Raw genomic sequence first — 144,179 nt, forward strand, 5'->3', positions numbered from 1 at the left:
TTGGAAGCAGGGACGCCCTGTTTGCAAACAAAATATGGTGTGGAACCCCAACTCTCAGCCTCCTTCAAGCCTCCCCTTCAATGTCATTTCCTTGGGGAAATCTTCCTTGTCCTTCCATGATAAGGACAAGTCTTTATGACCTACACTCTCATCGCCCCCTTGGTCTTGCCCTTTCTTACCACCCTTGGGATTATTCTCTGGTAGACAATGAGCTCTTTGCTTGAAGCAAATGCCAGCTCTATCTTGTCCACCGCCAGAACCCCAGAACCAAGTCCAGTACGTGGCCCTCTCTGGGTGTGCCAGACCTGAGTGAAGACACAGAAGTGTTTCTATGACTACAGCCTGTGGGTAAATGAACATTGGAAAGAGCCATGTCACATGTCACACCGTGGGCTTTTATTGGAATTATGGTCAACCACCACCCCAGGTCATTTTTTCAGAACAACACAAAAAAGGGGTCAGTCAGGCTTTCCTACCTTGTAGTCATGTGGTGACATTTTAAAACGAACAGCAGTGGCCTCAACTCCCATATTCCAGGGGGTAGATTTCTTCCTCCTCTCCTTGGCACTAAAATCAGATTCTTGCTCTTACTAAAGCCTGGCGGAAGTCCTGCGGGGACACCCCCTCTCCTTTTCTATACCAGAACCCCCAGAAGTCTTCTTCTTTTTAGTTATCCCAGGTTGGCCCTTCCTTCAAAACCAGGCTCAGGTTCTACTTTCTGCCTGAAATAAGCCAAGCTTTGGCTGCTTTCCCTTTTCTTTGAATGACTGGAGTTCAAGGATAAATGGCTCACTGAATTTTTTAAAAATGGAATTTACTGTGCACTTACTATGTGCCTGTCACTATCACGAACACAGTACATTATCTCATTTAAGTCCCACAGCAACCCTTTGAAGCAGGGACTCTTCTTATCCCATTTTACAGATAGGGAATCAGAGATTAAAAGATGTAGAGGGGCACCTGGGTGGCTCAGTCGGTTAAGCGTCCGACTCTTGATTTCGGCTCAGGTCATGATCTCATGGGTTGTGAGATCAAGCCCCGTGTCGGGCTCCATGCTTAGTGGGAAGTCTGCCTGAAAGATTCTCTTCCTCTGCCCACCCCCTCTCTCTAAAATAAATAAATACATCTTTTTTTTTTTTTTTTTTTTAAAGAGATGTAGGAAACCGGGAGAAAGGGAAAGAAATGTGAATTGTTTGCATATGTTAATTCCCTGTCTTCTCTTGGTTCCCTGACAGGAGAGGACTCCTCGCTAAGTCCTCGCTACGTTTGACTCCAAACTTCCTATGTGATTCTATTATTAACTGTGGTGATTCTTTGAACAGAGGTGAACATCTTGACTGCAAGAGTGAAAACTGACTTGAGCCCTTCTGCAGTGTTTTCTTTTACCCAGACTCCCTCCTGATGAAGCAATCTCTCTCCTCGGATACATTGCTGAATTTCAGAATTCACTTCTAAGTGCCCCCTCTTCGGGCTAGTACATGGCCACAGCCCTGTGAGGGCTAATGCACAGCCTGCAGGTCAACAATGCTTTTAAAAGAGCACCGCCCCCCAACGGAAGCTGCTACTTTCCACCATAAACAAACGCAAACCTGGGCATTTTAGACATGTAGCAGGTTCAGAAGTAAAAGGAGGTGAAAACAGAGAGGGAGGGAAACCATAAGAGACTCTTAACTCTAGGAAACAAACTGAGGGTCGCTGGAGGGGGCAGGTGGGGAGAGCGGGTAACTGGGAGACGGGCATGAAGGAGGGCACTTGATGGAATGAGCTCTGGGTGTGATATGCAACTGATGAGTCACTGATTCTTACCCCTGAAACTAATAATAATAATAATAAAGAAGTGAAAGGAGAAAGCTGGAAAGCAGGAGGAATGGCATAGTGCTGTTTCCAAGAGGTGGCGGTGGGGACTGCAGAGACTCAGGCAGAAACGAGAGTATGGCTTGCTTACTTGATGCTCTCTACTTGCCCCCATCCCTCCACCAGAGAGCAAACCTCACGCCTCACCCCCAACACACACACACACACACACACACACACACACCCCTTCCTCCTACTGTCTCCATTGTCAGAAGGTTTTCACTCACTCCAGCCTTCTGCCTGTAATTTTGTAATTGGGGAATTCATTTTGAGGGTAATGAAGACTAATAAAGTCTTTAAAAGTGAAAAGGTATCTGAGGGTTAAGGATCTCTCACTCACTTGACTCAATGTGCTTCCTCTCTAATGCCCAGACAACCACCCCGTAGGGATTCAGGTTCTGATTGTTGTCCGAAGGAGGTCCTTCATGGTGGAGCCTGCGGTCCCCTCCGTGGGGCCAGGCAGGCCTGGGTCTGGGATAGCCGGATGCGAAGGGCGGGATGACAGCGCCGGACTGGAGAGAGAGTGCGTGATGAAACAGGCTGTCAGGACAAACTCTGTCTTTGACATTTTGCCTCCAGCCGGCTCCTCACCCACCTCTCCGCCGCCCCATCCAGAAAGGTGAAACTCCCTGCTCACTCCTCACCACCCACCCTTGCCCCCAGGACTGAGCTTAAGCAGGTACTAATTAGTACTATATATATAACTTGGTTATGTTCAGGGTTCAAGAGGCTTGTGTGGACTGGCCCGGGAATCCAAGCGTCAAATAAAATGATGTTTCTATAAGAAAATGCTGGATTCTATGGGCGCCTGGGTGGCTCAGTTGGTTAAGCAACTGCCTTCGGCTCAGGTCATGATCCTGGAGTCCCGGGATCGAGTCCCGCATCGGGCTCCCTGCTGGGCAGGGAGCCTGCTTCTCCCTCTGACCCTCCCCCCTCTCATGTGCTCTCTCTCTCTCATTCTCTCTGTCTCAAATAAATAAATAAAATCTTAAAAAGAAAAGAAAATGCTGGATTCTAACTTGTGGGCCAACACTTCACTCCCAGATTGGGGACTGCTTAAACTTGGGAGGCAGCGCAGAACTCTTGTGTATGGTAACTTGAAACCAGGCCTCGGGTTTCTTGTATGGTCCATTTTGCGAAAGCTCCATACACACCATGTTGGAATCTAATTATTCACACACACACACAGACATGGATAGAGATATAAGTATTGTAACATGCACTACGGCTATTCCAAATATTATATTGCAATATAGAGAGTCTATGTAGAAATATAGATACTACTTGTCATTGAAGCCTTAGCAAGAATCCTTCACAGCTGTGAGGTCTATGCCACAAATGTCTACATCTTGCTCTAAGCACTAAAAAAGAAAAAGAAAAAGAAAAAAATCTATGTGTAAATCTGTTATCTGTGAGCTATTTTTAAAAGAAGCCTTATGGCAAATCATTTTGCGTGGCAAACAAGCACTTTTTCATTTGTATTTGTTAACCAAGATTTTATTCGGTTTTCTTAGATGGGGTGACAGAGAAGATGTTCTGAAGGACTGGATATTCAAGTAATCTCGGGACTGCTTTCTTTCTCAACTGGAGAAAGAATCTCACTAGACTGACCATGCACTTGGCAAATATTTATTGAATGCCTAAAAGTGCTGGCCACCGGGTCTCTGCCCTCTCAGAGTTCTCCAGTCTAATCAGGGAGACTGGGGCTGAGCAAATATGTCATTTTTATGCATGCAGTTGACTCTTGAACAACATGGGTTTGAACTGTGCAGGTTCAGTTCAACACGCAAATTTTGCATCGTACAGTACTGTAAATGTATTTTCTCTTCCTTATGCTTTTCTTAATACCATTTCCTTTTCTCTAGCTTACTTTCCTGTAAGAATCCAGTATATCTTACATATAACATCCAAACTATGTGTTAATCAACTCTTGATGTTATCGGTAAGGCTTCTGGTCAACAGGAGGCTCTTAGTAGTTAAGTTTTGGGGGAGTCGATAGTTATATGCAAATTTTTGACTGTGGCGGGGGGCTGGCACCTGTAATCCCCAAGTTATTAAAGGGTCCACTGTAATGGCATGGAAAATGTGAGTGCTCTTAATGTCCTCATCTCTAAAATAGGGCCAATAATAGGACCTACCGCACAGGGCGGTGGTTGAGGATTAACTAAGAAAACACGCATGTCAACAGATCGTACTCCAGAGACTGGCATGAGCTAAGTGCTTTGGTTGTTATTTCGTAAGAGCATGGGGGAGGGCACAACTAACTGCCTGAAAGAGGTGGCCCAGGTCTGAGATGAGCAATGTGAGTTTTAAAAGATGAGTAGGTGTTCAATAAGTGGACACATCAGGGGATGAATATTCCAGGCAGAGGGAGCTAGGTGCAAAGGAACAGAAGTACTAAGGACTTCTAAGTACGAGTTCTTGTTAGTACTTCTTAGTACTAAGGACTTCGTACTAGGTACTAAGTTCCAGAAGAATGGAGTTGGCATGGCGGGAGGATACAGTACATAGGGAGAAAGGACAAACGGTAGCAAACTAGGAAGGGAGCAGGCAAGGATCCGCAGAGGAGGTGACATTTTGACTGGGTCTTGAAGGATGAGTAGGAGTCTGCCGGGCAAAGGAGAGGGAAGAACATTCTAGTGGTGGGAAGAGTATATACAAAGGCCCAATGTTGTAAGTGTGTATGAACTATTTGGGAGACTGTGTGCTGTCACTGGAGCTCTGCATTTAAGGACTCCTGTCTCCCATGGAGAGGTTTCAGAGGTATCTGAGCTTGTTTGGCTGACCGGTGGGGTGGGCCCCCTTAAGTCAGTCTGCATGAGGGATTCAGTGGGGAACAGAGGCCGTATACAGGAACCATAAGGAAGAGGGATTAGGAGGACAGTCTCATGTCTGTCTTAGAGGCTTATACTCAGCCCAGCCTCTGCGTCCTGGCAACGAAAGGACTGGAAATGGAACTTGAAGGATTCATTTCGGTGCAAAAGTCCAAGAGACTCTGAGGCACAAGAAGACCCCTGCCTATGTGTTAAACTGGTTTCACGGAAGGTGGCAACATATAACATCACAGGTAGGGAGGGAGGGGAGCCTTCTCTCCACTTGTGCACAGGATAAGGTGCCACTGGGGATTCCGGAGCACCACCACCACCATGCTGGCACCTCTAGGCCTGCAGAAGGAGCCCCACCAGCCATATCCCAGCGAGTAGTGGTGGGGAGTGTCAGAAGACGTGTGGTGATGGAAGCAGTGGGTGGCCCACATGAAATGACCTCTGGGACTTCCTCGGAATCACCCGGGTGTGGAGACTACAGAGAGGAAAAATCCTGTAGGAGGAGAGAAGGGCAAACACCAATAAACATGGGCCACTCCTAGGAGACCATATTGCCAGGATGCGGGTGATCAGGGCAAAGGAAGAGTGCCAGAGGGAGCCAGAGTGTCTGGTTTAAGTTTTATGTGGTCCCCCCACTGGAGGTGGAGTAATGTGGGGATTTAGAGCCCACCGTTGCAGAGGAAAGTTTGCTGGGTTTTGTAAGGGCGGGGTGGGGGCAAGCTAACAGAGATGAGGGGAACTAGGTACAGCGGAATGCACAGTAAGGGGTGGGCCACCAGAGGCCAAAATTCGGGCCAGGTTGTAGGTCAAGGATTGTGGGTTTCGAGGCTCAGCATGGGGAAATGGCTTCTCGTGCACCTCCCACACCAAGGTAACACTTCTTTCCCCATTACCTTCAATCTTTTCCTTTCCATAGGGTCTCTCCCTTCAGTACTCAGACATGGCCAAGTATCTACCATATTTGAAATAAAAACTTTGCCAGGGCGCCTGGGTGGCTCAGTCGGTTAAGCGTCTGACCTTTGGTTTCGGCTCAGGTCCTGATCTCAGTGTTGTGGGATCGAGCCCCGCACTGGGCTCCATGCTCAGCGGGGAGTCTAAATACCTTCTCCCTCTGCCCCTCCCCCTGCTTGCACACTCTCTGTCTCTCTCTCTGAAATAAATACATAAATCTTTAAAAACCCCAAAAACCCCCCAAACTTTCCTTTGACCCCGTATCTTTCCCAGCTACTTCCTTCATGTAATCTCTCCACTTTCTGTAATGAAGCTTCTCCAAGGAGTGGCTCTAATTTTTGTCTCCAATTCCTTACCTCCCCACTCACTTCCAGCTTCTGCTCCCATCACTCCCCCAACACGTCACCACCAATGACTTCTGTGTTGCTCAGCCCAGTGCACACTTTTGTGTCCTTATATCATCTGACACTCAGGCTCTCTTGGCTTCGGCACAAGCACACATCTAATTGCTCTTAGGGGTTTGAGGCAACCTGGTTTGGATTAACATATATGACAAAACTCTCACCTTGTTCCCTGTGCAGCAGACTGAAATTGAGGCCCTCCTGAAACCCAAGTCAATGGCCTTCTGTCCCCAACCTCTTCAGTGTCTTGGCCACGCCCTTCGAGAACATCCATGGTCATAAATGAACGTCTGCTAATCCCTTGACGTGCACTGGCTAGATTAAGCCTCACCGTGGGATTGCAGGCAAAAGGCAATAGCACCATATTTATCCCCGTTTCACAGATGGGGAGATGGGGAGATGGGGAGATGGGGAGACTGACACAGCTGGGAAGTGCAGAGCCGGGATTAGAAACACAGGCAGGCTGACAGCAAAGTCCCCACTCTTAGCGAAGTTGCCACAGTGGGAGCGAGGGGGCATCAAGCTGAGTGTGAAACAGCCAAGCCCACCCATCGCCCGCTACTTGGTCCGAGGTCAGCACCGACCAGGGACTCAATCACTCCCGCAGCATTCCTGCAGATGATTTTTCAAAATTAACTTTTTTATTAATTTAAAAATCCAGAAATACAGTGACTACATAAATAAGTACCCTATTCAGGTACGTGTCCTGTAAGAAGAACAAAAGGCTAATACTGTTACTTTACGTTTACTCTTACTTGTTTACACGAGTTAACTAGAACATGGCTATAACTGCTAAATGGTGCTTATGGTCTTTGTTGTTCCAGGTGTTTATGATACAAATAAATACACAAGAAGAACCACATCCATTCCTCTCCTAACTACAGGGGACTCTGCCTCTTCTCCCCATGCCCTACTGCTTATACCACCCAGAACACCGCAAGGTTTCTACGTTGGCCTAGCACAGCTCCCCAGCCCCTGCTTCACACAGCACATGGGAAAGATGTGTCCCCGCACCTGGGGGCAGACGTCTATCTAGGGAAGCTCTCTGGGTGTTCCCTTATGGTTGAGCTTTCAGAGAACACCTGGGTGGGAAGGCTTGGGGTGAGTCATCCAGAAGGGGAAATCACCACTTGGCTTGAGGATCCAGTTACTTGTTTCCACACTATGGAAATGCTGCCACCTCTGGGAGGGAGGCCGAAGCTACTTAGCAGCCTCGTCCCCAGTAATGTTTTCTGGCCCCTCAGCCCTGGATGTCCTCCCTCCCTTTCCTGTGGAGAGTATGTATGAAGGGTTGGTAGGAGGCTTGTCTGGTGAAGGCCTGGCCACGAGGCGCCCCTGTATCTCTTTTAGGAGGACAGCCTCCATTATGCCAGGTTGCCATAAAGATTTTTACATTTTTCCCTATTGGTGTCATCGACTGTAAGGAAAATAACATTCCTCTCTCCTATGGTCATGGAGTGGGAAATACAGGATGTCTGCGTCCCTGATACTTCTGAGTACTCATCAGAGTTCATTCAAGCCCCTCAGAAGGGATGAATCTAGAAGGCAGGCTTGAGATCCTTGTGGAGAATTTATAGTTTTGCCACAAAGATGATGTCTAAAGCCAGGCCTCAGAACGGTAAGTTCTGCTCTGGTATCGAGCTGTGAATAGACAGTTTCTGAGCAGCCTTCTCTAGGATTCATGACTCAAATCCCTGCTTGGTGGATGAGATGAGAATGGTAGGAAAGTTTAGAACAAAGATCCTTGTCAGAATATCCACTTCCCCACATGAGCAACAATTCTCCTAACTGAACAGCCAACCTTCAGAAGCTTGTGGGGACTGAGCCCCTTTGCAAAGTCAAAATGAACTCCTGTAATTGGAGAAGAAGGAAAACCGCCCTTTTAAGAAGCTTCTAGAATGTAATCATTTAACCTAAATTTTTGGACTACAGAACCCTGGCTATCAAGAAAATTAGCGAGTATTGAGCTATTTGTTGGGGATTCTTATTGACTTGAAAACACAAGGTTTCCTTGTTGACTTCCATCCACCATTTTCTTCAACAATTATTTTGTCTTCTGTGGATTCAGTTTCTGAAGATTTTACTCCGTTCTAACGTCTTTACGGGGCCCCCCACAGGCTCAGGGAGAGAAGAGAAGTACCCACAACTTCAGAGCTACTTGGGAGCCAGGCGAGGGAAAGGAGGGGAGAGTCTATGCTGGCTTTGCCTCAGAAGGAAGGCGGCAGTTTAGTGTGTGTGTGTGCGTGTGCGTGTGCGTGCACACGCGTGCACACATGCATGCTTGCATACAGGCATGTGTGTCTGTGTGGATGAGGATGGGCAGTTAATATTTTCTTAAAAACACAAGACATCCTAAAATTCAAAGAGTATAATTTCATACACATATTTTCTCTGTGCTACACAACTCCTACTAAGCAAATACTCATCGGTTTTCTTTCATTGGAGTAACTTTCTAGATAGAAACCCTAGGGTTTGGTTTACTCTTTAACCTGTGAAGAAATGTGATTCTCCCAGAAACTAGAGCAGTGTTGTGGGGTTCTAGCCCTCCTCCTCCCACAAATAACTCAAGACTCTTCTAGTCTCTTTGCAGGAGGTGTTTAAGGACTGACACACCACTCCACATAAAGGAGCAAGTTATGCTGTGCATGGCGTGAATAATGAACTGCATTTGAGTTTGGCGTTTTAGGGCACTGTTGACTTAAGCAAAATCAGCCCGCAGTCCAGCTGCAGCTTGAGTTTTCTTGCTTTACCCTCTCCAATACTGTCTGTCTCGTCTAACAGTGGCCCTTTTCAGACCTCTCCAGGTACAAAACCTTGACCAAATCTTCAAGCTCTGTTCTGCACACACGACTTGAACACATCTGGCTGATCTGAGCTTCTCCTTCGGTGAATATCTTCCACTGGCCTACAAAGCAAACACAGAGTAGCCCAGACATATAAGAGGAGGGCAGAGCCAATTAGGAGTGTAACCAATCTACCCGATCCTTACCCGCTCGCTCACCGGGGGGGTGGGGTGGTCGGAATACAAACGTCAGGTGGTTTCAGAACAGCCCTGCAAAACACATTTCTGGGGACAGATATGGAAAACGGGCCACAGGGTATTCATTTCAATATGCAGGATTTGTAAGAATCCCAAGAATAATACGTAACGGCCTCAAGAGTCAAACCTAAGTATTTTTCTTGGAATTTTTGCAGTATATGCACGATTTGTGAAATGCCCCACTATCAGGTTGTGAGCTGTTTAGGTGGCTCACTTGGGACCAGGCCAAATAAAGCAGTACCTGTGTGTTACTGAGGCTTTGCTTACTTTTTGGGGGGCCAGATACCAGTTTAGGGGACTTGATTATTTACTGCTCTTTTCTCTATCCATGCCACCCTTTGCTAACAACTGCCCACCTCTGTTTTCTCCTATGCTCACATGCTGTCTTTACACCCCCTTTAGCATCCCTCAATCCCCTCCTGTGCTATCCCTCCCATTCCCTGTTTTTTCCTCTCCCTCCAGGGACGTGCCCATACTTCCAGCCTGTCCTTACCAACTTGCCTCTTCCCCATTCCATCATGCTAGTTGAGCAAACATTTTTGAGTTCACGCCTTGTGCTGAGCACTGACTGGTAACCACTCTAGATCATCCTTCTTCTGGACCCATACCTTCTCGGAGTTTCCTGATCCTCAAGTGGCAAGATCTTCCTTCTCCTGCTATCACCTTGCCATGGCAAATAATCTTTGTAACAAACTGCCCACCCCGGATATCCTCTTTGGTCTTTCGATTCCTGCTCTCGTGCTGTTACACCCTGGGGAACTCCTAGTCCAAAGTCAGTGAGCTCCTCTTCATCCAGAACCTATTTTCAACCTCTTTTCTTTCCCTGGCCAAAGAAGATCATGACCCTCTTTCCTTACAGACTCGATGTCTCCACTTCCTGTCTCCCTTGGATCATTCACCTTTCTCTGTTCTCTCCAACTCAATGGGAAAGGAGAGAAGGGTCGGGCAAGGAACCAGCTTCTACCAAAGCCCTGCTGTGTGCCAGGATCTGATGGCCTCATGATAGAAAGGGTCAGGCTTGTTTTTCTTTGCCCCCAGGTGTCCCTGCAGGGTCATCTTAGTCCCCACTTCCTTCGGCTGCACACAGCTGGAGGCACACACTGTCTTCTTCCATTATACACCCCAAATCCTGTTATGAACAGAGAGTTCGTTTCAACCATCTTTCAAGCCCCCCAGTGCCCAGCGCAGTGCCTTGCTCACGGCAGAAACAAAAATGTGTTCTTTGAAATTAATTGGTAATTTCAAAAGTCACATCATTAGTACCAGATCCTAGACTCTGCCCCCTTTGTTCCTTACTCACATGTAAGGACTCCCAACCCCTTGTTTGAATTCTCTCCTCCCTCACGTTCAGTTTATCGTCCGTCAGTCTCCTACAGAATAAACAAGTGACCTCATCAACCCTATTTCCCGCTGCCCATAGGATAAACTCTTCTCGGATGACCTTTAAGTATCTTCATCTAAACATGTTCCAAGTGAAACGGGCTTTTCCCCTCAGTACCTGCTTATTCTCCAGAGTTTCCCGTTAGCAAATTAACACTATTCACCAAGTCTATAAAGTTGTTACTGTTGGAGTCATTCCAAACTCACTTCTCTCTTTGTAGCGATCCTGATGATTTAACCTCAGAGGTGTCCCTCATGGTGACCTCTCCTTCCCTGTCTGACCAATCTAATACAGTATGAGTTGTTTTTTGTTGCTGTTGTTGCTGTTGTTTTATGGTATAAGAGCTTCCTGATTCAGAGTACCACCAGCTACTTATCACTGAGAGTTCACTTTTCACTCCACACAGTGGGCACTCCATTCTAAAAAACAGATGTACTGCATTTCTGTTAACTTCTATTATAAAAGAATTAAAAGATATATCTTAGTTTCTAAAAAAATAAAAAACGGATCTGCATGCATCGTGCATTTGGTTAAAACCCTCCCCTGGGGTTCTCAGGTCTGGAAAGCAAGTCCAACTTCTCAGCATGGCATACTGGGCTCTTTGGAACACGGCTTCATCAAAGTAGGTATGTAATAAATCCGCCTGAGGGCCAAGAGACATCTTTCCGAAGCACCATTTCCATCTCGCTAGGCCATTTGTGAGTCTGCAGCAACTACCCACGCTACTTGCCTTCTCCGTGAACTTCTCTCTGGCTTCTTCCAGGGCCCTCCACCCCCACATTTCTTGTTTGCTCTTGTCTGAGTCTTCTCTTGGGCTGCACCCTCTCTCTGAACGGATTTCCTGACCTGCAGCCCCATCACACCCTTCTCTTTCAAAACACACCTCCTCCCTGAAGCCTTCCTTGACTAAGCCTGCCTGGCTCTCTCTCGTCTCATTGTTCCTCGCAGATTTCCCCCGAGTACTTAAGTATTTAACTCTTCAGAACTAGACTGATTCTTAGAGAAGTCATGTTCATGTTCTGTCTTGCCCATTGGCATGCCCTGTGGATAGAAATTCTGGGCCTTTTATTTCTTCAGAAGTGCTCCCCACCCCCAATACCTAGCAGTGTCTAGTCCTTAGGCTCCACCCTGCATAGAAAGAGGGAGAGCTGCAGGTATGCCTGAATGAGTGCCTGGATGCTTTGAAAGAAACAGGACCACTCAGGGGCAGTTCCACAGAGTCGCACAGAGCTTTGCCGAATTGGGATGCATTCACTTTCTCTCTCTCATCCCCACCACCAGAGGACTTATCCTTCCAGATGGGACGTCTCCACAAATGTACCAACCAGCCCCGGAATCTTGTGAGCTTTCTCTGACCCTCTGGAGACTCTGGGGTTAGCAGGGTTCATTGAAGAGAGTCAGGAAACCTGGACTCGAGGTAGCTTATGCTCAGACCACATCTGGATTTGTCTTCAGATCCAAGCTTTTCAGCTCACATTCAGACACCCCCTCCGCTGCTAAGTGCCCCCCAGAGAAGAGACAGAACATCCTCTGACGTTGACACTGAGCCCTGCTGACATTCACCGAGAACGCAAAGGCACTTTATTGGGGGCTCTGCTACATGGAAGCCTGGAGGTGTTTTCCAGAGGAGGAAAAAAAATACAGGTACCACTTACTCAGGGTTGTCCTGGTCACCAGCTTGAAGTGATGGAGTTCCTCAAACATCCTTTTGGAGATCTTCTCAATATGGAAGTGCTGGAGAATGCCTGGGGCCAAGTGAAAAAGTGGGGCAGGTGGTCAGGCCCTCTCTATCTGGAACCACCCCCCCTTTTTCTGCTTGGGTTGAGCATATCATCTCATTACAGGGGTTTAGGAGTATCGAGCTGGGCTGTGTAATGTGCTTAACCAGGAACTTGGATGGCTCAAGGGTTATAATTGACTCCATCTGTTTCCTTGGCTCACTGGCCTCCCCTTAGTTCTCCAGAGGATAGAGATATGGAAGATAGTGTTGCTGACCATGGGACCCCCCTCCTAGGGAAAGCCACATGGAATCGAGCAAGGGTGCTGGTGGGAGTATCTCTACCACCAAAGGCGGCATTGGAAATTTCTGCTCTTGCCCCCGGGTCCAGGTAGATTATGTCCCTGCCAAACTACTGGGCTGCCCTTCTGGCCAGGCAGTGAGACAGCCGTGGGACTGAAGACAGGAGAAGCCATCCCTGTTCCCAAACTCACTGAAAAGCGTATTTTCCTTTGGGAAATATCCACAGCATCTTTAGCTTTCCCTTACAGAAAATGGGGAAAGTCAAAATGGGGGGGGCGGGTACCCACCATCTCCACTTTGCCTGAAAAGTGATTATTGGAATAACACCCAAATGGAAAATGACCTTGCATTTAAGGAGCAACAAGTTACCAGCCTACTTAATCCTCAGGAGGTCTAGAGAGGGCCACGTAATTGAAGCCTGGGTGTTTCTCTGCTCACCAAGCACAGTCCTTGGCTGCCCAGCACTGAATAAGAGGTCACTGAGATGCTATACCAGCAAGCCAAAAAACCTCCACATGCCTCTAGGGAGTGAGAGGTGTGGAGCAAAAAATAGTGGGTCCGCTGCTACGGAAGCCAACAGAACAGGGCTTAGTCCTAGATGACCAGTTCCAGAGGAGCTAGGGAGTTAGAGACGGAAAACCAACATTCCTAGGTATAGTGCAAAAATAAACACGGATGAGAAATATGTGTGTTTTGGCATATTTTTTCAGGGGTGGGGAGGAACTCATTTTTTCAGGCAAAGAAAGTCGGGAAAAGGGAGAGGAAGGAGCCCCACTAACACTCGAGCAGTTGTTTCTCAAAGGACAGTCCAAGTGCCACCCAAATTAGAATCACTGGCTGTTTGGGACACACGGAGGTGCTCGCTAAGGCCTACTGACTTCACATCTCTTGGACGGGCCCAGGTAGCTGCGTTGTAAACCAGCTCCTTGTACAATACCAAAGCAGAATAAAGTCTGAGCACTCTTGAGCCTTAGGCAGGCGACAGGAGAAAAAGGACGTGCATTATTTCCCAAGTGAAATCTTACCTCTTTACTTGGATTCCTAGAAAAGTTGACCAGACTAGATCAACACTAGCCTTGTATCTAGATGCAGGATGGCTTGAAGAGCTATGGACCCACAAAGAACACAATGTAGCTTGCTATGGCAGTCAGTGTGAGTAATCACAAAACGAATTGGATGGACATAATGACTGGGAGTGTCCCTTTGGTGAGACTCTAAATCTTCTTGAGGGCAGGGATGAGGTTTTCAATGTATCTTACCCCAGAGTACATAGCATGATTTGAGAGACGTAACTTCACACCACATGCATGGATTTTCATGTTGGTTCAGCTTCGTGTTGGAAAGAATGGTAGGCTATAATCTGGTTGGTCATGACCTTAGCTGCACATTAGACTCACCTGTAGAGACTTCAAAACCAACACTTATGCCAAGGCCCCATTCCTGGCCGATCCATCGACATCTCTGAGGGTAGGGCCCAGGCATTTGGTATTTACAAAAACCTCTCCCAGAAGATTCTGATGTGCAGCCAGAGTGGAGAAGCACTCCTCCAGCCTTTGTTGGTGTGAGAAAGACAACAAACCCCAAGGGCCAATGCTTAGCTTTTTGGACAGGTCATGGTTGAAGTTAAAGGTCATAATCACAGATGTGTTAGTCATGTTTCTGAGCAATCAGGAGAACTGAGCCAAACAGAGGAATAGGTTGAAGCAACATTAAGGTGAGTCTCCCCCTCCTTCCCTGTTCCCCCACCCCTTACAAAAAAAAATAACAAGGATTAATATTGTCTTGCTCACCCTTCCGGATGGTCCAAACGTGGACCTCTACCTGAGGTGGTCTCTCTGTCTCCAGGGCTATTTTTCTGGTGGTCTCCCCATCCTCCATGAACACAGACTCATACACGGGCATTGTTTCTTCTCCACAAAAGTAGCCCTTGCTGTCAAAGTTTTGGCCTGGAAGTTCTTCTGGAATCAGGAAGCAAGCAGAGGTTTGTAACGGCTTTCTAAAACCAGAAGCAAACTTCTAGGCATTCAGGCATCTCGCTGTTCATAACACCTCACACTCATCCAACATGGACAGTCAACAAGGACATTCTCACGAAGATAGAAGTCCCACCCAATATTTCCTTGGCTCAGTTTAGGCTGCCCTGTAACAGCCACCAAATCACAAAGGGACACATGACCTTTCATTGAAGTCCACATGGCGAAAGAATCCACAGCTCCGCAGAGCCCTGACCCATCAAGCAAACCGGATCCACCCACCGCCACAGACGAGGGGACCTTCATGAGGAAGAAGAATGTGGCCATTTTCCATGCTGGGTCCCGATCATGGTCTGTTTAGCTCGGTGTTACCAATAGAGACCCAGGAAATGGGCTGACAGAGCGCCTTGGTTAACTTCCCTGACATCACTTAGGTATACTTAGAAAACATTTATGACACTCACTTATGTGCATATACTTGCCCAAAGGATCTATCCAATTTGGCGTGACATTTCTGAATGCTCTTTGATTTGTTTGTAAGGGGAACGATAATACCGGATCAACACCAGTGCCAAAACCTAGATGTCAGATTAGTCATATGTACGCTATGCCAAATGAACAGTTGGGAGACACACACACACACACACACAAAAACTGGTCAAATCCCTCAACTATGGATCATTTAAAGTATAATCTAAACTGTTGGATTTCAGCTTCCAGGCATAAAGATACCAGCCCCCTCATACTTCCCATTCCGCTCCGCCCTCCTCTTTCCTCAGCCCCCAACCAAAAAACCCCCCAAAAACAAACAAAAATGAAAACAAACACACACACAAAAAAACACAAAAAACAAAAAAAAAAAGAGTTTTTCTCCCATGTGGTTATCCATGAGTTAAGTTTCCTTGCTGGCTTTGTGATCTGCACCCTCTTCAGCTGTGTCTTTAAAGTGTACACTCAAATCAGGAACAACAAAGAGAAGCCATGGACACCCCAAAACTTGGAGTATGTGCAAGAAGTCATCTGTAAGATTATCTGATGAAACCACTGAGTGCCGGGTGCGTTGGATCTGTGACTCCAGTTAGGGACTCATTGTTAGCCAATTGGATGCATGTGGACCACAGGGTGGAATCAAATTGCTATTGCACATCTCTTGCTGACCTGATTAGCTTTCCCACCCCCACCACCACTTTGGCAGTGTAAGGACAAAACCAGTCTTCTCTTGATGATTCCAGGTTGGACTTCTCAGTTTGCAGGTCCCCTTGGAATCAAGCTTCCTTTCTCCTTTTGTCTTTTGTACTTATTTAATTACTTGGTGGGTCAGGCTTTTTTGGTGATATGTTAGTAATTAAGGGATGTGTGCTAGCATTTTTCAAGTGGGAGAAGTGGGTCTCTGGGTATAGAGGGACCTCTATGTCTTTATCACCTTTAGAATGAGAGCTGAGTCAGTTGTTAAACTTTTTGCACTGGGGGTGCCTGGGTGGCTCAGTCGGTTAAGCATCCAACTGATTTTGGCTCACATCATGATCATGGGATGGGGTCCTGCATTGGGCCCTGCAGTCAGCTTGGAGTCTGCTTGTTCCTCTCCCTCTGCTCCTCCCCCTGGTCATGCTGTCTCTCTCTCTCTCAAATAAGTAAAACCTTAAAAAAATTTTTTTGCACCAACTTAATACTGGCTACAGCTATAAATGCTACGTGATCTCCATGTTGGCACTGTAAATACCTGTGATGTGCTAAAAGTTCTCCCAGTGTCCTGAAGAGTCGCCTCGCACCTCCCCCCACCAAGAGCTTAATTTACTCAGCAGCACCCCCCCACACACACCAAGAGCTTAATTTACTCAGCAGGAGGGCTCTACAAACAACAAAATCCATCAGTGACTCAACCCTGGTTGGCGTCTGAAAATATTAAGAATAAACAAAGTATGCCTTTCAAGCTACCCGGTGGGTGACATCCTCCTCATTCCACACCCTCCACCTCAAGGTGCTTTCTGATCTTCTGATCGTTCCAGGTTCACCTTGTTTCATTTCCTTTCAAGGAAGCCTGCTATGCTTCAAGTTATTTCTGGCCATTTCCGCTTCCCTTGAGAATGCTTGTATCCCAAGCTCTCCAGAACTAAGAAATTGAGAAAGCATTTCCTTATGGAGGTGGAGATGACTAGTGATGTATTATCCCTGCCCAGATAACTTTTAAGTCTCAACAGGGTCGTTTTCTGCTGTCAACCAAAAGGAGTGTGTAATTATGGGAATTCCAGATATTGGGGAGGTGTGGTGAGGGTGGGAGAGGAGTTGGGGAGCCTTCAGGCAGTGGAAGTCATACACAACCCTGTAGGTGGCCACTGGTGCACAAAGCCAGGCCAGCCTCTACCGGAACAAGGGCAAGAGAGAGAAAGAAACCTCCCATCCTTTATTTTGGCCCTCACTTGTGACTGGGGAAGCCTGCAATCATTTGTTAGAATGAAACTTTTGGCTGGATCATCAGTGAGTTCTATTTCCCTTCCCTTCTCAACACAAATCTTCTTCCCTCTTCATTCTTTGTCCCTTTTTCTCTGTCGTGTATTGTTTTCTAAGAGGCTGAGGATGTCATGATCTTCCCCTTTCTTGCTCCTTCTATCACTCAGGACTCTACTCAAATATCGCTTCTTCAGAGAAGCCTCCCCTGGCCACTCTTTTGAAAGTGCCCACCCTCCCCTTCTTCACTGTCCCCTGATCCTGCTTGGTCTTTCTTCACAGTACCCATCACAACCTAAAATCACCTTGTTGTTTGTGTTCATTGTCTTTCTTCTCCCGCTAGGATGTAAGGATGATGCTGACAAGTGGCCTTAGTTAACTGGCTTGTTCATTCCTCTCAGTGCCTAGAACAGTGTCTTGCAGACAGTAGGCACGTAATACGTATTTCTGGATCAAATGCATGAGTGAGGACATGTTCTCTGATGCACTGAGGTTTCTGAGGAGCTGGAACAGGTGCCCTGGTGTCTGTGGATGGTGACTCTTGGCAGGCGACCTGACTATCAGGCGTCAATTTGCAGACACCCCTGTCTGCCTCGCTGAGAGACAGGTACACAGAATGGGACAGAGACTGTCTCCTGCCATGTTGCTCCATAAGTTCTGTATCTATCTCCACACCCCCGAGCAGGGTGGCAAAGCCGCTCTTCTAGAGAGACAGGTTTGGTCCATCAGACTCTGACATATTGCCAGTTGGGATTCTGGAGGGCAGTTCTTTAAACAATAACTTCTTCTAATTACAAAAGTAATACGTGTTGTCAGAAACTTGAAAAATGCAGACAAACCAAAAGAAGAAAATGAGAACTACCTATGGTTCAATCATCCAAAGATAGCCATCATTAACAGTCTGCCATATGCCCTTCCAGCCTTTTGTTTTGGCCTAAGTGTATTATAAACACTTTCTTTTTTAACACAAGTGGAATCATATTGTTTTGTAGCGTGCTCTTTGTACTTAACCGATCTGTCACAAACATCTTTCCATGCCATTAAATCTTGGTCTACGATGATTTTTGCTGGCCGTATAATATGGCATGGTATGGCTATACCGTCATTTATTTAACCATCCTTGTTCTGGGTTCAGTTGATGGGTTCACTTCTTATTTGAATCACCTGCATCACTAAAGGCCTAAGCATACAATGAAATGGGATTTGGTCTGAAGGGCTGAGATCAAAACTGGAATATTACATAGTGGGGATGCTCAAAAAAATATATGTTGGCTAAGTTTGTGGTTGCCTGCTGATCATGAGGAATTGCCTCAGCTGAAGGAATACATGATTTAGCTCTCTGCCTACTTTGAAAATTTTTTGGCTTTTCGTATGTGTTTACAAAACTGCACGTAGGCATAAGAAAGGATAGATAAATTCATGCGCAAGGAACAGACTCATTCATTCACTCCTAGAATGTTGGAGCTGGAAAGGCCCTAAGAAAGCATCCACTCTAATCCTCTCGTTTTTCAGAGAAGGAAACTGAAGCTCAGAGAGGTGCAGTGACGTTTTCTAGGTCACACAGGAAACCAGTGGCAGAGCCAGGATTAGATTCCTTGATTACCAGTCCCCAATGCTGTCAACCTCAACACTACAGACTATATTTTTATCTACATCATAGGCGTTAAAGCCACTATTTAATTAATTTGTTTTTTTCTTATCAGTTCAATATTTTCTACTGGCCTAGAAAACACAATGGGCTGTAAGTGACCTGAATTTCAAACCTTGGGTTTCTTATCGATTTGCGTGACTCAGGGCCAGTCACCCAATACGCTTCAGTTTTATCTTTAATAGAGCAATAAGATCATTATAAAATTGTAGCTTTGGACGGGAGCTTGGAGATTAATTGTTCCAAGCTGTCCATTGTACAGATGAGGTTGATGAAGGCCAGGGAAGATTTGTCACATTTCCAAGGTCACACAGCAACCTTCGCTCAGGCCCAGAACCCATGATCCTTCCACCCTACCTCACCTGTCTCCTGTCCTGTCTCAAAAGGGTCATGGATGTGACTGTGTTTGATGAGTTAAACGGTGACATCAATGATGGGTGCTACTGTTCTTCTGTATAATCCTCATAATCCGATTTCTCTGTAATTTAGAAAAGCCAGGCTGAAGTCTGGCACTTAGGGCTACGTGAGACCAAAGGTGTGGTAGACACGGGCACACCCCCAGTCTATTTCTGAGTAGTAAGTTTCTTCCAAGGAATCATCTTATCAGCCCTTCAAGAGAGGGGAGAATGAAGTTCATTGTTAGAACTGGTATCATTACAATACTGTGACAGGTTGATTAGGTTGTTGATGCTCAAAGAACAATGAGAAGGACTCTGTGGGGATCTCAGTCAACCAAAGGCAGGGCTTCCAACCAACGCACCTTTTGCCTTTTTACCTGGACACACCTTGCAGCACTTTCCATCTATTTTTTGCGGATACTTGCAGGGGTATCGGCTGGGGCAGTGGATTTTCTTACACTCTTGCTTGGTGATGTTACAAGTGCACAGCACACACTCCACAACGCCAAACGCCCGGAGGTTCGGGTGCCAGGACTCGCCATGGGAGTAGGTCTTTCCATTGGAAACACACACTGGAAGAGAACACAGGACTGGAAATTAAAGGCTAGGGAGCTGAAATGGGCCCCTGTGCTCAGAACCCAAGCCCTGAACCCCTTAAGACATCAAGCATCCTTTGTCCTTTTTGTGGCTGTTGGATGTACGTTGACAGAGCAGCCTATGTAACCAAAAACAAAAACCAACCCCCCAAAACCAGAAAACCAGCTCAGTTCCTGTTCTACCATTAGCAACTACTCAGGGCCTTTAGCAGTGACCTCTGGATGCTCACAAGTGCCCAGGCCATCGTGAGCCATCAAGAAATAGCTCTGAAAGTGGAGGAACGTATCAATGGATGAAAGCAGAGTTCCATCTGCCCTGGGTACCTGATAAGGAACCGCTAGTAGAATTTAGTGTTAATACCTGCAGTTTCACAAAAGAGCTGTATGGCTCCTTGGCATGAAAATTTCCCAGAGACACTGGCTGCCCAGGGAGGCTAGATGCAGAAACTATTGCTCTTCCCAAAGGGCCAGTATTTCCAGATCCTGAAAGCAAATCCTTTGAGAATGTCACATGCTACGAGAGTCTGATCCACCAACACAGATGGGTATGGAATTAATGGTGCTGGCCTCCCATCTGGCATGGGAAGGAAAGCGCTAATATGAGATCAAGAGGGAAAGGATCATGAAGGAAAGAGCCTTCCGTGCCTCTAATCTTCAGGCAATGTCCTCTGGCCCCCACCTCACAGTGGCTGTAGAGATTCCACAGCAGTGAATCACTGCCTGTCCTATAGATGGTCTTTGGTGGTCTCACATTTGTTGGGCCAGAAGTGAAGTCATAGGCTCCATGTTTTCTAAGGTGCCTTGCAAAGAGCAAGCATCTAAAGAACTGCAGGCCAAGGGGCCTATGAAGGGAAGGGGCCACAGGAACATCCTCTAATGTAAACCAACCAAAACATATCCAGCTCCCACTGTAAGACATGGAGCTAGGCTCCAGGATAAGAACTCCACTGGGTTGCAAACGGGGAGGGCAGAGAATAAGTTCTCTCCCTTTTTGAAAGTGCTGAGACATTCTGGAGATTTTAAGCCATGACTGGGACTGGGTGTGTTTCTCATTATTCCCATCACCTCATCATACCCAGGGAGACCTGTCGGCATCCCGATCAACAATATCTCTAGGGTGGGTTGTATCACTTGAGGCGGGGCTAGGCTGGGAGAAAGAGCCCCACTTGGGGCGTTTCTAGGAACTGACTGATTTGGCCGCAAGACAACGGCCTCAGAAGGATGAATCATTGGGCTATTTCTTTCTCATCAAGTCCACTGGGTCACATTTGGAAATATGGATGATGTTGGCTGCTTTTTCCTGTCCTTTGCAAGTACTGCTAGAGTTCTAGGCGCTCTAGCAGGTCAATCCATGCAAAGATTTCCAAGAACCTGAGAACCTAAATGAGAGAATTTCCCAAACTGACAGGGAGATAGAACAGGGACTTGACATGTGGACTGTGAGGTTCAGGGCTGTGGATGGAATCACGTGACAAGACAGGCCAGATGTGTTGTTCTCTCTCCTGCCCCCACCCTGCCTCTCTCTTCCCTTCTAGACAATGTGATCAAGTGGGTACATAGTCTGCTTCAAGCAAATTTAGGCTGGAGTCAAGTTCAAAATGGCGGAGTCCTATCACTTCTCCCCTTTGACTCAAGCAGGGGACCAAGTGGATGCATCTCAGAGGGGCATGTCTGTTAGCAGGAAAGCTAAGGAGAAGGACAGATAGGACCCCCAGTGTTATATAGCCGGGTTCCCTCTCCCCTAAACATTTGGACTAAGAGAACAACCTAGACTGGGTGAGAGCCTGCACTCTGAGATGCAGGAGTGAGAGGTCAATGCTCTAGAGGGAAATGCAGCCTTCTCCCCACCAACAGACTCTCGAGATGATTCTGTATCATCCAGGTGGGGCACTGAGAGATGAGGGTGGGGGCAAGTGATTCTCCAGTGAACTATAATAGGTCAGGAAAGAACCACTGCATCCAAATCAATGGGAGCAATGAAAAAATGTAAACCAGCTGGGCCCTTTGTATGACAGAAAATCAAGGGATGAGCCTCTGCCCTGAAATGAAGAGGCCTGTGGAAATTATGGGATTTAGGATTTTCAAAGTCCATTACCCCACAGGTTTTTTTAAGGCTTTGAAATACTTTCAGAGCAAATGGAATCTATTGGAGACAATTTAGGATTGAAAATCAAACTGCATTTTTACCTCCTACACCTCCGCATTTCATAAATTCTTATCAGAATGCCTTGGAATTTAAAAATAATACATTTCAAATCAAACCCAGATCGATAGTAAATATTTCTAATTCTTCTAATATATCACTATTTTTTATTAACAGTTTTATTTTGTATGTTCTTCTTTTAAACCTGTTAGTTTCAAAAGCGATTCAATGCTTTTTATCTGTAATCTGAAATTTACATCTAACTCGTAACAGATGTGATCAACTAGCTTTGGTTTGACCAGCTTTGTTGAGATTTATCGTAGGAGTTCTTTGTAACGGATTGTTTTTCACCCGTGTTATTCAATCATTTGGTTTAATAATTTATTACTTTTAACCCGTTCAGGGACCTGGCTTTGATTTGTTTCTCCTTTAAAGGAAACAAAACATGTTTGTGGTTTCATAAAAGGGAACCAGCTGAGCTCTTGCTCTGAAGAGCTGGTTGACAGGATGCCTAAAAAAGTAAGAAGCAGTCAATTGTTTGATTGAATTTCTCCTCCCCCTGCCACCCCCGCTACTGGGGTGAGGGTGGAGGCCGGGGAGCTCTGCGCAGGAAGGTCTGGGGCCACGGACGTGTGTGGGTGCCTGCCTGCAGCAGCTGGTCCGCCGGTCCGCCGAGTGGGCTGCATGTCCCTGTTAACCTGATCAGTCCTCCTGGTGCGCCGCCAGGAGGTTTCTGGATTTCTTACTGGATTACTCATTTCTAATGACAATCGCCTCATGTGAATTAGAATCTCTGAGTGTGGGGCCCGGAATACGTATCTTTAGGAAGGGGCCGGGGGAGAATCCGGGTGCCCTGAGGTATGAGAATTGCTATTTCTAAGGTGTGGGGTTAAGAGTTTCAAAAGCGTCTGGTGCTGAGTACCTGTGAATATCGGGTGCCCAACCGGAAAACAAACCACCTCTCTTTCCGTTAACGATCCAAGGAGCTTTCCCCAATGACCTGCGACCCCCTAGGGCAACTGCGGAAAAACGCTGGGGGCTGCATCAGGTTCACTGCTTTCTTGCCTTTTGTCCTCAATAAAGACAGATACACCTGAAGTAGAAACTAAGCTCTTTGGGAGACCGTTTAGGGAAGTCCTGACGGTCTCTTGGAGTCGCTTGTCCACACTCGCTTGGAGGCTTGATGGTAAGTGTTGCTCGTGTGACGGTCTGATATGCACAGGACACAGGGCCCTTTCCAGGTCCAGCCCTCCAAAGACGGGGGTGGGGACAGCGGAAGTCCTGCTGCGGAAGTGGTACCAAGGGAGCGTGTCCCTTACCTTGTCCGTGCTTGTGTTTGTTGTTGATGACAATCTGCACGATGGTGCCCGATGCTTGCTGGGAATCCATAAGAGCTCCTCGGTGGCTTCTGGCCCCAGGAAAGCGGGGCAGACCTCCAGCCTGTCGGCTTGGTGGAGGGTCGTAGTGAGAGCGGTGGTAGGAATGTCTCTGTAAAACAAGGAAAAACTCAGTCCCCCAAAGCCACCAGAGAGAAGGCAGGAAGGGAATGACACACACATCGAAGCCGTTTGATGACTTCTAGCGATGATCTGAGCTCTCTGATCTTGAATTAACTACGTGTCCACCCACACCGGTAGCCACAGAGGGATATGAAGTAAGAACAGCCTTGACAGCACGCTGAGATTTCTCTCTCTCCTTGCAGAAGACTGGGCAAGCTTCACAGACAAACCTCGGAGGGAGCAAACAGCCAAAAAAAAAAGGGGGGAAATAAAGTGTCCTTCCTGCCCCCAAGAATCTTACGTGTAAGAGTTAAGGTACTAGCCTGCAAGGCAAGGCAGAGTGGGACAGAGACCACAGGGGAAGTAGAAATTGCTATGCGAAGTAGGAAGAGAAAGAGAACTGGCTGGGAGGGTTTGTGACCTGGGCCATGAAGGGTGGACAGGCAGAGTTGATGGGGAATATTCCAGGCAGCCATTTCCAAGTTGAGAAGGTGTAGCAGAGAAAATAGAGTCCATAAAAGGGAACATTTGAAGGATAACATTCCAAAAGCGGGTTGCAGCCAGATCATGGAGCACTTGAAATGACAGGCTAATAAGGGGTGAGGACTTGGGGCGCCTGGGTGGCTCAGTCGTTAAGCGTCTGCCTTCGGCTCAGGTCATGATCTCGGGGTCCTGGGATCGAGCCCCACATCGGGCTCCCTGCTCGGCGGGAAGCCTGCTTCTCCCTCTCCCACTCCCCCTGCTTGTGTTCCCTCTCTCGCTGTGTCTCTCTCTGTCAAATAAATAAAATATTAAAAAAAAAAATAAGGGGTGAGGACTTTATTCAGTAGGCTACAGAGGTAAGGGTGTGGGAGCCTTTGAAGGATTTTTTTTTAAAGCAGGGAAAGAGTCAGAACTGTGTTTCTAAGCATTGATCCTTGATTATGTATAGGGTGAACTGGATAGGAGGAAGAGATGGGACCCAAGGATAGTCCCGATAAGATGCACTGAGACTCAGGGGCGTCTGGGTAGCCAGTCGTTGGGCGTCTGCCTTCGGCTCAGGTCATGGTCCCAGGGTCCTGGGATTGAGCCCCACGTCAGGCTCCCTGCTCAGCGGGAAGCCTGCTTCTCCCTCTCCCACTCCCCCTGCTTGTGTTCCCTCTCTCAAATAAATAAACAAAATCTTTAAAAAAAAAAAAAAAAAAAAGAAGCACTGAGACTCTCAATGCAGCCGATGGCATGAATGAATGAATGAATGAATGAATGAATGAATGAATGAATGTATGCATGCTGTGGTCCCTAATAAAAGCTTAGAGTCTTCTAGTCCAAATGATGGAACCATTGCTCTCGGCACCATTCTGCTACCCACCCCTCTCCCAGGAGCTGGGGAGCATGAAGGCAGAGGAAGATGGAATGAATGAAGACTAGACCCTAAATCGAAAAGCCAAATAAATAACATTGTGTTTTAGGGGCAACTGTTAGGGGTAAAGGAGGGGTGACCCACTAAAAAATCTTTCGCAGGCCATTAGAAAGATCCTTATATTCAGTGTTAGAAATGGCAGGGGACCTTGGAAGGTAGTTATGAGATCCTCTAACCCCACCAGCCCATAAAACATTTATTATAGTTATGTTCCATAGACACACATGTTGCAAATTTAGCTTTGGGAATTATCATTACTCTCTTGGGTCGGGGGAGGCATTGGTGGGAGAAGGGAAGAGAGAACAGAAGCCGGAGGAAGAGAAAGAGAACATAACTCTCTAAATCTAAGAGTCCATGCCAATGCATTGCTTGAAAATCTCACACAAATAAGAATTTGCATCAATTTATTCTCATGTACACAGATGGGATTCTCAGTGCAAATATTTTTCGTTCCCACAATGGCTCATATGTCTTTTTCACTCGCATTCCACAAAGACCATTACAGATTGTTCTGTCCTTTCTGGAGTTTGGCAAAGTTTTGCCAAAGGAACAGAGAGAGGACAGTTTGGCTGGTGGGTGTCCTACCAATGATGCTAAAGGGAGGGAGTTCAACGGGGCTAGAATTTGCGAGAGAAAAGGCCACTGACCCAGGATCAGCAGCAAGTACAAGAAGTTCTGATTCATGAAGGGGAGAACAAAGTGAAAAGCTGTTCTTTGGTACCAGGCACTCAGACCCTGGACATACGGTTAGGGCAGAAAAAAAGATTCAAAACCAAAACCAAAAACAAAGAACAACAACAACAACAACAAAAAACACAAAAAACACAAAAACCTCAAGGATTTTTGATCAGCCCCCCAGAACCTCGCCTTGTTTAAGGCTTTTGTTTTACAGACAGAGAAACTGAGGCCAGAGAGGAGAGGGGTTTTATTTAGGGTGACGGTGAAGATTGAGTTTTTGGAGATGGCAGTTGAGTGAGGATGGATGGAGGGGGAGGAAGATGAACAGGAAAAAGAGGAGGAAAGGAAGGACAGAGCGGGAGAGGGAATGCGTGGTCAAGCTCAGTGGGCTGCAAATATTTGGCTAAAAGCTGCCTGAAGAAAATACAGAGTCTGCCAAGATAGGGGCACCTGGGTGGCTCAGTCGGTTAAGTGTTCAACTCTTGGTTTCGGCTCTGGTCATGAACTCAGGGTCTTGGGATCGAGCCCTGCATTGGGCTCTGCGCTCACTGGAGAGTCTGAGAGTTTCTCCCTCTGCCCCTCCCCACCTCAAATAAATAAATAAATCTTAAAAAAAAAAAAGTTTGCTAAGATAGCAAAGTCCAGGGGCTCCTGGGTGGCTCAGTCCATTAAGCGTCTGCCTTCAGCTCAGGTTATGATCCCAGGGTCCTGGGTTCGATTTCCGCATCGGGCTCCCTGCTCAGCGGGGAGCCTGCTTCTCCCTCTCCGCCTGCTGTTCCCCCTCCTTGTGCTCTCTCTCTCTCCCTCTCTTTCTCTCTGTCAAATAAATAAATAAAATATTAAAAACAAAAAAGATAGCAAAGGCCACTACAGTTTTCACAACCGGGGGGTAGGGGTGGTGATGTGTGATTTTGATTGAGGGTAATGGCTCTTTTAGAGTTGTTCCCCTAAACAAAGGAACGAAAGAGGCTTACCAGAGACCATTCTGACCTTGTACCTTACAGCAAGGGAGAAAAAGACATTAATGCCTTGGAGTGAAACTGGAGCTTATCTTCAAACCCAGCTGTGAACAGCCTGCTTGAAAGAGCAGGTCAAGACTAGTCAGGTAGAAATGGCCATGTAGCTATGCTTTGTTTTATTCTGCTCAATATTTTGGCATTATTTGATTTCCTGACTTGAAGTGCTGATAATTCTCTCAGGCTTTTTTTTTTTTTTTTTTAAGATCGATCGATCTATCTATCTGTCTATCTATCTATCTAAGTAATCTCTACACCCAACATGGGGCTCAAACTCACGACCCAGAGATCAAGAGTCACGAGCTCCTCCAACTGAACCAGCCAGGTGCCCCTATCTCAGGCTTTTGAGGTGCTTCTCACACACTTCTTTTCTGGTGGTTGGAAAACCCCCATTATTGTAGAAAGTTCCCCAGGAATTTCTTCCTTACTTGTCCTAAGGTCTAAGATGGAAGGGTTTTATTGGCAGAGACAGGAAAACAGGACAGTTCAGGAAAAGCCTTCGAAGTGCCTTCATGGCTGTGAATCTAAAGTTATCACAAAATAAAAAGTTAATTTACAAAATGTCTTCAAAGGGGCACCCGGGTGGCTCAGTCGGTTAAGCGCCTGCCTTCAGCTCAGGTCATGATCCCAGGGTCCTGGGATGGAGCCCCGCATCGGGCTCCCTGCTCAGCGGGGAAACTGTTTCTCCCTCTGCTGCTCCCCCTGCCTGTACTCTCTCTCTCTCCTGTTAAATAAATAAATAAAATCTTTTAAAAAATGAAAAAATAAAAATAAAAAATGTTTTCAGAATGTGTTGTAATTCACACAGCCATGAGCGTATTACAGCTTCATCACTGGCCCCCTGGGACCATCCCTGTCTGGGAGACACTTGGGCCAGTTTCCTTCCCAAACCATCGTTCTGACAATGTGTGTGAGACATGGATTTCTATCTGTTTCCTATTGTTTCTATCCCTAAAGTTTTCACTTTTCTAATGGTAAATCTCTGAGTAATCTTTTGGGGGTAAAATCAGAGTTTGGCTGTCATCCAAAACAAAATTCTGCTTGTTTTCATGTTTTGGCTTTCCACCCTGTGTCTACTTCTCCCTCCCTATAACATACACACACACACACACACACACACACACACACACACACCCATGGTACTAGGACCATTGCATGTGAAATTATGATCTAGAAACCATTTCAGGTTTTTACAAAGGAGCCATAATTGAGCCACTGGTTGTCCTTCCTGCACACTTCATAAAACTTGGTAAAGGGACTTGGCAAAATCAAGCAATCACCTGTGTTCCTATCGAACGGAGGTTTTCGAGGGTTCCCTGTAAATACGAACCTCTATTAAAGTGACAGTCTACCGGATTGGCAATGTGTTGTTAGGGCTGCCATTTTTGATCCCATACAGAAAGCTGGGCCTGCAAAAGATATTCAGAAGGGCTTCTCCTACCTTCTCATTTTTGGCTGGTCAAGAGCCAGCAACGAGTTTGAAACAGCTCTCTCTGATTTGGGACAAATGCCTGTACATTAACATTCATGAAAAGCCCCTCACACATGTTTCGTCCCACCTGCAATACCCATTCCTTCAACTCGTATTCCTTGGGTGCCAACTCTGTGCCAGGTACATATTTTTCTCTTACTACAGTTGCTATTTATCATTCAAATCACATCCCACAATATCTACCCCTTTTGGAACAAAGGAAAATATTTATTTATAATAAAGTGGAACCATCTGGACATTTTGGTCTACTGGGCCCATATCTTTGTTTCTTTCTTTTTTTTTTTTTTAAAGATTTTATTTATTTATTTGACAGAGATAGAGAACAAGTAGGCAGAGAGGCAGGCAGAGGGAGAGGGAGAAGCAGGCTCCCCGCTGAGCAGGGAGCCCGATGCAGGGCTCGATCCCAGGACCCTGGGATCATGACCTGAGCCGAAGGCAGCCGCTTAACCAACTGAGCCACCCAGGCGCCCCCCATATCTTTGTTTCTAAAGATAGGTCTTGAACTCCTCTGAAAATCAATAGCTACTTCAAGGCCCTGCATTCTGTACCTGACCTCTTTTGCTACAGAAAGTACGGGATTAACTTCAGCCCCATTGCCAGCAGTTTCAGAAGAAGGACGAGACTGAAAGACAAGGGTGGGGTTGGAGGCAGCATAAAACGAAGTCAAGAAGAATGGCGGATTAATGGTCTCACCAGCAGGCCTGCTGAGCTGGCCACAAAGCTTAGTGTTGATACCCAACTGAAGGTGTCTGAGACCCAAATTCGGTGAGAAGGGCATGTGGTTGATGGCTGCGAATTTAGTCATTCTCAACGTCCTACCACCATAAAAAATGAGGGCGGACAAAAGGAGGAAATTCACAACACAGAAGATGGAGACTGGCATTATCTGTCGGGATCTGGAAGGAATCTCACTTCCTATAAAGCAGATAGAGCTAGATGGTGAAAATTCTTCTTAATTTTTTTTTTTACTTTTTAATTTAAATTCCAGTGAGTGAACCTACAGTGCAATATGAGTTTCAGGTGTACAAATGTAGTGAATTGACACTTCCTTAAACACCTGGCGCTCATCACAACAGGTGCCCTCCTGAATCCCCATCCCCTACTTCACCCATCCTCGGGGTCCATATGAACCCACAAACTGGGAAGCCCATCCTCTCTTGCAGGAGTGCTGCTTGTTTTGAGATATCCAGAGTATTGTTCTCCACCCCACCCACAATCCTTCCACACGCCTTCAGAAATGGCAGCACCTAGAAAATGACAGGACCGGAGAATAAAGCACACAGACATCACTTCAACTCGCTGCTGAGGATGTGTTGGTGATCTGGGGGCATGCAAGTCAGAAGCAATGCTGGGAGGTTTATATTGGCCATTTTATTATGTCCCCACCAATGCCTTCCTCACACCTTCCCTATCCTTGGTTTTGCCCCATAATTCCCTAGGCTCTGGCCTTCTATACAGTGCTTATTGAGAACTAATTCCACAGGTTTAAAAAAATCATTCAAATGTTATATACTGCAAAATGGATTGATGCTCATTGGAAAACATCCAATGATACAGAACAGAGTAAAAAAATCATGCTCCCCCTTTCCCCCTGCCCACTTCCACCCCTGAGATTACCACTCATAATGTGTTGGTATATGACCTTCCAGATCTTTCCATATGCATTCACATTCATGCGCACACACACCAGTTTTACATAAGGAAATGATAGTAGAAGTTGCATCCTGCACCTTGCTTTGTTTAAATAATGTATCTTGGGGATCTCTCCATTCGAGTACCCTTCGATGTCCTGCATTCTTTTTAACAACAGCACCAGGTCCCACCGATTGGGTGTATTCAACCAAGCCCCTATTGCTTATGTTTGGGTTCCTTCCATTTGTTTTGTTTTTTTTTTTAAAGATTTTATTTATTTATTTGACAGAGAGAGAATGAGAGAGAGAGCACATGAGAGTGGGGAGGGTCAGAGGGAGAAGCAGACTCCCTGCCGAGCAGAGAGCCCGATGCGGGACTTGATCCAGGGACTCCAGGATCATGACCTGAGCCGAAGGCAGTCGCTTAACCAACTGAGCCACCCAGGTGCCCCGGGTTCCTTCCATTTGTTTTGCTCTTAGGAAAATAATGCTGCATTGAATGCCCCATACACTTTTTTTATACAGGGGTCCAATGAATACCCATGTATGTACTGTGGACGCCTTTGTACATCTTGTACATTTTCATAAATCCTTCAGTATGATAGATTCCTTGGACTGGAGCATCTCCTTTTCAGATTTTCAGACGTTTGAGGTATGGTTGTACTTCCACATACGTTTGTGAGAGAGGGATGGCATTTTGTCAGTTACTGTGAAATACACAGGGGCAAGAGATGCTGTTGCTATACCCAGAGAGGCTTTCTGCGAGGTTAGCACTGAGAATGGGAATGAGATAATGCAGGGTGGGGACGGAGTAATGCAGCCTGCTACCTTTTCTCTCTTGCAGCTGTATGACTGAGAGCCTAAGGCTTAGGAAAGGCTTTATGGAGACCTGTCCACAGTACCTCTGCGGAGAGGATGGACGGACCTACCTTACACTCCCACCAAAGGTCCTCACTACCGAGGACAGAGGTAGTGACCTGTCTTCTTTCCAGAAGGCAAAGATTTGGCAAGCCATCCCGAAAGGCTAACAACTTCTGATCTATATGGGGCTACCTAAGGGCTGGGACTGTGATTTCTTTGTGTTCATGTCCTGGCCCTAGTTACCAATTATACAGTGTACTTAAATGGCTAGAGGTTGGTGATAATGCCATTTAATTTTCTGAGTAAAGGGAAAGAGCAATGGTGTTAGAAATGGGCCCTTTTATGGAGTTGCTGCGATAATAGCCATGGAGAGAGGAAAGTCTGGCCTGGTGCTGTGGAGGGTTGAATTATTTGAGCTATTCACACTTACTGCTTCTCTGTTGGCAGGCTGCCGGAAGATATCACCATCAGAATGTTCCCACGACAATTCTCCATCCCCTGTTTATTACAAAATAAAGAAAGAGTCATACATACATAGAAGGGAAAACCATTACCCTTGTGACCTAGCCACGTTTTTGGTTCTATGATCCCAAATTTCTCCGGACTTTTAACTGTTGTTAAGACGGCTATCCTTCCGGGCACCTGGGTGGCTCAGTCGATTGGGTGTCTGACTCTTGATTTCGGCTCAGGTTATGATCTCAGGGTCGTGAAATGGAGCCCCCACACCAGGCTCCACGCTGTGTGTGAAGCCTGCTTAAGATTCTCTCCCCGCCCCTCCCCCCGTCTCTCTCTCTGTCTCTCTCTCCCTCCCGGGAAAAAAAAAAAAAAATTGGCTGTCCCTCATAAAGTGACCCTGCAAGATTTCTTTCTGGGTCTGCCTCATTTTTCAAAAACAACTCTGAAGAAAGTTGACACTTTTTGAAAGAGCCCATCCATTCACACTGTACAAAATTTGGGAAACAAAAGGGAAAATAATAACTTTCCACTGTGATATAGCCATCAGCCTCACTTTTGCTTATTTTATTCCTGTGACAGTTAAGTATTTCACAGGTCATACTTAACTTGTGTTTAAACTACCCTTCAAAAATGAGAGTTTCGAGGATTAGGTCTGTCATAATTTGTTAAATTCACCCTTATGTCTCTGAGAAGTTATGACCTGGTCTGAAAGTTAAGGTAAAACTTGTGGTGGCTGGAATGTTTACATAACTGATACTCAAGATGTACTCCTCTGTTTCTGCCTGAGATTCCTTCTTCTGGGTCTGTGTGTTCTAGTCTCTGAACAGTGAACACCTATCATTGCCTCATTGTCAGAGTACTGCTAGTAGGAGGAAGAGCCTACTTTTAGCCTTCAGAACAACACAGCACAGGCAGTGATAATCCTCAGCTGAATAAAGATCACAAACCACAGGACAATTTCCAAGGCTATTACCTTGTGTTATCAATGACCAAGCGAGTTGATGGGAAGAGCTTGGTCTTACTCTTTGTATCAATGAAACCACGTATTTCACAGGATAACAGGAAATACCAAAAAGTATCAGCGTTAAGAATTTTCTATTTGGGGCTCCTGGGTGGCTCAGTCGTTAAGCGTCGGCCTTCAGCTCAGGTCATGATCCCAGGGTCCTGGGATCCAGCCCCACATCAGGCTCTCTGCTCAGCGGAAAGCCTGCTTCTCCCTCTTCCACTCCCCCTGCTTGTTTCTGCTCTCACTATGTCTCTCTCTGTCAAATAAATAAATAAATAAAATCTTAAAAAAAAAAAATTTTCTATTTGAATTTATCCCTCGAGCTTTCAAAATCTGCTTGGACATAGTAACACGTTACCGGTTCAAGGAGGTGGTAGTTAGTACTATGAAGGAAAATTAGGTAATATCATTGGGTTTTAGGACTTGCAAAAGACCCCGAAATTCCTTTGATAGCAGTATTATCAGGTAGTGATATGTAACGAAGTTATGGTTTTAACCCTTCATGATTTAAAGATCATCTCATGGAAAAAAAAATAATGCATTGTCAAGATGTGCTTGGGAGAGGGGCGCCTGGGTGGCTCAGTCGGTTAAGCATCTGCCTTCGGCTCAGGTCATGATCCCAGAGTCCCCTGATCGAGCCCCACGTCAGGTTCCCCGCTCAGTGGGGAGTCTGCTTCTCCCTCTGTCCCTCCCCTCTCTCGTGTTCTCTCACTCTCTCTCTCAAATAAATAAATAAAATCTTTAAAAAAAGATGTGCTTGGGAGATATAGACTAGGTGAGTGATCAGTAAGATATAATCATGGAAAGCTTCCTAAAAGAATCAGTCATGTCTTTAGAAGTAGACACTATAGGGCATAAACACACAGTGATGTGGGCAGAGGGGAGCCTGACCGAAGGGAATGGCATTTGCAAAGGAGCAGAGCTTTGGAAACAGCAAGGAACACACTGGAGACAGCCAGCAAGGTGTGGCTGGAGTAGAAAGTTCAGATGTGAAACAAGAGAAATGGGGATGGTGGAGAGAAAGAAAGGAAGGGGGGGGGAGTGGGTGAAGAGGGAGGTAAGGAGGGAGGGAGACCGGTTGTTGACGTAAATAAGGGTGGTAAATAATTGCTGTGTAGACTTCAGAAAGAGGCTAAAGAATTCACATTTTATCTTGCAACCAATTTTTATGTAGAGGTTCCTACAGTAAAAGATGGTGATTTGTGGCAGCTTCTCCTGGTGATGGAGTGTCCCCTACCTGGGGAGCACCTGGAATCTGGGAGGCCAAACAAGAGGCTGTTGTAGTAACATGTGACAGGCCCTGAGAATCTTTGAAATCATGGAGAAGGGGCAAATCAGACTACTTCAGATAAAAAGGCAATGATAAGATCCCGATGGGAGATCTGATAACAGAGGAGGATGGCAAAAGAGAATACGGTATAAAAGGAGGCTAAGGTGGGGGTGGTGGTGGGAGGGCACATGGGTGGCTCAGCTGGTTAAACATCTGACTCTTGATTTCAGCTCAGGTCATGATCTCAGGGTCCTGGGATCGAGCCCCGCATTTGTTGGGCTCCATGCTCAGAGGGGAGTCTGCTTGAGGATTCTCTCTCCCTCTCCTTCTGCCCCTCTCCCCTGCTCTCTCTCTCTCTAAAGTAAATAAATAAATCTTTAAAAAAATTTAAAAAGGAAAGGATGCTAGCTTTGCAAATCTGAACAGCTGGGAAATGGCACTGCCCTTGACAGTGAATGAGTAGGGATGAACTTAAATGTACTTGGTCCCTTTTCGCTGGCAGTGGAGGGGCTAAGCTTTGTTGTGAGCTAGATGAAAATAGGGTACCGGAGAGAAGACTGGAAATCAGAAGAGATTCACCAGCAAATGGCAGAACACAATGGAAAAGCTATAGGATGTGTTTTCGAGTAAGTAGCCCAAAGAGAACAAATCACAAAAGAAAAATGATAGAAGAGCTTTCTTCACCAAACACGCCCTTTGCAAACATAGATTTACTGGTTGGTACTAACATGGAAGATTTACTTAGCATGACCCTCTGAGAAGTTCCATGTATTGCATTTAGACCCTAGAGTCTTGAACGGGCTTTTAGACAGTGTCTTGAAATACTTAAGAGTCCAGGCAGAATCCCAAAGCAGGTAGTCCCTGTTAAGTGAGCAGAGAGGTGAGACGGCATGGGAGCAGATGGCTAATGTCCTGCAACCCAAGTTCAGACGAACGTGTCACAACACCTAAGCACTCATAGGCAGGCATGTGTGCCTCAGTTGGAATGATTTCACTTCAATTATAAACTCCTGGAGCCATTACTTCTGTATATATCTTCTCAAGTAAGAATGACTACTCTTTTGGTTGCCTTTGAGCTTCTGACATCATGGAAATGGCATTTGCTAAGCTGGAATGTTCTGTATGTAAGGAGTTATTCTATATAATTTGAACCATAGTTACACTGGAAGAATCTTCTTCAGCGTTCACATTTTGTTCAGCTGTGACCTGGGCCAAATCTGTCTGGAGAGCTGATTATAGGTCTGTCCATTTACCATCTTTTTTTTTTTTTCCCCCTGATTTGCTGGACAAATTATCTTGAAAGGGAGCTTCTTTTTTCAGCCAAGGCCTTATTGAAAAAACAAAAAACAAAAAACAAAAACAAAACAAAAAAACCACTGATTCTAATGGAGACAGACAGATTCTAGTTAATTCCGAGAAGCAACAAGATGTAATTTTAACCAATTTTTAAAACCAAAATGAAAAACAACTCTAGTGTACTGTATGTCTAACAATATTCTTTTAACCTTAAAAGCCACATGTGTTGTTTACTCAAACCTCAATTATATTCTGAGTGGTACCCTATGGAGTTAAATGGCTTGGCTTTCTGGTAATGAGAGAAATGGGGAACAAGCATTTGAAAAATGGTCAAAAGCTAGGCTACAATTCAGACTGTTTATAACTCCCATTGCTTACATTAATCTCTGGTTAGCTTGAGTAAGTCACAGAAGTAAACCCTGTCCTCTCAAAAGGACTAAGTGTACAATGAGATTATTAGATATCCATAAAGATAAGCCTCAGAAAGCAAAACTACGCCAGCATGTGGCCACATCTGAACCACACATAACATCATAAATAGCGTGTCCCATAGGTCCTGATGGATCTGGGACAACCCAGTTTCACGCCTCTTTTTCTGGCAGGCATAATTACTAAGATGGCCCTCTCACTTTCAAAAGTGTCTTGGTTTGGAGGAGAAGATATGCAGTCGCTCTAATCATAAGGCACATGGAAAGGAAATGAATCCCCGAGACTGGCGCGGGGTTGGGGGGAGTGGGGAGTGATCCCTGTGACAAGGGAAAGTGATCTCTGTACTTCCAGAGGAACGTGTCGAAATCAGCAGAACCAGGGCAAAGAGTGAAAGGGCTTTTGAGGGAAATCAGGAGAGTGTGGAGAGGAAGAAAGCGATTGTTGTATCTCTGAGACCTACTATGTGCCAGGTTCTGGGGTGGGCCACTTGATAGCCAGGAGAGAATACTCAAACTGGAGATGAAAGACAGAGTGGAAGCAGATGACTCGGGGGGCCTCTGCCAAACATCCAATTCCATAAATTCTGTTGAGAGGGAGCAAGCATGCTGAAATTTGAGCGAAGCTTTGAAGAACCTGGGTAGAAGGATTCCCCGCTGGTAGACCTTGGAGCTAACAACAACGACATATAGTACTGCAAGAAGTCCTCCAGTGTTTTGTAGATAGTCATGTTTTCTAGAAAATACTCTGCTGTCCAATAACGCACTTTATTTTGGGGGCTGTCAATACAAGCTCTTAGCATTTTCAACAAACTATCTGCTTGAGAAACACTAAGACACAGACAAGGGGGAGCTCCTGCCAAGAGCAGCTAGCCAAATCGGAAGAAGAGTACAAAAGCATTTATCCAGAAAAATCAGAAATACATACTTTTTAAAAAGAGCATTATGGGAGACGCATGTGTTTGTGAAAGCAAATCCTGGGGGGGGCAACAGAGAAGCTATTAGCAGGAGGGTACCCACAACCCACACTCTGCTCTTTCAATGGCTACGTAGATCTGAGTTGATAGTTAGAAATGGGGTCTTCGGGTTGTCCCAATAAATCTGCTGGAAACGTTACCATATCCGGCCCCGGGGAGCAGAGTTGTCACGAAGTCTGTTCCCCCCAGTAGCCTCAGAGTTCAGAGTCCCCAAAGTTGCTCCATATCCCCAAGTTGAGAGGCAACAGGACAGTCATGGCTAAGAGAACAGCCCGCGCCAGCTAGACTGCCTGGGTCCAAACCTGGGCTCTGCTCCTTCTTGCCTGGGTGACTTTAGGCAAGTGACGAACCCCTCTGAGCCTTAGTTTCCTCACTGCTAAAATGGAGACGAAACAACCTAGGCCGGAGGGTGGTGGGGATGAAATGGGTTAGTGTGTGCAAAGAGCTTAGAACAGGGCCTGGCCCACCAAGTGTCATTCCCCCTCTTCTTCTCATCCTTTCCCTCCGCTTCTTCCTCCTTCACCTCAAGAGTAGCTTACCCATGGGGAAAACCCAACTGAAGGACTCCCGTGAGCATGTGAGGTGTCTAACAAGGAAAGGCTCTGGATTAAACAAACAAATGAAGCCTAGCAGTAAGAAAAACATTTATGCCTGCACGTAGGAAAGGGAATCCTCTCATTTTGAAATCATTCCATTTGGAAAGCCAGGATCCTGGATGCAGAAAAAAAAAAAAAAAAAAAAATGGCCACGAGAATGCTTTCAGCTCATTCCTTCTGAACTGGCTGAGATTCTCTCATCATTATGCTAGCCGTCTCCTTATTATCCTCTTTGTCAAAGAGGCGGGTGAGTTTCAATGAAATCCCTTATTCTCTCTTGGTTTAAAATGAGGCTGAAGAGGACAGATATCTGCTTCATTGGGAGAGAGTGCAATTTTATACTCCTAAAGTGGAGTGGTCAAAGTCCAAGTACCCAAAATAAAGAGAGTTCTGAGCTACAACATCCATACATGGAAAATAACAAGCTGATAGAGAAGGGAAGCTCAGAGATCTAGCAATGTTTACTGCTGGTAAACCTGGGAATGAATGGAAAGCAGTCAGTTTAAGGTCCTTCAATCCACAAATACTGCATTAGCCTCCTGGCCCTACATCCGAAAAGGAATGGGATGTCTGGCGGGAGTAGGGGACGTGCGGCTGGTTTTAATGGCTAAAGCCAAGGAGTAAGTGGATGTAGTCCTTCCAGTGATTTGCTTGAATAACTGGATCCTGGTATCCACTGTCCACTTCGCCTGGGCTACAGAGACTTGGACTTGTTAAGTTCTTACTGTTGTGTGACAGAGGTAATATTCACATCTGACTTCCCCTGCCTGACATGGCTCCTCTCACTCATGTTTCTTTTCCCCTCTCTTTAGGCTGTCAGTTGACAAATCAGACTAATTTCTAGAAATACTGGGGTCTAGGCTCATGAAGACTATTCCAGTGAGAATAATGGACACAGGCGGTCATGGCATCCCTTGGAGTACTTAGAAGGACAGGGCTGAAGGAAGAGTGGCTTTAACCTGTGAAGAAATACTTGCTCTGACGTGCTTCACTGGGGATTCCTTACTTTTCTTGTAGAACCAGACAACTATAGACATGAAAAAACCCCCAATCCCAGAGCAGGATGGGGGCATTTCTTCCACATGGCCAATCAGGAATCGGGGCTATTCATTTGTTAAGCTCAGTATGAAAGTCAATGCAGTCTCATCCACAGTCTGAAGGGCTTTCTAAGAAGAAACATTCTAGACCTAAGAGACATGCCAAGAAAGAACACGATGACCGCGGAGGGTGGGAGTGCTGGGAGTGTCAGCAAGCACATGGAGATGAATTCTGAGCACAGGGGATGGAGAGAGAACAAAAGAAAGCTGGAAAGTTTCTATGGAAAAAGAAAGGTTCTGGTGGGGATTTAGAAGAAGAGAGGAAGGCCAAGGGTGGGATATCTCTCGGATGGTCCCATCTTCATGAACATGAACGGGTCACCTGAGAACAGGGCTCATTAATGATGGTCAGACTCTTCTATCACTCCGAAAAGATCAGAGTGTTTCAGCACATTTCAAAGTTTAGGTGAGAGCACAGCAACTCAAAAACCATAAATGATGGAGTTCATTTTTATATTTTTTTGAGAAGTATGTCTCACTAACGATGTTTCCTTCCTTATCATTATGACCCAGCGATGCTAGTGTTTCTGCAGGAAATGTGGACAAAAGCAAAAACGATGCTAGACTGACACATGAGCATCTACATTTGGAGGTGCTGTTATTTTCTCCAGTTTTGTTTGATTTTGAGAATTTTGAAAACTTGGGTAGATTTTTATGACGTTAAAAAAAATGAACTACCTTGTGTACCACTTCCCTCAAGATCTCTGAGTTCCAGCCAAGATGGCATCTCAGGTGTAATTTTGCTGTTTTATTGGAAAGAGAAATCAAGAGTCTTAGGTAAAAGGGCACTTGTCTTGAGTACTGACAAACTGCTTTTTAACAGTTGCTTCCAGTTTTCAGTTACCTTGTGGAAGTTCATAGAGGTAGCTCAATTTCATAAAAAGAGATTCAATTTTCTCCTTTGGCTCTTTGCAAACGTGTTGGATAAATGAGCTTGGGTTGAGTATGTTGGGAGTTCAGTCATCTCTCCTGCCTCCCTAGCTAGGACTGCATGTGGAGTGCTGTCAAGAGTTTTCATAGCTGTAGCTCTCTTTCTTTTTAATAAATCCACCATAAGCTATGCTTAATTCTATGCTAGGGGACACAGAGGAAGAAGGTGTTCCTTTCTCAGTTAAGGAGCCAAGACCCATGAAACAATGAACAATACAAGAAAATATTTAAATGCTGGGCTCTATAAACCAGACTAAGCCCTGAAAGTGGTCCAAGAAGGAGCTCAAGGAGGACTACAGTTATCAGGTCGGGCTCTTTAGAATGGGTGTGACTCAGGCTGGGCTCTTGAAAGATGGGTAGGATCGTAATCCGCAGAAGAGAGGAGGGAAGCTATTCCACGCTTGTGGGGAGTAAGAGCTAAGAGAGGCACATAACAGGAGTGAAAGTGGGAAGGAACATGGCATATTTGAGGACAAAGAGAACAGGCAGCCTGGAGTAGAAGGTGTGTGTGGGTTGGTGTCAGACAAACGAGGATGAGTAGTAGGTCAAGGAAGGGTCAGCTTGCTTTATAGAGCACCTTTAAAAACAATCTGAAGACACTGGATAATGTGATAAGACATGGTAGGCACTGACCAACACGATCAAGTAGTTGCGTCAGAAGAAAAGCCTGGACTAGAGTAGTATGCACGTGTACAATGGAGGAAGAACAGTCATAGACTCCTGCAGCCCACGGTGGCCAGTTTCATGGGGAGATCAGAAGTCAGGGATCCTGGGAATGTAAGACTGTCATTGGCTATGCCCCTAACCTTTGAGTCCCACCTCCCTTGCCCTGGGGTGCAGGGAGCAAGAGGAACGTGGTGTGCGTTGAGGCTGGAGAGACAGCCCTAGGAGTCTTCTTTCACCTCCCTCACGAGGTCTACCCCTCTTCATTACTTGCTTTTCCAACCCCTTTCCCTGTAGCACCTGGCACAGTTGCCATTTCATATCTACTCGTGTCATTATTTGATAAACGTGTCTTCCTCACTACACTCCGCGAGGGCAGGTCCCTTGTTTGCTTCATTCACCATTGTATCTCCAGCACCAGCACAGCGCTAGGTACTCGGTGGTTGCTCCAGAAGTGTCTGCTGGGTGAAAGAAGGTAGACATTTCCATTCTTTCAGCCTATAAAGAGAGAGCGGTGGGACAAAGGTGTTCCCCTGTGGTTGCGAGTGGGTAGGTTGAGGCCATGACGGGAAGAGCTGGCAGTGTGGTTACTCTTCTAGGATTAGCTGCCTGTGCCAACGTGTCACACACGTTCTCTCTCCCCCTCTATGCCCTTGCCCTAGGAGAGGTCCCTTGTCATGTTCCCATGAATGGCTCCCGCCAGGGAGTGTAAGAGCTTGGGGCTCTAGAGCCAGGCCGACAAGGTTCAAATTCTAGCTCTACCACTCACTGCCACATATCCTTGGGCCAATCACGGAACTTCCCTGCTCAGTCTCCTCATCCGTAAAATGGGGCTAATAACAGTTCTAACTTTGTTGGGAGGATTAAACGAGATATTATGCCCGTAAGTACTTAGACTACAGCCTGGCACAGAGTAAATGTGACATATGTACACTGTCTACACGGGCTTGGCTCTCAATACAGCAAAGAGCCTATCCCCAAAACCTCTCCCTTGTCTAGAGTCCAAGTACATAGCCTTCCCCTTTGCTTTGGCAAGGTAGGCAGGAGACAGGAAGCAGAAATGATAAGCGGGGTAGAGGCAAGTTGGGGGTGGGTCTGGGTTTGAGGCCTGCCTGCCCAGAATGTGGCAGTCGTATGAGAATTTTCTTCTGATCAAGTTTCCCTTCAGGTTCCAGTGGCTGTTTGCACGCCACTTCCAGTCCAGATGAGGTTTGCTCAAGTGCCAGCAAGGATATGCCCCCTGCCAATGTTCTGACCACCCCAGCCTCAAGGACAGGTCTAAATCCCTGAGGCTGGGGTTGAGATCCAGTCCGTGGCTCAGACTGCCATGTGACCCAGGAAGAGAGGCGTGCACCCGGGTCTGGGGATGGCACAGACAGCCTGTGTCAATGGGGCCCTTTATGTGCAAGCTCAGCACTCAAAAGTTATTTCTTCTGCAGTATTTTGCCTGCAATTAGGGTGGTCAGCATAGGGGAGAAGTGTGTCTGCATTCCCTGCTGTAGGAGTAATATGCTTATGCAAGACAGACCTTTGTAGAAACATCGGTTAAGCAGGAAAAAAAATAATGAGGTGCTTCCAAAATTAGCACTTCAAAGGAGATTCAATCACATTCTACACAACTGAAAGATGTAAAGAAATTAGGGGCAGAGAGAAAAGCATCAATTTTATGAAAGTGGAGGATTGAGCCTTCACAGGGAAAGATGAAAGAGAAGGGTTTATTGAGGCTGGAGGAGAGATGGTGGAGAAAGAACTTCGCGAATTGGCAGGTGTGTGAAGGGATAGCGCATGATCAGGCAGAGCTCACTTTTATGTGTTGCTTCTGAGGGCACCATAAAAGGAAAGAAAGTTAAATTGTGACAAGAGAAGAGTCGAGAAGATGGTGAGTCCCAGGATCTGTTACCACAAGAGGGATGAGAAATGACGTTCTATGTGTGGAGATTAAGAAAAAAAGGCAAGACTATCACACAGAGAGGAGAGGGTGCAATCGTACTTAACCCCAGGCCAATAAATACAATAATATTATATGAAATATAATCATTGTCTCGTATGAAGCAACAACTCTGTATAAGAATTTCCCCTAGCTCTTCACGTCATCTTGGTTAATTTTTACAACCTTTCCATGGGTGATAGGTACTATAATCTCCATTTTCAGAGCTGAAAAAAAACAAGGCTCTGTGGGGGCAAGCAGCTCGCCTACATCACTAGTAGGTGGGAGCTCCATAACACCAAATCTGAGTCCTTCTGGCTTCAGAGCCTACGTCCGCTGCCCCACACCGTCTCTCAGAGGCAATAACATGTCTTTTGGCAATTTCCTTTCTCTTATGAATTGTTCTTCAGTTTAGATTTCTCACCGTATCTTTTTCCCCCAAACAAAATATGGTTATGTGAGCAACCACGTGTATGCGTCTGCTCCGTACAGGTTCTCTTCCCTTCGGAGCAGACTCAAGTGACGTTGGGGCAAAGGTGGGTAGGGAGATGAGGAACAAAACACCCATCTCTTCTGGCTTAAATGTCATAGCTCTACTGACGTACAGACACACACACTGTGAGAAAGCAGGAGAGAAAGATCCAGGGCCTTCTTGGAGTACAAACCAAATCAGGCTGTGGCTAAATCCACACTGACTTGTGAAGACCACTAGAAAGAACATATGAAAAGGGATGAGCATACACTGGTACTCAGAACAAGGTCATTTCTTCCTTTCTTTTTTTTTCTTTTAAAAAGGTTTTATTTATTTATTTGACAGAGAGAGAGAGCACAAGCAGGGAGAGTGGGAGAGGGAGAGGGAGAAGCAGACTCCCTGCCGAGCAGGGAGCCCAATGTGGGACTCGATCCAAGGACCCTGGGATCATGACCTGAGCCGAAGGCGGATGCTTAAACCACTGAATGACCCAGGTGCCCCAAGGTCATTTCTTCCTAAAAGAAGAATTATTACTTATAGTGTATATTAGAATATATAGAATATATTACTTAGAGTGTCCTGAAGGGCAATGGGGGAGGAAAAACCACCTGGGGATCAGAAATGACTGTGAACCCATTGGGTTCAGCCAGCACCACCCCTACCACAGTCCATCGGTAATTCAGAGGCAGAAGACACAGCAATAATATATGTTAGTTGCATCTAATTCAAACTGTAATTTTGGCAGTTATTTCCAAGCTAGTGTGTGTTCATTCAGAGTGCCTACTCTGTACCTAGAGCAGGGAGGGGTAAGAAGAGATGAACCAAAAATAGTTCCTACCTTAAGGAGCTCAGAATTGGTAGGGAGGGTAAGGCATGGGTACACATAATTAAAAAAAAAAAAAAAAGTAACACAGTGATTAATGTTACAGGAGCATCACCCGGTAAGGGCAGAGGAGTCTCAGAAAGGAGAAAGGTTTACTCCTAACCTACAGGATTAAAAAAACAAAATGCTTCGTGGAGGAGGTGGTAGTTGGGCTGGCCTTTGGATAAGCAGGAATTCAGGGTGGAGAAATGAGGGATGGCAGTGGGACGGCAGAGAAGAGAGAAAGGCCTTCCATCTAGTATTTACTGTAATGCGGCCAGAGGACGGCCTGTGTCAGAATCTGAGGAGGCCGTGTTTGAACTGTATCTTGAGAAACCCATAGGATTTCCACAGACAGAGATTGAAGGAAAAGTATTTTCCAGAAAGCAGCAATGTTCCCTCCTCTAAGATCTTGCTGTACATGTGCAGTTCTTACTTAGGCAGCCACTTTGTTCCCCTGACCTCCCAGTTCCTTATCATGAAATGGCTGTCACTCATTTACCCCAGAGTTGGTTGCTGTATGGTTGGAAGTAGAGGCTCTGACCAATCAGAGAGTGATATCTGTTACTTTTCTATTGCTTTCAGGTTTCGGACTTTTAATATGCTCAGTTTAAGTGCACTAAACTCAAACAGAAACCACTGTTCGGGGCTGCCTCCCGTCATCTACGTGGTCTCAGGAATGGATTCTCAAAGCAGAGTCTACGGACCACCTGCCTCCGAGTGGACAATGGGGTCTGCCCACATGCACATCCCGGGACCCCACCCCAAAGCCGTTGAATCACAATCTTGCAATTATTGTCTGAGGCTCTGAAAGTTTTCCAGGTGATTCTGAAGCGCACTACAGTTGGAGAAATCTTGAGGGGGGAGAGCGAAGGCACGAAGGCAAGAGAGCAAAGGGATACTGTGAGTAGAATCTGATGTGTGTGAATGGAAGAATGTGGGCCTAGAAAGGTAAGCTGAAGCTACGGTGTGGGAGGCCTTCACTGTCTGGGGCAGGGGGTGGATGTGTATTCCTGGCAACAGGGAGCCATTCTTTTCAGGGGCAAAGTGAAGTGGGGGAGAGCCTGGAGTCTGCACTACTAGCTACGTAACCTTGGACTAAGCTGTTAACCTCGCTCCGCCTCAGTTTCATCATCCATAAAATGGGAATACTCATCATACTCTTCACACAGGGTCATCATGGGAGTAAATGAGTTCATGTCGATGAAGTATTTAGAACTGAGACTGGTGGGGCGCCTGGGTGGCTCAGTCGGTTAAGCAGCCAAATCTTGATTTCGGCTCAGGTCATGATCTCAGGGTCGTGAGATCGAGCCCCACTTGGGCTCCACGCTGAGTGTGGAGCCGGCCTGGGATTCTCTCTCTCTCCCCCTCTGCCCCCCCCCCCCCCCCCCTTTCCTTGTTTCCCCTTTCCCTCTCTCTCAAAAAAAAAAAAAAAAAAAAAAAACAACTGACGGGCGTTAGTAAGTACAATATGTGTCAGCACAAATACTTTCTTTTTTTAAAAGTAAGCTCTACGCCCAAGGTGAAGCTTGAACTCATGACTCTTTCAGCTGGTGGCCCTTAAAATCAGTGTTTCCTTCCTCCCTTTTGTGAATGGACTGCCCCCCCCCCCCCCACCCCCGGCTAAAAACCGAGGCCACCATAGAAAATTCCCTTGCTTACGACACTGGCCAGGCATTTCCCTCTCCTCTAAGTCCTGCTCTCCAGAACGGCAGCACCCCTCTGTCTCGGGCTACGGGACACATACCTCTGCACACCCGGCAACAGGAATCCGGAACAGAGACTGGGAACGCACAGGTTAACTTGGGGCAAGTCTTGAGACCACAGTACACATTCCCCTCCTGCGAAGGAGAAACAGAATTGAAGGTCGAGAGGACCTGGGATGAGTAGGGACTCAAAACATTCCTCTTCTTCTCAGTGTTCTCCCAAGGTTAGTTCTAGACACTTCCTAAATGTCATTATGCTTTATTTTTTCCTGTTTACTCTTTCTCCATGCCAGAGACTATGTTACTGAAGAGTTGGCCCTCCTCTTTGGACCTCCTGGTCAAAGACGGTGCAAAAGCAGTCCGTGTAAGGGACGCCATCGGCCTGCCAACCCCCCAAATATGGTCTTGCTCCTCTCTTTTCTGTTCATTATATCCTCTGGTCCCCATCACACCCCAGCTGGATATTGGGATTTCAGGGAATGCAGATTTGCATGAGAGCCACCTTTTGTAACACTCCAAACCATGGAGACAAGTTCTCTGGGGTAATACAAAACTACACAAATGATCTGAATGGACAGTTCAGTTCAGCACAAGGCAAGGGAGAGGAGCAAATTTACCTGCTATGTCTGTCTTTACATACTTTCCACTTCCTAAAGTTCTATGTTCCAAACATCATTCCTTAAACCTTGTTCTTTTTTAAAAAAATATTTTATTCATTTATTTGAGAGAGAGAGAGAACACGGGCAGTGGGAGGGGCAGAAGGAGAGGAGGAAGCAGACTCCCCACTGAGCAGGGAGCCCTGACATGGGGCTCGATCCCAGGAGCCCGAGATCATGACCCAAGCCAAAGGCAGACGCTTAGCCAACTAAGCCACCCAGGTGCCCCTAAACCTTGTTCTTAGAAGCATATTATTCTGGGGCTAGAAGGGTCCCTGAAAAGTCATTAGGAAGGGAAGGCCACAACCAAATTCTCCTAAACTACCGAGATACCATATTTTTACTAAAAGTCCCTAAGGGAGGAGATTCTAGAACTTCCTTCAGCAATCCAGTGTTTAATGCCCTTAAAGGCAAAAAAAATTCCTACATCAAACTTCATTCCCTCACACTTGAGTTGAAACAGCCATTTTCTTCCATTTTCTGGTTCTACCTCTTACATTCTCTGCACTGCACAATTCAATGAAGATATAATCAATATACTTTATTCCTAAGGTATATACGGTTCTTCGGACAAGTAACATCAGAGGAATAACCATGTTTTGCTGAGAGAGTTCTCACTGCAGGGCATCAGGGGAAAACTGGTTGGGAGAATACACCAGAGATGGGAGCCAAGAGATAGCCCCGTTTTCTTGTGAATTGGACTGACTGGCCTTAGATGGCACTGATTGATTTTCTGCTCATGGCATCCCCAAGGCTTCAGATAGTTGAGTCCTTCTGATGAAGGCTTTGCTGGGGTGACTGTTTTAAAAAAGAGGACAGATCAAGACCATCAGCGCATGTTTGTCCATTTAAAAGGTCCTAAAGCTTTAATAAAGACCAGGATATGATTGGGTCTGATTTCTTTCACACAGGTCAGGGTTGTTCAGGGTTCATGAAAATCAGGGAGTCTGGACTGACAGGGAGGCTTAGGATTTAAATGCAATTCGTCTTGGGGCATCCTCGGTGGTTGAGTCGGTTAAGCGTCCAACTCTTGCTTTCAGCTCAGGTCATGATCTCAGGGGTCGTGAGATCGAGCCCCGTGTTGGGCTCCGTGCTCAGCAGGGAGTCGGCTTGAGATTCTTTCCCTCTCCCTCTGCCCCTCTCCCCGCTTGCTCTCTCTCTCTCTCTCTCTCAAATAACTCAATCTTTTAAAAAAAGTAAATGCAATTCGTCTTCCTTCCAAACACCTTACAGTGTAGGCTCCAAGTAAAGGTGTAAACCCAGGAGGAGCTCTGGTATTGAGGTAGGGCCAGCAGGGACATTAGGACGCCAGGTCTTACCGAACAGCTGCACTGGGTACACTGATTGGGTTGCCGGTTCTGAAAGAGCCCTTCAGCCACGAACAGCTCACCGTGTTGGTAAGTGGTCCCGTTGTACTCACACGACTTGCTGGTCACCTTATTGTTTGCCGGGGGTAGGGAGTCTTCTGGGACAGGGTGGAGAAAAACCACACCGAGTATTGGCATCACTGCAAAGAATTTCATAAATCCCGACAGCAGATGGGGCTGTACCATGTAGGAGTTAAAAGATAATCCCTGATTCAGTGGCTGATAAAGCAACCAGACAAGAATGGCAACGGACATGACCATCCATCTATTCTTGCATTTGTTGAGCATTTATTGAGTGCCTACTATGTGCCAGGTACTGTGATGGGCACTAGAGAGAGATCAGAGAAGGATAAGGGCTCCTGCCTCCACGGAGCTAAGAGACCAGGCGAATGATGTGTTAACTTGCCCGGAAGGAGGGAGTCCTTTCAGAAGAGGAACCATCCATTATAACTACCTTGGTAACTTTACCCCCTCCCATGTTTTATATCACTTGGCGTGTGCTTGTATGCTTATTCCGGCCTCTGGAGTCCTTGCTTTTTTTTTTTTTTATGAAATATAGTTGACACACCAAGTCTTTGCTTATTTTTAATTCCACCACCCAGATCATCCTTCTCCTCCCACTCTTTTCCACCTGCTGATGTCCTGTATGATCTTGGGGGCTCAGGCAAAGTCCCTTTTCCTCTACGAAGCATTCCCTAATAGCTCCAGCCCACAACCTGGCCCTCTCCAGACATGTGATTTCCAAAGTGCACAATCCGGCACTCGAATGTTATGTAACTCCCATTTGTGACTTACGGTCGCCTAGCCAACAATTTATGAAGAGATTTCACATACATTACTACAAGAGAGCCTCACAACAACCCTATCAACCAGGTAAGGCAGATCCTTAACTCCATTTTCCACTTGAGGGTAACAAGCCTCTGAGGTTGACTTTTCCAAAGTCCTGGATGTAGTAAGTGATGACCCCAAACTCCATCTTCTTTCTGTCAACTTATGTACACACGTGTAGGTATCACTTTTTAAGGTCCTTAAAAGTCTCTCTTCTCTGTGGCATCTAATGCAGGGCTGTCCTGTAGCAAGAAATCGAGGCACCAATGCACTTGGTGAGTTGACGCTAATGAATGGTCTCAAGATGTCTTTTTACTGGGCTTCCTTCAAATGCACGGTGTGCATGCATGCATGTACACCTCATGTCCTTGCACACACACACCCAACAATGAACAAGCCCCCAGATTAAACTCATCACTGATGTGCAAATGCACACCAGATATAAACGGGGCTTGGGAAGTGCCCTTTGTGGAACAGTGGAAGAAGAGAAATCAGGGGAGTTGTGTGTTTCGTTAGGGGAAGGCTTAGACAGTTAGACCATCCTTTCTTTCCCATCAGGCAAAAGTATAATGCAAATGAGTCCATCTTATGGGTTAATTATACCTCAATACATCTGTTTAAAAAAACAGAATGATACTCTGGTTTCTCTTCAGATTGTATAAATCTTTCGCTTTTTGAAAAAAAAAAAAACAGAATGAAATGATTCTTAGGATGTAGGTGAAAATGATAAAGGCTAATGGTAATAATAATAATAATAATAATAATAATAATAGCTAACATTTACTGAGCCCTAATTGATATGCAAGGCACAATGGTGAATACTTTTCCATACATGATTGCATTGGCTTTTACTAGTAACATTCTTTTTTTTTTTTTTAAAGATTTTATTTATTTGAGACAGAGAGAATGAGATACAGAGAGCATGAGAGGGAGGAGGGTCAGAGGGAGAAGCAGACTCCCTGCCGAGCAGGGAGCCCGATGCGGGACTCGATCCCAGGACTCCAGGATCATGACCTGAGCCGAAGGCAGTCGCTTAACCAACTGAGCCACCCAGGCGCCCCACTAGTAACATTCTGAAATGGACATGGTTATGCCCATTTTGCTGATGGGGAAACTAAGGCTTAAGAAACTAACTGTCTTGTCCCAGGTCGCACAATTTGTGAGCTACAGTAGCACCAACATCTGAACTGATGTCTGATTCTAGAATCTTCCATTCTGGCCCCTATCAAGGAGGGTGTTAATCACATCAAACCTGTAACACGGGAGGGACCATTTAATTTAAAAACCTAAACCAATGGAACATGAAGGCTGTGTTGTCCCTCTAGAATGTTTTGGCCTATGATACCCAGGAAACTGATATCACACTTATTTTGGCTTCAGCGATTTGCATAACTAACTCAATTCTATACTTTGCTATATAAATTGATCTAGCTGCAATTTCTGAGTAACTCACTCCTTGGGTGTTAACTACTTATTAATGACTCCTTACAGGATACAAAAGTAGTTCCTTAAGAAGCCTTAGGGGCACCTGGGTGGCTCCATCGGTTAAGCATCTGACTCTTGCTTTCAGCTCAGGTCATGATCTGAGGGTTGTGAGATCAAGCCCCACATTGGGCTCCACACTCAGCAGGGAGCCTGCTTGAGATTTTCTCTCCCTCTCCCTCTGCCCCTCCCCCTGCTTGGACGCTCTCTCTTTCTTAAATAAATCTTAAACAAAAGAAAAAAAAGAAGAAGACTTAGCTCCTAGAGAATGTTTAACTCAAACCAGTTGACCCTAAGTCCCTGCTCCTGCCCACAAGTACACACAACCAGACAGCTGCAGCTGGTAGACAGGAGTGAAACTCACTGGAGAAGGGACAGGGGCAGGCCCATTCACCCCCCTAGGCTCTAATTATACCAAATCTCAGTATTTTGTGGTGAAAGAAAACTGGGATGACCTACAAAAGAATATCTACCATGACTCTTACAGGAGTTGACAGATCTTTGGAATGCCAAAAGAAGAAAAAGAAGGTTGGAATTATTTTGCCTCAGAAGAATGTGGATTGATTTTTGAAATGGGCCTTTGACCAAGGGATCAACGGGGAAGCAACTGCAGGGTGAGGTTTTCCAGTGGAATCATGACCCTGAGAGTCTTTCTTGCAACAATCTCAGAGTAGCCTGGCATAGAGTCTATTAATCTACTCAACAGGAGATAGGGAGAACGCGAAAGAGAGAAAGACAAAACAGAATCAAAGAAAAAGAAACCAATTATGAGCATGCTTACTGCTAGTTTTACACAATAAATTTATCTTAATTTCTTTCCATTTATTCTTATTTCATTCTTTTAATAGCCCTAACGGAGTGGTAAGAGAATTACAGAAATGAGGCTACTGATATCCCAAAAGATTTGGCCCATGTCACCCAGGTACTCAACAGGAAAGCCAACTCAGAAATAGAGTTTTCCTGTCTCGAAATTTGTGTTCTTTTTACAGAGTGGGTGTTAAACATTGGCAGATGGAAAGAAATGGAAATCCATACCTGGAAGAGATATCTGTGCTCCCATGTTTATTGCATCCCAAGCTCATTGCAGCATTATTCACAATAACCAAGGTAAAGAAACAGCCTAAGTGTCAGTCAGTCAAAGAGCTGATAAAGAAACTGTGGTACATATATACAACAGAATATTATTCAACCTTAAAAAAAACATCTCGCCACTTGCAACAACATGGATGAACCTGGAGGACATTATGCTAAGTGAAATAAGCCAGATACAGGAAAAAAAAAAAATTGCATGGTCTCACTTTTTGTGAAATCTAAAAACACATCAAATCTATAGAAGCAGAGAGTAGAACGGAGGTTACCAGGGCCCAGGGGTGGGGGAAATGGGGAGATGTTGGTCAAAGGGTATAAAGTTGCAGTTACATAAGATGAATAATATGTCTAGAGATCTAATGTACAGCATGATGAGTATAATTAATAATACTAGGTTGTATCCCGGACATTTGCTAAGAGAGCAGATTTCAAGTGTTCTCCCCACAAAGTAAATGGTAACTATGTGAAGAGATGATGCTAATTAGCTTGACTCTAGTAATCATTTCAATACATATACATATGTATATCAAATCAGCATGTTGTACATCTTAGACATATACAATTTGTACTAAAGAAAAGAAGTGTTTTTTAAACTGGGAGGTAGGATCATGGAGTCAAAAATCCCAGCTTGGGTACCCACTCTCCATAACCTTGCACAAGCCACTTTTCCCTTTGGGCCCCAATTTTTCTATCTAAGAATGGGATGTGTGGAAGTGTTGAATCACTATATTGTACACCTGAAACTAATACAGCACTGTATATTAACTACACTGGAATTAAAATAAAAAATATATATATGAAAAAAGACACCCCCAAACTTAGTGGATAAAAACCCCAAATCATCATCATAATAAATTAATTAAATGGGCATGGACACAAATGTTAGCTGCACAGTAAAGTGGAACAAGGTCCTTACATTTCTAATTTATAATGCAAAGTAAAGAATGTACACTCTCAGAAATAAATAAGAAATAAATAAGTTGGAGAAGTGACTTGTAATCTGCAGTTTTATCAAATAAAAATGGGTATTTGCTTCATTAAAAAAATGGGACATGGGACTCAAATCTCCTCTTGCATCTTTAGAAGGCCAACACAGCATGCAGGGCGCCACAGAAGCAAGGAAGACCACCTGGTACTCTACGATCTCCCTTCCTAGATTTTCCAAGGTGGCTGGGCTTCTAACCAACTATCCTTGGAACACATTTGGTATTCCTGGCTGAACACTGGCAGAAAATCAGTCCAAAGCAAAGCTGGCCTCAGGGCCCCTCAGGGGAATCCTACTCTGAGGAGGAGTGGGACAAGGACATCGTAGGGTCAGCAGACAAGTGCGAAGCCACGTGACTCCAGTTGTGCTGGGAAAGAAACTGTTCCTTCCATGCTCCCCACACCCCCATTAGGGATGGTCTCACATGTAGCAGAACTATGACTTCTGGGGAGCTGGGAAAAACACTCCCCTATCCTCAATATCTCTCCCTTCCTTTCATCTCACTGGTGCCTAAAATGCCATCACTAGAAGTCCATTTCTTTGGGGTAAATGGTTGCCCTTTTGCAATCAGATTTTATAACCCCAGTATTTCTGTGAGAGGTTACACATTGTCCAGAACATCTCAGTATGAATAATTTTGCCACAAGTTTGTTATGCTTTGTTTTTTGCTCTTCAGAGAAACTGGCAAATTTTACCAAGAAGTCTGTGGTCCTATCCCACTTCCTTTGGTACACCATTCTCTCCCCTCCTGGCACTGGCCTTCTTCCCACCCTCCAGAACCCAAAGTCCTCATGCTGGCTGCTGACTTCTCTACTCTCCCTACCCTCAAATTTCTATTTTCTTAGCGGGCCACTTCTTGGCAAGTCAGAAAGGCTGCTTGTATGTCAGGAGACAAATCAGCTCCCAGTGTTTATGAGAGAAATGCAAACCTCTCCAGAGCTCCCAGGGATCAGTTGCCAATCTCCTGGACTCCAAGTCCCTCCCTTCTCTTGCCCATCGCTACTATTACTCGGGTTCCTGCTTGACTCGATGGCCGAGCCTGGTGCTAATGTTTCCAGTCTGGCTGTCTGTCATTCTACTGGTGTGGTCCCAGCACATCTGCAGACCAGGCTGGAGGTGTGGTAGAGAGGGGATTTAGAGATGAAGATAGCAGGCTTGAAGTAAGAAGTTGTCTTCCCTGTAATTACAATGAGATACACACACACACACACACACCCCAACACAGAACTGTATCGTCCAAAGGGTTTGACCCTAGATCTCAGAAACATGAGAAGGAAAAGGCCAAAGGGCAAGGAAGGAAGTCCTGAGATAGGGTGCTGCTTGTAGGCAGTGTTTTCAGCTCCGTCTCAGATCGATGCAAACAAAAAGAATTGAGCCTGGTCTCTGGGGCCTGCGAACATTATGTACAAATCCCAGCTCTGTCATATCTTTGACCCGTGACCTCGGGAAGGCTACTTGATCTCTTTGCACCTTGGTTTCCTCATCTTCAACATGAGTATGTCATCTACCTTACATGGCTGTGAGGCTTAGAGAGCATTTATTTTAAAAAGCCCCCAAGTATCCGGTACATAACAATGTGCACAGTAAATGGTAAGTCGTGTTGGTATAGAAAGAAGGCCCACAGAAGAGCATAGAGGGACCTCCTTGTTTCCATGGATAACTGGACAGTTAATTAAATGGTGATTGCTTTGTGCTTATGTGTATGGTAGGTGTTCTGGGGATAAAGACAGTTAAGAGATTATTTCCCCTTTTTTTTTTCCCTTCTTCATTCAACATCTACTTATGGGGATCTTTGACTATACCCAGCACAAACAGGTCCTCAAGCCTACCTTGAAAATAGTTGGTACCATGCTAGGTTAGAGCTACAGAGGTAAATAAGACACGCCCCTGACCTCAAGGAGAATCCTGCTCTCGTTGGAGGGGCTGGCATTGAAAGATGTTAACTGTTAACATATTTAGATAGCTTGTAAAGAGGTTGAGGTTGGGAGGGAGGTCGGATTATCGCCAATTGCCAAACTATGTCAAACGGGAAGAAATGTCACCTGCATCATGAACAATGCAGGTTAGACACCAGAGTGTAATCCTTAACTGTATTTCTCATTCCAAAATTCCGTTTGAAGAGTTTCTTTTGGAAAAAAAAATTCTACTTGAAGGCCAAAGGCTAGACTAGGTGACTATTTCAGGCCCCTTCCAACCATAGAAAATCAATCCTACCAAGCTGGTCACAGCTCTCTACTCCTACTCGTGGGACAGATCCTAGCTAGGACTCTTGTGTTCCCAGTCCGACCGCAACGAGATCGTTCTCTCCTCCTGACTCTATTCAACAGCTCTGCAGAAAGTGGGAGCTGGTACAGTGCTTTCTAAAACAAATTGTTTTAAAGTGTGTAAACTGAGGCCGGTTTTTCGGCCTTGGCCCAGATGGGAAGAAAGCAGACGACTAAGGGTGCTCGTGGGAAACCACGTATGCTCCTCCAAGGAATGCTGCTGTAGCGGAGGGAGGGACGGCTGGGTGCTGCACAAAGCGAGGATGCAAAAAATCCTGCAGAATGAATGCATCCTAAACAGTGGCTGTGTCTAGTCCCCTTCCAAAAAGGAATAGTGCTCAGCTTCCGAGGCCATGTGGGTTCAGGTGAGTTTTTCTCTGGGAGGCTCACTAAGAGCAAAGGTACTGCTTCAGATGGGTCCAGCAGCCACACAAGGGATGCCTACCATTTAGATTTCTTCCTTTCAGTGCTCCAACCCCTCTTGCCTCTCTTTGCCCTGGGCCTCCCTAAGTGGTGACTTAACTGTACCTGCTTTCATGGAGCAGAGACCTAAGATTTCCAGATCTTCCCCAAACTGTCCTCCATAAAAACTGAACTCTTCTCTGGCCCACCACCTGGAGGTCTTGGTAGGTAGGCTTGGGACTCATCTCATTATTTCATACCAAGGTGCTAATGGAAGACAACATTTGAAAACAGGTTATTTTCTGGGGCGCCTGGGTGGCTCAGTTGGTTAAGCGACTGCCTTCGGCTCAGGTCATGATCCTGGAGTCCCTGGATCGAGTCCCGCATCGGGCTCCCTGCTCGGCGGGGAGTCTGCTTCTCCCTCTGACCCTCCCCCCTCTCATGTGCTCTCTGTCTCTCTCATTCTCTCTCTCTCAAATAAATAAATAAAATCTTTAAAAACAAAAAAACAAAAAAATACCAGGTTATTTTTGTAGATAATGAAATTGTTACATGGGCCCCTGATGCTTTATCCATAATGAAGCTGTAGAGCATGAGGCAAGGGGTATGAAACCTTCCAGAACTTAGGGCTTATGTGGGGGAGATGACTGAAAATATAGCCTCCAAGATCTGTCCTACTGGGAGGAGAGGCCTGACGTCTGAGTTTCCCATTTGGGCCCAAATTCCAGCTCCACTATTAATTAGTTATCACGTATTAGCTGAGCAAATCACTTCACCTTACTGAGCCTCGGTTCCTCCATCTATAAAATGGAGCTGATACAGGACCTACCTCATAGGTTGTTGTGAGGAACCAACAAGATGAGATGCATAATGTGCTTGCCACAGGACTGGGTGCGTATTAATGTTTACTAAATGCTGCTATTGTTATATTACTATTAGCTATAAAAGACAGAATTTCTGGAAGGCAGGAAGTAGGTTGCTAAGGTAAGAGATGTGGGGCTGCCTAATCTTTATGGCGGGTGCCTGCATTAGACTGAATGTTTGTGTCCTCCCAGCCCCACAGATTCATATGTTAAAAACCTAATCTCCAATAGGATGGTAGTAGGAGGTAGGGCCTTTGCAGAAGACATGAATAGAGAGTCTTCCAAAGAAGAGGGCGCCTGCATGGCTCAGTCGGTTAAGCTTCCAACTCTTGATTTTGACTCAGGTCATTATCTTAGGGTCGTGAGACTGAGCCCCACATTAGGCTCTGTGCTCAGCATGGAGTCTGCCTGAGATTCTCTCTCTCCCTCCCCCTCTGCCCCTCACCCTGTTTGCACTCTCTACCCCCCAAATAAATAAATAAAATCTTAAAAAAAAGAAGATGGGGTGCCCGGGTGGCTCTTGGTTAAGTGTCTGCCTTTGGCTCAGGAGCCCCCACGTCGGGCTCTCTGGTCAGCGGGGAGTCTGCTTCTTCCTCTTCCTCTGCCCCTCCCCCTGCTCACGTGTGCTCACTCTCTCTCTCTCTCAAATAAATAAAATCTTTTTTAAAAGATTATTTATTTATTTATTTATTTATTTATTTGACATAGAGAGAAACAGTGAGAGAGGGAACACAAGCAGGGGGAGTGGGAGAAGGAGAAGCAGGCTTCCTGCTGAAGAGGGAGCCCAATGCAGGACTTGATCCCAGGACCCCGGGATCATGACCCGAGCAGAAGACAGACGCCCAACGACTGAGCCACCCAGGTGCCCCTCAAATAGATAAAATCTTTAAAAAAAGAAGACATACAGATGGCTAACAGACACATGAAAAGATGCTCGATATCACTCATCATCAGGGAAATACAAATCAAAACTACAATGAGATAATTACCTCACACTGGTCAGAATGGCTAAAATGAACAACACAGGAAACAACAGATGTTGGCGAAGATGTGGAGAAAGGGGAACCCTCCTACACTGTTGGTGGGAATGCAAACTGGTGCAGCCACTCTGGAAAACAGTATGGAGGTTCCTCAAAAAGTTAAAACTAGAACTACCCTATGATCTAGCAATTGCACTACTAGGTATTTACCCAAAGGATATGAAAATACAGATTCAAAGGAACACATGCACCCCGATGTTTATAGCAGCAATGTCCACAATAGCCAAACTATGGAAAGAACCCCAATGTCCTTTGACTGATGAATGGGTAAAAAAGTGGTACATGTATACAATGGAATATTACTCAACCATCAAAATGAACAAAATCTTGCCATTTGCAACAATGTGCATGGAGCTAGAGAATATTATGCTAAGTGAAATCAGTCAGAGACAAATATCATATGATTTCACTCCAATGTGGAATTTCAGAAACAAAACAAAGGAGCATAGAGAAAAAAAGAGTAAGAGAGGCAAACCAAGAAACAGAGTCTTACGAACCATGAGAGACTACGGACTCTGGGAAACGAACTGAGGGTTCTAAAGGGGCGGGGGGGTGGGAGGATGGGTTAGCCCGGTGATGGGTACTAAGGAGGGCACATATTTCATGGAGCACTGGGTGTTATACGCAAACAATGAATCGTGGAACACTACATCAAAAACTAATGTTGTACTGTATGGTGACTAACATAACATAATAAAATTAAATTAAAAAAAAAAAGAAACAGAGTCTTAACTACAGGGAACACGCTGATGGTTACCAGAGGGGAGGTGGGTGGGGGGAAGGGGGAAACAGGTATTGGGGATGAAGGAGGGCACTTGCTGTGATGAGCACCAGGTATTGCACGGAAGTGCTGAATCACTAAATTGTATACGTGAAGCTAATATTGCACTGCATGCTAACTAACTGGAATTTAAATACAAACTTGAAAGAGAAGACAAAAAAGGAGGTGGGGCCTTTGGAAGGGGATTAGGTCAAGATGGCAGAGCCCTCCTGAATGGGATTAATGCCCTTATCAGAAGAGACAGGAAGGAGATGATCTCTGTTCTCAGCATGTGAGGGAACAGCATGAAGGTGGCTGGCTGTAAGCCAACAAGTGGTGTCTCACCAGACACCACATCTGCCTTGGCACTTTGATCTTGGACTTCCCAGCCACCAGAACTGTGAGAACTAAATGTTTGTTGTTGAAGACACTCAATCTCTGCTATTTTTGTTCCAGTGACCCAAGCTAAGACAACTGTTTTCCACTGCCCTGTAGAACTTCTCAAAAATGGCCAGATCCTGAGTGGTGACTAGAAAGTCACCTCTGAGCCATCACATTCACCAGGCATCCTTTTATGACCCTGCTCTGGGCTGACTGGTGGCGCAGACCCTTCCCACTACAGCAGAGCTTCCAAAGGTGGCAAGTCCACTTCTGTCCCTAAACTCTCTTCCTCTTTGCTCCACCCGAGTGTCTGACATGCCCCAGGTTCAAGCATTAGTTAGAAAAGGGCTTTACCTTTCCCAGAGGTTTAATGAATTCACACCAGAGAGTATCGAAGACTGGAAAGGAGTCCCCCAGTGAAGAGCAAGGCCTCGGGGCGGGAAACAAAAAAACCACAGTGTGCCACCACTCTGCACCCACCAAGGATGGCTATCATAAAAAAAAAATAATAATAACACCAAGTGTTGGTGAGGATGTGGAGAAAATGGAAGCCTCATCCACTGCTGGTGGGAGTGTAAAAATGTAAAATGGTGTAAAATGGAAAACAGTCTGGCAGTTCCACCAAGTTCAATATAAAGTTACCACCTGAACCAGTAATTCCACTGTTGGGCATGTACCCAAGAGGAGTCAAAGCTGGGACTCAAACAGATTTGGTACGTGAATCTTCACAGCAGCATTATTCACAATGGCCAAAAGGTGAGAACAATCCAAGTGTCCATCAATGGATAAAAGGATCGGTATATTCGTAACAGTGCGATATTATTCAGTTAGAATAGATCACCCTTGAAAACATTAGACTGAGCAATAAAGCCGGCCACATAATGTATGTTCCCACTTCATGAAATGGCCAGAATAGGCAAATCTATAGAGACAGAAAGTAGATCAGTGGATGCCAGGAGCTGTGGGGAGGGGAGGATGGGGGGTGACTGCCAGTGGGTATGAGGCTTCTTTTGGGGGATGAGGAAAATCCTCTGGAAGTGGACAGTTGTGATGGTCGTAGTAGCTTGTGACGACACTAAACCCAACTAAACCGTACACTTTAAGAGCGTAAATGGTATGTGAATTATATCTCAATAAAGCTGTTACCAATAAAACAAAGCCACTAAACATCCTACAACACGGACCCTGGGGGCTGAGTATCGGAGTGGGACGGGGCCTGGGCAAATAGAAGGTGCTGTGTGAGGTGACAGGGAGGTAGGCAAAGAAGGAAAGGTAAATGCAATAGAAAAGGAGAACCCACAAAGGGGCGGGGGTGGGGTGGAGTAGGATGGGGAGGTCAATCCCAAGTCATAGTTTTGTCTGGTATTCCATGGCCATGCCACAGGGTACCCACCTTGGGAGACGGGGGAGGTCTGCCAGACAGCCGAGCAAAAGGAGGGGGCCAATGGCAGGGAGGATTTCCCCGCTCGGAATCTTCAAGAAGACTGAGTTCAGGCCCACACCTTCGGCAAGACTAGTGGCCTCCCTACTCGCACCCCCCGGCCCAACCCCCCGCCCCCCCCCCCCCCCAGTGGGGGCCCAGGCCAGGAAATTCTTGCAGCAGATTCAGGAGATCACTCTGCAGCTCAACACACAGACACAACACTCTGTCCCAAGCAAGAAGGTGCCGAGTGAGAGGAAACTGTCATCTGCCGGTCCGGCTGGAGAGCAGAGTGGAAGAAAGTGCTGAAAGCTCACACCCTGGTATAATCCCGCTTCTTTCCTCCTCACCCGGAACCCATCTGTGGGCTGTATTTCATCCCACTTCCCTTAATGTTTCAGCTGTTGGCAGTCAGTAGCTGACCGTGCCTGGATATGCCCTCTTGTCAGACAGATGCCGGGAAAGACGGCTTGTGGAGAGGGTCTGAGCCAGAGAGGACCACGTCTCTCTGCAGCAAGCACTGCTGGCAGCCTGGGCACCAGATCTGGGGGTGGGGGTGGGGGCGGGGAAGGGGGGGCACAGGCCTTCTTGGCTGGCTGGTACCACTGACTTGCTCCATTCAGTCTGCATCTCTGGGCCTCGGTATCGAAAGAACTTGCTTGCATTTGTGAGTAGGTGTCAATATTTGTCGGGGGCAATAATTTCATTTGCTTCTACTGCACAGGGATGTAGTGAGAATGCACAAGATTACATTTTTTTGAAAAGGTTCGGGGAGACAAGAAGCTATACCCAACATAGTCCGTCGATCCGGATTATCTCCAGCTTACCAAGTGCATTCCATCTGAAGGCAAAAAGAGAATTTTCCCTGAGTCTGCTCCCATGGTCCAGGGTCCAGAGCTTACTACATCTCATAATGAATGGTTCAGCCAACTCCGAAAAGGCATCTTGGTGTGTGATTTGGTGCCTTTCAGATAGCAATTCTAGCCTTGTGGTGTCAGTCACCTGCCTGTGGGCAAGCGTCCAAGGCTTGAAGCTCTAGGTGGGGAGCAGCCTCATGGCATGACCCAGCCAGGGTAATGAAGCACATCGCAAAGATCCATCCCCTTGGCTCAAGAATGCTCTACTTCAGACCAGCCGGTCCTTGGCCCCACTGTGTTCCATGGCAACTCTGAGCTGGCTCACCCTGGACCCAACCACCCCCACAGACTACCCTTTGCTTCTTCATATTTTATCCAGCCCTCACTGTCCATTCCACACATTCTGATTTCCTGTACCAGCTCTAATGGTCTGTTTGTCTATACCCTACAGTCTAACACCTGACAACAAGTGTACTGTTTGCTAAGTGGTCAGTAAGGACAAAGGAGGCAAGACTTATGTCTTGACTTCTCCATCTTCTGCTGGCTCCAGCCCTGGAACAGAGGAACACACATTCACATTGTAATATAAGCTCACAGGCTGTGAGCCTATTATTAATTCCATTAAGACATAATATGTGCCCAACCAGGGGCAAGGTTGTTCTTCATTTAAGTCCCAGAGAGCTGGAGAGCTAGAAGCATGACTCTTGAAAGGGATTCTGAAGGGAGATGCAGAATTTCGAATGTATGGGGGTATGTGCATTCTACCAAGAAGAGGGTCCATGGGTTCCATCAGCTTCTCAAAATGTTCCCTGACCCCAAAGAGGTGCTCCGCTAGTTTAAGATAAAGGGAAGAGCCTGTGGGTTTCACTTTAGTAGCACGGGAACTCTGCTGGCAATGCGGTCCAGGTTCTAGGGTTCTAGGGCCCCACATGCTCATTTTCAGCTTTCTGTGTGCTGCAGAAAGCTTTCCATAATCCAATCTTTAGAGGGAACCTCTATGTTCTGTACTGTCAAAATGTCTTCTTCCACTTTACTGAACAGCTTTATCATCAGCTCTATTATTCAGCTCATGGACCATTCCAGTCTCATTACATAAGCCTTCTAGAGTTTCCCATGTACATCACCATGAAGAAAGTAGAAATGGCCTCCTCTCTCAACAGATGCTGATGGGGCCCAGAGTTGCCAAGGGGACCCTGTTAAGTAGTGCCAAAGCAAGGACTCAGACTTAATTTTACCTAGAGCCACAAAACGTAAGGGCGAGAGAAGCCCACTAAAATCCAGTCCAACAACTGGGGAAAAGATCAAACAAATCCTGTTTTCAGGGGCCAAGTCCCAAATCCCAAGTCTTCATCTGAACTTGAATTATGTATCCCAACAAGAACCCCCTTCTTCAGTGGCTCTGATAGGTTGCTCTTATTCCTACGCTACTCTTCTATGGATTTTTAAAATTTTTTCTAATTACCCAATGGTGTAGAAATGGGAACGTGAAATCAACTCTTCTGCATGACACCGAATTGTTAATGACAGGTTTTGTGGAAACATGTCACTCACTGCTGTCCCCCTCTTTTCCCTAAATAAATTAAGAATGAGTTCTACTATGACTCCGTTAGTTCTAATCCTTTGGGAATTAGGTTTTGTTTTTTGTTTTTTGGGGGTTTTTTTGAAGGTCAATGACCCTTTGAAATGGACAAATTAGTCACTACCCTCAAACAGCATTTACAGAAACAATGTGAGGCATCTGGCTGAGACAGTGGGGAGTGTAGTCAAGCATTCCTTTGTATTGCCTACACCAGCATTTCCCAAGTCCACTCTGCAGAGCACTGCTAGTCCACAAGATGCTCTGTGCAAACAAAATTCTGTGCTTCGAATGAAGTTGGGAGAAGATCCATAGTCTAGGCTCACAATATCCCTTCCAGCATGTTAACGGATACCCAAAGTGCCACAGTAAAGGACCCTGTTTCGCTACAACCCCACATTTTCTCTGACTGATTTTACTGAAACACTGTACCTTCTTTTTTTCATCGATGGAATAGTTATGAACATCCTGGGAAGACTCATAACTAGTTATTTTGAGGCTCTGGATATCTGCCATCTCGTGGACACCAGACACCACTGAATTCAGGCCCCTGCTCCCACCCTCAGTCACTCAACCTTCTGCTAAGACCTAACGTGTTTCTCCCTAGGTAGCTGTGTAACATTTCCTGAGCCTTTTCTTTTTCTTTTCCTTTCCTTTCCTTCTTTCATTAGTGAGTCCTGTAAGACAAGAGAAAACATGCCCTAATGAAATACTGTTGACTTGAACCATACAGTTTGGCACTCGCAACAATGACCCAGTGACATCAGGCACCAGGGAGGAAAGAAGTTTGGATTTGGATTTTTCCTGTAGAGGAGAAGAAGCCAGTGAAGTGATTTCAGCAATGAAGTTATTTGGTGAGATGAATATTTCTGAGAGGCCGGTCTAGGATGACTGGAGGAGAGACTGTGGGGTGGGAGGCAGGACCTGTCAGGAGGCTAGAGAAAGAACCCATTGTTATCATATTACATACTCAAGGAAGAAAAGAGGCATTCAGTACTTGAGGATTAACCGAGAAAACGTATCCCCAAACACGCGTTTTGTTGTATTCGGAAAAGTGTTAGTGGCAGGCTTCAGAAAGTGGTCCCTGGAGGCCATTGGCAGAGGCTGAGGGAAGGTGGTGGCAGACGAAGGTTCCAGGCTGCTGAAGCAAGTCAGAGTGCTGTGAGGAAAAGTCAGGCCACCTCTTCCTGGAGACCAAAAGAGGCAGTTCATCTGCCTTGTCATGGAAGTACCAGAGGAAAAGAGAGAGACTATCCTGTTTCCCCCTCATAGGAGACCCTTTAAGTATGGAAGCCAAAGTCCCTGCTGGGCCAAGGGTAACATAGGTAAGAGCGTACAATATGGAGAATGAAAAGGAAGTGTTTAGGGAACCCAGATTCAAGAGAACTGCACCCCTACTTGCCATGGGATGGCGACCCTTCCTCAGGAAATGGAGGCGTGAATAGTCAAGAAATGTCAAAGATCCTTGCAAATTTCCAGTTGGATACTGGAATTCTTCTTTTGACAGCCAGATGCCCATGGGATGGCTGCTGCCTCCCCATTTTAGAGTGAAGTGATTTAGAGTGAAGTGAAGTAATGGTGGTTGAAGAGGGTCAGAGATTAAGCAAGTAGAGAAGGTTTGCTGCCATCTTTGGATTTACCAGGACTGGAAATCTAATATGAGGTTCTATCATTGCTTTGGGCCAGTGATTCTCAAAAGGGGGAGCAGGGAGTCCCTTCATTCTCAAGAGGACCAGGGTCTCTGGTGGGAGCGGTTTCAAAGTTCACACCCTGGCCCAGCCCAACTTGGGAACCACTGAGCAGTCACGACAGGTGTCACCGATGGGAGTGTGATATGTGCAGACACTTCAGAGGCAGAAAAGGATCTGCCAGCCATGGTTCCGATAACGACAGCGACAGCATCAGTATCATTAGCAACTGGAATTTACTGACTTGTACTTCCACTGAGGGGGCTCCGTGCTCAGAACTGTACATGTGCACGTGCATTAGCTCTGTTCTCCCAAATGCCACGCCAGGAGGTAGGAGTTGCCATTATCTCCCTTTACAGGTGAGAACGCTAAAGTAAGGAAGTGATTGAACAGGAACCGGAAGCAAGGTGGTGTCTGGCCCCGGAAGTGGGGCTGCACTCTATTGCTCTCCAGATCAACACTGCGTTATCTGAAAGCACAGCTTGGCTAAAATAGCCACCCACACAAAATTCTGTCTGACACTCGAATTGCTTTTCCGAAGTTCCCCTCTTTGAAAAGAACCCCCTGCCTCGCTCGTGCTGGAGCTCACTCTCTCTCTCTCTCTCTCTCTGGCACAGAGGAGGATCGAATATGAGGATGGAAAGGAAGCCCATAACCACCTCACCTCCTATGAACCTCAAAGGGTCAGGGCCGGTGTGCCGAAGTGGGAGGGCGAGGCTACAAACCTGGGCTGTGCTTTCTTAAGAGTGGTAGAAAGAGGGGACCTTTAAAAACTGCAGACTGATTACCTTCTCAGTTACCCGGCCAATGAAAAAACCTGGGAACAGAACAGTTCCCTCTACAGGACCGGAAAACGGCATCAGTGGCCAGCTCTGCTTCTCAAAGGTCACCCACCCTCTACTCAAAGTGCAGTAGGGGGACCAGCAGCACTGGGGTCACCGGAGAGCCGGTTAGAAATGCAGAATCTCAGACCCCCATCCAGCCCTACCAACTCCGCATTTGTGTTTCAACAAGCGTCCCAGTGATTTGCAGGCATATTAAAGTTGGAGAGGCACTGCTTTAGGGCTTTGGGTTCTAGAACCCAACTTCTTTCGAACTTTCGGTAATACCCTAGAAATGGAGTCAGCTTCTCACAGGTTCATGAGGATTGAGAAGGCTTTTTTTCTTCCCAGTTCTGGACATATGCATGTGATGTTCGTTCCACACTGCCTCAATCTCTGCCCCGTGGGAGTAGAAATGCAGGCAATCTTAGAACTGTGCTCCCTGCCACCCCTAACCTTTGTCTCCCACTGCCCTCTCTATGAGAGATGGCAAAATACCTTTCATTAAAGACCAGGATCCTGGGGGAAGTGAGGGTATCCGTGCAAGATCACAAATACTTTCAGACTACAGCAATGATTCTCAGCCGAGGGCAGTGTTTCCCCCAGAGGGCATCTGGCAGTGTCTGGAGACATTTTTTTGCTGTCACAAGTAGGGGAGGGCGCTACTGGCTTCTAGTGGGTAGAGGCCAGGGATGCCGCTAACCATCCTCCAGTGCCCAGGGCGGTGATTGACAACAAAGAATTCCCTGGCCCCCAAAGAGGTTGTGAAACTCTGGACTAGAGGAAATTATAAAAACGAATGATCTGACCCATAAGTATTCAATATAAAGCCAGGGAGAAAAGGAACTTGAAAGGGCTCTCTCCATTCTGACCAAGAGCTGTGGGTCGGACACAAGAGCTCTAGCTGCCCTTGAAGGAGTGATGTCCTCCTTTGGCTTAGAGAGTTGAGCCTTTCTTTGACCTGAGGTTCTTCTCCAAAACCGCCACGTAATATCAACTTCTCTGAGGCCGCGATACGCACCGAAAATCTCCCTCACAAATATTAATCTTCAAACTCAGCATCAAATAAAATGAGGAAAAAATACCTTTACCTCTTTCTTTCTACAAGAAAAGGCATATACCATGAAGTAGTTAAAAAACTGAAATAGAAAAAAACATGAACCATGAAGTAACTGTAAGAAATAGCAACCAGGGGCACCTGGGTGCCTCAGTTAGTTAAGCGTCTGCCTTCGGCTCAGGTCGTGATTTCGGGGTCTTAGGATTGAGCCCCAAGTCATGCTCCCTGCTCAGCAGGGAGTCTGCTTCTCCCTCTCCCTCTGCCCCTCCCCCTGCTCGTGCTCTCTCTCGCTCTCTCTCAAATAAATTTAAAGCATCTTTAAAAAAAAAAGAAATATCAACTCATAGAGTTATTATAATTATTGAATGTGAGCATTAAAGGATTGAGTACCCTGATAGCCAGGGCAAAAAGCTCCCCTTTTAATGCCTGCCTTTTAGTTTCTGAGTGATTTATGACCTGTCTAGGATTCAGAAGGAGTTGCCCAAGGTCACTGATCCTCATTTCACTGAATGTCATCTTTTTTTACTTTTCTTCCACTAGGACACACATTCAAAGCCTCTGTACCAGCAAGAATATAACTGCCTTCACCTACAAGTTGAGGCCGTGTGAAGTACAATGCAAAATATGAGACTGGGGGGGGGGTGTTGCCTTTACCTTTATTTATAATACAAGTTCTCTGAGGGCAAGGCTAGTATCTCACTCCACCAAAGCCTACGATGCTCTGCGAGGGGCAAACATTTCAACATCGAGAGGGTGTGGGTAATGAGCTCAGTTGGAGACTTGGCAGCTCGAGCCCTTCCTAGGAAAAGTCACCCTTGCTTAAGACAAGTATACAGCAGTATACACAATGCTGTGTGCTCACCAAACCCACTTTCTTTCTCTCCACCCCACCCCTGCCCCCAAAACCCAGCTACACTGCATTTCACAGCCTCGTGTGCGGGTAGGTGGGCCAATCGGAATGCACTCTAGTCAACGGAATGTGGTAAGAAGTGACATACACGTCTTTGAAGACTGACCTGCAAAACCTAATTCACAACCCTCCTTTCTTTCCCCTAGACTGAGGGTCACGCAGGTGATCCCATGGAGGACTCCAAGGCCCTAGAGGATGGTGAGGCCTCTACTCTGAAAAGGAGCAGGATTACATGGAGCAGAGACCTCCCTCCCCATAGCCTCCTGCCTCCGTGGTGTTTAGCCACTGAGATATTGGGATTTGAGAGCAATTAGCTTATCCTGACTAATTCTTTTGACCTCATGAATACGTTCTTTCCTCCAAAACCATGGGCCATAAGTTTCACTTTAACTTATAGTATTGCATTAATATCACTTTCTACCATTCACTTTTTACCTCCCGCTTCCATCTCAACAACTGCCCTCCACAGCTCTGAGGGCAGGAACCGCCTAGAGTCAATATGCTTCGAACTTCCCCTCTGATTCAAATTCCCATTAAAAGCAAACCAAAGTGAAATCAAACCCCGAGTCATGGGGAGTCCAACTGTTCTCCGGCCTGCTGCCCAGTGGCAATCAATCCTTGGATGCAACGGCACGTAGGATCTGGCTCGAAGGTCTGACTTTATGTTCATAGCCGATCAACATAGCATTTTAAGGAATAAGTACTGTCCCAATGCTTTTAGTTCCTAAGCTATTCTTTCATGTGTCAATGTCAACGACCAGCAGGACCAAAGAAAGCCAGGCAGGGTTGGGCAAAGAGGCAAATAACCTAAGGGCTGGGCAAGAACAGATATGAAGAAGAAACCTGAAAAAAAAAAAAGTTCTTAGAATGTGCGGTAGTCATTAGAGCTATTCATCAATATTCTTGTTCTGCTCCTTTCAGACACAGGATAGCATTGCGCTTCCCTATCCCCTGAAAGTCAAAACATGGCCGTGTGACTTGCTCTGCCAGTGACACATGAGCCGAAGTAATCTGTGTCACTTCTGGGCCGAAGTCTCTAAGAGCCAGGGCCAAATTTGCTATGTTCCCTTCCCATGCCACTGGAACGAAATTCCAGATGGCAATGCTCAGTCAGCCCAGGGTCCCCGGATGAGAAAGACATGCCCTAATCAGAGGTGCACAGGCAGCCTGAGTAAGGAATCAAACTTTGTTTGAAGCTACTGAGATTTGTAGGTAGCAACTGCATCATAATGTAGCCTATTCTGATCGTTACAGGGTATCCGACATTTGATGAATAACGGGCTTTCGTATTCAAAATTGGAAAGATGAAAAATACTCCCACAATTTTTACATCTCTTCCCCCAAAATGAATTGAGGGTAAGGGTCGTGCCTTCCCCAGACTGATGCTCATAAACACTCTAGCAGCCGGTAACAGGTCTTGCCGACTCATTTGACTCAGCCCATCGTGTCTAGAAGAGGGGTCATGGGCCAAATCTGACCTGCAGTTTGTTTTTGTAAATAAAGTTTTATTGGAACGCAGACATGACTGCTCGTTTACATCTTGTCTATGGCTGCTTTCAACACGACAATGGAAGAGTTGCTGGAACAGAGACCGTTTGGCCTGAGAAGCCTAAAATATTTATTCCCGGGACCTTTACAGAAAAAAAGAAAATTCCTGACCCCTGGTCTAGAAGAAGCCAAGTGGAAAGCAATCCATGGAGTGCCTGGAAAAGAAATCCAACACGCACTGCCACTCAGAGTACAGAGTACACACGCCTGGTAGCTGTGTAGCCAAGGGCATGCACTGATCAAGAGTTGGTCCTAGCAGGACTTTAACCAGTGCTTCAGGCCTTCTTGGAGATAGGCAGAGGGAGCTCTGCCACCATGAGTTCCAATAAGCACATCTTCAAAGCTCTGTTGTTTACCAACCCCTCTCTCCCAGTATCAGGATGGGGACAGGATCTGAACAAAGGATATACACAGTGTATGTCAGGATTAGTGAACCTGACAGTCCTCAGGATGACTCAGTGGAAAGTTGCTTAAGTGCCTGCTCGAAATGATTCACTGCCTGGAGATTCTATGGCAAATGAGATTCTTAGGCTAAACTGGGCGGTACGGTCCGTCCACCTCCCTGAACTCAGCACAGAGCAAGCAGGCCGACCCTAAGCACGGGAGCAGGCTCTCAGAGGGTCCGATGAGGGTCTCAGCCTGCTGGATGGACGTTAGCCACCGCTGTGGCCACTGGCTGCCTTCTGGGGGGTGGGGGTGTATATGGCGTGGCTGGAATGCTAGGAATCCTGGACTGGCTTAGCAGGCACACAATTGGCTTGGCCCTTCTACATGCTCCAAAGATTTTCTCCAGTGTCCTTGGCATCCAATGACTATACTTGGGCTTAAGATTTTTAGGGCTGGGCGGGTCCCTGGAAGCCTTCTATCTCAGTACCAGATCGCTCCTCCATTAGGTGGTACCAACAAACGAGCTGGCCATTCCACTGCAGATGGGATGCAGGCCATTTGCTTCCTTGCTTCAGCCTGGCTCTTGGCAGGGCCGCCTGGAGGAGCCAGCTGCTTGGCTACAACTCAGCCTTTGGTGGCTGTTAACAGGTTTTGCTTCAATTCAGCTATTTTGGAGTTACTGCTGGTTGGCTCCGGGTTGGGGAAAAAGGCCTGGGGTGGGAAACAGAGAGAGGAAAAGAAAGAGGAAAATGCATACTTTTCTTGGACCAATGAGTTGAATGATCTCCTTGTAGCCATCGATTCTGAAGTCAGCACTGTGGCCCGGCTGTTTCCTCTCAATTCCTAAGGTGACCAGTAAGATACGGCTCCCAAGTCCTGCTGGGGGTACCTTGAGTTCTAGGTGATTGTGTTTTGCCAGAGAAAAGTGAAGAAGAGGGAGTTATGGGCCTGATGTTCCTGGTTACCATCAGGTCTAGAGAATTCGGAACACAGATAGGTCCCAGAGCACAAAGCGCTATAGCATTTTCATCGGGCCTGCCAGGCTGCTTCCAAAGGTTCTCTGGTCTATAAGCGAGTACCTGCATGGGCCACGGCCATGTCAACAGAGCAGAAGCCCCGCCTCCCTAGGCTAAGACCGTATGAGCACTAGCGGACTCAAACACCCTGAAGGAGACGGAAACAGATTTTCGTGGAAAATATAACCTAAAAAAGAACAGACACCAGGGAGTCCTAGAGCATTAATTCATTCCACGAACATCTGATTCGTCCAGAGCCTACATTGTGCCTTGGCACATCAGGAGATAAAGACAGACTTGGGGTCCAAATCATATCCAAATATCAGCACATTAATCTCAGTCACCAACAATGAAGAGAGTGGAAAGGAAGAGGGGTATTTCCTCTTTTTGAAACTCATCTAGCAAGGGAGATGAGGCGGAAGCATAGTCCAGGAGGCAGAGAGCCCCAGGTTCCAGGCTCAGCTACTTGGAATGAACGCTGTGGTTTCAGGTAAATTATAAAGTCTTTCTCCATCTCTCCATTTGACAAATGTGAGTGGACAAAAAAAGAAAAAAAATCTCTTCAAGATGTGATTTTCTGTGGTTGTAGGATATGTCATTCCTGTCCTCAAGAACTTTATGACCTAATTGCAAGATGCTGAGCCGACAGGTAGAAGGGACAAAATTCAAATGCAATGCAACAGGAAAGTATCCAATGAGCCACACAGAGCCACGCTATCCACAATGGTAGGCGCTAATTCCGTGTGTCTGTATACGTTTAAAATTAACCGACATTAAAGAAAATTTTCAATGCAGTTCCTCAATCACACCAGTCACATTCCAGGAGCCCAACGGCCACATGGGCTGGTGGCTGTCATCCTGGACAGTGCAGATATAGATTAAGTTCCATCATTGCAAAAAGTTCTGCTGGACAGCATCGGTATAGACAACCTTGTGCCAAAGATAACCCGAGAACACAGAACTTCCCCTCCGTGCCTTCTAGGCCTGGGCTCATCGTGGCCGTCCAGCTGTGACCAAGGCTGCCATTCCCAGATGGCGGGGCTGTGCTCTGGCCCCCATTATTGCCTCCCTCAGAGAGCTCAGCTGCTCCACGCTTCCTCCCCGACTCCACTCCTTTGATCTTTTCCCAGGGCCTCTAGGAAAGCCAATAGCCATCCAGTCCTCTCATGAAAAATTCCCTTTCAAACAGTCCTATGAATAATCTAGATAATCCAACAATGCGTGCATCTTTTAGAGCTCCCTGGGCTATGGGCCCAAGAGGTATGGGATGCAAAGCCTGACAAGGACCAGTTTGACTGATCCGTCAGCACTGTATTTATTATTTGTATTTATTATTTGGCCAGGATGGAGGATAAAGTCCTTACATGCTCCCTCCGCAGCGCTATTAATAACATGACAAAAAAAATTATCCTGTGTAATCCCAAAGACTGATTTCAAATCAAAACAAAGCAAATGAAGGAAAGCAAAACAAAAGAAGAGCAAGACAGGCACAAGGGCTCCCCAGGGTTCCTCTAGCTCATGGAATGGGTGTGGGTGTGAGTGTGAGGGTGGTGAGACTGTGTTTGTGAGGGTCACGTGTGTGTGAGCCGGGATGGTTGAAGGGGGGGGGCGGTGGGCCGACTTGGAGGCTTGCAGAGCGAGGGCACTTTGGCAAACCTTTGACTCAGAGGAGGAGTCTCCGCTTCTCTTGGTGGGGAGAGGAGAATTTAACTTTTGTCCAACAACCTCATGCCCCACTCCTCTGAATGGGGGCAGGGAGGACAGTGGGAACGGCTGCTATTTTAACAATCAAATTCGCTGCCCCCGGGGTGCCAGGAGAAACGGACCACTCGTAACTGCAAAGGGTGCAATATTTTTAAAAATCAAATAAATAGCTGAAGGCACACTCACATTGAACTTGTGCCCAACTTAGTGTCAATCAACAAGTTTCCACTGAATGCTGGACAAGCCAACCCGCCTTCCAAAGAGAACACAGAAAACATTGTAAGTTCAGTTTGGGGGCAGCTGGATGATCTTTATATATTCTGTCCCAATCCCCCCCCCCCGCCCCACCTTTTACTGCTTCCCTTCTCCAGCTAAGACTTGTGTTCCTTCATCCAGCCTCTCCCAAGTTAATTTCTTTCTAACGCATCTCCCTGGCTCTGGCCCTAAGTGCTGGGGTTCTTCCATTTTGCATTCCCACACATGAGGACTGACCACGGACCTGGGCCTCCAAGGCAGGTCTGCACCACCTGCGTGTGCCAAGAGGGGAGGTGAAGGCGGCAAACCCAAACACACACGGTAGAATAACGCCATGGCTCCACTGGAGAAACTTTACATTTTGAAGAGCCACGTCCTAAGCAATTCGATTGCTCCCGGGGCGAGGATGTGGCCTAGCTAAGGCACGGATTTGAAACTAGCCAGATAGAGCCACTAAGCCTTGGCATCAAAGCCTCATCTCCCTCCCGGCCAGCACGTTCTCACCTCCCCAGACTGAACGGTGGGGCCCTGTGCTTGAAAATAGCAAAAGGAGCTTGCATCTGTTGAGAGTGGGCTATGGGCCTGGCTCGGGTCTTAATCACGCCGGTCCCTCGAGGTGGGAACTCTGACTGTCCCCCTCACACCCGCTCACATGCACGCCTCACGTGCTCTCACACTCACCACAAAGGCCCGCTGCCCTATCTCCTCAGTGCTTCGTTCTTCACAGTCTTCTTCCCGGAAGTCTGTCCCACTGCCATCTAGAATTCTATGGGTCGTGAGTTCTTTCAGTGCTGCAGGGCGAGTGCCCCTTGTTCTCCTCGGGTGTTAGTGACTGTCTGAGCTGTGTGACCGCTGAGGGGCGGGGACAGACACGAGGATATGGGGAACTGAGAGAGAGGAAAGGGGGTGCAAAAAGATGTCTAGGGGCACTAGAGAGAAACTTCATCTACCCCGGATGTTTGCAGCGGGCTGGCTCTACAAAATAATGTCAAACTGTAGGACATGCGAGGCTCTTTGAGACTGGGTCCCCACCAACCTGACCTTTTAAGCCTCCCCCCTCCCTCATGGCCCACACCCACCCCTGTGCCTCCGCACATACATTCCCCTTCTTCCTCCTCCACCTGGACGAGCTCTATTCGTCTGCCAGAACTCAGCTTGAGTACTGACTTCTCTCTGAGGAGCCTGCCTCCTGGCTCTCGGAGAGTGTCTCTTCCTCCCCTCTCTGCCTGCCCAGCGCTGTCCACACCTCCACTGAAGTACTCATCACATTATGTTGTAGCGATCTCGTTAGGCCTGTCTCCCCGACTAGCCTGTGGGCTCTCGGAGGCAGGGACTGAAGCCTCAGCACCATTCATGGGACCTGGCCCAAAGCCTGTACTCAGTAAATGTTTGTGACAGGAACGAACGAATGAGTGAGTGAGTGGACACAAATCACCAGCTTCTGGTTGGGAGGAGACTCCCTTCCCTAAGCTTCTCTGAATAAGGCTGCTCGCCAGTGTCTCTCGATAGGGTCACCACTGGTATTCAGACGGGACACATCTTTGTTGCATTGTGTTCCTGCTCACTGTGGAACATTCAGCATCCCTGGTTCCTGCCTACTAAACACCAAGGACATTCCCCAATCGCTGTCATGACCAAAATGGTTCTCCAAGATTTCCAAAGCCCTGGGAGAAGGGTGGGGAGGTGCTGATCCTCCTGGGTTGGGAAGCGACACTGTGCCAATAGCTCTCTTCCCTGATCCTGGTGGTCTGAGAGGTCCCCTGCAATAGGGTCATGCACCAATTCATAAGACAGTAGGGACTAGAGCACTCCTGGCCTGCTAACAGGAATTACGGCAGCCTAATCAGTACTCAACAGTACAGAGCGGAGAATCCTGATCGTTTTTTATGACTGGAGGCAGGGGGCAGGGGCAGGGGCACGCCTAGCCAAAAGAAAAAAAAAAAAAAGAAAGACACCTAGTCAAGCTTTCACGGCAGCCCAGAGATTGTTACCTTGTCTCCCAAGGCAGTCTGGGCATGACCTCATGTCCCTGCTAAGTACTCACTCTGCTTTGGGAACATCAGCATTACTGAGCCGCACGCTCACTCGGGGCACCTCCAAAAATCGAATCAGAAGGAAATAGAAAGGAAAGGCAGAGGGGCGCCTGGGTGGCTCAGTCTGTTAAGCGGCCGACTCTGGATTTCAGTTCCGGTTGTGACCCCGGGGTCCTGGGATCAAGCCCCGCGTTGGGGCTTGAGGATTCTCTGCCTCTCCCTCTGCCCTCCCCCCACCGCCCTGAGCTCTCTCTCAAATAAATAAAAAAATCTTAAAAAAAAAAAAAAAAGGCAGAGGTGATGCCATTTATTTTACGCCTTCTGCCTGACACTCACTAAACCTCTCACCTGTTTCCTTTAGACCCCCCCACAACTTTTCCCTAAGGCTGGAGACATATGGTCAGTGCCTGTTTATGGGGCTGCTGTCACTGGGATCTATGAGAACACATACCAAAATGCCTGGGTTTCAGGCTTTGCCCCCATTCCCTATTCATGATGCAATCTCGGGACTTGGGGTTCAAATTCCTTCTTTTCCCTGCCTGTTACCGCCTTGCTTATATATACACCTCTTTATACTTTACAAAGCAATTTCCCACATCAACTGTCAATGCGAACCTTAGTGGAAGGGAGGAATTATCACTCTTATTTTACAAGTTGAGAAAACAGGCACCAAGAGGCCAGCCAGCTCTGTGCATGTTCCACAGTGAATTGGGGGAAAAGCGGGGTAAGACCCCATCTCCTTTCTGGCCCTGTGCCTTCCACAATACAGCCTCATGGGGTGGGGGGAGGGAATGTGGATCCCCACAGAACCAAAGCTCTCCCTCCTTCCCAAATGTGGTCTTGATTCTGAAAGCCAAATGGGCCCTCTGGTCAGTGACACAGACCTGAAGCCACATGGCTTCATCTAGATGTCCTCATACCCCTGCACTATGTGGTTCAGAGGACAACATCCCAAATGCCCCCAAATGCCTTCTGATTAATTCCAAGGGCATACCCGGAGGACAGAGGACACACCCTTTGTCCAGGCTTTGGTACTGATCTGCTTTGTTGGGGTGGGGGAAGAAAAAGAAAAAGACCAGACCGGACCAAAGGAAACCAAACCAAACACCAAGGAGATCAAAATAATGTAAACAATTAAAGAAAAATCACAGGTCCCAAACAACCATATGCATAAACACAATCCTATGCTTAACTGTAACATTTAAAGGTTTTTGGGTCACCATTTGTCTCCAATCATAATCATCCCAAAACAAATGAAAATGTAGTGTTGTGTAAAAATACATTATGCTGGGGTGCCTGGGTGGCTCAGTTGGTTAGGCGTCTGCCTTTGGCTCAGGTCATGATCCTGGCGTCCTGAGATCAAGCCCAGAGTCGAGCTCCCTGCTCAGCAGGGAGTCTGCTTCTCCCTCTGACCCTCCCCCCTGCTCATGCTCTCACTCTCTGGTTCATGCTCTCTCTCGAATAAATAAAGTCTTAAAAAAAAGACTTCTGCTCCCCTTATCCATGCCTAGAAATAGAGTTGGCCTTTGAACAACACTGGTTTGAACTATGAGGTCCACTTACATGCAGATATTTCTCCAGTAAATACGGTACAGCACCATACATGTATTTTCTCTTCCTTGTGATTTTTTTAAGTAGGCTCCAGCATGGAGCCCAACGTGGGGCTTGAACTCACAACCCTGAGATCAAGGCCTGAAATGAGACCAAGAGTTGGACGCTTAACCAACTGAGCCACCCAGGCACCCCTCTTATGATTTTCTTAATACACATTTTCTTTTCTCTAGCTTCCTGTATTGCAAGAATACAGTATATAATACACGTAACACAAATACGTATCAATTGACTGTTCATGTTCTCAGTAAGGCTTCCGCTCAATAGTAGGCCCTTTGTAGTTCAGTTGCGGGGTGGGGGGAGTTGAAAGTTATACACAGATTTTCAACTGTGGGGCATCAGCCCCCCTCGCCCCTGCTCAAGTTCATTGTTCCATGGTCAACTGTGCTTCCTGGTACATAACTTTCCTATGCTAAAGCCCATTTCTGCCCACTCCCCACCTTTGGAGGTGGAAGGAGAAAGCTGATCACCATCCTCTAGGAAGACCCATTTCTGTTTCAGAAGATTGTTGAAATCCCTTCAGTCTTTCTTTCATGGGGCTCAGTAATTACCCTTTTCCTCCAACACTGCCTCTCAGGTTTGATACTCTGATCCTTTAATAATCTTTCCAATAAAACCACACCAAATGGCTCCAGATGTGATTTCCCTCAGAGAGCAATCTCAGAGGAGGTGCTTTTGGAAAGGCACTTCTCCAAATAAAGAGAAACAGGGACACGGTTCTACCCCTATGGATTTCTCTAAAAGATGACCAAACCTGCCGGTCCTCAGCTGCTAACAGATAACACGGTCTGAAGTTCCCTAGGAAACGTTAATAAGGACTATGTCTGTCTTTCAAAACCCCAGGCCTTCACGCAGTCATTATCACCAGTTCCCCCTTGTCATGGCTCTCATTGCTTAAGACTCCGCGGTCTCTGGAGTCTTCCTCAGCTGAGGAAAAGTACTCTGAAAGTTGACATTTGCTAGATGCTTCTCGGTTGCCTCCCGACTTCAGCTACTCCTCTGTACCACCAGCCCCTTCCGAAATTTCTTCTCGGCCTACTTCCCCATTTGGAAAAGGAGACACACCGCCAGCATGGATGGACCTTGAAGACACTGCCCTAAGGGAAAGGTGACAGTCCCAGGAGGAAATATACTGTGTGAGTCCACTTACAGGAGGTACCTGGTGCCGTTGAATTCACAGAGACAGAGAGGAGAATGATAGTTGCCAGGGGCTGAGGGAGGGGGGGAATGCAGATTTGTTTCATGCGGGACAGAGTTTCACTCCGGGAAGACGGAAACATCCCTGAGATGGATGGGGGTGATGGTTGCATAACAACATAAATGTACATAAGGCCACAAAACTATACACTTAAAAGTGGTTAAAATGGTAGGGTCACCTGGGTGGCTCATTCGGTTAAGCGTCCAACTCTGGATTTCAGCTCAGGTCATGATCTCAGGGTCCTGAGATCGAGCCCCATATCCGGTTCTCTGCTGGGGGGTGGTGGGGGGGAGTCTGCTTGATATTCTCCCTCTCTATCTGCCCCTGCCCCCTCCCGCCACTCATCCTCTCTCTCTCTCTCTCTCAAAAATAAATAAATCTTAAAGACGTGGTTAAAATGGTACATTGTCATGTATGGTTTACTACAATAAAATTTTTTTTAAGATTTATTTATTTGAGAGCGAGAGATCTGAGAGAGAGAGAGAGACCATGAGTGGGGGGAGGGGGCAGAGGCAGACCCCAACACCCCAACACAGGACTCAATCCCAGGACCCTGAGATCATGACCTCAGGGTCAACCAACCAAGACAAAATCAGGAGCTGGTCGCTTACCTGACTGAGTCACCCAGCCTACAATAAAATTTTTTTAAATAAAAAGACATTAAGAAAGAAGAAAGGAAAGAAGGGAGGGAGGGAGAGAGGCAGGGAAGAGAGAGAAAGGGAAGCAAAGAAAAAGCAAGGAAGAAAGCAAGGCAGATTTCCCTGCCCCTCCCTCTCAATCCCCATTTCTGTGCTATTAGAATCATAAAGGAATACACCATACAAAAGGTGTGATGGTGAGTGTGGACTCTGATTTGGCCTTAGATCCCTGAGGGCATGATCTTGCAATTGTGAAAAAAAAAAAAAATCAAAGCTGCAGGAATTTGCTAAAGGAAAGAAAAATCAAGCTTGCAGGGACACTTACCTTATCTTGATGTTTTAAAAGTAACCTCTACTCCCAAGTTTGATGTCTTACCCTTTCTCTCCAATTAAAAAAAAAAAAAATCCAACCACCCTTCTTCCTCCCTGTCCTGCCCACAACTTAATATTTTATCCCTTTCTTTAAAGACACAGTACATATACTTCACAGCTTCTCTCCCATCCAGGGAGTACAACCCTAAAAAAACAAACAACGGTTTCAGCAGCCACATATCCACTGCTGAACCACCTCCCACTCTCTGGGTCTTAGCGTATGTGTGGCAAAGACAAGAGATAACACATCAAGACATTTATACAATAGCCTATTTTGATGGCCAAAAATGGAGTCCTGTGAGGAGGTGGATTTTGGAACGGATTTCAGTAACTGACACCCTAAGTCTGCCAGTTTCTAAAATCACTTTTAGGGAATAGCTGATGGTGTAAAACTCTAGATACAAAACTCAGATGAAAATCATCTTAATAAAGACTGTTATTTATCTTAGTGGCTGCAAATAATCTGGTAAAACCTTTGGGGTTATAGTTATTTTGCATCCAAAACCCTGGAGTGAAACTCTTTGGCTCTAGGCAGCAGATAGCAAGGATACTTGGTTACTTCTAGAACATATTGGTTTTAAATTAGCAACCCCAAAGTGAACAACGTGAGAGCTGGCAACTCATGCTAGCAACTACTGTGTCCTCTGCCACAAATAAAGAACTTATCCTTGATATTACTGAGAGGCTGGGCGCCCTGCAGCGCCGTGGAAAACAGAGAGCCTGACTCTCCAGCCTCCCCCTTCAACCTCCACACCCCAAAACTCCTCTGGGCACCTAGGCTAGTGGCCTTGGGATCTCCCCCCCCCACCCACGCCCACTCTCTACCATCAAATTCTGCTCTCTAGATCCTCTGTGCAGATGAAATTGAAAAGGTTAGTAACAGTTAAGTCACCACTTTCAAAGACAGATAAACAGGAATCAAAGCTGAATTAAGAAGATGAAATGGGGCACCTGGGTGATTCAGCCCATTAAGCGTCTGACTCTTGATTTCAGCTCAGGTCATGATCTCGGAGTCGTGAGATCGAACCCCGCTTCCGGCTCCGCACTGGGCGTGCAGCCTGCTTAAAATTCTCTCTCTCTCTCTCTCTCCCTCTGCCTCTCCCCCTTCTCTCTCTCTCTCTAAAATAAATATTTTTTTTAAAAAATAAAGACGATGAAGCTGTAATAATGATAGCATTTTAGGTGTCAGGCAACTTGGCAGGGAAATGGGGAAGGAGAGGCAGAGGCTGTTGCCCTGCTGGCTGGACAGGTCTTGGAACCACAGGTGATGGGAAATCGAGATAATAATCACCTGCTCTGCTTACTCAGAAAGCAGGCCCCGGTTTATGTACGAGTCAGCCCAGCCACCAGGAAGAGCGCTCACTAAAGGGCATTTTCCTAAGCCTTTCCTTAAACTACCCTAGATGTGACTCTGATTTCAAACAAAGTTGAAAACAGACTAAGCTTGAAAACACTGATTTTATTTCAAACTATGTTGATTGCTTTTCCCTTTGAGAGTTTCATTTGTTTATCAGCAGAAATTCCTGGGCTAATTCCGAGAAATGCCATTCATTTCTTGCCAACAACAAGTCATGGACAATGGGCGGGGCAGCGGGGGAGCTCCCCACGGAGGGTCCTTCTCTCTGGACAGGACAGCCAGGGGCACTGAATGTGGAAGGTGGCAGAAGAGGAAGGCTTTAGGTGGGAGCTCTGGGAAAGCAGGGGGCCTGGCCAGACAGAACAGTATGCACAAGTAACTTTAGGGTTGGTCCTGGGAAAGTGTCACGTAGGCAAAGTACGTTTCTGGGGTACTTACACTCCCCATTATCAGAGAAACCATGTTGTTGTGTTGCCCCAGGCCCTGTGCATATGCACAGGGTCCTTTCCTATAAGATCTTGCCCGGCAGTGCTCTTGACCTCCTTTATCAAGATCTTCCCTGGGACCCAAGTGCAGTCCCCAGTCCAACTGCCTCAGAACGAACTGAGGTGCTTGTTTAAAGCGCAGAATACCCACTGCAGCTCAACTGAATCAGAATTTTTAGTGTAAGGCCTGGGAGTCTGCATTTTATCAAATCTCCCAAGGTGGTCCTTTGGCACACAAAAGTTTGAGTGACACTAGTTTGGGGTCTTGTTCTCAAGGGGCCTGATACCCTTAATGAACTTCTCCAACCTAAGATACTCCTTATACTAATAATTTATTGCTATAATATAAATACCTTCTGGAAACTGAATGGCATAATCCAAGACTTCTTTTTTTTTTATTAAGATTTTATTTATTTATTCATGAGAGATAGAGAGACAGGTGTCCCAATCCAAGACTTCTTAAAACATATACTAAAAAACACTAATCCTTGGGGCGCCTGGGTGGCTCAGTTGGTTAAGCGACTGCCTTCAGCTCAGGTCATGATCCCGGAGTCCTGGGATCGAGTCCCACATCAGGCTCCCAGCTCAGCGGGGAGCCTGCTTCTCCCTCTGACCCTCTCCCCTTCATGCTGTTTCTCTCTCTCTCGCTCACTCTCTAATAAATAAATTAATTAAAAAAAAATAAAAAACACTAATCCTTCAAAGTGCCTTACAAAAAAACCAGCTGAATGAGGTTATAGACTCCTAATGTATATTAACATATTAAAGGCTCAGAGAAGTCCTGCATTAAAAGCAACCTGTTTAACGTTCTCTAATCCAGAAAGTTTATTTGCCCAGAAACTCTCATTTATCTGCCTCTATCGATGTTTTTCTTAGTAAACGCTATTATTATCCCATAAAATTGTGTTCCTTGCAACAAACTTTGGAAAACACTGCTTTAACCTGGAAGAATGACTGTAATGGTGCAGGTTTCTTTTTTAAAAATATTTTATTTATCTGAGAGAGACAGAGATAGGGAGAGAGAGCATGAACAGGAAGGAGGGGGAGAAACAGATTCCCTGCTGAGCAGGGAGCCCGATGCGGGACTCAATCCCAGGACCCTGGGATCATGACCTGAGCCGAAGGCAGATGCTTCACCAACTAAGCCACCCAGGTGCCCCAATGGTGGAGGTTTCTTAAATATAGAAAACAAATGAAAGATTTATTTGGACAAATGGGGCTTCTCTGTATCCCTTGATGAAGGGCCACCTTCTTAACCTTTCTGTGGAGCCAGCTTTGCTCAATGTCCATTGAAAAAAATAGATGGGTTCTATTCTACCATGAAGCAAAGGCGAAGTTTTCCTAAAAGTCTTGTTCTTACATGACATAAGAGCTTCTAACATGCTAACAGGAAATCACATTCTTTTTCTATTTATTTATTTATTTGAGAGAGAGAGAGAGAGTGGGAATGGGGGGGGAGGAGCAGAGGGAGATGGACAAGCAGACTCTGCACTGAGCGCAGAGCCCAACGCAGGGCTCACTCTCACAACCCTCTGATCGTGACCTGAACCGTAATCAAGAGTCGGGGCCTTAACTGACTGAGCCACTCAGGTACCCCAGTGTTTCCTCTGTACAGTGTTCAAGGACCAAGTGTATGAGGAAAAGAATAGAAATGAAGTGTGGAAGACAGTGAAAGGGTCTAAGATGTAGGAGAGAGAGTGTAGACATGGAGGGGCTAGTGATCAACAGTGAGTATCTCTGTGGATGCCTCTCAACAATCGGTGTAAGAATACTAATAATAATAATAAAGTAAGAACTCCTGCTATCTGGAGACTAATATTCTAGAATCCTCAGGGTTTTGGATAGCTCTGGAGCCAGAAAGAGTTTTTTGAAAACACATCAGTCTTTTGCAGGCAAGGAAATGGGCCCCTACTGATCACCCTGCATACTATCATTATCATAGTCTTGGTAAAGGAAAAAGAGTATCACAGTTGGCTGTTACTTTACTGTTTAAAAGGAATTGACCTTTTTCAATAAAATCAAAGGGGGAGGTGAATAGAAAATTCAGAAAAGAACAAAAGAGAGAAGGGCGCCTGGGTGGCTCAGTTAGTTAAGCGTCTGCCTTGGGCTCAGGTCGTGATCCCAGGGTCCTGGGATCAAGCCCTGAGTGGGGCTCCCCGCACAGCAAGGAGCCTGCTTCTCCTTCTCCTTCTGCCCCTTCCCCTGCTCGTACTCTCTCTCAAATAAATAAAATCTTTAAAAAAGAGAGAGAGAAGAGAGAGCAATGGCGATCAGACACAGATGATGGCAAGAGCAGCACTCAGCAGCCATAAGGATGGCCATCAGCAGTTACTCAAAGAGATGAACCAAAAGAAGATGGGGTGGCTCTAAAATCTGGACGAGATTCCTCGGTCAGTTTCACGCATAATTTCCACACGACTCAGAAATCCCACTCCTGGGTATATACCCTAAATAACTGAAAACACGTGCCACAGAAAAACCTGTGGAGGAATGTTCACAGCAGTGTTATTCACAACAGCCAAAAGGTGGAAACAACCCAAATGTTCCTGAGCTACTGAATGAATAAACAAACTGTGGCAGATCCATACACTGGAACATTATGTAGCCCCGAAAAAGGATGAAGTACAGATAACGTGCTACACCATGAATAAATCTTGAAAACATTATGCTGAGTGAAAGAAGCCAAATGCAAAAGGCCACATACCGTGTGATTCCATTTACGTGAAACGTCCAGAAGAGGGCAGATCCAGAGAAACAGAAAGCAGATTAGTGGTAACCGGGGGCTGGTGGAGGGAGGGGGGAATACTGATGGTTTAATGGGCACAGGGTTTCCTTTTGGGGTGGTGAAAAATTTCAGGAACTACATTAGTGGTGATGGTTGCACAACATTGTGAATGTTCTTAATGCCACGGAGGCATACACTCTAAAATCAGAAATGTTAGGTTATATGTACTTTACCATAATAGAAATTAAAGAAATCCCCCCTTGAACTTTTGCTTTAAAAAAAAAAAAACACCAGAGGGAGCAAAACAGGCCTGTTTACTTGGCTGTTGTAACAGTGGAAGTCACAGACATGGCCACAGAGTCATAGAACAGGAATGGGAACACAACATGCACACAGGTCAGCGATTAAAGACCAAACAACAGAATCAGAGTGATCGAGTGACCAGCAACTGTCACTGGAAATTGTCAAAGGCTAAATGCCGTAAATCTACCTCATCTTACAGAGGCTATTTCCACTGTGGTATAGATTCGTGTAATGCTAACTAGTTTGGATACAAGTGGTAGAAAAGAGAATGCTATTGGCATAAATTAGAAACTGCATTGGTTCTTGCATGAGTTTTCCTAGCACATTAATACATTGCACCATTGTGGGACAGCAGCTGAAGGCCAAGTATGTGAACACAGCTGAAATCAGCAAACCATGAAAAAATACAGTAGTCTCTCCAATTCCCATTCAGCCCACATTCTCCTTCTTGGCTCGGTTTGGCCATATATGCTCTGCCTTGTAAGTGCTTATAACACGATTCTCTCTGATCTCTGGGCATTTTCCTCTTGTCTCTACAACTCAGCAGCTTCAACCCTTCCCTAGTCCCTCTTCCCTCAAGCTAGTGTCACTATTTTAAAAGGTGAAGTCTATACTTACTGTAATTTTCTTTTATTTATTAGAAATCTAAGGTGCCTTTTTAAATCAGGCTAGTCCTTTATTAGTATAGTTCTTTTTTAAAAAGATTTTATTTATTATTTATTTTAGAGAGAGAGTGCAGAGTGAGAGAGAGCACGAGTGGGGGGTTGGGGCAGAGGGAGAAGCAGGCTCCCCGCTGAGCAGGGAGCCTGACTCAGGACTCCATCCCAGGACCTTGGGACCATGACCTGAGCTGAAGGCAGATGCTTAACTGACTCAGTCACCCAAATGCCCCTTTATTAGTATAGTTCTTTTGTTAGTCCTCTGGTTACAAAATTATGTTAAGTTTCCAGTTATGTTCTCCAATCTTGTTTGTTCCTTAAGCCTTGTTATTTTTCAGTGTATAATTTTGCAGAATATGAGGATTTTCAGAAATGAATATATCGCAGCCACTCTGGAAAACAGTATGAAGGTTCCTCAAAAAGCTAAAAATAGAACTACCCTATCATCCAGCAATTGCACTACTAGGTATTTACCCAAAGGATGCAAAAATACAGATCTGAAGGGATACATGCACCCTGATGTTTATAGCCGCACTATCAACAATAGCTGAACTATAGAAAGAGCCCAAATGGCCATCAACTGATGGATGGATAAAGAAGGGATGGGAGATTTTACTCGGCCATAAAAAAAATGAAATCTTTCCATTTGCAACAATGTGGATGGAGCTAGAGAATATTATGCTAAGCAAAATAAGTTAGTCAGAGAAAGACAAATACCATATGATTTCACTCATATGTGGAATTTAAGAAACAAAACAAACATGGCAGGGAAGGGAAGAGAGGAAGACCAAGAAACAGACTCTTAACTCTAGGGAACAAACTGGTGGTCACCAGAGGGGAGGTGGGTGGGGGGATGGGTGAAACAGGTGGTGAGGATGAAGGAGAGCACTTGTGATGACCATTGGGTGTTGTATGGAAGTGTTGAACTGCTAAATTCTACACCTGAAACTAATATTACACCGTGTGTTAACTAACTGGAATTTTAATAAAAACTTACAAAAAATTTCTTTAAAATGAAGAAATGCATATATCGTATTAGAGCAGAAATGTGTGTATATGCCAGCTAGCTCACAACCCAATTACTGTCAAGAGACAAATGGCATTGAACTTCTAGCTTCTCCTTACAGGAACACACAGACTAGGGTGCCTCACTGGAGAGGTCATTTCTTTAATCTCCCTTGAATTTAAAAGACTGTGGTGAGGGGTGCCTCTTGGCAAAACCACACAATCACTATCCCTTAAGACCATTTCATAGAACTAAATTTGTTCACACCTAGCCAAAAGGAAATGCTGTAGATTGGGTTGCTGGTAAGAGATCAAATCAGATATTTTGGCAATTTTATAATAGCTCTTTAATGATCCAAGAATGCCAGAATACCCCCCAAGGGAACACAAATTTGTGAATTCTGAGTAGCAAATTCATTAAGAATGGCCATTAAAAAAATCTTAGGTAGGGGCACCTAGTTGGCTCGGTCGGCTGAGCATCCGACTCTTGATTTCAGCTCAGGTCTTGATCTCAAGGTCATGAGTTTGAGCCCCATGTTGGGTTCCATGCTGGGTGTGGAGCCTACTTAAAAAAAAATCTTAGGTAACATCATGATTTAGGCTCCTGGTCACTATGAGTCTTCTCCTCCCCTCTTTACCACTCCACTTCCCCAAAAGAGAAGATACGGAATTTCATTCCTATAAATCTCCCATTATCACAACTATAGAGAGTCCTGCTCATAGACTGGGATGGATTTAGTGACCCTTCTGACTTCTGTGCAGTCTTGACTTTGCCATTAAGAATGTTCTAACCTCCACGTAGCACCAGCCTCTTTGGGCTCTGTAGAGCACCCTGTCATATGGGACCGAGATGTGACCTCTGCCATGGACACTTGAGGAAGTACTGATGAATAAATTTTCATTTTCTCTTAATGGGAATCAGTATGGATTTCTCTCTGGTAATTCTGGAAAAGCAGTCTGCAAATTTTGATTGCCACGGTTCAGCAGGAGTTGCAGGAGACCACCTCCAATACGAGTGGAAACTTTGGAAGTTTCCGGGGTGGGGAGTTTAGAGAGCAAGAAACAGGGGAAACACAGAAGTAAATGGGGGGTCATGGCTCCTCTGTCTCCGCCAATGGCATGTCCCACAGGATCCTCTCACTGAATCAATCTCTATCCACGTGAATGCTCCCTGAAGTCAACACTGCTATAGGAAAGTATCTAGAGCCCACACCTTGGGTATATGGCTTCCTTGTTTGTTTTTTCTTTTTGATACAGAAGCCGCTCATCGTCTTGGCTATAAATCTCCTATTTTTAAATGAGGACATTTTCATCATGGTGCCTTCCATTGGGTTAAGACAGAAAATCAGAGCCCCTTCCTTTGACCAAACATTCCGGTGGCCCTGAAGGCATGAGTTTCCTCATGCCTAATAACCACTGGGGTGGAAGGAATACAGAGGCGTCATCACAGCCATTGCCCGGTCTCAGAGCAGAACTGTGACAACTCTATCTCAGATGGGAGGGTACGTTTTTACTTACAGAAATATGCCGTACGGAGACTAAAATTCTCTTTAGTCCTTGATACTAGGACTGAACAGCCACTGTGTCCCAAAGTTCATCCTTTTACCAAACTCCATTCTTCTCTGCTACAGTTGAAGGTTTAAACCTGTTTACTCTTGTTTTCTCTTCAACAGAAAGAATAGCTGGTCTGCATTCCAGTTCAATATGGCAGGGGGAGCACATGTGAGAACTCCGTGCTCTTTTCCCACCAACGAGTGAGGGATGAAATGGAAAACTCAGTTATATAAAAAAGATATAAATAAACACATGGGTGAGTGAGTAAATAAATAAATACTTTAGAACTGCCAAAATCAGGCTCAGAAGCAAAAGGAGACTCCTTGGGGAATAAAACACAGAAGGAAAAGTATAGCGATAAATGGGGGCCAAAAGCCATATATGGTCCACCACTGGCGCCTGGGACTGGATGCAGACAGCCAGGCAAGAACTATGGCCTCTGAGTGGCTTCTCATGTAAAGGTGGTGACTAGGGCCACACTCCTCACACGTAAACAGGGGCTGGCATAGCTCTGCCCACCTGAGGTGGTTCCCGCCCTCAAACGGACTGCTTGCCCAAGGTAGGCAGCTGCAGCTGAGGTCCCAGTCCAAGATCATTATCAGGGACTAGCACCGTACAAGAAAACAGAGGTAGAAATCGACCATCCAGACATGAGGGAGCCCAAGCTGAGACACTAGTATATGACCCGGTTAAGAGTGAAGTGACCTACATGGCCTGGAACAACATTTTCCCCAGGAAGGAAGGGCATATGCAAGAGAAACCCCCCTACACACAATGAGCTTTTAAACAAAGATTTTAGAAAACAAGGGAAAACTCAGAACCAAGAAAAGCTGTCAAGAAACCAGTAAAAGTGAGAATTCACACCTGAAAAATATATAGACATTGAAACAGTCTAAAATGGACTCTAAATAAATACTTCAATACCTTAAAGAAATAAAGAAAATAATAAGATCCCAAGAAACACAAGCTTATAAAACAGCGATATGTAGATACTTTAAAATGTAATCCAAAAACTTGGGAGGAAATACAGTTATTGAAAATGAAAGAACAAACAGATGACCTAAATAGGAGGCACGAGAAAGAATTCATGAATTGGAGGACAGAACTGAAGTAATATATCATTACAGGGAGTGTACCAAGATGGAAAAAATAAAGGAGGCATTAAGAGACACGGAGGATAGGGGCACCTGCGTGGTGCAGCCACTTAAGCATCTGATGCTTGGTTTCAGCTCAGGTCATGATCTCAGGGTCATGAGATCAAGCCCCGTATCAAGCTCCACGCTCAGCACGGAGTCTGCTTAAGTTTCTCTTCTCCCTCTGCCCCTCCCTGCCATGCTCCCCCCCCTTTCTAAAATAAACCGATCTTTAAAAAAAAACAGGGAGACAGAAGATAAATTAAGTGATCTGCAAAAACATATGCCAAAGGCAACTTTGAGAATGAAGAAAAAAGAAGGGTAAGATGTAATTTTCAGAAAAACAATGAGTAAAACTGAAGAAAAATTTGAGTCCTTTGGCTGAAAAAAATCATGTACTGGGCAGGCTAAATGAAAATAAATCACACATCGATACACTTTATCGTGTGCACCAAAGAAAAAGAGGAAATCTTAAAAGCTAGAAGAAGGAGAAAACAAGTTACCTACAAAAGAACTATAATCAAACAGTAGATTTCTTATCCACAAACGGAGGAAGTCCACAGACTATTTGTTAGTTTCTTCTAAGTGCTAAGGGAAAACAAGCATGCACCTATAATTTTATGCCCAGCCAAATTATCACTCAAGGATGAGGACAGAATAAAGACATTTTTGCATATAAGGAGTAGGGAACTTTGGTACCACTGCTCACAGAAAGAACTGGTAAAGGTCATAGTTAACAAGAAGGAAAATGAACTCACAAGGAAGTGACCTGCAAGGACAAGAAGGAAAAGAAAATTAACAGCTTATTTCTATACTCCATAAAATGGGCTTTTTAAGTCTTAAAGACAATTTTCTCTTTTCTGCTATTTATGATCTCAATTCCTTTATCACTTTCTTTTTCACTCAAAGGAACTGCTGGCTTATACTTTCCCTTTTTCTCAGTACTTGTTTCCTATTCTGTAGCTGGGGTAGGTGATAGCCATATTGCACTCTACGCTTTTCTACGCTGTGCTTCATGTCTGGGTCATGCCTCAACTTCCTTCCCAGGGACGAACGATGTCTACATAGTTTAGATAAATTCCTATGGCATTAAACCACTTTTGGAGACTTCCGGGGGAAAAGATGTGGAAAAAAATCTCCAGATTGGCCTTTTTAACCAGAAATTTTTCTCCCATCTACCAAATCCTTCCTTTGTAATCCAATTTAAGTAGAAGCAGCAAAGAAATGCATATAAAAATAGTAAGCCTCATTTGGGGATTTATTCCAAAAGCCAACTTTGAGGTCGATCTTACGCCAAGTCAGTCTCTCACACCTTGAAGCATATATTATCATCACCAATATTCAAAATGATAAACGTGTGACATGACATGATCTTCTGCCATCTGGGAAAGACTCCCCGGTGTTCACCAGAGTGTCTTTACTGATGCAAGAAAGTATAGTTCACAAAGGTAGTGATCAAAATGGTTTGGGGGCTTCTTCTCCATTAAACACCTCCATTCCTATAACTGAAATGTTAACTGAATTTTCACTGAACCGTATTCTTAGCCCCATTCCTACCATTGCTGCCTGGACACTTTTGGTTTCTCTCTTCTAAGTTCTGAAGTTTCCTTACTACTTAAAAAAAGCACCACCTATGCCCTAGAATAGTGGTTCTTCATGTTTTTAGGGTCATGTACACCCCTTTACAAATACCAATAAAGCTATGGATCCTCTCTAAAGGAATTTACATGTATACATAGTTACACCAAAAACAAAACAATTTTAAAGAGTTCACTGACCCCATAAAGCCCACCCATGGACTCCGACTCCAGAACCTCCATTCTAGAGGGAAACAGGATCAGCTTACAAGACTACGAGGCTTCTACTGCCTAGATCCTGAGGCAGTCACTTAGCTTTTCCTAGGACTGCTGTCCAGCCCACAGGCATTCTCTTCATCATTCCACGCTTGTATGCCCCTGGTGTGGGAGCCAGGCCCCAGCCAGACGTGAACAAAATGTCACTGAGTGAGCCCCTGCCTCAGACAAACACCCTAGCCACAAACCCTCAAAGTAGACGTCCTAACAGCCTTGTGAAAAAGTCTCTGCCCGCCTTCCCCTTAGATTTGCTCTTAACAATGTGTACATAATAACTGTGCAGTCTGGAGGAGGTGACAATTCAGTGGGCAGGCAGCTTTATACTGTCATAAACCTCGCTGGTTCAGCTCCTTTGATTTATGCAATCCCAGCACTAATTGCTTAAGACACGTGCCTGGTGCCCATGGCAGGAAGAGGCTGTTTATGGCACAAACTCTCTGGGCCACAATTCCCTTCCCCCAACTGACATCCACCTTCACATGATTAAAAGCCCAATGAAAATCTGTTACTGGGTACCCAATAACTTATTAGAGCCTAGAATGTGCCCCGCTTGGGCTATAAACAGTATTTAGGGGCCAGCGTGGGCTGCCTAAAAGTGTCCTATTGTTATTTCTGTCTGGAAGTTTCCCTTCTGGGGAATTAGGCAGATGGAGTGGGTTGGGGGGAAGTGGGAGGAAGGAGAGCCGCAGCTGGGAAAGAAAGAGGCGATCTGGTTTACCTGGGCAGCGCGGGCAGCACAGATGAGGGATATGCACAGGGGACAGGCAATGGAGGCTTGGACATCTGACTCGGCTGCAGAGCACATTCCCATTCTGGAAGAGAAGAGGCGACCATGAAAAAAAAAATTAAGGTCTCTCAAAGGTCACCTGCGCTCATGCCCCTTTGGCAAACAGTCATGCAGGGATTCACCCAGACAGTGAACAACGCATTCCCAAGTAGCTGAATGGAATCAGCATTTTCTTCCCTTTTCTCATCACTAGCACCTCTGCTGGGTTGGTTGATTGCTTACTGGCATATTTTTCTAAAGCTCGGGTCACTCTTGCTCTGGTTTTCAAAGCCTCCCGCCAACTGTGGAAGGCTCCTCCTGGCCTGCCTTTGTGGTGTTTCCACCATTTCCAGCTCCAGCTCACATCGACAGGAGCCTGGTCTAATTACAGGATCACCTGCCCAATGCCACGGGAGGGAAGGGATAATGAGCGATGGGTCCCCTGAGCAGCTAGCCACCCCTGGGCAAGGAGACATCGCTGGCACATGGGTCCTGGATTCCATGTAACTCTGCCTTGGACCAGCAGGCTGGGGGACCTTCTCTCCTCACTTCCTGTTTCAGTCATAAGCTTTCTGAAAACCAGCTAAGCTTTGGAATTGAGCTGATTACCTAGCATGCCTGGGCGGGGGTGACTGGGTCCCTGCCCGACTTACAGTTACAGGACCCCTAGCTCCAACAGCTCTCAACCATTGTTAGATCAAAGGAAGCCTTTGGAAATCAATTTTGCATTAGCATTTCCATCCATAATTCATTCCAAGCAAGGGTGACTTGTATCTATCACGCTCCTGTGGGGAAAAGGGTAACAAAGAGGACGGGGAAAGAGAAGATGCCTAGCACTAGGAGCTGTTGGCACTGGGGTCATATTAACATTTTCACTGCCCTGCAGATGGCAAAGCTCAGCCCCCAAGGGCTAGCTGTCCATTTCCAATGTGTTGCGTCAAGAATCTGACACAATCATGTCATACCAGGACGTTTGGAAGCTAATCAGTACCCAGATGCTCTACTTAATACCTGCCCTGGCCATTTAAAGAGGCAGGCTTCTTTTACCCAAATCTGAATCACCCTACCATAAACCTCTTTCTTTTCTCATGGACTTTCTAGAATACGTTTTTGGAGTGTTGCATTTGGAAACACCACAGAGCCTCCTTATGGGTCACACTCCTCAGAGCCAGGTGGTATCATCTTGAAGTGAAATCACCAAAGCACATCAGAAACCACTCCTTCTGGCTGAGGCCTACACCAATGCCTCCTTAATGCCTTAAACTGAATTCTGTTCTAGAGTGAACAGATGAATAAAAATAATAACCATAACGACAGCGATGATGAGGGCGCTGACAGCAGTTAACATCTCTTGAATGTTGGCTGTGACCGAGCACAGTTTTAGGTGACTGAAACCTATTAGTGAATTTAATCCTTCCCACAATCCTATGAAATACACAGTATCATTATCCCATTTTAAAGAAAAAGAAGCTGAAGGGATCTCAGAGAGTTCAGGTAACTTGTCCAATGTAACACAGCTTACAGGTGGCAGAGCCAGGGTAGGAAACATGGTCTGTCTTGACTCCAGAGCTCAGTAGCCTCTTAACATGACTTCCTACTGCCTCAAGGTTAGGTTTCCGCATGCTTAGAATTCTAAAAGCCCAATTTCTACTTAAATGGCAAAAGAATCTGGCTGGCAAGTGACTGCTTCTATACTACCCAGGCACTAAGGAAGAACTACAAGTTCTTCCACGAGGTCTCAAGCGAGAGGCTGGTCTTGAAAATTCTTTCCATATGCTCGGAGTTCTCCATTCTCAAGTCCTGGTACAAGGCCTCCTTACCCAAATGGTTCTCCACCAGGGGTCGTTTTGCTCCCCAAGCAACCTGGACCACGTCTCGGGTCATTTTTCGGTTGTCACAACTGGAATTGGTGCTATTGGTGTCTAGTGGGTCGAGGCCAGGGATGCTGGTAAACATCCTACAATATACAGGACAGCCCCCCCAACAAGGAATAATCTGTCCCTGAATGTCAACAGAGCAGAGCTTGAAAAGCCCAGGCCTAGTATAAGACAGTAGAGGCTTATTCAGAAAGATGGAACACAGCTGTGGTCCTGGGTCAAGGCCACGGAAAGAAGATGAGAGTACCTGCTTTGCCTATTGCAAAGATGGCATTTAAGGTGTCCAAACACCCCTCTGAATGTCTGGTCAGGAGTCAAGGCCAAGCCAAGAGAACTGTAATGGTTACCAGGTCAGGCCAAGGTTCTGCAGCCTCAATCCTAATAACCGCTACTGGCCCAGACATCAAATATGCTCTCCCGATCAACCGCTGTATGATCTGTCCTAATCTCTTCTCTAAAGGCCAGCCTTGAAAATGATCTTCAAAACCGATTCTGTCCGTAATCCACGCATTACTTTGAGCTCTGTTCCCCTACTCCCACTATCAGACTATTCTACCTTCTCCTACCATGGCCCGTATCCTTTGGCTAGGAGACCATAAATATCTGTCCATAGCAAAGACTTAGAGATCCCACCAAAAAATCAAGCCAAACGGCAACAAGGGGAAAGAGTCCAGAGACATTTATTTCCCCTGACAAGCTGCTTCCTATCTTCTCTTAGGCTTTCACCACCCCTGCTTCCCAGCCGTCTGGGCACTGGAAGCACCTCTGCACGCCAAGGAGCGAACTGGGTGTCACGTTGTACCTCTGAGCAGATGCAGTTGACGCAGTAAACCAACCCATAGGGTTCCAGGTACGGATGCCATCTCTCGCCCACTCTGTACTTCTTGTCTTGAAACACACAGTATGTCTCTGAACCTGTGAGGAAGGAGATGGAGAATATGCCTGTTAGACCCCACAGACACAGTCACCAAATCTAAAGGCAATCACACCTCCCACCTGTCTTCGTGTTACATCAAGAGCGGAGGCATAGGGAGTGTTTCCAGAACCTACCGTGGGCTCAGTGTTTCACATGCTATGCTTATTCGGTCCTACAATGCCCCAGTACGGTAGACACCACTGTGAGTCTTGTTTCACAGATGAGGGCAATCAAGTCACATAACCAGTAAGTAACTGACAGGAGAGTCAAACCCAGCTTTGCCCGAGTGAAGCCAAGGTCTTGGTGACTGCTCTGTTAACAACGGTAAGGTAAGGGAGCACGTCGTGTGTCCTTCTGGAAAAGGCTGTGCTCCCTTGCTGTGGAAATGCAAGCTAAGGTCTGAAATGCGGATCTATCTTTCTCTGAGCTGCCCAGGGGTGGTGCAGGAGTAATGAACTAAACACATTGTGTTAAGTTCCTATAAATGGTTTTTGCCCATGCGTGCTAAGATCATTCAATCATGAAACAAATATTTGGGCACTTACTATTTGTCAGGCACTCTGCTGACTGCTGGGAATAAAATGGTGAGCAAAAATACCCACAGTCCTTGCTCTCCTCAACTTACAGACTTGTTCTTCTATAAACGACTCCCAATTTACTCAAAAGCAATGCCTCCTTCCCCTTTGATGAACAGCTGATCTTGTGCCACAGTTCCTTGAGCACATACTATGTTACTTGCATTCCTTTACACATCTTGTTTCTCCATCAAAGTAAAAGTCCCTCAAAATCAGGCAACATCTATTCGGAACTCTCTGTTTATCACATGGTCTAGCACACCGTGGCCAATAAATGTAATCAATAAGCAAACGACTGATAAATGAATCTCCAAACCATGTGATTCGCCTTCAAATCCCATCCTCATCTATCCACTGCTTCCCAGTCACACAAGGTCAAAGCAAACTAAAGACTCTTCTTGTGGCAAACCCATTAGTTTCCCCCACTCTCCAGTACACATTTCCCTGATGATCAAAATTTTAAAATAAAGAAAAGGCAGATAAGCAAGAAACTGGGAGAAGATATATATTTTTAAAGATTTTATTTATTTGAGAGAGAGAATGAAAGAGAGAGAATGAGAGGGGGGAGGGTCAGAGGGAGAAGCAGACTTCCCACTGAGCAGGGAGCCCAACATGGGACTCGGTCCCAGGACTCGGGGATCATGACCTCAGCAGAAGGCAGACACTTAACTGACTGAGCCACCCATGTGCCCCAAGGGAGAAGATATTTCCAACCAATAAAGTATCAGAATCGGGAACCTTTTCTCATCATTTAAATTAATAAGTAAAATACCAACCAATCCCAACAGAAAAATTATCTATTTATCCAGGACATGAATAACAATTTGAGGGAAGAAGAAATGGGAAACAGGCAACAAACATGAAAAGATGTTCAACCTCACTAGTAATCAGAGATTCAGATTAAAACTACACTGAAATCATTGTCTCAAGTCACTCACTGCTTCAAAGACCCTCGGTGATTTTTTTCCAGCAACCTGCAAGATAAATTCCAATTTACTTTTCAAATCTTGATTTCCAACTTCTTCAGAACGATGAACTGGAAGTCAGAAAATCTGGGTTTGAATTCTAACCAACTCTAGCTGTGTGGCATTGAGCTAATCATTGAAATTGTCAATCTAAAAAAAACTTTAAAATAGGGGTGCATGGGTGGCTCAGTCGGTTAAGCACTGGACTCCTGATTTCAGCTCAGGTCATGATCTCAGGGTTGTGGGATCAAGCCCCACATCGGGCTCTGCCCTCAGAGTGGAGTCTGCTTAAGATTCTCTCTCTTCCTCTCCCTCTGTCCCTCCCCCCTCAAAACAATGATAAAAAATTAAAACATAAAAAATAAAAATAAAAAAATAAACCGTCAATCTCAGTTTTCAACACCTGCGAAATGTAGATTATCTGTTTCTCAAGCAGAGTTTGGAGGATTAATTGAAATTCTTTGTAAATCATAAAGTACTGCAAAATGTAGAGCATTATTTTATGTTAATTATTTTCTTTTTAGAAAAGTAATTCATACTTAATGTAGAAAACTGGAAAACATTCACAAAGTTCCAAAAAGAACAAAATAAAAACATAAACATATAACTATGAAAAACATTATACACAATTCCAGCAGGAGACAACCACTTGTAATATACTGGTAACTTACAAATAGCCTGTGGGTTGAAGAAAAAAATCAAAAGGGAAATTAAAAAATAGTTTGTACTAAGTGAAAATAAAAACACAGCATATCAAAATCAGTGGGATTCGGCTAAAGAAGTACTTAAAGGGAAATTTATATCACTAAAATACCTACATTAAAAAGGGAGAAAAGTCTCAAAAAAAGACACTAGAAAAAGTAGAGAAAATAAACCAAAAGCAAACAGAAGAAGGGAATAATAAAGAAGTCAGTGAAATCGAAGACAGAAAATCAACAGAAAAAAATCAGTGAGACCAAATCTGTTTTTTAAATAAAATCAATAAAATTGATAAACTTCTTACAAAACTAGCCAAGATAAAAAGAGAGAAGATGAGAATTCCCAATATTAGGGACAACAGAGAGCATTCTAAAAAAGGACTTAAAAAAGGAATATTATGAATAACTTCATGCCACCTAAGTTAGCAACCTCGATGAAACAGATTAATTCCTTGAATGACACAAATTACCAAAGCTCAATCTAGAAGAGATAGATAACCTGAATATTCCTATATCTTTTTTTTTTTATTTATTTGTTTGAGAGAGAGAGAGCAAGGGGAGGGGTAGAGGGAGAGAAAGAATCTCAAGCAGACTCCCCACTGAGTGTATAGCCCAATGCGAGGCTTGATCTCAGGATCCTGAGATCAGGACCTGAGCTGAAATCAAGAGTCAGAGGCTTAACTGACTAAGCCATCCAGGCGCCCCTCTTATATCTTTTAAAGAACTTGAATTTGTAGTTAAAAATTTTGTCACAAAGAAAACTCCAGGGCCAGATGGCTTCACTGGTGAATTCTATCAAACATTCTACCAAACATTTCAGAAAAAATGAAGAAGAGGGATTACTTCCCAACTAAATCATTGATGTAGGCATGACCCTGACATGAAAACAAGATTAAAGGTATTACAAGAATAAAAATAAAAAGATAGACCAACATACCTCCTGAACATAGATACAAACATTCTCAATAAAATTCCAGTAAATTAAACCCAACAGTGTATAAAAAGGATGACACTTTATGAGCAAGTGGGATTTATCCTGAAAATTAAAGGCTAATTCAACATTCACATTTCAGTCAACATAATTCTCCATATCAACAAACTGGACAAGAAGAATCATGTAATCATCGCAATAGATGCCAAAAAAAAATTTGACAAAATTCTATATCCATTTGTGACAGAAACTCTCAGCAAAGTAGAAAAAGACCTTCCTCAACCTAATCAAGGGTATCTTCAAAAAAAACCTACAGTTCACATTATACTTAATAGAAAAAGACAATGCTTTCTCCCTAAGATGGGGAGTTATGGAAGGATGTGTGCTCCACCACTTTGAAGATCCTAGCCAGTGGAATCAGGTAAGAAAAAGAAGGAAAAGGCGTACATATTAGAGAATAAAACACAAAACTGTTATATTTATAGATGCTATGACTGTCTACAAAGAAAAATCCCAAAGAATCGATTTAGAGTTAGTAAAAATAGTAAGAGAATTTAAGCAAGATTACAGAATACAAGGTCAATATAAAAAAGCTGATCACGTTTATATATTCTACAAAGAACAATTAGAGATTGGAATTTGAGGGGGGTGGGAGGGATGGGGTGGCTGGGTGATAGACACTGGGGAGGGTATGTGCTATGGTGAGCGCTGTGAATTGTGTAGGAGTGTTGAATCACAGACCTGTACTTCTGAAACAAATAATACATTATATGTTAAAAAAAAAAAAAAAGGAAGAAGATAGCAGGAAGGGAAAAATGAAGGGGGGGGGAATCGGAGGGGGGAGACGACCCCATGAGAGACTATGGACTCTGAGAAACAAACTGAGGGTTCCAGAGGGGAGAGGGGTGAGGGGGTGGGTTAGCCTGGTGATGGGTATTAAAGAGGGCACATTCTGCATGGAGCACTGGGTTTTATATGCAAACAATGAATCATGGAACACTACATCAAATACTAATGATGTAATGTATGGTGCTTAACATAACATTAAAAAAAAAGAATATTTATCTGAAAAAAAAATTGGAATTTGAAAAAGTACCTTTTGCAGTAGCTCCCCCTAAACATAGAAACACTGAGGTATCTAACAAAATGTGTGCCAGATCTCTAATCAGAAACCTACAAAACTATGATAAAAGAAACCAGAGGAGTCCTAAAAAATGGAGAGGTATGCCTTGTTTGTGGACTGGAAGTCACAATATTATGAAGGTGTCAGTTCCCCCCAAAGTGACTTATAGATTCAATGAAACCCAAAACCAAATATTAGCGGGTTATTTTATAGAAATTGGTACTCTCATTCAAAAGTTTATATGAAAAGGTAAAGGAGTAGAATAGCCAAAACATTCTGACAAAGAAAGATTTGGGAGGACATATACAAAGTGATTTCATGACTTAAGGTAAAATTATAGTTTTCATGGCAATGTGTTTTTGGCAAAAGGTTAGGCAAATATATCAATAGAACAGAATGACAAGTCAAAAAATAGACCCACACATAAATGTAGTCAATTGACTTTCAACAAAGGTGCAAAGACCATTCAAAGGAGAAACAGTACTCTTTTCAATAAATGCTGCTGGAACATTTGAATAGTCATATACAAAACATGAGCTAAAATGAATCTGTAACTCAGACCACATACAAAAATTAATTCAAGATGGATCACAGACTTCCATGTAAACTTTAATATTTTAAAACTTCTAGAAGAAAACATTGAAGGCTATCTTGGTGATATTGGGTTAGGCAAAGACTTCTGAGATATGACACCAAAACCACAATCCATAAAAGAAATATAAAATAGGACCTCGTCAAAATTAAGGACTTCTGCCTTTGAAAGAGTGGTAAGGGGTACCTGGGTGGCTCAATTGGTTAAAGTGTCTGCCTTCGGCTCAGGTCATGATCTCAGGGTCCTAGGATCGAGCACCTCGTTAGGCTCCCTGCTCAGAAGGGAACCTGCTTGTCTGTTTCCCTCTGTCCCTCCCCCTGCTTTTGCTCTCTTTATTTCTCAAATAAATAAAATATTTTTAAAAAAGAGTATAGAGAATAAAAAGTAAAGCCATGGGATGAGAGAAATTATTTGCAAATCATATTTCTGATAAAAGATTTTATCCAGAATACGTAAAGAAATCTCAAAACTTAAGGATAAGGAAAGAAATGATCCAATTTTTAAAACGGGAATACGATTTGAATAGACACTTTACCAAAGAAGATATACAGGTATCAAACATATAATTAATCAGCAGGGAAATGCAAATTGAAACCATGATGAGATATCACTACCCACCTATCAGAATGGCTAAACTCAAAAAACCTAACCATACTAAGTGCTGGTGAGGATGTGAAGCAACAGGAACTTTCCTCGTATCTGCTGGTGGAAATGCAAAATAGTACAGCCAAGCTGGAAACAAGTCGGCAGTTTCTTATAAAGTTACACAGAACACTTACTATACAACCCAACAATCTTTTTTTTTTTTTAAGATTTTATTTATTTATTTGAGACAGAGAGAATGAGAGACAGAGAGCATGAGAGGGAGGAGGGTCAGAGGGAGAAGCAGACTCCCTGCCAAGCAGGGAGCCCAGTGCGGGACTCGATCCCGGGACTCCAGGATCATGACCTGAGCCGAAGGCAGTCGCTTAACCAACTGAGCCACCCAGGTGCCCACAACCCAACAATCTCACTCCTAGGTATTTTCCTGAGAGAAATGAGAACACATATGCAGTTCATGAGAACCCTGGCACTTTCAGTCAGCTGATGCAGGTTTAAAAAAGTGATTGGTGAAATATTATTAATCAAATGTCATTAACCTGTATGTAAATTGCTCCCAAACCCTGCTAAAATCTACATCAATAAAATGATCATCATAACTGAAAAAAAAAAACCATATTCACACAAAAACCTCTACCTACATGTTTGTTTGTTTTTTTAAAGATTTTATTTATTTATTTGACAGAGAGAGACACAGCGAGAGAGGGAACACAAGCAGGGGGAGTGGGAGAGGGAGAAGCAGGCTCCACGCTGAGTAGGGAGCCCGATGTGGGGCTCGATCCCAGGACCCCGAGATCATGACCTGAGCCGAAGGCAGACGCCTGACAACTGAGCCACCCAGGCGCCCCTCTACCTACATGTTTAGAATGGCTCTTTTCATGGTCTACAAAACCTAAAAACACCTCGAACGTCCTTCAGCTGATGAATTTATAAACACCCACAAAGTGGAATATTAGCAATAAAAAGAAATGAAAGCACACAAACATAGACGAATCTCAAAGGCATTACACTAAATGAATAAAGCCAGACTCAAAAGTCCACATATGGTATGATTCTACTTCTTTTCATTCTGGAAAAGGGAAAAATATAGGGACAGAAAACAGATCCATAGTTACCAAGGGCTGGGGTGCGGGAAGAAGTTTAACTACAAAGGGGCACAGAGGAAATCTGTTGGGAGATGGAGTCATTTTTGTATCTTGATTATGGTGGTGCCTACGTGGCAGAATGCTTCTGTCAAAACTCACAAAACTGTACCCTACAAAAAGGGTGAATTTTGTTGCATGTAAACTATACCTTAATAAAACATTAAAAAAAACAGAGAGAGGAAAGAAAAATCACATATAATTCCCCTACCAGAAGATAATCACTTTTAACATTCTAGTAAAGTCACTCCCATTTTTTTCCTTTTTTTAAATTAATAGACTTCATTTCTTACAGCAGTTTGACGTTTACAAAAAAATTGAGCAGACAATACAGAGTTCTCATATACCCTCTCTTGACCCCACCCCCAATTCCCTTGTTATTAACATCTTATGGTAAGTGTGGTACATTTGTTACAATTAATGAACCACTAGTGAGATATTAACATTAACTAAAGCACATGAGATTGCACTTTGTTGTGACAAATGTATAATGATATATATCCACCTTCACGGTATCATACAGAATCGTTTCAGTGCCCTAAATATCCCGTTTCCTGCCTGTTCATCTCCTCCCTTTTCTGTCCCCCTAACTGCTGAAAACCACTGATTTTTTTTTTTTTACTGTCTTTATAGTTTTGTCTTTTCAAGATGTCATATCATTGGAATCATAGGGTGTGACGTCTTTTTAAACTTGCTTCTTTCACTTAGAACTATGCATTTAAGGTTCCTCCGCATCTTTTCATTGCTTGACAGTTCATTTATTTTGTCACGGAGTAATATTCTGTTGTATGGATGTACAGCTTATTTATCAATTTACCTATTGAAGGACATCTTGGTGGCTTCCGATTATTGGAAATGGTGAATAAAACTGCTATAAATGCTTGCGTGTAGGTTTCATGTGGACATGTTTTCAACTCACTTAGATAATAATGCCTATGGATGACATAGTATGGCAATGTTTAGCTTTGTAGGAAACTTCCAAACTGTCTTCCAACATGACTATACAATTTTACATTCCCACCAGCAACGGATGACAGTTCCTCTTGCCCCACATCCTCACCAGGATTTGGTGTCTTCTGTATTTCCGGTCTCAGCCATTCTAATAGGTGTGTTGATTTAATTTATAATTCCCTAATGACATAGGATGAGGAGCATCTCTTCATGTACTTATTTGCCACCCTGATATCTTCTTTGGTGAGGTGTCTGTTTAGCTCTTGGCCTACTTATTAATTAGGTTGGTCATTTCCTTTTCTTTCTTGTGTGAGATTTAAGAGCTCTTTGTATATTTTGGATACAAGTCCTCTATCAGGTACACATTTTGCAAATATTTTCCCTCAGTCTGTGGCTTGTCTTTTCATTTGCTCAACAGTGTCTTTGGCAGAGCAGGTTTTTACTTTTAATGAAGTCCAATTTATCAATTTTTTCTTTCATGGAACGTGCTTTTGGTGTTGTATCTAAAAGCTCACGACCAAACCCAAGGTCACCTAGATTTTCTCCTGTGTTATCTTTTAGAAGTTTTATACTTATGTATTTTATATTCAGACCTTTGATCCATTTTGAGTTATTTTTGTGAAAGGTTTAAGGTCGGTGTCTACATTCTTTCCTTTTTTTTTTTTTTTTTTTTTGCATGTGGATGTCTAGTTGTTCTGGCACCATTTATTGAAAAGATTATCCTTTTTCCAATGAAATGTCACTGCTTCTTTTGTCGAGATCAGTTTGCTATGCTTGTGTGGGTCTATTTCTGGGCTCTCTATTGTGTTCCATTGATCTATTTGTCTCTTCTTTCAACAACACCATACTGTCATGATTACTATAGCTTTATAGCAAGTCTCGAAGATGGGTAGTGTCAGTCCTCCAACTTTATTTTTCTTCAGTGTTGTGTTGGAAATTCTGGGTCTTTTACCTTTTCATGGAAACTTTAGAATCACTTTGTTTATTTCCACGAAGTAAATTGCTGGGATTTTGATTGGTATTATATTGAATCTATAGATCAAGTTGGGGAGAACTGGTATCTTGATAATATTGGGTCTTCCTATCCATGAGCATGGAATATCTTTTCCATTTATTTGATTCCTTTCCTGAGAATTTTGTAGTTTTCCTTACAGAGATCTTGTACACATTTTGCTAGATTTATACCTAAGTATTTTCTTTTTTTTTTGGTGCTAATGTAAATGGTATTGTGTTTTTAATTACAAATTCCAGTTGTTCATTGCTGGTACATAGGAAAGCAATTGACTTTTATATATTAACCTTGTATCCTTCAACCTTGCTATAATTGCTTATTAATTTGGGGACGGTTTTTTAATTGATTCGTTAGGACTTTTTACACAGATAATCATGTCATCTGTAAACAAAGGTAGTTTTATTTCTTCCTTCCAAACATTTACACTCTTTGTTTCCATTTCCCATCTTACTGCATTAGCTATGACTTCAAGTACAATGTTGAATTGGAGTGGTCAAAGGAGACATCATTGCCTTGTTCCTGATCTTAAGGGGAAAGCACCTAGTTTCTCTCCATTGAGTGTGGTGTTAGCTATATATATATTTTTTGTAGATGTTCTTCATGAAGTTGAAGAAATTCCCCTCTATTCCTAGTTTGCTGGGTAGTGTTGGATTTTGTCAAATGCTTCTTACGCATCTATTGCTATAATCATGTGGTTTTTCTTCTTTAGCCTGTTGATGTGATGGATTACATTAATTGATTTTTGAATGCTGGAACAGCCTTGCATGTCTGGAATAAATTCCGTAATTTGTGGCTTTTTCATTACATTGTTGGATTCAACTTGCTAATATTTTGCTGAGGATTACTGCATTAGAGATATTGATCTGTAGTTTTCCTTTCTTGTAACATCTCTTCCTGGTTTTGGTATCAGGGTAATGTTGGCCTCATAGAATGAGTTAGGTAGTATTCTTTCTGCTTTTATCTTCTAAAACAGACTGAAGAGTGTCAGTATCATTTCTTCCTTAAATGTTTGGTCAATTTCACCAGTTCATCATCTGGGCCTGGTACTTTCTGTTTTGGAAGGTTATGAATTGTTGATTCAATTTCTTTAATAGATATAAGCTATTCAGACTGTCTATTTCTTCTTGTGTGAGTTTTGTTGAATTTTATCTTCCAAGGTATTGGTCCATCATTTCTAAGTTACCAAATTTGTGGACACAGAATTGTTCATTATATTCCTTTATTATCCTTTTGATATCAATGGGTCAGTAGTGATGATGGCTTTTCTTTCATTTCTGATATTAGTAATTTGTGTCTTCTCCCTTTTTTCTTAATTAACCTGGCTAGAGGTTTATTCTATGGATCTCTTCAAGGAACCAGTTTTGGTGTCATTGATTTTTCTCTATTGTTTCCCTGGTTTCACTTGCATTGATTTCTGCTTTAGTTTTTTAAAATTTATTTTCTTTTGCTTACTTTGGATTTGATTTGCTCCTATTTTTCTAGTTTCTTTTTTTTAAGATGTTTTGTTTATTTATTTGACAGAGAGAGAGCACAAGCTGGGGGAGCAGTGAGGGAGAGGGAGAAGCAGGCTTTCTGCTGAGCAGGGAGCCCGATGCAGGGCTCCATCCCAGGACCCTGGGATCATGACCTGAACCAAAGGCAGACGCCTAACCTACTGAGCCACCCAGGCACCCCTAGTTTTCTAGTTTCTTAAGGTGAAACTCAGATTGTTGACAGTAGATCTTTCTTCTTCTAATATCTTAATTCTATGCTATAAATTTCCCCTAAGCACTGCTTTTGCTGCATCTTGTGAATTTTGATAAGTTCTATCTATTTTCATATAATTCAAAATATTTTAAAATTTCTCTTGAGATTTCCTTGACTCATATGCTATTTTTAAAAGATTTTATTTATTTATTTGCAAGAGAGAGAGAGAGAGTATGCACGCAGAGATGAGCAGAGGGGGAGGGAAAGGGAGAGAGAATCTGAAGCAGACTGCACTGAGCGCAGAGCCTGACACGGGGCTCAATCCCATGACCAGGAAATTGTGACCTGAACGGAACCCAAGAGTCAGAAGCTCAACTGACTGAGCCAACCAGGCACCCCAACCATGTGCTATTTTAAACTGTATTATTTAATCTCTAAATATTTGGGGATTTTACAGCTATCTTTCTGTTATTGAGTTCTAGTTTCATTCTGAATGTGGTGTGAGAGGATACGCTGTATAGTGTCTATTATTTTTAATTTCGTAAGGTGTGTTTTATGACCTATGAATGTGGTCTATCTTGGTGGATGATTCACGTGAGCTTGAGAAGAATGTGTATTCTGCTGTTGTTGGATGAAATATTCTATAGAAGTCAATGAGATCTGGTTGATTGATGGTGTTGTTCAATTATATTCTTGTGTGTTTAATTATATTCTTACTGATTTTCTGTCTTCTGGATCTGTTAATTATTATAGAGAGGTATAAAAGTCTCCAACTATAATAGTGGATTTGTCTGTTTCTCCTTACAGCTCTAATAGTTTTTGCCTCACATACTTTGATGCCCTGTTAGGTGCATACACATAATTTTCCTTGCGCTGAAAGTCTTCTTTGTCTGAAATTAATATAGCTACTCCCAGTTACTTTTGATTAGTGTCAGCATCCTACATCTTTCTCCATCCCTTTACTTTTAATCTATATGGACCTTTATATTTAAAGTGGGTTTCTTGTAGACAACATATAGTTGGGTCTTTTTTTTTTTTTTTACCTACTACACTACACTAGTCTCTTTTAATTGGTGTGTATAGACCACATTTTTTTATTTTTTATTTTTTTAAGATTTTTATTTATTGCTTTGAGAAAGAGAAAGAGAGAGAGGGAGTGTATGAGCAGGCGGAGGGGCAAAGGGAGAGGGAGAAGCAGACTCCTGCTGAGCAGGGGGCCCAACATGGGGCTCGATCCCAGGACCCCAAGATCATGAACTGACTGAGCCACACAGGCATCCCCACATTTCTTTTAAAGATTTATTTATTTACTTGAGAGGGGGGAGGGACAGAGGGAGAGAAAGAATCACAAGAAGACTCCCCATTGAGTGTGGAGCCCAACATGGTGCTTGATCTCACAACCCTGAGAACAAGAGTTGGACACTCAACCAACTGAGCCACTCAGGCACCCCTCTGTTACATTGTTTCTGACTTCTCACATTTCCATTTGATTCTTTCTTAAGAGTTTCCATCTCCCTGTTTACATTCCCCACATAATTTGCATATTATCCCCTTTCCCTATTAGAGTCCTAAGCATACTACTCATTGTTATTACAAATTCCTAGTCTGATAATTCCAAAATATTTTCTATAAACTGAATCTGGTTCTGATGCTTGATTTGTGTCTTCAGACTGTGTTTTTTTGCCTTTCAGCCTGCCTTTTACTTTTTTGTTGAAAATTGGACATGATGCATTGGATAAAAGTCCATTGGATAAAAGAAACTAAGGTAAATAAGCCTTTAGCACAAGGTTTTATGCTACCTTACCTAGGAATTTAGGCTACTTGTACTCATTGTTGTAGCTATGATGTCAGAACTAAAATTTGCTCTAATGTCCTTGTTTATTTCCTTCCTGTTTTTTTGGGCTTCCCTAGATACTCTTTCTTAAATAGTATCTGAGGTGTGCAGTTTTTTCAGCTGTAATCTCCTCTTATTACACAAGGGCCCTATCGATGTGGTGGTAAATTGTGGCAGGGGTTGGAGGGAGAAGCATTCTATAATCATATGATTAGTTCTCAGTCTTTTAGTGAGTCTTCACCTCTGAGCTGTGACCTTCAAACATGCTAATTATGTTTGCCCTCCTCCACCAGTGTAGACAGGAAGGCTAGTGGAGATGGGTATTTCCTTTCTCCTCAGTTGGTTAGACTCCAATAAAATGCAAATCAGGTAAGTTCTGGTAAAATCATTTCCCTTGAGGGCGGCCTTAATTAAGGAGAACAAAGAGCTTTGGGCTTATTTCAGAATGGTTACTTTTTCCCCCCTGTGCCGGGAGCAGGAAGGAATTTTTTCCCCAGTCTTCATCCTGAGAACCTCATGAGGCTCCTGGAGGTAAAACTCGCAAAACAAAAAAGATTTTTCTCTCAAGCCAATACATACTCCTTCTCCAGCAATATCCTTGCTCCTACCAGGACCCAGAAGTGGTGATTGTATTCACCAGGCTTTCCAGATTTCAGAGTAAAGAACATAGGGCAGGGGAGCCTGGGTGGCTCAGTCGTTAAGCATCTGCCTTTGGCTCAGGTCATGATCCCGTGGTCCTGGGATCGAGCCCCGCATCGGGCTCCCTGCTCTGCGGGAAGCCTGCTTCTCCCTCTCCCGCTCCCCCTGCGTGTGTTCCCTCTCTCGCTGTGTCTCTCTCTCTGTCAAATAAATAAATAAAATCTTAAAAAAAAAAAGAACATAGGGCAGTTTGCCCTGTGACCTCAATTTTCTAATTGATTTAAAAGTTGTTCCTTCAGCTTTTTCTGTGTGACAATGGGAGTGACAACTTCTAAGCTCTTTACATGTCAGACCAGAAACCAGAAGCTCTTTCCAGTTTTTTTCTACACATTTTCTATGCATTGTATAAAGGTTTTATCAAAACATGTAACAGCATATAGTACATATATTTTTAAACTACATTCTAAAATTAACATATCATGAATATTTTTGTGCCATTAAATATGCCCTTATACTTCATGCTTAGTGGTGTGATTCTACACCAACACAGTGGAACCATAATTTATTAACGAATCCCCTATTTGGGGGGTATCAGGTTTTTTTCATTTCCTTTTTTTAAAACAAATTTTTTAAAATAAATATCCTAGTGTATAAAGTTTTATATGCAACATTGGCCATTTTCTTTATATAAGTTCTTTTAAGTAGATTGATTAGTCAAAGGTTTTGAATGCATTCAAATTCTTGAACTGTACTGTCAAACAGCCTTCCTGAAAAGCTATACTAATTTACCTTTCCATCTGCAGTAGGTGAGAATGCCCAACACTGGATAATTTAATTGTGTAAAACCCTGCCAATTTGGACACTTGGGATGCTTCCATAATTTGGCTATTGTAAATAATTCTGAAATTAACATATGGGTGCATGTATCCTTTCGATTTAGTGTTTTTGTATGCTTTGGGTAAATACCCAGTAGTGTGATTACTGGACCGTAGGGTAGTTCTATTTTTATCTCTTTGAGGAACCTCCATATTGTTTTCCACAGTGGCTGCACCAGTTTGCATTCCCACCAACAACATGTGAGGGTTCCTTTCTCTCCACATCCTTGCCAACACTTGTTTCTTATGTTCTTGTTTTTTGCCATTCTGACAGGTATGAGGTGCCACTGTAGTTTTGGTTTGCATTTCTCTGTTGATGAATAATGTTGAGCATCGTTTCGTGTGTCTGTTGGCCATCTGGATGTCTTCTCTGGAGAAATGTCTGTTCATGTCTTCTGCCCACTTTTTAATTAGATTGTTTTTTGGGTGTTGAGTTATACCAGTCTTTATATATACTAAGCCTTTATCAGATATGTCATTTGCAAATGTCTTCCCCCATTCAGTAGGTTTTCTTTAGTTTTGCTGATTGTTTCCTTCACTGTACAGATTTTTATCTGGGTGTAGGTCCAAGAGTTTGTGATACACACACACACACACACACACACAATGGGATATTATTCAGCCATAACAAAGAATGAAATTTTGCCATTTGCAACAACATGGATAGAGCTACAGAGTATAATGCTAAGCAAAACAAGTCAGTCAGAGAAAGACAAATACAATGTGATTTCACTCACATGTGAAATTTAAGAAACAAAACAAATGAGCAAAGGGAAAAAAAGAGAGAGAGAGTCAAACCAAGAAACAGATTCTTACTGTAGAGAAGAAACTGATGGTCACCAGAAGGGAGGTGTGTGGGGGGATGGGTGAAATGGGTGAAGGGGATTAAAGAGTACACTTATGAAGAGCACCGAGTAATGTACAGAATTGGTGAATCACTTATTACACTCCTGAAACTAATATAATACTATACGTTAACTATACTGGAATTATAATTTAAAATTTAATAAAAAATAAGATAAGATTGCCAATTTGGTAGTAGAAAACAGAACTAGTATTTTTCTTTATCAGGAAGGTTGAATATATATTCAATTTTAATAAGTATTTATATTTCCCCTCTTGTTATATTACTATTTTTGTTAACATTGTTATATATATATATTTTTTTAAAGATTTTATTTATTTATTTGAGAGAGAGAGACACAGCGAGAGAGGGAACACAAGCAAGGGGAGTGGGAGAGGGAGAAGCAGGCCTCCCGCGGAGCAGGGAGCCCAATGCGGGGCTCGATCCCAGGACCCTGGGACATGACCCAAGCCGAAGGCAGACACCTAACGACTGAGCCACCCAGGCGCCCCTGTTAACATTGTTATATTAATCTACATTTCTGAGCTCAGAGTAGGTGTTCAAAATCATGTGTTAACTGAAAGAACTCAGAAAATCAACATTACTTTTTAAGCAGAACTTGTGTGCTTTTCAGCCAAGTCTTAGAAATAAAATTTTCTTGGTATAGACACAAATTAAGACTCCTGATCCACAATATTCTAGAATGGAGTAGGAAATATTTTAAATATTCTAACAATCCCAGCATCTTTGATGAGAAATGTACTGAATTTCCCAAAACAAACATCTAAATGAGGCACCTTTTGCTACTTTCCACATGTGAGTGAGAGGCGAGTGACCATTTCTCTACAGTAAATTTATAATATCACTCTCAAATACCTAGGTGATTTGCATTTTACATATATGACTTATCTAGACACTTCAGAAAGTATCTGGGTATATACTTAGAAGCAAATCCGCAAAGGGGGCTATTCAAGTGACATTATTAGACTAGCATAAATAATTTAAATAATTCTACTCATATAAGTCTGCAGCCACTAAGACATAAATGTGGCTAAGCTAGAAGGTTGTTGATTTAAATTCACATTGCAAAGTAAGATGGAAGTTTGTGTATTATGCATTTGATCCTGAATTACTGTACTTGCTTGAATTAGCTCCCTCGGAGATTGACATTAAATCTACCTACTCAAAATATGAAATTGGATGAGCATTCACTATCAGCTACGCCGTCTGCATGGTCGGGTGATGTACCACTTACTAGATGAAAAAAAAATGTGATAAATCCAAGATTAAGACCCCTGAAAGACTAAGGAGCCACTAAAATAAGACAAGTTATCCAAAGTGTGGGTTTCAAGTGGCTTTACATATTTTTTAAAACTCGCATCCAAATTATTAACAGGTTTTAACTTGCAAGAAAGTCTGTTTCCAAAGAAACAGTATATACTTATGCCACAAGGAGAGTATCCTTTATATATTGCTATTAAGCAAGTTGCCATCTCATTTCTAAAATATCTTTAAGGTGGGTGATTTCACAGGCACTATCATTAAATGGATCTTTTCAATATATCTGAGCACCCCATATTCATGAAATCCATAGATCTACCCAAAATGACTCGTTTCACTCAATAGATTCCATTTGCCCCAAAGTCACTCTCTAAAGAGTGTTGTTAGACAACGTATGAAAATTAAACGATCTGAATTTTCCTGCTCTAAATGTGGCTCAAAGTCCAAGAGGTAACTGGTAAGCGTAAAAAGCAGCCAGGGAACCAGGCCCTACACAAGAGAGCCAGATGAGAATGGTCATAGCATTCTCAGTAATAACAAAAAGAGCAATTAGTATTTGTTGAGCACTTTCCTATAAGCCAGGCTCGGTTCTAAGGGTTTCACATACACGAATTCACTAAATGCCCACGACAGCCCCACAAGGTAGGTTCCACTATTAGTCCCATTTTCAGATAAGGAATTTGAGGCAGTGGGAGATTTGGTAACGTACCCAAGCTGACATGACTGGTCAGGGTATGGAGCTGGGATTCAAACCTAAGTAGTCTGACTTCAGACCCAAGGGCTGTAACCACTAGAGGATTCTAGCTTTTCCAGCTACATAATTGTAAGGTACAGGTCACCCACTTTGAGAAATTGGAAAATAAAAGGCTTCCACACATTCTTGCCTAACATCTTCTCAAGTTACCCTTCCACAAGACCGCTGAAGCAGCTTCGATTACCTTTTAAAGAATCAGGTGTTGTCCACAGTAAAGTCAAGTCATGACCAAGTAGACTGTATAAAATGGTACATCTGGCAGGCTTTATTATGCATTTTGTGGATCTATCACTGTGATAAAGGCGCAAAGTATAAAATAGTACCCACTCTTGCTTTGCTTTTTAGAGTCCACATACAAGTGAAATCACATGGTATTTGTCTTTCTCTGTCTGACTTATCTCACTTAGCATAATACCCTCTAGCTCCATCCATGTTGTTGCAAATGGCAAGATCTCATTCTTTTTGATGGATGAGTAATATTCCGCTGTGTGTGTGTGGCGTGCACGCATGCATGTGTGTATCCCACATCTTCTTTATCCATTCATCTACACTTGGGTTGCTTCCATATCTTGGCTATTGTAAATAATGCTGCAATAAACTTAGGGGTGCATGTATCTTTTTGAGTTAGTGTTATTTTCTTTGGGTAGATACCCAGTAGTGGAATTACTGGATCATAGGGTAATTCTATTTTTAAATTTTTGAGGAGCCTCTATAATTTTTTCCACACTGGTTGTCGAATCAGTATGTTGTACACCAGAAACAAATAAAACATTGTATGTTAATTTTCCTTCAATAATTTTTTTAAAATGGGGATGCCTGGGTGGCTCAGTCGGTTAAGCATCTGCCTTCGGCTCAGGTCATGATCCCAGGGTCCTGGGATTGAGTCCCACATCAGGCTCCTTGCTCAGCGGGAAGCCTGCATCTCCCTCTGCTTGCCTCTTTCCCTCTCACTCTCTGTCTCTCTGACAAATAAATAAGTAAAATCTCTAAAAAAATAATTTTTAAAATGTGTTTACAAGGCAAAAAAAAATAGTACCTATGCTGTCAAAGGGTTTGAAATCTAGTTGGGAAGATAGATTAGCCGAGCCGGAAGTTCTCTCGAAACCTAATAATACTCACATGGCCTTTCTTCCATATTATGGTACCAGCGGCTGGCAAACTATGCTTCTTGATGAAAATCTTACTCAGACACTAACTTCTGATAGAAACGTGGTCTTAACTGCAAACATAATAGTGTTTCATCATCTCAGCAATATAGGATTTGACCAATTATGCCGCAGATAGAAATCCACAAACTCTTGGAAGGAGCAAACTTAGGAAATGGAGGCAGACACAGAGTGGAACTGTGATGCCACAGGAGTTACTAAACAAAGCTTCTGCAATTGCCGACTCTGACTTTTTTTTTCAAACACATAACGAAAGTAAACACTATAATCCTTAAGACATGTTTTACCACGAGTGTCTAGGATTGAGCGGTTGGCACAATTGCCGCGGATTTCTCGATGAGTACGCTGAACAATGATCAATTTTAAGAAGCTGTGGTAAAGTCAATTTCAGCACATGCTTAGAAGTCTGAACTTTTACAAAGTTTTTGGCATTAACCCAGGGGAGAATTTAATGAGTTGCACAGCATAATCGACCACACCTAAAGTCCCAGTATATCATCTTGGACAAGAAGCACATGTGAGCTGATTTTATTAAAACAACGACGACTCGCCAACTTCTAGAAGATACAGGCAAGGAAAAGTAAGCTTATCACTTGCCAGTAGCTGACAGATACCAGCTGGGGAATGCATGACTTACCACTAACTAATGGTATCTGCGAGCAGAACTTGGTCCCAAAGGAACTGCAACTAACATTTGAGATGGAGCTTCAACCTGCATTGCCATAGCTAATTTTCAAATGGTGCGGCTGGCCCTAATTAGAAGTGGCGATCCCTGCTACTTTAGGGGCCCCTGTTAACAGAAATAATGACGGTTAAAAGCAAACAGAGATGCGTCACTATGCCATCAATGTTTTGCCTGATTGTTACTGTCTAGTACCCAGGACTAGGTCAAAAGGTCAACAACTTCATCGCCAGTCTAAAAGCAAGAAAACATTCTTAGGAACTGTTTTTGATAAGAGCTATTACTGTAGACACATCATCATGCAAGTATTACAGTAATATTTACTTTATTATAACATATACAGTCAGTGAAAAGAGCGATGAATCTTTGCTGTTCATTATATAGTGGACAAATCAAGTACACAAGTTCCTTTTTAATTATTTTTAAAAGGCTATTATAGACTATAATAAGGCAGAACAAATGAAAGCATAAATACTTCTGTCGTTTATCAAACTTGAAGCGGAGCGGAGGAAGGGCAAGACAAGCTATCATAGTTACAGAAGAAAAAGGCTCCTATTTCTCTGGCAATTGGGTTCCTGGGATCGAAGTCCCTCTCGGATTTCCTCAGGGCTTCAAGACTTCATTTCCAGGTTATTCCTGTGTATCTGGAGTTGATTTACCTTATTCCTACTTAGATCATTTGCCTCCAATTAAATCAAATTCATATATATTGAGCAGCTTCTACCCATCATGACCCTCCCACTGTCTGCGCCTTGTGGCTTTGTCAATTTTCTACTAGCAGGTGGGCAAACTCAATGAGAAGAAAAGAGTCCATATTTCAAAGAGGTTTGACAATGAGCAAGGCCATACCATTAGCTCAGATAAGAACTGGAGATTTTCCATGAAATCTCAATTTATTGCGCTCTTCTAGCCCCCCCACTAGCATGGATAACTGGGAGTTGGCAGTATTCTCCTCAGTCCTTACCATGAGGCCACGTGGAGATCCTTTCACAGAAAGGCTGCTTGGCTGGTGAAACCTGACCTGAATATTTTTCTGGCTAAAATCATCTCTTACATGTCATCTGGCACAGGACTTTGGGTAAAAATCAAAGCTCTTGTTTGAACAAACAAGTTGTTCTTCGTATCAGCACCTTGGCGGCGCAAGTCTCTGCTAAAGGAGGTTTGCTTTCCATTTGGTCAAGAGTTCAAGATGTGCTCTTGAACTTTTTTTTACAGCAGGATCAACTTTGCATGCCCTGCAACAGATATCGAAAAAAATCCAGCTTTCGCTTCAAACAACATGGGATCTATCACCATGGCAGGGGCATTTTCGAGAATCAATTGTGAATTGACATAATAAACCAAATTGGTTATAAGGCAGGGCTTCATTTTTAAAATATTAAATATTAAAATAATGTATATGTATGATAACACGTATGTATAGCTGAGCATGGAAAAAAAGACTAGTGAGCATGAGCGGGGGGAGGGGCAGAGGGAGAGGGAGAAGCAGGCTCCCGGCTTAGCAGGGAGCCTGATGCGGGGCTCGATCCCAGGACCCTGGGATCATGACCTGAGTCGAAGGCAGATGCTTAGCCAATGGAGCCACCCAGGTGCCCCTGTTTTCATTATGTTTTTCTGGGTCCTCTGAATGTTTAACAATGAGCATCTATTTTATTTTTTTATTATTCTTTGGAGGTGACTTAGCTTTTTATTTTAGCATCTATTTTAAAATCAGAAAAAAAAGTCATGTTAATATAAAGCTTGCTTGGGTGTCTGATAACTGACAATCTAGTCTACGTCTAGATCATCTGAACTTAAAAGGATCTGGACCACACTGCCTTCACACTTACGGGAAGACTTTTATTGAGTCATAATCTACTACTTGCCCTCTTCCTTTACAGAGTCAATAAAGAAAGCCCATTCTTCTTTCATCTCTGAAACCAAGGTTACAGATGGTATCCTGTACTTCCCAAATGTGCCTTATTCAAACATCCCATGATCAATACTGCCTGAATGGGTGGGAGGTAGGAATAATCTCCGTAGATGAAACTGTAATTTTCTCTTGCCAGCCACCCCAAACTCCCTCTTTTTATCTTTTCGGAAGTGCAAGCCAAATTTAGAGTGTGAAAGCTATAGCGCGCCAAACCAGGTGTTAAGAACATCTACGCTTCCCACTTCCTTCAGAGGTGCTCTATTTTATTTCATCTTTAAAAATGTTAGCTTGCAGCTATTCTTTCATATGTAACCTGTATCTAATCCTTTTTAGAAGCAGGCAGGCTATAAATCTTAAAGGAATAAATGCTCTTTGCAATGACCTTGGGACAGTGATAAAAGTCCAGGTGTCCTCCGAGTACCCAAAGCCAGAGCCTTGTTTTCCCTCGTCCCACCCTCCTCAGTGCCTACTCCGGTGTCCTTTACTTTGCCATCCAGAAAGCAAGAATTTTCAGCTTATAAGTAGAGAATCCTTCGTTCAGAGAGCATGAATGACTCAACCAATACCACACAGCAAGCAACAGAACTGACCAGAAACCAGGTCTCCTGACTTAAAGCACAGTCCTCTTTCCATTAGACTCTGAGGACATTCCAATCCTACTGAGAAGTCAGGGAAATCTAAGAAGCATGAACATAGAGGCACGTATTTTTAACCTTCCTCACAAATTTCCTTTGGCTTAGCTTCTTCAGGTTCCTGAATAATGTTCGTGTTAATCCCTTTTAACTCCCCAATAGTATACCGCCTCTCTTAGGAATTCTGGTTACAAAGTTCTTTATTCATTCACTTGGATCACCCCTTATGTGGTAAGTGGCTGCCATGAGCAAAGGAATGGGCTTCTATTCAAGAGTATGAACTGGCTTTCCCCAGAGAATTGCTAGAAGCAAACTGGGGTCGTGAACAGAACACTGAATTTGAAGATCTGGGGTTTGGATCTAAGCTGACTCCAGAGCCTCCACACCCAACCCCACTGGCACCCCCCACATAAAAAATAAGAATGTACTTTGGGGAGGTGCCTGAGTGGCTCAGTGGGTTAAGTGTCTGCCTTCAGCTCAGGTCATGATCTCAGGGTCCTGGGATCGAGTCCTGCATTGGGCTCCCTGCTCAGCGGGAAGTCTGTTTCTCCCTCTGCCTCTGCCCCTCTCCCCACTCATAGGTGCTCTCTCTCTCAGAGAAATAAAATCTTAAAATAAAGAAAAATGTACTTTGCAAAGCATTAAGGTATCCAAAGTTAAGGTGTTCTCCCTTTTGTCAACTTCCACCTATAAGAGCCTCTAAGAGAAGAGATCTACTCTTTTGCTTGCTTCTTTCTACCGTCCAGCAATCACATCAAATGTCCAAGTGAGAATCTAGAAGAGGAAAACTCAAGCCTCTCTGGTTGGTTTTCACAATAGAGAAGCTCAGGGTAGCCTCCATAACAGGCTCATTTTCAGCCAGATATGAACGTTGGAAGCTTTTCTCCTGAAGAGAAAAAATGAGTGAGATTCTAGTCCCTTAGAAGATCCAGCTAACTCACCTTGTACAGGAGGCACGGACTCCATGAAATACATGGACAATCCCTCTCCCCAGAACTTCTGCCAGACCTGGCCCAGGCTGGTCCTTTGGAAATACATAACTGAATATTCCCCACATCTCACTCCTTCCACCTCACTTTCATGGATCGTTCATTACCCACGTTAGAACTGCCAAAAGAGGCAAACTCTTCAGTTCGCCTGTCCCATATTTGCATGAATTATCATGCGCTGAATGTTACGCTCCTTTGAACTTCAAAAGAGCTTCCCGGCCTCTTTGACTACAACTTTAACAACAGAGCATAATGGAGTTACAGAAAGACTCCTCCCCGCGCCCCCCCTTCCCCAACTATGGACTTCAAACCTTGCTGATTCTGGACAGTAACAGACTTTTCTATAAGCCACACACGGCTCCATCATCCATTGCAATGAGCCATCAGGATTCCCTGGGTTCCAGAACCCGTCTTGTCCCCTGGGAGAGCAATATAACTATGGCTAATTAGCTACTAGCGAGTGGCAGCATCCAGCCCTCCCTTTCCTTGTGAAAACAGCTTTTTGCAAATATGGCCTTTTCTCCAGAACTCTTCCGATTCTACACCAATTGAGTGAGCATCTTTGACCAAATGGCATGCCCCCTCCTTCCACCCTGACACCCAAGACAGGAGAGCAAACAGGCTACAGAGAGTCTGCATTGACATAGGAGCTTATACTGAAACCAACCCATGAAGGGTCAAAACCCTTGGCTTCCTTGTGTAAAATGGCATCAGGCAGCAAGGAGAGATGGGAGGGTTTATTACCTTTACACTTAACACGTTACCTGGAGTTTTCCCAGATTTTTATCCCTGTTTTAAAAGTCATACTTGCCAATTGTGGAAACTCCAGAATAAACAGAGGCCCAGAGATGAGCAAAAAGAAGTCATGAGCCTACCACCCACAGATTAAAAAAAAAATTAGCTCCCCACTGCACACCACACACGACTATAAATTTCGGATGGAACAGAGAACTATGGGTAAAACCCGACATGATGGAAGCAGAAGAAAACATAATAGAGCGAGTGGTAAGGACCTCCTTAGGAAGAAGAAGAAATTCAGAAGGCATAAAGGAAATAAATAACAGATCTGATGACACCAACATTTAAAACCTCTCTATGGGCAAATCCAACTTAAAGTTTAAAGGAACTGGCAGATGGGGAAAATAATATTTTAAACACAAAAGGTTACTAACAAGGTTCGAAATAACAAAATGTTAATAAGTAAGTTTTTACCGACCACCAAGACAAGCAACCTAACTGCAAAATGGGCCAGTCACTGAAGAAATACAATTGGCTTGAAAACGAATGACAAAGATATGCCGGTAATAGGAAAATATCACAGCAAAACTGAAATATGATTTCCACTATTAAATGGGCCCCAAGATACAAAGATTAATTATATTTTTGGTGAAGGAGTTAGAGAAGGACACTCATACATAGACGGTGGAAGTAGAAATGAACACAACTCATTTTGAAGGATAATTTGACAGTGCTTACCAAGGTGAAAAGTGAACATCCACACTGACCAAACGATTCCTCACAAATACTTGCCTAAGTGTCCGAAGGTGTTCATCAATGCCTTAGTTGTAAGAGCAAAAACTGGAAGCAACCTCAATATATACAACTAGCGACTGGTTAACTAAACCATGGCACGCTTGTATGACCGGGAAACTACACAGACATGAGAAAGAATACGGTACCGCTATATGGCAAGGCTCTGACATGGAAGGATGTCCCAGACACATATCTGAATAAAAGTTACAGAAAAATACATATTATACCCCATCTTCGTAAAAGAAAAAAACCTTACAAACACGTACCTGTGTTTTTATGACACAGAGGGAAGGGTTTGGAAGAACACATAGCAAACTGTTAGTAATGGCTTCCCCTGGGAAGGGGGTTGGTAGCTGAGGGACACACATTCTTATAAAGCCCAGTTACTTTCAGGTTGTTTTGTATGATGACTATTATTAATTTTAAAATTTAAGAAGTTTAAAAAGGAGGTAAGCATTTCGCAGGGCTCTCAGATTTGTAATATGCAATGTTTTTAATGGTAGCATGATAGTGCATTACACAGATCATTTATGTAACCATTCCCCAGTGGACTGACATTTCCACTGCTTCTGACTTCTCACTGTTAGAGCTACAGTACAAATCTCCGTGCATGCATTGTGTGTGTGTGTGTGTGTGTGTGTGTGTGTGTGTGTGAAGGCAATGTACGGAGGGCATATGCTCTGAGATTTCCCCTTTAGTGGAGATAACTTAGCACATGTCCTCGAGACAGTTAGCTTGGGCGTGGCCACACAGGATGATCCTGAGCGGCTCATTCAGGGGATGACCATGCCCTTAGCCTCATCATCTGACTGTAAAGCTGAAACACGAGAAGAGAACTGGGGCCCTAAGCCATCTACTATGTAATCATTTTGACACCAACCGAGTATCCAAAGGGCTTGGGACAAATTCATAGGCAGCAGAACCCATTAGAAAGTGATAGTGTGGGGCCTGTAAATATTTTTGAAGTCCGATTTTTCTTTGGTTTGTCAAGTAAGCTCAAGGTTACATGGACAGTATTCCTCAAGTCTTCGTACATATGGAAGACTTCCCAGAAGAGATGGTCTTCCAAGAGTTGCAAGCTTCCCCTATGACGCCATCAGTAACAGGTCATAAGAGAGCAAGGATCTTAGGCCCAGCTGGGTTGTAAGAGGAGCTGAAGATGAATGGACAACTTTTCTATCACAGCCACTTTAAGGAGAGCTTTCCGACAGGACAGAAACTGATGCAGAGTTTCCTAGCTGATCCCTGGGCCCTGCCAAACTTCCTCTCATGTCCCCATCACACTAGATAACACCACAGGTCACTCACGCTCAGAAGCCTAATCAAAAGCACCCCTTCTGCCGGGAAGAAGACAGGGAAGACTATGAAAAGCGTAGTGGGACAGAAATACACGTCATGGTGGAATGGATTTGGCACCGTTCTCCCTGTCAGCAAGCCTCATGCCGGCTCTAGTCAACTTGCACTGATAAAGGAGATAAATGTTTCAGGGATGGGCTTCACATGCTGCTGCAGCCCCTACCAGGAAGATTTTCACAGTTCCTTCTCATGAATAAGTTCAGTGGAGCAGAGAATGCCCCTCTTGGCCCAGCTCCATTTTGTGCTTCTTTCGATGCAGCCAAAGAGGGGAACCAAAGCAGTGGTTTTTCCTTCCAATTTAGAGCAAGCGTCCACCCCAGAGAAGGCTGCAAGTGGCCCCAAGAAGGTGAGGCTCGGACTCTCAGCAGAAAGCCCCTAACAAGAGCAGCGATGTCAACGGTTACGCATAAATCTCCCAAACGTGGCAGCCAGGAGGGTTAATTATACCCCCTTCCTGCCACTCGGCTTTCTCCAATGTGTTAGCCCATCACACGGATCGCTGACTTTCTAGAAATATTCCCTGGCTTTGCGGGGACGTTCTTTCAATAAACGGCATCCGATTTGCTCATGGTCCCTGGAATCTCAATTTCCTCAAAGGATTTTTCATCTGAATCCAGTTCATGTGAAGGTTTTTTCTTTCTTCGTTTTGCGGCATAAGGGAATAGGCAGAGCCTGCCTTACTTTTTCTTTTTCGTTTTCTTTTTTTCTTTTCTGTGTTATTCTTTTACATAAACTGAAAACCTTTGCTGAAGAGTCTGAAATTTGGGAAAAAATCCAGCTCATCTGTCAGATATTTCTAGAGTTACGTAAAATGGAATGAGATTTGTACAGCTTAGAATAGGAAAAGGAAAATAGGCTAATGTGTCATGTGTTCTAGGAGATGAAAACTATATGATAATCAGAAAAACAGCCCCAAATTTAGTTGGCCCGATTCAGAGCACTCATTCTTTTATCAACTCATGCATAAACCAGTAACATTCACTTTCTTCTCTTAGAATAATGGTATGGCCACATTTGGGCTAAATCACAATCCCTACAGATTATAACCACATTTTCAAAGAAATTACAATAAAGTATCTTGTTTGTTAAACTCAAGACACTTACGTTTTACTTGTTCTGTTTTGCTTCCTTCTAGGAAAAGAAAGAACAGCAACAAGGAGAAGATACATTTCATGCCTCCCATTTTCCACTTTTTTCTCATCTTCACCACTGCAAAAGGCCGCTCAAACCTTTCAGGGCCCAGTGTATTCAAGCTGCTGGGAAGAAAGCAGGAAAAAAGACTTAGGTCGTCTGAAACTGATGGGAGATCACCGATGCTTACGCTTTTAACTTGTCGGGGGGGAAAATACTAGAGGATTTACGTAAGCGTAAGCACTGTTTTCCTGTGTAAGAAAGAGCACTTGCCTCTCCTGTCTTGCAAAGATTAAGGGGGGAAATTCAAGCAGATGAACATGCATTCCTATCCAATGCTAAGGCTAAAATCCTTACAGGCAAGTCATAGGAAAATAAAAATAAATTTTGAAATCATCCTTTCTAACAGAATTAGAGTTGATTTCCCAAGAGATTTTCTTTGGGAGAAAAGGGAAATGGGTTTGCAAAACGGCTCCTCTGGCAACCAAGATAAAAATAATAGGCATGGGACCCAAACAATTTCTGAAATGCAAGTTAACTCATCTTAGCTTCAAGACTACTGCTATTTATTAATCCTTCAGGGATGAGGCGTAAATTGGTCAATGTTTCTCCTGTGTCTTCTATGAGATCTATAAAGATGTGCAGTTGGGCTACTTATGTTGGAAAAGATGGATATAATTAGCAAATGGATACAAGTAAACACCTTAATGGTTCAGACATATTGCTCTCATGTGAAGTCCACTGCAAAATGGAAACTTCTAGTGGGCCATTTTTAAGGGACATTAGGCCAATTTAAATAATGTGTTCACACTGCACCACCATGCAGAAGACCATCAAAGCGACTATAATTCTTAAAAGTATGAGACTTGCATTTCTAGTCTGAGGGGTAGAAATCTTAAACCTTTTGAGCCTTAAAACACAGAAAGCTTGCTCAGGTCCAGCCACGGGTCATTTCCATAGATTTTAGAGTCCATAAAACCCTTCCAATGGATGATCTGAAAGTATGTAGATGTCCAAGAAACACCACATTTCAATCCGGGGTTAACCCCAATGGGAATTAAGCGCATTGATCTTTTCTGAGGGGCCAACCTAAATACTGAGTATAAAGAGCTGGCAGAAAAGCAAGATGATCATTTCGGAGAACTGAACTATCTTTGGGCCGCGATGGGGATGCCACAGCTCCTACTTGAAATGCTGTGAACTTATCCGGAGAAATTGAAAGCCACTGTTTGGTCCCCTCTGTGAGCTTGTGGTCCAGCTTCAGTCACTCAGCACGTCTCTGTCCTCTGAGAGCTACCAGGTCCCCCTTGAAGCAAATCATTTCCATGAATGGTTTAACACAGCTGCCCACCCCAGCGAGGTTCTTTCTGAGTCTACTTTAACAAGCTTATCCCCCAAGCCTTCGAATGAGAAAGATTTTCTAACCACTGAAATCCAATTTATCACAATCACATATGGATCTCAGGGGGTCTTTCTGAAACCACAGTTTTCGGGTCTCCCCATGCAAGAACCAACAGGGTTGTTTTTCTTGTACAATGGTTGGGCGATTCGGTGAACAGTAGCATTGCTTCATAACTCAAGCTGGCAAGAAAACGGCTCTCAGAATTTTTTTTTGCTTTTCTTGGGTCCCAACTAATGCTATGAGCAAATAGAAAAGTTGGTGACGAGAGAGCAATTAATCTCTTTTGGCGTTCCTGTCATCTGTGTGGCCTCCCAGGCTGTGATGGAGAACATCAGAAAATGAATCGCTTTATAAATATTCACTTTTGATTTACAAGATCTGAAGTCCTGTCTTTGTATTCGGTGCAGAAATATAAACTGAGAAGAATTCCCTCCCCAGGACTCTTCCCGGTTCACTGTCGCCTGATCCCTTTAACTTTTTCTTGTGGGGGAGGGAGGGGTTTCAAGACATTTGTTGGGACTGCACCAATGAACCTAAGCGAGCATTGCTCAGCAAACATGCCGACTCTTATACTTGCAAAGAGCCAAACTGTCCTTAATTTTTCAAATTATACTTTGACCCAGTTAACTGGAGTTATTTCTGCATTAACTCTCTGCTTCACTCGGGCTGTTGTGCCATTGAACTTGCACTGACTCTCCTACAGGTTACTTAGAAATGTAGCCACAGACCTGTTTGGGGGGGAGCCAGGCTCCCCCCCCCCCCCAAGAAAGCAAGTAAGAACACAAAATCCTGCAACTAACCCTGGGGAGGGGGGCGGTTTACAAGAGAACAAGAAGGGTCGCCTGGGTGGCTCAGTCATTAAGCGTCTGCCTTCGGCTCAGGTCATGATCCCAGGGTCCTGGGATCGAGCCCCGCAGGCATCGGGCTCCCTGCTCCGCGGGAAGCCTGTTTCTCCCTCTCCCGCTCCCCCTGCTTGTGTTCCCTCTCTCGCTGTGTCTCTCTCTCTCTCTCTCTGTCAAAAAAATAAATAAAATCTTTAAAAAAAAAAAAACACAAGAGAACAAGAAACATGTCAGAACCTACAGAAGTGTATCCATTCAGGTGCCTCCATGAAACAAGCATTCACAGTTCATTTGCATCAAGCAAAGGGACCGAAGGCTCCTTGCCCGGCCGGAACCACAAGGCAATCTGGGCCATCAAGTGTCAGAAGTCCAGACCTTCTCAGAAGAGGTCTCCTGGGTAGAAGAGAACCAGAGAGACTTTCCCAAAGGCAGGCTAAGGGATGAGCACGTCAGCCAGTTCTTCACGGCCCACAGTGTCTCTTTAATCCTCCGGAGAGGCTTGACTGACCTTGTAAACTCACATTCACTGTCTTCTGTGGGACAGCACCCCCCCGGGGGGAGGGTAGTGCTTCTCTTTGGGACAAACAACAAGAAGACACTGGAGTCTCAGTGACCGCGTCCATCCGCTGAGATCCTCTCCCCACTCCACCACCCAACAAGAAAAGCTCAGTTCACAGGTGGGAGGCAGTTCTAGCCCAGGGTGTCTCTTGGCCGAGGCAATGCCTTCACTGCTGCTTATGACTGAGAAACAATGCCTTGCATTTGGCTTGCAAAACACCTTGCTAGCCATCATTTCATTCTATTCCCCACAACAACTCCACCTTCAAAATGGGCCCCCTGCAGCCCGGAGAACTCAACCCAGCCCATTCTCATAGAGTTAGTGGCAGGGCCGGCGGGGAGGGTCTGGAAGGCAGGCTTTCCAGGCCCTAAGCTCTGGCAGTGCTCCGTTGCTTCCTGAGCCTAGCGTCTCAGGCTCTGACCCCAGTGGTCTGGGCCGGAAAATGAGACAGATGTCCAGGGGCTAGAGGAGCCTCTCGCCCCCGTCCACCCTGTTTCATTAACTTTAGCCCATATTAATCTCCCGCTGGTCCAGGGCACTTCAGCAGGCGAGAAAAAAAGGCGCTGGGGACACAGGCAGTAACGAAGGGGACTGCAGAAGCCGTTAGGTGGCTGGCCAAGTGGCCTTCCCCAGGCGCCAGAGCCTGGAGATAAGCAGGCCAAGCGGGGAGTGGCAAGTGGTGAGTTCGAATCCAAGGTCCCTAACCTGCCCGGGGTCCTGCGCCTGGGAGCCCACCTCCAGCCCGGGCCGCTGGCGGCTGGACCCGAGAGCAAGTTGGGGTGGCAGGTCAGGGGAGTTCGGGGCGCCCCGGGGGACCGTGCAGGGGCGGCTCGGGCCAACAGAAGACACCCCACCTGTGCAAAGGCTGGAAAGGAAGGCAGAGGGAGCGGGCATCGGGCACTGCTCACTGACCTGGCCACTGGCCTGCTCCGTCTTCCACGCGTGCACGCGCTCCGAGCTCCCCGGGGCGCTCCTCCGAGGTCTGGGGCTCGCAGGTTGTGGCGAGAGCTAGAGTGCGCGCGAAGGGGGAGGGGGGACTCCAAAGTGGGTGGGAGGAAAAACATCACCGCCCTCACACCACGAGGGAGCAGCGGCTCGCTCGGCTCCCGGGGGCAGAGCCAAGGCGCGGGCGCGGCGGCCCGGGGCCACCTGCCCGCCCGCCGCCCGCTCCCCACTTGGCCCGAGAGGCCCGCCGCCCGGCGCAGGCGGGAAGTCCGCGGGCGCGCAGCCGCCGCAAGCCCGCAGCCGGGTCTCCGCCCCGGCACAGCGCCCTTACTCCTGCTCCGCGGGCCCGAAAGTTAAGAAATCGGGAGAAAGTGTGAGGCTCAGCCGGCGACTTTCCCATCACGCAGCGCCCCCACTGCACCCCCCCTCCTCTGGCTAAGCCAGCGTTGGGGTCTTAAAGGGACCGCACCTCTCCTCCGGCCCCTCCTCCCCCTCTGCGCTGGAATGCACCTAGGAGCTCCCCACCCCTCGCGCGGGCCCTGGAGACCCCGGCTACCCTCCGACCTCGCTGTCTGGCAGCCCGCAACCCCTGTCCTCCGGCACAGGGCCCCTCTGGGTGCACCTGGTCCGGCCCTGCGCCAGTGCGCGGGACGCTGGAGGAACTGGCCTCGCAAATTACGCCCCAGCAAGCTGCTTATCATTTCGGGGCGTTTCCCAATCCACACCGCGGCTGGAAAAGTGGCCAAGTGTCGGTGTCCTTAAAGGCAGGGTGGAGACGGGTGTCTGTGTGGAGGGAGAGGGGACGATTTAGAAATCTGCTTTCTCCCACAAAGAGGGCCCCCGCGCCTCATGCAAAGGGCCTTTACTAACTGTTCGGGGTCTTGAAGAAAATTTGGTGTGGCCCGCCACAGCCACCACTGTTCTAGCAGTCCCTGGGATTCTGAGTTGGGCCAAGAACCCAGCCTTGAAATCACAATAGCCCTGCGGATGGCTTGGTGAGCCTGAGACAGACAGCAAAGTTGTGTTTATTTGATGAGCAGTAGTTACAAAGAATTCTCAGAATCCTCTAAGGGCCCCAAAGTGCTGCCTTGACGGACAGTACCCATTTATATTTTAAGCCCCTAACTTTGGAGGAGAGCTACAGGGCTTTTTTTTCTTTTTTTCTTTTTTTAACATGGAACTGGATCATACTGTTATTTCTAACATCTATATATCTTTATGGCTTATGGATTACTTTCGTATACATCATCATTACTTTTTTAACCCCTCACCACCAACTATGAACTCTCTGTGGCCTCAAGTGTTAAGAGTCAGTCGGTAGGAATCTTCTGGACCATGGAGCTCAACATCTTCATGTCACAGAAGAGGAAATGGATGGGGTGGAGGGAGGTGATGTATCCAAGGTCATGCAGCTAGTAAATGACAGATTTGAGATTCTGTGTCAGGTTTCCTGACTTTCAACCCACTACTCTCTGATTGTTACCTCCAGCCTAGAGATGAGGAAATGGATGCTCAGGGAGATTGTAGCTTGCCCCTAAATCACATATCAGGAACACAGAACAAAGGAAAAGTAAAACAAGAATAACTGTCTCTGGAAATTACCTCCTTTTTCTTTCTTCAGAAGTGTTAATATCATCCAACTAGCCCCTGCATTGCTGGAGATGTTTATTTCACTGTTAAGGAAGGAAAGGGGGCCCTTCTAAAGTGTTGCCTTCAGGGTCCAAAATGTCTAGCTCCATCCCGCTGTTTGGGTAGCCATACATTGCCACATGCATTCAATTTGTGCTGTAGTATATTAGTTTGAACTTGCTGATTTGTTGCCTTATAACTGTTCTCATGCCGTTTAATGTGCTGATGTTTTGTCTCACAAGACTGTGAGTTCTTCAAGGCAAGGACTGGTTGTTCAATTTCCTTTGTATCTGCGTTCCCCAGCCCCCATCATCACTGCCAACATGCCTAGAGAGTATGTATTCAGGAAAATGGGTTTCAGGAACAACAGCCTGGGACAAACATGGATCCTAGCATTGAAAATGAGTAGACTCACTGAAATTTACCACTCATGTATTTGGCTACTACCACTCGTGCCCCCTGCCTGATTTAACATTCTGATTACCGCATAATAAACCATCCCAAAACCTAGTGGCTTAAAAGCTTAAAACAATTAAAAAAAAAAAAGCTTAAAACAATTTACTGTGATCAAATGGTTCTTTTGAACTGGGCAGTTTTTGCTCAGGATCTCTTTAACCCTTGGCAACTAATAAGGGAGCTGCAGGGATTTTCTGAAAGGTTCTTCATTCATGTAAATGATGGTGGTCCTTGTATTAGTTGGTCTTGATTTCTGAATTGGGATCTCTAATTTGGGTGAGCCCAAACCTCCACTTCCTACCAGGCCTTATTTAAACTAAACTGAGGATTATTTCCATGCCTTATTTTTCCCTATTAAATGGGGATTAGAGCACAGATCATGTCATACTCCCTTCTTAAAACTTTTTTATTTGGAGATAATTGTAGATTTACAATTGTAAGAAATAATTTGGAGGGATTCCCAAATACCCTTCACCCCCCGATGGTAACATGACTCATAGCTGTAGTATAATATCGATACAATCCATCCACCTTCTTCCAATTTTACCAGTTTTACATGCACCCATTTGCCAGCGTGTATAGTTCTATGAAATTTTATCACGTGTTGGTTCATGTGACCACTGCCACAGTCAAAATACTGAACAATGCCAGCACCACAAAGATTCCCAGTGTTCCTCTTTTATAGTCCCACCTAGCTTCTCTCCCCGTCTTCCTACTCCCTGGCAACCCCTAAGCTGTTCTCCATCTCTGTAATCTTGTCATTTAGGAGTATTACACGGAATCATGCGGTATGTAACCTTCTGAGACTGGCTTCTTTTTAATTCATCATAATTCTCTGGAGACCCATCCAAGTTGTGTCATATGTTAATAATTCATTCCTTTTTTATGGCTAATTAATATTCCGTGGTACAGACATACCATAGCCTGTTCAACCATTCATCGACTGCGAGGCATCTGGGTTCATTCCAGATTGGGGCAGTTACAAATCAAGCTGCTGTGCACATAGGTCTCCAGATTTTGCATGAACATAACTTTTCATTTCCCAGGAATAAAGGCCCAACAGTGCCGTTCTTGGGTTGTATGGTGAGTGCATGTTTAGTTTTGTTAAGGACTGTCAAATGCTTTTCAAAGTGGCTGTACTATTGATATTCCCACCAGCAATGCATGAGAAATCCAGTTTTTCTGCATTCTTGTCAACATTTACTGTTGCCATTATTTTTTGATTTAAGCCATTCGGATAGGTGTATTGAGATAGCTCATTGTGGTTGTATTTTACATTGTCCTAATATCTAATGGTATCTCCCATCTTTTCATGTATTTATTTGACATCTGTGTATCCTCTTCCGGGAACTGTCTCTTCATTGGATTTTGCACATTTTTTCTTTGGAATGTTTTCTCACAGTTGAATTTTGAGAGTTCTTTATATATTCTAGATATTAGTCCTTTGTTGCATACGTGATCTGCAAATATTTTCTCCCAGTCTGCAGTTTCTTTTCTCATCCTCTTCCTATGGGCTTTCGTAGAACAGAAGGTTTTAATTTTACTGAGGTTCAATTTATTAATTTTTCTTTCTATGAATAGTGTTTTGATGTTAAATCTAAGAACTCTTTGCCCAGCCCTATATCAGAAACAAAAATACTTTTCTTCTAAAAGTGTTATAGTTTTAAGTTTTACATTAAAAAAAAAAAGTTTATTCCTTTACTCTCTACACTCAATGTGGGGCTCAAACTCATGACCCCCAGATCCAAGAGGCACATGCTCTTCTGCCTGAGCCAGCCAGGTGCCCCTTAAGTTTTACATTTAAATCTATGAACCATTTTTTGTTCATTTTTACACAGGTGTGAGACTTAGATCAAGGTTCACTTTTTTCGCCTGTGGATACCAGTCGCTCCAGCATGATTTGTTGAAAAAATATCTTCCTGCCATTGAATTGCTCTTATACCTTAGTCAAATATCAGATCGGCGTATTGGTGTGGCTCTATTTCTGGTTTCTCTATTCTGCTCCATTGATCTATGTGTCTGTGCTCCACCAGCAACACATGTCCTTAATTACTGTAGTCACATAGAGGCTTTAATATCAAGTAGAGTGGTTCCTCCCACTTTTTTCTTCCTTGTGAAGACTGTTTTAGCTCTTCTGGGTCTTGTACCTTCCTGTATAATTTTAGAATAAGCTTATCTATGTCTATAAAAAACGTGCTCATATTTGGATCAAAAAAATTTTTTTTAAAGATTTTATTTATGTGACAGAGATATAGCGAGAGAGGGAACACAAGCAGCGGGAGTGGGAGAGGGAAAAGCAGGCTCCCCGCGGAGCAGGGAGCCCGATGCGGGGCTCGATCCCAGGACCCCAGGACCGTGACCTGAGCCGAAGGCAGATGCTTAACGACTGAGCCACCCAGGCGCCCCTGAATCAAAATTGTTTTATATTTATAGATGAATTTGGAGAGAATTGACAATTTTCATGTGTTCCATCTTTCCAATCCATGAACACAGTGTCTCTCCATTTCTTAGGTCTTCTTTAATTTCATTCGTCATGCTTTGTAGTTTCCAGCATATAGATCCTATATGTGTTTTGTTCGGTTCATACCTACATATCTTATTTTCTTTGGAGTAATTGTAAATGTTATTATGATTTTTTTTAATTTATTGATTGAAATATAGTTGACACACAATGTCACATTCTTTTCAGGTGTACAACATAATGTTATTGTGTTTTTGATTTTGGTTTCCAGTGTTTGTTGCTAGTGTGTGTCACAATACTGTGTATTGAAGAACTCATACTCATTTTATTTTTTTCCAGCTTTATTGAGATATAATTGACATATAACACCTTATAAGTTTAAGGTGGGCAACATGAGAATTTGATATATTTATATACTGTGAAATTATTATCATAAGGTTAGTTAACACATCCATCAGCTCACATAATCACAAATTTTGTATGTGGTAAGAACATTTAAGAGCTCTCTTAGCAACTTTCAAGTATATCATACAATATTATTAACTAGAGTCACCATGTTGTAAAATATACCCCCAGAACTTGTTCATCTTATACCTGGAAGTTTGTACCCTTTAACCAACATCTCCCCATTTCCCCCACCTCTAGGTCCCTGGCAACCACCATTCTACTCGGTTTCTGAGTTTGGCTTTTTTTTTTAGATTCCACATAGAATTGAGATTATACAGTATTTGTCTTTCTCTCTCTGACTTATTTCACTTAGCATAATGCCCTCAAGGTCCATCCGTGTTGTCACAAATGGCAGAAATGAATATGAAAGTAGAGGTATTCAGGGGGCGCCTGGGTGGCTCAGTTGGTTAAGCGACTGCCTTCGGCTCAGGACATGATCCTGGAGTCCCGGGATCGAGTCCCGCGTCGGGCTCCCTGCTCCGCGGGGAGTCTGCTTCTCCCTCTGACCCTCCCCCCTCTCATGTGCTCTCTCTCATTCTCTCTCTGTCAAATAAATAAAATCTTAAAAAAAAAAAAGTAGAGGTATTCAGAATGATAAAAACTGAACACTGTTCTGATAATACAAGTTTTAGCCTTTTAAATGCTTCTTGTCCCATTTGTACTTGGAAAACTCAGGTTATTTGATTACCTTTCCAAACAATGGCAAGACCCGTAAAGATTGATGAGAAATGTATTATAGTACAGGTTTGTGTCTTTATACAGAAAATCAGACTGACCTAGAGTTTGTATTAATCAGATACTTAATTCAATATTTAAAAGTTGACACATCACTCTACAAACCTTTTAGGGCCCTTAAGCTATATTTTAATATGAGCCTCTTTATTACTTGCCTATATGCTTGTTTGTTACTAAATCTTTGTCTCTTTATTATATTTTCTTCCTGCTAGTCATTTCTAAAAAGTGCTAGAATACAAAATTGGTTGTCATTGGTGTGGTTCATCTGATATTTCCAGCTTTCCTCCTCTCAGGTTCATGGTCAAATTTTACCCCTCTTCCCTATTCGGGGTTGAGTGTGGCCATCTGATTTGCTTTGGCCATTGAAATCTGAGCAAAAGTGATGTGTCACTTCTGGGTGGAAACTTTAAGAGCCAATGCATGATGTACCCCATTCCCTTCCCACCACCACAGGAATCCTGAATACATGTATTCAAATGAAGCCCGGGTTTTTGAATGACTAAGATGAATACAGCCCGCAACGGACTCATTTTGGATATCTGAAGTGAGTAATAAATGGAACTTTATGTTGGACGCCTGGGTGGCTCGGTTGGTTAAGCATCTGCCTTCAGCTCAGGTTGTGATCCCAGGGTCCTGGGATTGAGTCCTGCATCGGGCTCCCTGCTCCACGGGGAGCCCACTTCTCCTTCTGCCTCTGCCACTCATGAATAAATACATGAAAATCTTTAAAAAAAAAATGGAACTTTGTGAATTAAGCTTCTGGGATTTGAAGGTTGCTTATTTTTGCAGCCTAACCTGGCCAATCCTGACTGATACCACCAGTAAAAACAATTCTGTTTCCTAGAATTTTAGAAAACCACAGAAGTGAACAGAGAGAGTAGCTTTATAGAATCTCAGAAACCGAGTTAATAGAAGTAGTCATGGGTTATTTTTTTTTGTTCCGTGTATTATTGTTAGTTAAGCTGTCATTTTCCATTTATGCTTGTATCCCACAAAGAGAACCCAAGGTATTTTTTTATTGGTGCTTTGTATTGTATCTGACAATGTTTTTATAGAAATGATTTTCCTTTTAAGTGATTTTAAGATATTTGTGGAAATATTTTAAATGAAACACTTCCAAGGAACACACTTCCAGGTTTATCATAAAGGCCATCAAAAAGGCAAGATTTGGCTTATAGAAAATTTCATGGAACGTATTTATTTTAAAATCCATGGTAAGCTCATCATAGTGTGCAGGATTATAGTAAATATCCAAAAAACGAAAGAGGGTGCATTCCTTCATCCAAAATTGTAGGATGCCCACAATTACCATGAATGAGTTGAAAGGACAGAGCATAACATACACCCACTTCTGATCAGAGGTTTGTTTCATATCGTTTAACTACATTTTTGAGTAGTCTTACAGAGGTGTGTAAAACTTGTTAACCAGGGATGTCATTAAAACAAACTGGAGATATAATATGTCCAAGTGTTATATTGTGCATAGAAAAATGCAACATGGTGGGATAGAAGCCGTCTTTCTGGAAGCTCTATTGCTATGGAACCTTTCATTGCTTTAGACTGCCTTGGCTGAGAGAGCTTACTATAGGACCCCCCGGGTCCCCACAGTTCCCTAGAACCACCAGGAACATCCCAGGTTATCTGTCTTTATTCTAAAGCAAGGTAGCAGAACTATCCACTAGTATTTTTTCAAGAGAACGAACAGAAGTGATTATCTCATTGTCTTGACCACAGCATCTAGCTCTCCTCGGGGAGGTGGCATGATGCACTCAAAAGAACCAAAGCTTTTAGAATCAAGCATACCTGAATTTGAATCCCACCAAGTCATCTACCTCTTTGGAGTCTGCTTCCTTATATGTAAAAAGGGGAGGACAAGAACGTTGCGATGGAGATTCAGTGCCTGACATGATGCCTGACATACAGTAGGCACTCATTAGTTGTTTCCATCCTCATTCTTCCCTCCCCGCCCCCATCCACTGAGTCCAAATGTGAGAGTTATTCCCCATTCAGTAAAATCCTCTATTAGCTACTCAAGCTTCAGTTTGCCTGTCTTTAGAAGAGAGTGGGGATAAAAACAGGAAGAGAAAACCAATAATTAGCCCAATTTCCCACCCTGTTCTAGGCAGGGAGTGAGTTGGAGAGTAGAGTGCCAACATGCCTTCCAGTGGAACAGTTAAGAGGCTGATGCCAAAATGGAAGACATGCTCTCCTCACAGACAGGTGCACGAGCGCTGGGTATTGTCATAAAACGTGCCAGGAAAATATTGTAAAACGTTAGACGCACATTTGGGCCTGACATCCTCTTCTGTAGCTTCATGACACATGGACTAGAAACAGGACAGTAGTCAGAGTAGAATCACAAGAAGCCACCTGGATACTCTCAGATCTGAAATTCCCTTATTCCTTCAGTTCACGAGGAATGCAAGTTTGCTTTTCATTCGGATGGGATACCGGCCCCTCAGCATCAGAGATCTAACCCAGGGAATAAGAGCAGGAAACAGAGGGTCCAGAGAGCCAAGATGGCAAACTGCTGACCCCAAGGTCCAGGAGAGCCAGCCCGCAGGTTTTGCCTGGATTGAAGAGGGATTTTTTTTTTTTTTTTCAAATTTTGAATTGGTCCTAAACCATCTTTAATCTTCATCTTTCGGAGATTTCACACAAAAATCTTGATTTCTGGTTTCTCTTGAAAAATTGGAATTGCTGGCAATGTGGGGCTGACCTCTCTGCCCTGTAACATAGGCTGGAAGAAGAGTATTTACCGCTGCTCTTAACACAGTATGTTATGCTCACCAATTGTCACGGTGCCCATCGCTCCCGACTGTTCCCGTTGTTACCGGAAGGCCTGTCCTAGTCACTCAGAGGACTTTTCTAGCCCCTCGAGGCACTTGGGTTTGAACCACGCTGTACCGTGATAACTGTGTAATTGGCTCCCTGGGAGGAAAAAAAAAATCCTGATTTGTAGCAATTTCCGGTTTCTGTTATGTAAATATCCCCAACATGGCCGATCTCAAACTACTGATGGGTTGCCCCTGAGTGTGGAGTCAGGGAGAGATGTGTCCGGTTGCCTCTCACAAGCTGGTGAGAGCTGATGCCAGAACACCACTGGCTTGAATCCACTCAGAAAAGCTTCAGCGAGTAAATGGGATGGTCAGGGGACAGAAGCCAGGAGCTCTTGTTCCCAGGCTAAGAGTCAGAAATCAACCAGAAAGAGTCGGATTCAACACCTGACATGGAACCCATCATTAAGTCAACACTACTTCCTTGTTCCCTACCTCTTTTTAAAAATCCCACAGGCCAATTATGCAGCGTTTGGGCATGGGTGATCTGGGAGGGAGGTGTGGGCTGATGAAGGGTTGGCACTGGCCTGATGAGGTCACATGACCAAGTACAGGCCCTCCTGTCAGGACTGCTGTCTGAGTCCTTCCTGTCAACTGAATACTGGACTCCTTTTCTCTCGAGGGGAAGGAGCCGAAGGGAGGGGGCCAGGGAGAGCAGTGAGCTGCCTGTTTAGAAGCCACATTGGGAGTGAAATGGAAGTAGGCTGGGAATTACATCCAGAAAGCTCTTCTCACACTAGAAATGCAGGGCTGCTGACCTCGTGCAGATTCGCAGATGGCAAAGACCACAAGCAGGGATGTCACCCTCTCCCATCCCATACTGGAAAATGACTGAGTATATATACAATAGTACCCTCGAAGACAAAAGTTCTAAGGCATCTTAGAGACACCTTAGTCCAAACCAGACTAATTTAGAAAGGGAGAAACTAAGGCCCGGGGCTCGGGGAGGTGGGGCGGGGCGGGGTATAAGTGGTTCTACTGGGTCTGGAAGCCAGGTTCTCTGACAGCCAGTCTACGGCTTTTTTTTCCACCCCATACTGCCTCTCAAGGAGTTAAAAAGTAAAAGATTCAGTCCACCAACTGATACCGTTTGCCAAACCAGCAACATGAATAATATTTTTTGACTGAATCAACTGTCTGTTTAGGCATCATGTAGACAGAGTCGAACACTCATCTCCAGTTTTCTGTGTTTAGATCATTTTAAAACCTAGCAAGGAATCTGCACGTCCAGAGGGTTTTGCCAAGACAATCTGAAAATCTAAACAGCCACTCGCACGTTGGCCCTATAACCAAGTGTCCACGTCTTTTTTTCCCCTCTTCATGTTGGAGACAATATGATGTTCTTGACACAAGAGGAACAGCAGAACCCGGCCTTATCCTTGACCTGAGAACTAGGACTCTTGGCTCTAGTCCTGTCTCTGCCTCAGAGAGGTCGTATCCCAGCCTTCTGCCTCCCATGGGCCTCAGTTTTCCCATCTGTAAAATGCAAGAGTGGAACTCTCTGATCTCTCGGATTCCTTCAAGTTCAAGCAGTCCTTGTCAGATCATATCCCAGGTGCCTATTCACTCAGCCTATTGGCCCCTTCCAACCTGTGTTTCTCTGGCTGCAGGGCATTCTAGAAGCCAAGTGTCAGAGACATCGCTGAGCCTCTGGAAGCCAGAAAGATTTGGTAGTTGGGGTTACTTCTCCATAGCAGCTAATTTACACGGGCAGCCCCAACTGTCTGCTCTCATTAGAGACCCCTCCTCTCGCTGCTTTTGAATTTCCCCAGTAACCTCTCAGTCATAAAAGCTGCCTGTAATTGAAAAAAAAAAAAAAAAACTCCAAGAATCATATCTTTAAAAATAAAAAGCTGAAACCCAAATGAACCTTTTACTAGATTATGGGCTCCAGTGCTTATTCCTCAAGGGACTCTTGTGAAATCAGAGACAAAAACTCGAGAACAATCAGACAAAGAGAAATGTCAAACTAAGGTTTGGGTTTATTTAATTTTATTGTTTTCAAATCCACCATGAGCTGGGGGAGGGTACAAAGAACCCAGAGAAACCCACTCCCAGCTACCAAGTCTGTGTGCTCAACCATGTTTTTCTGTCACTTAGAGTTCAGCTTTCCCCAATATTAATGGAACTTAAACCAAACAAGAGTTTCTTTTATGCTTTCGGCCCCCGCTCCCTGCTTGCTAAGTCCTGTGCAAACTTGCAGCAGTTTCCAAGCACACGGCTGTGAAATTAGCAGGGCTGGACTAATGCCAGTACAAACCAATTTATTGGGGTCCTGAAATTAACTAAAACCTAGAAAGCTTGATTAATTGTGGCACAGAACAGCAAGGAGCATTCGGGGCCGAGCGGGGGCGGGGGGGTGGCGGGCAATCAGACCAGAGCACACACTCGGGGACTCTGTCCTGCCCCTCGATTTGCGCTACATGTAAAGAGGAGTTCCTTCTGTGGACAGGGCTGTGCCCCCTCTTACTACTTCTTCGTACATAACAAAAATGCCGTTTTTTGAGTCCAGCAGGGAAAATGGTAGTTAGTGGGTCTTAGCTACCTATGTAATCAGCCAATCCCATAATAGTAGTTCTTGGGATTAATTTCATTTAATTTAATTATCATCTTCAGGCAGCCCATTTGACAAGCTCGACAATTTTTTTTTTTTTTTTTTTTCCAAAACAACATGGGCTAAATATGCCTTTGGAGAGTCACTTCGAGATCCAGTGCTCCCGCAGTTTCTTGGAATGCCTCACCACGTAAGATGAGAAGGAGAGTGACTATACGGCAGATCATCGGGGTTAAAATAAATATTGGTGTCCGCGGAGCAAGCATCTTTCCCTTCAGTTCCTATTCAAAACAATGCTAGATCCATCCCTTGCCAAAAAAAAAAGGACAGCCTGTCTCAAAAGTAGCGAGCGCGATGTCTAAAGGCTCCTGACTTGTTTGTCAGGTGAAGCCCTTGAAGGCCAAGGTGGGGGCCGCAAGGAGCCTCCTCAGCCTTGGGAATAGTGAACGCACTGCTGTCGCCCGCAGATTGGGGTTTCACGCTTCTGCCCAGCTGTCTTGGAAGCCTGGCGTGGGCACAGTTGTCTACCACGTGGGCTTCTAGAGGGCCAGGCCCAGCTCTGGCTGGCACCCCCCACCCCCCTTAACCCCAGGCCTAAAGCCCTACCTGAGTACACCCAGGCTGACATTTTGCACTTGGCTCTGGTACGGTTGTACCGTTGTTCGAGGGGTGAAATACTTCCTTGACGCTGGGAAAACTGCCGCCGTCCCAGGCTTCCCTGAGGGTCCCCTGCAGCCTCTACCACTCCTGCCCCCCCCCCCACCTGGGACCCCGGGACTCTCCACACAGTCCACAGCCAAAGGGTTCATGGCTGGGACCGCAGAAGGCTTTCAGTGCCCAGCACTCGTGGGCCTTCACGTGGTTATCTGCCCATGCTGGGCCAGGAACTCACTACTTCGGATATCACCCGAAGTGCATCACAACATGGCATCTCTATTGCTGGTGGTGGTGAGAAGAAACTGAATGGAGAAAAAGCACCCCGTGATCTTCCGGAGAAAAACAACAGGGTGTTTCACTGGTAAGGGCAGCCCTGAAGCCAGGAGCACCGGCCACTGCTGCAGGCTGCCTGGGTAGAGAGCGAGGCATCCGGTACAGGGCCTGGCCCGAGGTGTGCACAGAAGAAACCAGTCCTGGCTGCCGAGGAAGCTGCTCTTGCCGCTCTTTTTGGCCCTGAGCTTCCCTCAGGACAGGCAGGCTCCAAGGGCCTGAGATCTGCCCAGGCTTTTGGACTCAGACCCGAATAGGGAAAGGAGGGTGACGGGACACAGAAGAGCGAAGCGAGCCTCATCACAATTCTGGCAAGTTGCGTAGATTAGTGCCGTGGGGTGAAAGATCTCAGAAGCTGACTTTGGGAGACCAGGCCGCGGTCCTGGTGCTGTCATTAGCTAGCTCTGTGTGCCCTCAGACAAGTTCCTTTACCTCTCTGGGTCTCGGCATCTTCATCTAAACCATCAAAGGACTGAGGTACATGATCTCAGGGGTCCCTTCTCGTTTGAGCATTCTGTGGACTTGCGATTCATTCTTCATAACCAGGCCACTATTGGGGCGCCCGGGTGGCTCAGTCAGTTAAGCGTCTGCCTTCGGCTCAGGTCGTGATCCTGGAGTCCGGAGATCAAGCCCCGCATTGGGCTCCTTGCTCAGCGAAGAGTCTGCTTCTCCCTCGGCCTGCCGCTCCTCCCTCCCCCCCACCCCTGCTCGTGTTCTCTCTCTCTCACTCACTCACTCTCTCTCTCAAATAAATAAATAAATAAATAAATAAATAAATAAATAAATAAAATCTTTTAAAAAATAATCAGGCCACTATTATTTACTAGGTACTCATTGCGTATTGGGCATAATACTAAGTATATGCTTACACGTCTTCTTTTATTTTGGCCTCCAAACTACCATATGAGGGAGGCACTGTTATTTTACTATCCTCCCATCTTTTACAAGTCAGGAAGCTCGCACAGCTAGAAACTCAAGACTCAGACCCATGTCTATCTGAATCTGAGGTCTGTGCTCTGAACCCCTCACTATCCTACCCATCCGTGTGTTCGTGTGTTCACGATGGTAGGCCATTTGTCTACACGTGGCTTGGTATGATCACTGCCTCTCTTCCTTTTCCCCATCCCCCCTGACAGTGAATCCCCTGGCTCCCCTACCCCCAGATTCCTAGCTCACCAGATCAGTGCCCACCATGCCTCATTCTACCCACCTCCCCATCTTCATGGTGTTTCACAGGCAAATAAATAAAATAGGCAGGGGGCCAAAAATAATACACAGACTCCTAAAATAATAAATAGACCCACCGTCCCTCTTTAGAGGTAGCTGTAGGAGAGGAGGGCTGTCTGATTGTGTTCATGACCCTAGAAACTGTTCTCAAGCAGAGACAGCCAAGCCAATAATATTTAGAAAAATAACAAAAAGGGACTGTATTTAGCTCTGTAGAGGAATCCTGCTGGTTATTCATGGTTAAATATTAACATCTCAGCTGTTTCTGGCCACCTGAGTGACAGGCTATAGATTTGGATAAATGACCCTCTATAAACCCAGTTTGGCTCTAAACGTTTTAGAAGAAAGCAAGAGTTATCTTCACATTAATAGTTAGTGAAACCAGAGAATATTAGTTGTGTCTAGTGTATCTGAAGTCCAAAGAAGCCCATAGGAAAGTTCAGTTATAGATGGTTGGAGCTGAAGAGGTAGGGGTAGACTTCATCTATTTCCCTTGTATTATGGATGAGGAACCAGAAACCCAGAGAAGGAAAAAGATGCATCCAAGGTCACGCAGTGAGCTACTGGCAAGGTCAGAGCTTGACCTAGGTTCTAGGCACCAGTCTTATTTTATATAAATGAGACTAAGGTCCAGAGATTTGCCAAAGTTCACACAGCCAGTTACGACACAAAGGCCAGGCTAATCTGTATGCCTTGCTGCCATATCTCATATTCCCGGGTAGCCATTGGGATTGACTGGACAGCAAATCCATGCAGGGGTTGCATATCCTAGGCCACAAGCTCAGTTGTGTAAGAAATCTTCTTAACACAACCTAATGTCTATGTCAAGTCTTCCTTCAAGCCCTTGGTAGACTCTCACGCATAGGCACTTCTGGTCCTCCCAGTCATTTCGGGTCCCTCCCCTTTCTCCAGAGTTGTATCTAAGTTCTGAGGAGCTTCCAGAGTTTGCCCCAAATGGGGTTGAGGAGATGCGTATGTGGGGTTGGTGGGGGGAAATACCAGAATCTACTGGCATTTGAGGCCTTCTGCCTGGTCCTTGGCTGTGGATTCAAGCAGGTCACTGTTGCATTGTCCCTTCTTCCCTGCCATGGGGCTCCTCCATGTCCAACTCTCTCTTAAAGTCCACGCTCCTTGGGCCCATGGGTCACAGCGTTGTCCTCTCTGTCCCTTTGCAGCTGCAGGAAATTCAGTGGGGCTACCTCAGGCCCATCTGTAGTCACTTCTTCTGATCCCACATACCTCTGAGCTGTGGGTAATTACTTCTGTGTCCTTCCTAAGCCCACAAGATCAGTCTCCTCTTGGGTTCTCCAAACTAGTTGGGAAGCCCACGGTTCCTCCTGCTCCCAGAACTCCTCTTAGTGAAGTGTCAGACACAGAACATCCACTCGGGGCTCCTTGCTGACTCCCTGACTCCCCCATTTGGAAGAAATGGATTCATCATAATCCTTGTTTCGAGATACACCCTCATCATCGGTCCACACATGACCCCCTTTGATTTAGCTAGATATTTATCTTTAATAATTGTGATAGACACTCAGAATGGCCCATTCAAAGCACAGACTAGAAAGTTAGAAGCTTACCCCTTCCTCCCCCTACTCCCCCTACCTGATGTAACCATTATCCTGAGTCCCATGCTTATCACTCTCTTGCTTTCTTTTTATATCATTTTATTGCATCTACATATCTTACAAAAAGTCATATTTAAAGTCATGGTTGTTTTTAATTTTATTAAAGGGGTATCAAGTCTTATGAAAGTCTTTCAGGACTTCATTTTCTTCACCTAGTATCATATTGCTAACTTCATCAACATTGTGTGGGACTCTAGATCATTCATTTTGATGGCTGTACGATATTCTACCCTGGGAAGATATCACAACTTATTCATCCAGGCTCACACTGATAGGTATTTGAGCTCTAAAAGCCAACAATTGACTCCTTTCTTTCTCCCATTACTTATCCTGTGATGTCCCTACTCTGAGGCAATAGATGCTGATTCTGAATGAATCAGCCTGAATGGGGGAAGGGTAATGGAATAAAAGGAAATGCCTAGAAGGAAAACACACATTGGGTAATACATCAAGAATTATGCAGATACAAACTCAAAGGCTTTTTTTAATTTTTAATTTTTAAAGAGAGAGGGCACGTGGGTAAATGGGGATGGGGTGGGGGAGAGGGGCAGAGGGAGAGGAAGAAACAGAAGAACCCAACGTGAGGCTCAATCTCACAACTCTGAGATCATGACCTGTGTGGAAATCAAGAGTTAGACGCTTAACTGACTGAGCCACCCAGATGCTCCTCGAAGGCTTTTAGCTAATAAAACCCTAAGCATGACACTCAATGGTCAAAAGAAGCTATCTGAGGAGGAGGGTTGGGTCAGGATGGCTCCCTGCAGCTGAGCCCAGGTACTGAATGCAAACTGGTGCAGCCACTCTGGAAAACAGTATGGAGATTCCTTGAAAAGTTAAAAATAAAACTACCTTATGATCTAACAATTGCACTACTAGTTATTTACCCAAAGAATGCAAAACCACTACTTCAAAGGGATACATGCACCCTGATATTTATAGCAGCACTGTCTACAATAGCCAAATTATGGAAACAGGCAAGTGTCCATCGACTGATGAATAGATAAAGAAGAGGGGGTAATATATACAATGGAATATTACTCAGCCATAAAAAAAGAATGAAATCTGGCCATTTGCAACAACATGGATGGAGCTAGAGACTATTATGCTAAGCCAAATAAGTCAGTCAGAGAAAGACAAATACCATATAATTTCACTATATGTGGAATTTAAGAAACAAAACAAATGAGCAAAGGGGAAAAAAGAGAGCGAGACAAACCAGGAAACGGACTCTTCACTCTAAAGAATAAACTGAAGGTTAACCAGAGGGAACGGGGGTGGGGGAATGGGTTAAATAGGTGATGGGGATTAAGGAGGGCACTTGTGATGAGCACCAGGTGTCACATGGGAGTGTTGAATCACTATATTGTATACCCAAAACTAATATTACACTATCTGTTAACTAACTGGAATTTAAATAAAAACTTAAAAAAAAAAGATGCAAAAAAGGGTGATAGAAATACATCCAAATATATCTGTAATCACAATAAATATAAATGCCTATAATTTCACTTAAAAAAAAAAAAGAAAGAGGGGCACCTGGGTGGCTCAGTCAGTTGAGCAGCCGGCTCTTGATTTCGGCTCAGTTCATGATCTCAGGGTCCTGGGATCGAGCCCCATGTCAGGCTCTGCGCTCAGCAGGTAGTCCACTTGAGGATTCTTTCTCTCTCTCCCTCTGCCCCCTCTTGCATGTTCTCTCTCTCTAAAATAAATAAATAAATCTTTAAAAAAGAGAGAGAACATCTCAAAGGACTTGTTTTGTAGGACCATTGTCTCTATGGTAAAAACACGATATATCCCTTAGCCTCTTTTCTCCTCCTCTTTCTTCTGATAGTTTTGCTCAAAAGACAGGAGAGGTGGGGTGGAGAAAGTTTCAGAAAGAATGTGGTTCCTGGCTCAATAGTACCATTAGTAGCCTTAGTGCCAACGCAATTCCAATCTAGATTTCTTAGCATATTTCCCTTTCTCTGTCACAATCCCGTACCTCATGATCCTGACAAGTGCCACTCAGAGGCAGCCTGCTGGAAATGAAGAATTTTACCGGGGCTTCTGGGTGCGAAGGGTGTTCATAAGAAGAAGGAGGGTGGTTTATATGGTTTACAAATTTCTTTAAAGACGGGGTTTGCTTTGAGAATCTTCTCCCCTTTCAAGCCGTCAGTGTATAGCTTATGAACTTTGATTTAGGGAAAAGATCAGGCAGCCTGTTGGCAGGTGGGAGGGTATGTGATACTCACTGTTTATCTTCTTGAATCAGTGGGCAGCTTTCTACTCCTTTAACTTCCAATGTCAATACAAAGCTTATTCTTCAGGCTGATGCCATGTGCTTACAGCTCCAAGAAACATTTGCTGGCAGCTGGGTAGGTGTTTCAAAGGAGAAAGCGAGGTTGAAAATTATTTTTGGAGACTATTTTTCTTTTCTTGATTCACCTCCTCCACTGCCTACCAACATGGGATTACATAAAGTAGAGAGGAAAGTAAAAATATGGTACTAATAATGATAAACCATATACATATATGGATATATGGTTCCAGGTGAGATATACCAGTTTTCATTTAGGAATAATTTCATATTTACAGAGAAGTTGCAAAAACAATACAGAGGGCTCTCATACACCCTTCACCCAGTTACCCCTCACGTTAGTGTCTCATGTAACTATAACACACTTTTCAAAATGAAAGGATTAACACCTGGTACATGACTACTAACTAAACTCTGGGCTTTATTCAGATTTCACCGGTTTTTCTAACATCCTTTTTTCCATCCCAGGCTTCCACCCAGAATATAACACTGTGTTTAGGGAATTACCCTTTAAACAGGGAGAACCAATGAAATTAGAGAGACATTTGAGAAAAGGCCCTTGATGCCTAAAGCAAATTCCTTATTAGATTTTGCAGTTTCATTATGAGTTTTGGAGGGAATGACAAGACAGAAGGGAAGGTGGTGGGAGGCTGGGAAGACAAATATATTTTAATTTAAGGAGGCTTTTAGAAGATTCCAATAATTTTGGATAATTTTGTCAGAAGAATTTTTCTTTTCATGAGGCTCACCATGATGGACCAGTTCAGGAAAATGTGTAAAGCAGTGAGGGCAGAAGGAAGCCCCGTGGTATAGTGAAAGTTTCAGACTCTCAGTGAGAAATTTGGGTTCTAGTCTAAACACGATCATTTGTCATCTATGTGACCTGAAATTCACTAACCAGTTCTCTCCCTCTGTTTTCTTATCTCTAAAATGAAAACACGGTTTTACCTACTTCATTCATCTCAAGGAGTTGTTTGGAGGAGCAAATGAGATAATGTCCTTTGGGGGAAAAGTGGACAAGAAGCAACTCATATGCAAGGTCCACCTACTAATAAAAATAAAAGAAGTGATTGTGCGAAAATCAGAGGCAGCTGACTTTCCATCAAGACTCATTCTCAAAGCTGAAGCTTGGTGTTGTTGGTTTTGTACAAAATGTCTCTTGCTTTCCGTGTGACAAATTGATCATGACCTTTTCCATTTCTAAAAGCATTATATCAGATTTAAGAAATGAAAAGAAAAAAAATGCAAATTTGGGTTTTGTCTGCCTGTCACCCAAGAAACCTGGTGAGAAGTGAAAAATTAAACCAACTAGATGTTTCAACTGTGTAACCCAGCAGAGTTCTAAGTGATTTCTTCCTTGCATTATCTAGATACCCTAGTTGCTCGGGGCATCATCAGGGCAGCTTGAAAAGGAATTTTATATCAATTTTCGCATTTGTGTACCTGTTGGATATTAACACAGCGAGCAGACACTAAGAATTCCAGCTGAAAATGGACTCCACCTACCCTTCTCCTATTCTCAACGTATATTTGATGTCATATAGATTCCAGGTTAATTAAAAATACTCCAGTTATTAAAAAAAATTCTCATTTGATCCTTCTCTGTACTTTCTTGGTCTTATCTCTTTTCCTGAAATGTTAGAGATTTCTTTCATTTTTCAGCTGCTTCAGAAGCATAAATGCAAAAGCTAACTATAAAGGGCGCCTGGGTGGCTCAGTCGGTTAAGCATCTGCCTTCGGCTCAGGTCATGATCCCAAGCTCCATGTCAGGATCCCTGCTCAGCACACAAATAAATAAATAATATCTTTTTTTAAAAAGCTAACTATATGATCCTCACCACTTGCCTGCCCTCTGATGCTCCTGAGAGGTGCATCTGGTATCTTTGTCGCAGTTCCTAAGTGCAAAAGAAAACAGTCCGCGGATGGGCTATAGGTACGTGTTAATAAGATGGTGAACCTGGTTCCGATTAGAATTCATTCATATATTAATAAACATTTACACAGCCTGGGGCGCCTGGGTGGCTCAGTCGTTAAGCGTCTGCCTTCAGCTCAGGTCATGACCCCGGGGTCCTGGGATCGAGCCCCACATCGGGCTCCCTGCTCAGCGGGGGGCCTGCTTCTCCCTCTCCCTCTGCCTGCCTGTCTGCCAACTTGTGATCTCTCTCTCTCTCTGTGTCAAATAAATAAATAAATAAAATCTTTAAAAAACCCATTTATACGGCCTAATATTTATTAGGCTTTGAATTTCCTTAAAACCCCAAATAAAAATAATAATAATAATTTAGAAAGCCCAAATCAATGAATGACGGTGATTGAAATAATGACAATTTTAATTGTAATATGTGCCACACACTGAACTAAGCCCGATTTATCTCATTTACTCATCACAGCAACTGCAGGAGCAGGGTGTTGTTTTTATCTCCATTTTATGGATGAGGAAATTAAGTCTTAAAGGGGCTAAGTAATCACTGAGTCAAGGTCATATAATGATGAAGCTAAGATTTGAATCCCGATCATGGGTAAAGTTTCTGCATTGTTCACTACTTCACATATAAACTCAAAGCACCCAGCTCCAGTTAAGACAGATGTTCATTCAACCTGGCATCGAACTTAAGACCCAAGGTCCTAATGGTTTTGAACCTCCTTGAGTACTTAGTTTCTTCATGCTCGCAAAGCCTGTGTTTTGTGTGCGTTGGGGAGAGTTTTAATTAAGAAATCAATTTATTTCACAGTTACGAGGCTCTTCGATTTGGGTTTTTTTTAGTTGGGTCTTTTTTTAAATTTAAATTTTTTAACTTTATTGGGCAAGAACCCTTAGCAGGAGACCTGCCTTCTTAACAGATTTTTAAGTGTATAGTAGCAATACTATTAACTATAGGCAAGATGTTCTACTGCAGATTTCTAGAACTTTCTCATCTTGTGTTACTGAAGTATTACACCCATTGATTCCTTCTCCTCCGCCCTTGTCAACCATTCTACTCTCTGCTTCTGTGAGTTTGACTATTTTAGATACCTCATATATGTTTGACCCATTTTGCAGATAAGCTGATCACTTCAATGTTGTGTCTCACTTGAGGTGCATGTGTCTCAGTAGGAAACTGAGGCTCAGGAAAGTTAAGTACTTGCCCAAAGTCATACAGCTTGTAAATGCAGACTGTCACACTCTAGCACCCATGCCTTTAACCATTTTGATAACTGCCTTGATCCAAAATTGCAGTGAGATCCTAGGTTTGAGCTAGCTTATTCCGTAATAATCAAATGTTATCACTAAAGAATTTAGCCTCTACTTTCGTTCATTCATCCTTTGCACAAGTATTTATTGGGCACCACCTATGTGCCAAACATTGTCACAGACTCTGGGGAACATCAGCTAACAAAAGAGAAAGGGTAAAAATCGCCCTTACAGAATACACATTTTAGTAGGGGCTGGGGAGAAAGATACTAGACAAGATCAATAAGCAAAATATAGACTATGTTAGCTTGCAGTATAGACTATGTTAGATGAGGCAGAGGGAGGTAGGGAGTGTATGTGATGAAGGTGGGGGTGGACTTTGCAATTCTAGAATAGGGTAACTTCACCAAGAAGGTGACATTGGAAGGGACCAAGAAAGTGAGCCACATGGATATCTGGAAGAGAAATGTTCCTAGCAGAAGGAACAGCAAGTTCAAAGGCCCTAGGGTGGGATGGTGCCTGGTGTGGTCAACAAACAGCACAGAGACCAGTGTGGCTGGAGGGGATGGAGTGAGGAGAGTGGTAAAAAGATGGGGTTAGAGAGGGAACAGGGCCAGATCATGTAGAACTTTGAAGGTCACATTCGGGATGTTGATTTTAACTCTGGGGGAGATGGTGAACTGTTGGGGGATTTTGATCAGAGCTGTATCATCTAACTTGCATTTTAATAGGATCACTCTAGTTGCTACGTTGAGAATAGACTTAAGGTGGCCAAAGCAGACGCAAGAACATCAGCTAGAAGCCCTATTGCAATCACCCATGCAAGACATGCTGGTGACTTGGGCCAGGGTGGCAGAGTGCTGAGAAGGGGTCAGATTCTCAGTCAACTTTGAAGGCAGAGTCGACACAATTTTCTGATAGATCAGATGTAAGGTAAAAACTCAAAGGCTTTGGATCGTAGCAAAGGAATTAAGAGTTGCCATTTACTGAGATGGGAAAGATGACAGTAGAAATAGGTTTGGGGGAGGAAGATCAGGAGCTGAGTTTCGGACATGTTAATGTTTAAAATACCTAACAGACAGCAAGGGCGCCTGGTTGGCTCAGTCCGTTAAGTGTTCGACTCTTGACTTTGGCTCAGGTCATGATTTCTGGATCTAGCCCCATGTGGGGCTCTGCGCTGGGCATGCAGCTTGCTTCAGATTCTCTCTCTTCCTCTGCCCCTCCCTCACCCCGCTCACACGCATGCATGCTCTCTCTTTCTCTCTCTCTCTCTCTCTCTCAAAACAACAACAACAACAACACTCAAATGCCTCTTTAAATGTAATATTATAAATATTTAAGACCCTGAACGAGATCCTTTAAGGACTGAGTGTGGTAGAAGAAGAGGTACTAGGACTGACCAATATTTAGAAGACAGGAAGATGAGGACAAATCAGCAAAGGAGACTGACAAGAAGTGGCCATAGAGGTAAGAGGCTGGAGAAGTGAGTGTAGCATCCTAGAAGCGGAGTGAAGAAAATATTTCAAGGAGGAGTGAGTGATCAGCTGTGAAAACATATGCTGATAGGTCCAATGGGTTGAGGATTTAGAATTGATCCCTGGATTACTCGTGCAATGTCACTGGTGACCTTGATAAGAACAGTTTTGGAGAAGTTGTAGGAAGCCAACACTTGATGAGAGTGGGTTCACGAGACAGTAGGAAGAAGGAAGTGGGGAACTTAAGAGTATAGAGAATCCTTTTCAGGAGTGGAGTCGAGAAGAGGTTTCCAGTTTAAAGATGGGAGTAGTAACCTGTTTTTAGGCTATTGGGAAAGATCCAGTAAAGAGAAATTTCTTAGCATCCCCATCCATCAGGTGTTTACTAGTTTGTGACAAACATTTCAAGCCACGTGCAGTGCTTCTCAAGCTTTGTCACATGTTACAATTACTTGTGGGAGCTTTTCTTTTTAAAATCTCAGTGCCTAGACCAATTAAATCAGAATCTCTGTAGTTGGGGCTCAGCAATCTGTGCACACATGTGTGTGTGTGTGTGTGTCTGTAAAATTATTATTATTGGCCAGGCCCCCTGCTGGATGATTCAAGGAGCACTAGAGAAATCATTTGTCCCCATCTAGCTTCTTTCCCACCTTCTAGATCCTTGGGGTTAAAGCCCTGTCCTGTTCATTTGCAAAGAAGGCAAATACTATGCCATCATCATTCAATACCATCTTAAAGGAAATTTTCCAGACTTTCGTCAGTGCCATACAGGAACTGCAAGCAATGAGAAGGCACAAATCATTTTTGCCTGGGGAGAGAAATCTGCGTTTCTCATTCCTTTGATTCTATGTCACGATCATAGTTGTTCTTTTTGACTCCTAAGCATCCTTTGCTTTTCACTTGTCATTGCAAGAATACAGCATACATGGGGGAGGAGCAGGCCATGCCCCCCTTCCCCCTCCCAAGCTACAGTGCCTTCTCACAGTTCAGAGCCGGAAGCTAAAGCTTGAGGTCTCTGCCCTTTGCCCCTTGTTACTGGGAGTGTGGATGTACCAGTAGATCCACAGTCCCATAGCGTCCCCTGAAGAAGCCACATTCAAAGCAGATGCACTGAGTATCATCTGAGAGGTCTAAACCGGGTGCTGTGGAAGCAAGGAGGAAGGAGCCATTCATTCCGACAGGGATAATTCACTCACACATTAATTCAAGAAGTGTTTACTGAGCATAATCAGGAGTCAGGTACTGTTCTAGGCACTTGGAATATGTCAGTGAACGAAACGTGCCTTTCTAGAACTTGTTCCAGTCGATGGAAGGCAGAAGATAAACAATGAACACAATTGGTGTGTTAAAGTAAGTATTTCTCTTCCAATTTGCACCATCCCCCCATCTGTACTCTCTGCCAAGTGACTCTGTAATTTCCCCTACTAGAGACAGAGTATATTATTAGTTTATATGAGCCCATTAATGTTGATTCTGAGCACGAGACTTGCATTCGCCTGTGGAATGTGGGCCTCACTTTCTTGTGCTTCCACCACAAGCTTGAGAAGGATATGGCCCTGGTCAGCTCCTGATCCAAAGAAGATGAGAGGCGAAGGGAAGAGAACCAGACCCGAATTGCAGCTTAGAGCCCACCCGCAGGCCACCCAGAGATAACTGATGGAGAAGAAATAATTGTTGTTTGAAGCCATTGAGGTTTGGGAGAGTTTGTTCACACAGAATTTGACTTATACAGTAAGTTATATACTGTATCAGTACGCACACACTCACACACACACACTATATATATATGTATGGAAAAAATACAGTAGGGGCACCTGGGTGGCTCAGTCATTGAGTGTCTGCCTTCGGCTCAGGTCATGATCCCAGGGTCCTGGGATCGAGCCCCGCATCTGGCTCCCTGCTCAGCGGGCAGCCTGCTTCTCCCTCTCCCACTCGCCCTGCTTGTGTTCCCTCTCTCACTGTCTCTCTCTCTGTCAAATAAATAAAATCTTTAAAAAAAAAAATACAGTAAAAGCGTAAGGGAAATCAGGAGTGCTCAGGTCAAGGAGTGACATGCCATATTAAATGGAATGATCCGTGTGGCAGGAGCAGAGTGAGGGATGGGGAAAGTACTTTGGGGGTTAAGGACTATGTTGGGGCCAGATCATGCTGGGCCTTGAAGGCCACTGCAAGGTTGTTGATAGCTGTTTCTCCAAGAAACCCTATTTCCCACACAAGAATGTTATCTCACGACCACTCCCTGAGCACTAAAAATGTTTCTTGCTACTGGAGTCATTATTGTGTCTTTGGTTTAAGTAAAATACCCTATCAGCTTATACCGACCTTTCCAATTCATACTCAGGATGCCATGGGATTTTATTAGCCTCTTTTTACCCTACATATATTTCCCTTTCTCCCACACTGGAAATACTTGTTCTCAAGGATAGCAGTGTTAAGACAATTAGAGTATTTGCCCATCTGCTTTATTCCACATTATGTTCAAAACTGAACTGTACAGATATTTTTGGCCCAGCAATTTCACTTCTAGGTATTTATTCCTAGAGGAATGCTCCTCTATGTGCATAAAGAGGCACATAACAGGATATTCTTTGTGGTGTACTTCGTAGAAGAGGGAGAAAATGTCCATCAGTAGGGTAATGGGCAAAAAAATCTAGATGTAGCCAGAATGTATAATACTATGCAGCAGGATAAAATTATATAAATTTATAGATATATTCAGGACATTAATAAAGGGAGAAAGTGATTTGTAGAATAACAATGATGGCTAGCATTTATTGAGGGCTTAATATGTACTAGACATTGTCCCAAGTTTTTTATACATATTAATTGATTATTACCATCATTTCAAT

General features: G+C 44.4%; 1 protein-coding gene across 10 annotated transcripts; it reads right to left on the reverse strand.

Moving 5' to 3' along the window:
• Positions 1-6,652: 6,652 nt before the first annotated feature.
• Positions 6,653-119,654, reverse strand: CHRDL1 (chordin like 1). 10 transcript variants are annotated; one of them, XM_035007300.1, is made up of 13 exons: positions 119,394-119,452; positions 118,164-118,315; positions 115,652-115,800; positions 89,662-89,774; positions 86,935-87,028; positions 45,910-46,055; positions 43,976-44,069; positions 30,682-30,749; positions 22,995-23,163; positions 19,299-19,508; positions 14,263-14,430; positions 12,108-12,197; positions 6,653-8,936 (listed from the first exon to the last, which is right to left on the reverse strand). In XM_035007300.1, exons 2-13 carry the CDS (start codon positions 118,175-118,177, stop codon positions 8,806-8,808), a joined length of 1,446 nt encoding a protein of 481 aa, XP_034863191.1. In that variant the 5' UTR covers positions 118,178-118,315; positions 119,394-119,452; the 3' UTR covers positions 6,653-8,805. The 10 variants fall into 10 exon arrangements, with proteins under 10 accessions (XP_034863191.1, XP_034863182.1, XP_034863172.1 ...); XM_035007291.1 differs by having other exon boundaries at positions 115,652-115,803; XM_035007281.1 differs by lacking the exon at positions 118,164-118,315 and having other exon boundaries at positions 14,263-14,427; positions 19,314-19,508; positions 115,652-115,803; positions 119,394-119,654.
• Between the last annotated feature and the right edge of the window lie 24,525 nt (positions 119,655-144,179).

The sequence above is a fragment of the Mirounga leonina genome, unplaced genomic scaffold, assembly GCF_011800145.1.
Source record: "Mirounga leonina isolate KUSES-001 unplaced genomic scaffold, KU_Mleo_1.0 Mir_101664, whole genome shotgun sequence".
In the NCBI taxonomy this organism is placed as follows: domain Eukaryota; kingdom Metazoa; phylum Chordata; class Mammalia; order Carnivora; family Phocidae; genus Mirounga; species Mirounga leonina.

What these genes read in the sequence shown, in the direction of transcription:
- CHRDL1 (XM_035007220.1), bottom strand. Translation starts at nt 119,545, where the DNA reads ATGTTTTTCCTCCCACCCACTTTGGAGTCCCCCCTCCCCCTTCGCGCG. An exon ending in GTACCCAGTGCAGCTGTTCG is followed by an intron (nt 44,070 to 45,909) that starts GTAAGACCTGGC and finishes TCTCCTTCGCAG; the next exon opens with GAGGGGAATGTGTACTGTGG. An exon ending in CGTTTGGACCATCCGGAAGG is followed by an intron (nt 12,198 to 14,262) that starts GTGAGCAAGACA and finishes ACTTGGCCCCAG; the next exon opens with GCATTCTCCAGCACTTCCAT.